General features: G+C 41.1%; 1 protein-coding gene across 2 annotated transcripts; it reads left to right on the forward strand.

The window, feature by feature from the left end:
* The first annotated feature begins 17,417 nt into the window (after positions 1-17,417).
* Positions 17,418-96,785, forward strand: cdh11 (cadherin 11, type 2, OB-cadherin (osteoblast)). 2 transcript variants are annotated; one of them, XM_041049162.1, is made up of 16 exons: positions 17,418-17,940; positions 53,057-53,122; positions 70,523-70,938; positions 71,563-71,702; positions 72,434-72,728; positions 75,673-75,792; positions 76,897-77,064; positions 81,376-81,563; positions 87,221-87,334; positions 87,548-87,687; positions 88,112-88,248; positions 90,442-90,563; positions 90,679-90,796; positions 92,510-92,761; positions 93,639-93,790; positions 94,160-96,785. In XM_041049162.1, exons 3-16 carry the CDS (start codon positions 70,788-70,790, stop codon positions 94,523-94,525), a joined length of 2,463 nt encoding a protein of 820 aa, XP_040905096.1. In that variant the 5' UTR covers positions 17,418-17,940; positions 53,057-53,122; positions 70,523-70,787; the 3' UTR covers positions 94,526-96,785. The 2 variants fall into 2 exon arrangements, with proteins under 2 accessions (XP_040905096.1, XP_040905097.1); XM_041049163.1 differs by having other exon boundaries at positions 53,061-53,122.
* Positions 96,786-144,179: the final 47,394 nt, after the last annotated feature.

Genomic DNA, 144,179 nt, shown 5'->3' on the forward strand with positions numbered 1-144,179 from the left:
TCTCTAGCCCTCTGTTCTCTCCACATTCCCTTCTCCTCAGTCTGCCAGACTTTTCATGCATAACAATGAGAGACCATGTTTCTGTTCCCACCACTAACCCCTTTCTAAAATTTATTCAGACTTTTCCTTTCTTTCTTTTTTTTTTTTTTGTGCTTCTCATTCACCAAATCCCCACACTGTATGGGTATTAAAATATGCGTAGCAAGAGGGAGAGGAAAAGAGCAAGGGAGAGAGGGTGAGTGAAAGAAAGGAGGGGAATGACACAAGAATGTGTGCATTCGTAAGAGTGTGTGTGCGTGAGGGACGGGGTGGATGCTGGAGAGAGAAAAGAAGGAGGACAGAGAGTATGTGCTTAAGACAGCGTGTTGGAGACAGAGGATGTTCGAGTCGAGGAGGCAAAGGGAGGAGAGGTAGAGAGCAGAGTCGAACCGAGCTCAGTCCTTCCTCGCTAGCTTGTTAATCTCCCTGGACTTGACATTTGAAAACCTCCACCCCTCTTTCCTCCTCCTCACCCTTTATCCCCCCCTCCCTCCACCCCCCCCTTTACTCCCAGCACACTGATGTGGGTAAATCCAGCGCTACCACTGAATAGACTAAACTTCTCCTTGGCTCTAAATCCCTTCTGAAACCTGGTAGGACAACTATTTCTCAGTGGTAAAACTCACCTTGAACAAATGACTCTGGCTTTACATAAAGGCTATAACTCTGTAATATCACTGGCAATGACATACACGTAATTTCTGGACATGAGCAGTGCTGCCTTCCAGCCCAGTGTCCCTGGGAATTCTGTCCATATTGTGGATTCTGCAGGTACTAGTGTGTCCTTTTATGTAGCCAGGCAGAAAGTAAGGATGAGGAGGTCCTGGTGGTGGATGGTAATGTAGTGCATGTAACTTCCATGTTCCTGTTCGCCACAGACCAATAATCAACTTTATTTATTCACTCGGAAATTTTCCCACGAGTATGTGGTTGCTCTTAATGCAACCCTGTCTCCTAGAAACTGAGTTTATACACAACTAATTTGCAACAACAAATGTGCTTTGAAGGAAGCGTAATGCAAACTGGATTATAATTTCCTATTTAACAAAATGAGAAAATGTTTGACGTATCTGGAGAGTTGCAAAGATGCTGTTACTGAGTGTGCCAGCGAAATGTTCAGTGATGTTTCATTTCTTCATAGTTTAACTCTAAATATTCATTATTTAATACAACATCATCGTACAGCGGGGACAGCATTATTAAACTGTTTCATGGTTATGTTTAGACAAGCACAGACCTTGGTTAAGGTTAGGAACAGATCATGATCTGATTTAATACAGAATAAGCTGTGACACAGTGACTTGAATCAAAAAGCATAATGTGACTGAAACCACACTCTTTCCCAAACTTCACCAAAATGCTTTTGTTGCCTGACTCACGATGCAAACGCCTGTCAACAACAACAAAAAAGATTAATATACAGGTAAAGCACTGAACCTCACCACCTGAATTATCATCCCAGATGGCACTTATTCACATATTAATCTTCATTCCCTTTGAACTATTTGTCTGTGTTTGGAAAAAAAAGTTAAATTCTTGAAAAATGATGACCTTGAAAAATCCCTTGATTTGTTTCTAGACTGAGCTGGAGTGAGAATAACAACAAAAACAGGGGGATTTACATTAAATATAATGCTATGCTGGTAAAATGACTTCGTTTGTCTAACTCAGACTGATGACGGCTCACTTTGAACTTCAGATCAACTTCAGTATGCATTTGCACAGACTGAGGACTGTTGTGTATCCCATCCCTTACACTGAAAGCCCATTTAGAAGGAATCTTTTACTTGTCATTAAGAACAGGATAAATTACCACAGCAAGCAAAACCTGTTTCAGTGTTTATACAAGCAGCTAAATAGCGTTTTAAAACAGATTTCGAACAATTGTGAAACTATCCTGTAAGATTTTATAATTCAGCTTTTGTTGGTTTGGCTTGGTCTCAAGATAATAAAACATTTTTATATGTCTATGTGGAAGACAATATTGGTTTTCTGTGCCAATATAAATACAATACGGGTACACAAAATTGAGAATGTGAACTTTGTGCAGAACTCTGCCCAGGCGTAAAGCATTTTCAAGACATACCATAAGTCATCTATGCGGGAAGAAGCACGAAGGGTTGGTATGTGAACAGAATTCAAAGAATCGCTGATCAGAATTCTGCTGTAGATTCAATCAGCTCAGAGCTGTAATGTGTTATAAGAAGTGGCAGTCAGACTAAATTGATCCCAAAGGGTGTATCTGCAGCAGGTGTGTGCGAGTGTGTGCGAGTGTGTGTGAACTATTTGATCTTCAACTCGCAATGCCCTGGTTACATAAGCGCCATGCTGACCACGAACATAGGAGGGCCAGATTGAATATACAGTACACATTGATTGCAATCACATGGCAGCACACACACACACACACACACACACACACACACACACACACACACACACACACACATATACACACACACACACAGTCACAGCATACACAGCTGTCAGTAACAAGGCCAGATACACCAGGTGAAGGACTCTGGATGTTCCTGAGGAATCAATCATATGGTTTTGGAATTCATTACAGAAAAAATCTGGGGCTGAAATAAACAGACAGTGACAGTGGTCACAGAGTTTCACAGAATAAAGTCTTATATCTGATCTCAGCCACTATCTGTGGAAAAATCAGCACCAAAAAAAATCTAAAACAAATAATTCTGACGTGCACTGAGTGTGTGTGTGTGTGTGTGTGTCTCAGTCTGTGTATGGTTTATATCGAAGGCAGCTGGATGTCAGCTGTCAATCACTCAGATAACTAGCCAGACAACAAAAACACACACACAGACACACACACACAGGACCACCCAGGGGTAAATCTGTCAGTGTGTGTGTGTGTGTGTGTGTGTGTGTGTGTGTGTGTGTGTGTGTGTGTGTGTGTGTGTGTGTGTGTGTGTGTGTGTGTGTGTGTGGGAGAGAGAGAGAGGCCAGTTGTTTCCCATCCAGCTCAAGTCACTGGCCCTCACCCTGAGTGATCCATCACTACTCTGGGAAAGACAGTGATAAAGCCAAACATAAAAAAGAGACAGAGAGAGAGAGAGAGAGAGAGAGAGAGAGAGAGAGAGAGAGAGAGAGAGGAGAGAGAGAGAGAGAGAGAGAGAGAGAGAGAGTCGAGGAGGACACAACAGTGAGAGTAAACTGAGAAACAGGGGATTGAGACAGACAGACACCAAACAGTTTGTTTACACCATCCTTCCTCTTTAGGACATGTCTTTCTTTCTGAGGATCACTGTTTGCAGCTGTTTGTTTCATAATGAAGAAGTGAAATACCAAAATTCCGGCTGTGAAACACGTCTTATTTGTGTACTGTGTTGTAGTCAGCGTCTGCAGGAACCCAATACGATGCTGCAAATCAGCACAAACTAACTGTTCACCACATATGTGACAGCGTGTTATATTTTCTTTTCTTCAAAGTTGTTGAAATTATTATAACAAAAGCTTCGCTGCAGTTTTCTGTTGTGCCAGCTCAGCTCTCCTGCAGCACAGCACCGACCGTGGCACCAAAGTACAAAACCAAGAATTTGAATTCAGAGCGAGGACAGAGACAGACAGCTGGACGACCCCAGTCTGACTGTGTCGCCGGTCTCAGACTGGCTGTCTAATAATCTTATCCCAGCTGAGCTCAACACAGAGCAGCACAGTACAAAGCAGTACAGCCCAAGGTGGCCCATGTTCTCAAAGTGGACTCAGCACAGCTTTTAGGTTAAGGAAGACTTTGTGTTTGAGAGGAAATGCTTTTCTGCGCTTTGTGTTTAGACTTTCTAAATACAAGGCAACTGCCCAACTATTTCTGGGGTTAACACGACCACTGGATCTTTTTCTGCTTTCATCTTCTTTCTTTCACAGGGAAAACAGCACCAGACAGTCAGCGTAACTAAATTAAAAATAAATCTGGTACAAAACCTGTTCCATATTTAAACTTTCCTATTATTTTTATTCTGGCAAACACACAGTTTTACTGCAATCAGAAGCCAGTGAAGCACACCTTTTTTCTATGGGCAGCCAAAGCACATGTAAACAACATGTGACAGAATTTGCGTTTCATTACATATTTGTAATTAACATAATATTCCTAAAAGGTCAACTCGATCCTGCCGGCGTTTTGATTTTGAACGACTGGGCCTTTGGCGAAGTAAACTGTGCAACTTTACCGTGGCATTTTCTCCATCCATCTGTTAGTGGTGATACTGTTTGTGAACCAGACAAGCGTGGTTTGAGTAACACGTGCAAAACTGCTGACTGAAGAGAAGCACGAAGCTCATCAGGCAAACGCTGACGTCAGGTACACGGGACACATGGGTGTGATGCCTTCACTGCCTCCCTCTCTCACCTCGAGAGGCTTGAAAACAATATCAACTTCTGATTCAATTTTCCAATTGACGCCCATGCAGTTCTGGCATTTTACCTTTAGCAGCGGCTGTGTGACATTTTCTCGGTCACTGGCTGCAGCGAGAGGGATGAATGCTAATCATTTCGAGCGGTGGAATATTCTGTGTCTCACGGAAATTATCAACACAAAGATGAATTTTAATGGGAAAATGAATAAAGGCGGCTGATTCATTCCTACAACCCACGTTTTTCTCTTTTCATATTTAACAACGTTTTCTTGAGGGTCTGAGCTTTTGCACAGAGGAGGACTCTAATGATTTTACATTGGCCTGTCATCTGATCAGTGGCCTGTAGCAGGCTCATGCACCCGACTTCACCATTTTTATTTAGATACTTATTTGTGTGTATGTGTGTGTCAGAGAGAGACGGTGTCGGCTTATGAGGATCTACATGGCAGCTTCATAACTCAACCAATTCCACAGTGGGTGGCTGTGTTATGCTATTGTGTTGCAAACATGACAAATCGCTAACTTACTGCTCGCTAATTGTCCCTTGAGCCCGGAATACAAGTGCTTGTTGTGAGCTAATTGTCACCCAAAGGGAATGCACAAACCCACTGAAGTGAGCTAAAACAATACGCACATGGCTGCGATGCCGTTATTAAAAGCAAATCCATAATAGATTACTGATCACCTGAAGTCCGCGAATCCGCGAGGGAGCGAACGGAGCCTTCAAAGCTGTTAACATAACGCCGTCCGTTTGGATTTGCTGACCCTCAAAAATTCATTGAAGTTGAGGTCAGCTGAACAGTTTCATCTCATTTGTTCTCTCATTCGAGTCGTCTAAAGTGGCAATTAACTGTTGTCCACTGGGAGCTGCCTTATTGGAACTGGGAACAGTTGACTTAAATACTTTGTGCAAACAGAAGCACCTCGTCCTTAACGTAGCCCTCAGAATGATTGGTACATGCATACATCTGCATATCCTCCATTTCTTTGCTCCCATCACAAACACAAATTGAATGTAAATTGTATGCAAACTGACAGAACTGCAAAGCTTTCTTACATGTAAATCTCTCACGCTACATCCGTTCGCTTTAAGATTCTCTGAGCAGATTCACCTGTTTCCTAATTTTCAACGTCTGGAAAACAGTTCAGGTGAAACGCTGCAGCTGTTCACACTTCAGATACGACTACCATAATCATGGTTAGCATTGTTTTTATTATTATGAGGAAGAAACAGCCGTGACTTCAACTTTGTGTGGATTAAAGAGACACAGCGAGCCTCTGTTTAACCCATGAACGGGTTTTTTAAACTACAAAAAAACAGAGAATGCCTGGAGACACTCTCTGAAAATCTCAAACAATGCATGCTGGGAAATCCGTTAATATGCTAATTTTATTTCTTTTAAAACTTCGTTTAATCACTTGAGTGAACTATTTATTCATTCAACTCATTTCAAGTCAAGACAACTCAGAAAATGTGAGTCACTCAGACTCACATTTTTAGTTTAATTAAGGTGAAAATAACTAAATCTTCATATTCACATTAACTTTATGAGAAAATATTGCTTCCTTTTCTCTCCCCATTTCACAATGTGGGTTCAGATCCATGAACAAATCAAATGCAGCTGATCTTTTAAGATGACACCTTTGCTACTTCTCCTTTGTCTCCTTGCGAACTATCCCTCCTTTCCTCAGAGACAGACATCCTGTCACATTCACATTAAATCTGAATCTTCTAATTTTTCCTGGCATGCAGCTGATTGGATATGAGTCACACGGATAAAGTTCCTCCACTGAATCATACATCTATTGACAACGCACATAACATACAAGTCCGTAAACGATTGTGAACACAGACATACATGCAAACACAAACCCAGTGTAACATTCATGGTATTCTGACCCTTTAAAGAAAAGAATATAGTTTTTATTTTGATTTCTGCCTCAGTCGTTTCCTCTTCCTCACACACTCTCTCTCTCTCCTGCCCATCCTCTCTCTCTCTCCTTAGTGTAAATGATGATTTTGACCCTGAGATGTCTTACTGTTTGTTGTTCTTAATAAGGGTGTGTTTCATGTGTCAGTGTGTGTGTGTGAGTACAATGTGGCGGTGTCGTGCTGCCATTTGCTCTAAATGTGAACCTCAGTGCGTCCGTCCGATTCATCACCTCATTAATTATTCGTTGCCATGGAATCCCACACAGTAACCGTTCTTCAGAAGACGCATTCCTCTAAATAAAGAATAAACAAAACCACGGGGTTGGATCGAGAGCATTTCTTTGTAAGTGCATATGCAGAGTTTGCAACAGGTTTTCAGAGGCCAGCATGTCGCCTCTTCACAGATGAAACATGTGTCTTCTCGATACAAATCCACACTACTCGCTAAAGCTACATTTAAACACAGAAGCTGATCTGGAAGCAGTTTTTTTTTTTAATCCCCCACCACCACTGTGTAATTATTCCCTGCTGGTGATTAACTGCTACGTTGAGAACATACTGTAATTTCGTTGGACACTGTTCAATGACAATAAAGGCTGTTCTGTTCTATACATTTCCACTTCCTTTCACTTCTAGTTCACACTTCCTATAAGTGGTTTTGATATCTACACTGAGCCAACGGATGAACAGACTTTTATTAACAGCTCTTTTCTCTCTCACTCCCTGCATGACCGTCCATGTTTAGCATGATTTTTTTGAGGGAGGAATCTGTAACATGCTGCAGCTATTCTCTGATGCAAGACTGCAACCCAAATGCATGTGCTCATGGCTCAGTATGACACTGACAGGCTTAAAGGGCCTGAAATGTTATTTTCTCAATCAGCTTATTACTGTAATGATGGGAACAAGAAGACATTGTCCTCTGCCAAAGTTTGGCACATGAGAGATTTCTGTATTTGTGTTTCTGTCTGTGCTGCTCTCACTGCTCTGAACAGAGCGGGGCTTAGTTGGGAAAAAATAGCTGCACCTGCATTGAGTCCATGAGCAAGTCAACATGGAACGCTGTAAAAGTTGCTATACAGCAGAGATTAAAGCTGTAAAGTTGAAAAAAATATATATAATAATAATAATTGGAGTGTTGGTGAGTTTTATGGATATGGATGAAACCAAATTACAATGATGCAAGTACACACTCTGCTGCGCTCATAGCTTTTATTTCATGGGAGCTGTAATTTTCTCCTGTGCTTGCAAACTAATCGTTGCTTTAGCTTCGTTACAGTCACAAAGGTTTCAGTTCCTTAGTACCTGCTACCATGGTACTTTGTCTTAGCACAGGGAAAGTACACCCCAGGAACCCGCTTTATTTTTTTTTCCAGAGAGGCCAATTACAGAAATGCTGAATGAGAGACTGCATTGAGTTACATAAGCTACTGGAACATGTGATGCCACGACTTTGGCTCTCTATAAAGCAGCAGGGCACTGATGGCCCCCACACAGACCTCTCTCACCATGTAGTCAGATAAGGAGGAAGAGGGTAAGGGTGAGCTTAATTTAATTAGACCTTAACTGGATTATTTAGAAATGTAAACAAAGTTGTTGACAGCTGAAATCCAAACACACGCCTTCTATTAAGATACTGATCAGCTACGACCAAGTCAAGAGCAATTGAATATGACAGTTGACAAGTTTTTGTAAAGTGGCTATTAAATATATTTTCACCATAACAACGTATGAACTGACAATGTGTAATGTGAACACGATCGCTCGTAGTGATGAACCTACAGAGAATTTTCACCAGCTCCCCTCAGCTTTAAAGTGTATTACAGTGAGTTTCAGCTTGTTGTACAGCTGTACGGCCCCCAGCTTTACTGTTGTGGTTCACTCCCACTGCTCCCACAGCATCATTTTGGGCCACAGCAGGCAGCAGCTTCCAGCAAAACATTTCTAAAAACCTTGTGCAGCCCGAGACACAGGGTTCAACACAATAAACCTCTTTGCTGCATGACTGTCCTTATGGTTCACTTCTAGCAAAAGTTTAGAGAAGTATGCTTGGCCATTAATATCGGACTCCCAAGGCACTCTGGGAAAATGTGGGTGGGGATAGTGAACACTTACCAATTAAGTACCTTTGAGCAAGGCAATGCTCCAATGCAGCTGCTTAGTGGAGTAGGCTGTGGTTGTACTGGACAGCCCAGAGGGCAGAAAATTGCAATTTTCCCCTGTGTCGGGAAAATAAACAGTCTGGCAGAGAAGAAAGGACATAAATGTGGTATAAATTAAGTGTTGATGAAGCGACCGCGTAAAGAGAGCAGACAAAGACAGAAGCAGAAGGTTTAAAAGGGAAAAGTACTGCAGCTCTGATGGGAACTGTTGGGGAGAGGGATGAGTGTCTGTGTTTACTCACTCATTTTCTTTATCACTCTCCAACACACACACATATGCAGGCATGCTCCACTCAGTCATCATTGAGGGATAAGATAATGACAGGAGATGGACGAAGAGAGGAGTCCTGCTGAGGGAGGAGACGCAGGAAAAACACCGGGGTGTGTGTCTGTGTGTGTTTGTGTATCCTATTTGGCCAGCACTCAGCGGGGGGGGGGGGGGGGGGGGGGGGCTATGGATAATGAAAAAGTGGTGGTTTTCACACATTAGTCGGCAACATACAACATACACACACACTCGGAAAAACACAGGAGGCTTTCACACGTTAAGCAGCCTCATGGAAAACCTGCCCAAACCCTGATTTGAAGGGACAATCTGCCATTTAAAAAAAAAAAAAAAAGCAGGAGGGCGAAGTGCAGAATAAAAACTGTCAGAATAAAAATGCAGTATAAAGTATTTGCTATCTTTTAAACAGATCCCTATCATTCGTGTAAAAAAGACTGTTTTTCTAACTTATCTTTGCAACAATAACAGCATCAGTTTGAAAATAATAATTATGATTAGATCTAAAAAAAAAAAAAAAAAAATTTGAATGGCTGAACATTGGTGTATTTACAGGTGGAAAAGGGATTAAATCGTTAATTACCTCTGCTGTTTTTAAAAGGGATCTGAAATCTCTACACAAACAAAATGGTTTATCCCCCACTGAAAACCAAAACACACCTTTCAACCTTGAATTGATTGACTGAAAGCTTGACACACGACCTGTGGGTGTGTGGCAGCTGGAAGGCAGGTCTGCTGGATTTCAAAACAGGCTCACCACTGCTGGCAACTTCTGTAAAGTTTGAATTTAGCTGCTTGTTATTTATTGATGAAGACAAAACATCCTTCCTTGAGGGGAAGAGTGTGTAGGTCTTAGCTTGAACCTCTTTGTCTCTAGGCTATTTGTGGTGGCCGGGTTCATAAATACTGACTTGCATTTACCTGGAGTGATCTACATTGTCAGCCGAATGCTTAAAAAGCGCTTTTTCTCCCCATCAGTTGGGCTGAAGCACAAACTGAGTAAGCACATCATTGGTTTGATTTGGACAGTATGCTGCAGTGGACTGACACTGACACAGCACTGTGCAAAAACCAGAAGTTATGATGTCATTAAAATATTGCACATATTTTGCATAAATTTTAGAAATTTAAAAATTCACGTCGGTGTTTCCATCAACTATTGAACATAAGTAATGGAGCACCAGTAACCGATGCATCATGGCATTTCATTGCTGCTTCCAACCAAAGATGACATTTGCCACATGTACCCTGTGGAGTTTTTATCACCAGCTATAGAGATAGAGACGGGGTGTGACTGAGGGGGGGGCAGTCATGCAGCAGGGGTCCCTGTTTGGAGTCGAATCAGACTTTCTGGTAGTGCAGTGGAGGCCTGTAATAATTAGAAACAACCTGTTTATAAGGTTTTATCTTCTCTTTCTTGATATGTCAACTTTTTTGCTTCAGCCAAGCATAAAAGCTTTTATCCAACGTATTGTTCGTTTTGTTTTGTTTTTGTGGGCGTTTCTATGCACAAAACTGAAGAAGGGAACCGAGAGGTACCTGCAGCAATGGATCCTCATTCACTTGCTCTAGAAAAACACCAGTCCCCTGCAGAAAGCCGGTTTCCTTAAAATGAGTTAACCCTTTGGTAAAATAATGGAACAATTGAAGAAAAACTAAAGAGCGTGAACTAATCAGCTTGCATGTGGTTTAAAGAGTGAAATGCTCTGGTTACCCGCTGACTGTGACTACCAAATGCAAATAGGCCACGGCTGCCAATTTCTCAAGCATGACAGCATGAAAACAATTTGGATGTCTTGAAGAAAAGTGTGGTTTTAGTGAGAGAAAAAAAAAACAATCATGGTTAAGGATCTTTTGCAGGGACTTCTGAAAATGCCCCCGACTCAATCCTTCGCTGCAGAGTGTAGCAGCAAGACCCTGTCAATATTTTTTAATTTGAACGGATTGAGGTAGAAAGTGGTAAAGGGCATGCTGTGTCTGTGTCTGGTCTGCGTTTGTGAGATGGTGAGGGGGCAGAAAACCCCGAAGACCGTTCGACAGAGAGAAGGATAGAATACGACAAGGAGAGAAAGACAGGTTAAGAAAAAGACAGAGAGAGTCGCTTCGCACAGAATCACACTTAAAACTGTGAAATCCAATAGTTGATATTTTGTCAGAAGCCTAATCTCCCGTGTATGGTGAGTGTGTCATTTTGTATGATGTGGTGCTTTAGCTTGCTGTGTGTGTTTCTTTGTGTGTGTGGGGAGGGTGCGCCTCTTCTCTCCCTCTTAGATGTCAGCTTTACGTTGTAAGAAAGCCAACGCTGGTCAGGAAATCTTACGAAACCGTTTTACATTCCTGCATGAAATCTTCGTGGTATACGGGCGACACTGCCATTTTGAATAATCAGGCCTGCAAAGTGCCATGTGTGGTAAATGCTGGACGTGCTGCCATTGTAAAATACTTTGATCTGTGCATATGTATGTGTGTTAGGATGCATATGTAAATTATAGGGATGCTTCCCACTGTTTAAACCAGAAACCGCTGGCCTAGTTCTAACCAGCCATAACATGCTGTCATAGATAAGAAGAAGAAAGGCACGAGAAAAATACGGGACAGAGAGTGAACTGACATTACAGCACAGGATATGTCCATTTCTGGTTCATTAGACTTTTATTTTTATTTAAGAATAGAAAAGCTGATGAAGCTCCACTAACTTGGTAACTTCTTCACAACAAAATCATACAAATTCACTTACTTCATGGGCTAACCGGGCATTTTACATCATCCCTGTGTATTGGGTCTAACTCTACTCAACAAGCCGCCTGTCCTTAGTCTTAGCTTCCACCTCCCTCTTCTTGTATCGGTGGACACGTTTTAATAAAGCAGGGTAAAAGTCACAAGCCTTGTTTCTCTCTTTCTCTCCCTGGCTCCGTTCCCTCACATTCTTTCTCATATGTAGAAACTGAAAGCCTACTTTTCCCGTGCCCCTCCACTGCTCTAGACACTAATATATAAAAAGGACACTAATGCACAGAGTTAGGACTCTGATTAAATGAGTCTAGAGTGTAGGAGGCGAGCTAATGTTTAGCGTTGTATGGCTGATTAAAGCATAGCAAACAAGTGATTGCTATGCAGCTCTGCTCCTCACTGCTAACTCATACACAAGGCTGCTCTCTGTTCTCTCTCCACGTCTCTTCATCTCGAGATCTCTCTTTAATTCTCTATCTTTGCCCCTTTGCCTCGCTAATTCTCTCGATCTCTCCTTCTCTCTGTGTCAGTCTGATTTGCTTTCTCTCTCATTTCCATCGCTCCATGCTAGCTGCCTGAAAAGGAATAAAAAGGTAAGGAATATGGATGGATATCTTCTTTCACCTTTCTCTTTGTTACTAAATCTGGACTTAATGTCTCCATTGTTTTAGTGTATTCCCTGTTTCTTTGTCTATCTCCAAATGAAACCCACTCCCTCTGCCGTTCTCTGTCCGTCTCAGATGGTCCTAGCTCCCTCAATTTCCCCCCACTCAGTTACCGTGCCGACAGCCCAGATTCAATTACTGAAGGATGTGTGATAATCCCAGACCCCTGATTGGTCACTGCAGCCCTCAATGAAGTGAGCGCAGTGGGGAGGACAGGAGAGAAGAGAAGAGAAGAGAAGAGAAGAGAAGAGAAGAGAAGAGAGGGTTAATACATAAAAAATACTGAGGTAAAACACAGAAGGAAGCAAGGAAAGAAAGAAAGAAGGAGAGAAGGGGTAACTTAAGACATAGGTTAAAGGACTAAAAGGAAACATGTGCCCCACTCTTCTTATCCCCTTAAAGCTCCTGGTATCCTTCAGGCTCAAGCTAAAACAAACAACCTTGCCCTTAAAAGCCTGGTCCATAATCCCTGTGTAATCACTCAGGCAGCCTCACCACACATAACCAAAACATGAGAATGAAGGCAAAGATAAATGTGTGTGTTTTTTGTTTAAAATAAATTGGCTGGATTTGACATCAAACGCCGAAACGCTTGAACCGGTATATTATCCTGAACGTTGGCTGAAAATGTAATTTGAAAGGTGCAAGAAGTTTGTTTCTATCTGCGGTGTTTACAGAAATCAAAAGAGAACAGATCTGAAACAGAGCTATGATGAGGTTTGAGACATCTATATCTAAAGCTTATTATCGATCTCATAGAAAGACCCAAGAATGAGGAAAGAGATTCAGTGAGGTCAGTCTATAAACTCCCCCAGGAGTGGGTCACCCTTTCCACAAGAAAACCCTGACCTACCAGGTTCTTATCAACAACACAAACTGTGAAAATGACACCTGTGATGGCACCTGGAGAATAGACAGTTTTCTCACCCTATGTCCTATGGGCTGTACATAGAGCATGTGTAGGCGACTGAACTGTGAGCATGATGGTGATATAGTGCAAAGATGTTGCTCATGCACCACTGAAGAGCAACACACCGATTCAAAATTCTGATCTGCTGCTTTATAAGGTCCTTTTAGACAACTTCAACTGAAAGGTTGAATTCAAATTTCCTTTTCAACACTGAATCAGAGTTTATCAAAATGAAAAAAAAAAAAAAATCATTCTTCATTTCCCAGTATTTTCCAAAGCAAAGCCTCTGTGCTTTTGGAGCTCTTCAAATACCTTTTGTAACCAATAACAATCTTTTGTATTACTGTTATACCACAGAGAATTTTGTGTTTGAGACTTTTATCAGCTGCATGATGAAATTATAATTTTCCAGTGAAACTAAAGTTGCATAAAAATGAAGGTTTGTGAGCCACTCAGCAGCGTATTGCCATGCTCACTGAGCTTTTTCTTAGTGACTCTGGGCTTTTATGAAAATAAAGTAAAATTACACTAAATTCTTAAAATGTAATTTAATTGAAAACGAAAACAAAAAAAAAGAAAAAAGTGAATTTGTGGCACATCTTTTCATGTCCACTTTAAAGAAAGACATTGTTCAGGACATGAAGCAAACAGGGCTCATGCACAACCCGACAGTTAACTGACAAATACAAATATCAACCTACAGCTCGGTGTGTGTGTGTGTGTGTGTGCATATGTATATATGTGTGTGTGCATCTGTGGGTGGCCCAGCTCATGGCTGTATCCTCACTGTTTGGGGTTTGTGGGTCAGTGTGTACAACAACAGAACTGTCCTTCGACTCCAGACCCCTCAGAACCGCTGCCTCAGCTGAATGTTTACAACATGAGACTGCAGGCTCTCTCTGTGGCCACCACCACACACACAGTACTGCTGAACCTCTCCACAGTGTGCAATGTTTCAGCTTCAAGTGCTCTTCATATGACAGATATTAATGTAAATGTCATGCCTGCTGAGAGCCACTGATAGCTTAAAGGTTTAAGGGAGAGAGAGTCCATGGTCCAAAGGCTGTGGTTTGAATTTCCGGGTGAAACACTATACACTAAGAGAAACACTATATTCTCCTTTAAATCATTACTGTTTTCTCTTCTTTCTCTCTGTTACTAAAGGATTTGAAAATACGTTGACTAACATCTTATCTTTGCTAACCATAGTTATTCTACGCAAGTGGACGGTCAAGAAAATCAACCCAACCCCCACAGGTCATTTTCATTTTCAGATTACCCATGACCTGACCAAGACACTGCGAAGGTAGCGTTAAAACTGCACGAGAAAGGCATGACTTCACATGTTTTTACATGCATGTGTCAGGACAGGGTGCAGAGGTGTTTAAATATTAATGCCCATGAGATGATTTCGATCAGAATCAATGAGCTTGATGGATCGGGGTCAGAAAATAAGGTGAAGTTACATGGAATGACACTTCATCGCCTTTTAGCTCATTCTGTCATCCCATACACTTAATGAAAAACTTGAGCCAAAAAATTATGTCTCATTAATCATTTGTTATCTAGACAGCGAATGTCTCACATTAGCTGACTGTAAATTTCTGTCTTGACCAGAGCAACTAGTCATCTCACTGGACTGCTCACGCTCCAAGACCTCTGACTAAATATCCGCCTAGCATGGTCCAGTCAAACGGATATCGCCTCAGTTATGGTTTACCTTTCAGTTATGGAACTGCTTGGCACTGCTGTGAGCTGTGAGGTTACTGTAAGCACCCAAAGTACAGCAGTCCTCTTTCCTATTACTTTCATTCAAATTTTAAAAGAACATTTTGAATTTTAAAGAAATTAAGAAGCTTTGCTGTTGTTTTGATACGTATTTTCTTTACTAAACAAAAAATGTTTTTAAAAAAAATGACAACCTTAGGTACTTCTGGGATGAAAATTGGTGGAACAGTTTTATCCTCACTCAGCACTGAGTAAGATGAGTGTGCACATTAGCTTTAAAAAAAACATGAAATTCTTGTCTTTGAAGAGGAAAAAAAAATTCCATTCCTCTTGTACTTCTTAGAACTGCCATATACATATATATATATATATATATATATATATACTGTGTTCATTATGCATTTTGAATTGAAGTACATGCAACATCTTACTAATATTTTGAAAACTACTTTAATATATAAAATGAAAATGTGTATTATCATCTACGGTTCCCCACTGAATGAAAGCCCCTGCTGTCAGACCTCTGCCACTGATGCTCAAAATACGTACAAAAACTTACAAATGACTGAACTTGGAGCCATTTCGAAAATTTGCTGCTTTTTAAAATAGGTTTCCTGAAATTTCTCAATGTGGCAAACAAGTGAGCTGCAGTCTGCGTCACAGCGAGGTTTGTACAAAAGGCAACAACAGCATGATTCACCAGTTTTATATGGTTATTTAGCAAACTAGTCACCAGCACATACAAAAGTCAGCTGGGTTTTGGTCACTTGCAACAGGCTGCTGGCAGCCACTGAGCCCAGCTGTTGTCGGTAAACAACAGCTCCGACGTGTAAGTTACCTGCTAATTAAATCACAATGCCGCTTTTTCTAACTGGACACCTGTAAAATACAATCATTCAACGTGCACGTCTAACTTTGGAATCGTTACAATGCTCTTTTCTGCTTGTTCCCACATCTAGTTTTGTGCTCAATCAGCCTAAACACATACAGTGATAGGCCTCACTCTCTATGAAAGGCACTGAGGTAAACTGGTAAAAAAAAAAAGATTCCATCATCATCCATTTGAGAAAGCTAAAATCGGTGGTAATTCTCTTTAGACAAACGTCCGGATGAAAGAAATCAAAATGACCAAAGCACCATCACGTTTTTAAACTACCAACAATATGGTCGAACATCTTATTGTCACTTGATTGATACTCAAACAATCAGCCACTCATCTGCTTTTTACCCCCATTAGCCTCCTCCTTTCTATTACGAGAAGCATTTTCTGAGCTCCACTGGTCACAAGACAACCCCATTACTGTAAACTGTAGTGGATACAGCAAAGACTACAACTGTGGGACATGTGAGAAGACAAAATCTGGATGAAAGTCGCATTAATCTGATCTGCTCATCAGGGGAAATCTCTGTACTTTTCTGAGAAAATCTGGAAAAACAGACAACAGCACTAAGTATTTGTTTGAAATGAGAGTTTGTATGATATGTCAGGATGATATATCAGCTTTGCTTCATCCAAACAGATTCTGAATGTGTTTCGTCAAGAACAAGATCCCATGTAATGTTCTTGTTTCCCCGGACAGGCTGAACAGTCTACAGGGTTCTAACCTGGCAGCAGGCGTAAGGCTTTCAGGCCTTAATGTCCAACCATGTCCCCTAGAAATCATGTTTACATACAACTAATTTACAACTGCAAATTCATTTTGAAGGAAACATAATTGTGATTTGGCAAGAAGCGAATATGTTGATTTCATTTCCACCAAACTGTCCAAACTTCCAGCACAACATGTCCTTGTAGTGACTACAACATTATTAAATGTTATAAAGGTTATGTTTTAGGAGAGAGTCAGATGAGCCACCTTTCTCACCTGACTGACATGATGCGATTTTTATTTTTCCCTTCTCTTCCTTCACTGGCCAGGAGATGTTTTAAATGGGACTTTAATTCAGCCAATCGCTTTTCAGAAAGAAGGGTCTCCCCCCCCCTCCCTCGCTCTCTCCTCCCGCCCTCTCATTGGCTGCCTGTGAGATTCTAAATCTTCCCTGGGAGCAGTTGGACGCTGCTCTCAGCCAATGAGGAAAGAGCAACTGTTGCATTCATTTAGCGTTTCCGCAGGGCTTCTGCTGCTGCAGCCTCTCAGTCTGGATTCTGATCTGAGACAGCGGTGTCACAATGAAGAGGAAATAATGTCTTACTCTAAACTTGTTTTCTACTCTAATCTTTTTTTTTTACACACACTATCAGAAACATCTACATATATTTAAATAAATATACTGTTCACTGTAGCCTGTACTGATCTATCAGATCTGTGCAAGTCAAACGTGGCTTATTGCACTCGACTGTTTTCTGCGGTGCCAAAACTTATTCCCACCCACTGTCCAATGACAGTCTGATTAAACAGTATCCTAATAACGAAAACACTGTATGAGTAAGCCCATTTGAAGTGAGAAGAGAAAGTGAGAGAGAGGGTTACTCTAGTTTCCAACGCCCTCCATCGGCAGCGACATCCCCCTCTCTCCATCTCTCTCTCTCTCCCTCCCTCCCTCTCTCTCTCTCGTTGCTGCTGCTGTCGTTCACTTTCCCTCACACCGTTTCCGAGGCTCTTGGAGGGAGGACGGATAAACAGCGCTGACTGTACCGGATTTGATACCCCTAAGAAGGGAGGGATGCTACGGTGATTTCCCTTTTTTCTCTCCCGACACCCGCCTCCTCCTCCTCCTCACTACCACCACCACTCCTCTTCATCACTTCAATCTCGGAACCTTATCAAGACGCACTACTGATCTGTCTGTATTTTACCCTCTCTTTTCTTTTCTTTTTTTATTCATCTTTGAAGCCCGTTTGCTTGGTTCGGGAATTTTCCCCCCTGCGCTCCAGCGGATAAAAAAGAACATTTTGGGTCTGAGGAGAACCGACTTGGCTCTGCTTTTTTTATTTTTTTCCCCCTCTTCTCCAAGCGCACACAGACAGAAAAACTGGGTTTTCAATGGATGTGTTGGACATCTGATATAAGAAGCAATACGAGTTGAAAGAAGTGAGCGTTTTCTACTGGCTTGTATGTATCGGAGAAATTTCCTTGGAGAGACGGGCTGCGAACTGAGTCTCTCACTTCCAAGGTAAGGACCGCTCGAATTTAAGGACCGGGATATTTTTGCCGTTGTCACCTCAACACAGCTCCATTCATCTCTTTCTCCCCCCTCAGTCTGTTTCTCCCTCATCACTGACCGCGCGTCTCTTTCTGCAGAGGCTTTACTAAGCGTAAAACGGGCGAGAGAGAACCAAGTGAAATGTTTGCCGGGATGCTGGGGATATTCTGGTTCGACTCGGGATGAATCCAAACACACTGGCTGTCACACAATCACTGCATACGTGTAATAAAAAGTTGACTGTGAGAGGATGTCAGACTTCGTTATGTTTGGGCAAATAAGGAGTATGCCACGAAATCCCCTCAGAGCCGTTGCGCATTGGCAATGGTGACAAAATACCAGGACTTTGGGTGCATTTGTTGTGTTGCTGGCTGTAACAGTGCGGACTTTCTTCAGTCCTGGAGGGGGGGTTTGGTTGGGGGGGTGGGGTTGTGTGGTTTTCACATAACACAGCCAGTATTTTTTTTTTTTCATGTTTCCAGCGCAGTGTGTATCGGTTTGTGTCTGCATACTGGCGATCGTTTGGTGTGCGCAAATGACTGTGTGTATGTGCGTGTCTGGCCACGTATGGTGGCTTATCTCTGGGAAGGCTGTGTTCCGCTGTCTCGGTGCCTAACGGCGGCTCCGCGTAACGGCGACGCACAACTTTTCTTTGGATCACCGTCAACGTAGCTTTGATGTGTGTGTGTGTGTGTGTGTGTCTGTCACATCACATTATTTAATGAAAGGAAATCATATACATATACCGTTTCAGTAAATACAAAGAGCTAAACAGTCGCTATATGTTTGGAGTGACAGCTATATTTGCATTTATTCTGGAATTTAGGCCTGTTTCTCCCAGAAAGCGATTCGATCCCACTTTCTATTTCCCCGTCAGCCAATAAAGTGTATTTTACAGTTGAAATGATCAGCTGCGACCTCTTTCCTTCTCTTTCTGCCTCTTTTCGTTCTTAGTCTCACGCTGTTTTCTCATCTTTCACCCTGACTGTGCTCGGCAGCGTCGCTACAGCTTTCTGGATAATGAACATAAAGCGATAGATCTTGAAACGTGAATCTCTAAAGACTCCATACGGTTTAGTATTCAGTCCATTTGAATACTTCAGCCAGAGCTGCGTCCTTGCCCTTTCCGAGTACGCCAGTGCCGGTGAAACCGCATGAAAATTGCATACAGCTCACTTGCCCGTAGGCTCATTCAGGCTCATTCTGCACTCAATTAGGTCCGTGCGTTTGGCTTATCGTCCCTGTAGGGCCACATTAGATCGGTCTTTTAATTGTTGCACAGACATCTACTGAAATCAACGGGAAACGTGTCTTCGCTGGACGAGTCTCTGTGTGTGCCGGTCTGATATCAGTAATTATGCATGGATGGAGAACTTGGTCGCTTCTGAGTCGTTTTCAGCGGAGAGTAAGTGAGATATCGGTGTATAATTTGGGCAGCTGCAATTCCGCTGCGTTTTCAGGGGGGAGAAAGGGGGGAGGGGAGGGGGGGGGGCGTTGACTGTAGGGCTGTACAGTCTTTGGTATTCATGGCACAGCTCAAGATTGCTGCTCTCAAGCAGGCAATAATCTCTCTCCCTCTCACTCTCCTCCTCTCTCTCCTCTCTCTCCTTCTGTCTCCCACACTGTTGCGCGGTGTCTCCCCTCTCTCCCCAAACTCCTCTACCCCCCCCCCCCTCCCCCTTCGCATTTCATCCTCCCCCGTCTTTCTCCACACTCCCTGACTCCCTCTGTACTCCTCAGTCTTGTGGGAGCCATTGAGAAAATCATTTGCTGTTGTTGTACTTTATTCGATAGGGGGATTCTTACCAGCCAGGCTCGGCTGGTTTGCTGTGCTGTTCCTTGAAGTGTCTTTGTAAAAAATAAAAAACTCTCTGCAGCCATCACACAGATGCACAGAGAGGTATTATCTCCAGTCTGTGAAAAGGGAAAAAAGTTACCTTCTCACAGGTGAAAAGCTGTTTTAACACCTTGCAAGTTTCCAGAGCAGCAGAAATGTTGTTGTGGTTTTCCTCGGTATGCAGTTACTCCTCAGACAGAGCCTCACTGTTTATTTTTGCCCCTTGCATTTTGCTAATTAGCCTACAGACTAGTCAACACGGCAGAGAAGAAAAGCAGAATTCCCCCTTTTTTATGGCTCTGAGAGTTTATATTGTGGTTCAGTGGCCACTTAAAAGACACATCACAAGAAAAGAACGTCCCTGATTTTTCTAGGGTTGAATTGCTTCTTCCTGTATTCACTCTGTGTCTGGGTTTAACATCAGAGCCTTCTCCCACTGCAGCTCCACAAAAGGGTTTTTGTAAATAGCACCAAAGTATTGAGCAATTTGTGCTTTTAGATGTTTGCCCAATTCCCTAATTAATTCTTCTGGCTGTATAGTATATCAGTCACATAGTTATTCATTCGGGGTAGAGAGGAGAGGCAAGAGAAAGTGAGGGGAGAGAGGACGTGTTCTGCAGAGGAGATGAGGTGCAGAGAGGAGACGAAAGGAGAAACAACAGAGCTGGCGATCGGAGGAGCAGAGCTGAGAAGAAAAGAGCATGACTCCTATCAGGATATGAGGAGGAGGCGGGGGAGGAGAGGAGGGCAGCATGACTTCTATCAGCAGTGTATTTCGTCTCACTCTTTTATGAGAGCCACTGCCGTCTGAGTTGAAACGCGACCTGCAGCTAGAAGATGCTTGTCTTCACTCTGCTATCTCAGGAACGAACGTAGCTCCCTTTTCAGCTTCTGCTAATGTGTGGTTTTGTATCTGGGAAAGTGACTGTATACTTTAAAAGCAGGACGGAAACACAGAAATGCCTTGTACCAGTACATCTTTGTGCTATTTAGGGTGAACCGTACACAGGAACCTGGCTTGGATGACAGATGAAAGCAGGGTGGGTGAGGTATCAGATTTTTCACTGATGTTCAGCCAAGAAATCACACAGAAACTGACAGAAATGTCATCAGATTTGTTGGATTCAGGACCTGGCAGTGGAAACATCCCTCCTCGTGGCTGTGTTCCTTATAGTTTGTATAAATATATAATTAAATGTGCGAACATATAGCAGCCAGCAGAAAGCAATCTGTGTCCTTCAGCAATGTTTGAAAAGACACAACTAGGCCAGGGAATGCTGTTGTATTCACGTTAAGGCGCACTGTCTAATTAAGGTTACGGATTATGTTATGTTTGTGGGGACGTATATAATGAGCGCACAATAGCATCGAGTCACTCGATCTGTTTATAAAAGATCAGGTGAATCTAAATCCAGTATAAATCCAGGTTAATAGTTTTAATCCCGGATTGACTTTATTCATCTTCATCTCTGTTCTCTTCTCTCTGCTTTTTCTCTTTAGAAATCTCAAAACTGATTAACAATGCAGACAAAACAAACAACATACACAGGTGAGGGTTACGGTTTACATGCATGACAAGCTCACAAAGGTGACTGTGACCGGCCAAAGTCGTGTTGATCTGTCCACATTTTAAAATGTGAAGGATTGAATTTAAATTATAAATAAATAAAAATCAAAAACTGCTGGAATGGGTTTAAAGGCAGCGGACTGCAAACACTGCTGACACAGCTCACCAGGGAAGCAGCAAGATAGAGGGATTAATTCATTACACTGTAATCGTTATATTCATATTTAATTATGTGCCAGCTGCTCCTTCTCATAAAGTTGTGTCATTGTAAACTAGTTTCTTTGAAACTGTGAAAGAGGGGAAAAAAAGGAGAGGTCGGAAAGAGAGAAGAGAGACGTTGTAGGCTGAGGAGACAGACTTCAAAAAGAAGTCGAAAGAGAAGTGAAGAGGAAAACAGATGAGAGAGGTACCAGACCTTTTCTAGGTGACGACAGAGGGAGCTGTTGGGCTTTGCTGCTGCAGCGACTCCTCTGCTCTGCTCTTTTTATTCTTCTTTCTAATTCTTTCCCAATCTCTGTTTTTCCTTCTCTCTCTTCCTCCTCCTCCCCTGTCCATCTCTCTCTCTCAGGGAGCCAGTTAGAGAGATGGAGAGGTAGTTAGGCTCTCCAGGGATGCAGGATTCAATCTGCAAACCCCAAACACACACACACACACACACAAAGGTCTAGTCTGGATAAGCATGTCCACCGTGACTGGCTTCTGTTACCTTCAGATTTACCTCCCAGAGAGAGAGAGGGAGGGAGGGAGGGAGGGAGAGAGAGGGAGGGAGGGAGCAAGAGGAAGAAAAGGGGGAACAGCAGTAACGAAGGGGGGACATTGAGGGAGAAACTGACTTGGCTCCTCTAATATGCCTCAGCTGTATTTTGTTTAGCTTTGCTCCCGTCCCTGGGTCCACAGGTGTGATCGATAGCAGTCAGTACGACAGACGGCTGGTTAAACTTCAGCCTCTACAGCTCTCCGTCAGCTCTTCACCTTTGTTTTCTCGTCCTTTTTCCATCCTGTCTACTCCAGACAAAGCAATGTGAGGCCAGGTAGATGTTGCACTGACTTATAATTTCCTGTGGCAGTGTGATGGGATTATAACTCTAATCTCCGGTCTCAACCAGATTAAATGACAGAGTCAGAAATTAGTGTTTCTGACCCCTAATCCCTTTACTTGCCCTCTAGAGAAAAAAAGACAGTGGCTGATTTGTTTTGGTTTAACGAGGGGTAAGGTGGGTGGGGGAATGATTTCCTGGACATGGGTGCATGTGAGGAGGACCGAGACAGCACAGGTGGTTCACTGTTGTTGACACAGTGTCCACCATATAATGCCCCAGGTTTAGTTTCCTTTGCCTTTAAGCATTGGGGTTTTGTTTTCTTTTCTTGTGCTCATGTGGTTTCAATTAGTCCTCAAGTATTCAACATTCCAGGGAAGTGGAAGTTATAGTGAACTAACTGGTGAAGCTAAAGTCCAACACATGACAAACATGGCTTTAAAAGATATATGTAGCCATCGACTGCCATTTTAAAGTCACTCTTCAGTTCACCTTTCATACTATTAAACCATTCAACAGCGTTGTCTTTCAATCCAAACTACAGTTAATGTCTGTAAGACTAGTGACAAAAACAAGCCATCTTATCAAAGTCTCTGCTCCTCAATATAGTGGACGAGTAACCACACATTTATATCAAAATATGTTTTAAAAAAAAAAAAAAGCTGTTAGCAAAGTTAAAGCCAGCTCTTCGCACATCACAAGCCAATGCCTTCGTTGTTCCCTGTCTACACATCAACACTGAAAACACCTTCTGAACACCTTCACTGTGGAGGCAGGGAGTTTTTCAGTGACCTACATCACAGTTTGCGTGTGGACAAAAGACAAAGAAGAAATGTGTACACGTGGATGAGGCATCAAGCTGGATGGACGCACATAATGACGTGGAGACAGGAAACACTGCCACAAATAATACCAGAAAACAACAAAGAGCAATTAAATGAAAACAACTGGTGGCACGGAAACACTCCAGCATCAATTACATGGCGACTTCTAAAACTGATTTGCTTTTTTATCGGCTCTCACTCTGGGAACATAATGCCAGACGCTGCATCTGAAATGTGTTGGTTTTTAATATGAAAGCTCGGTCAGTTGTTCTCCAGGAGTTGCTGGATATTGCTCTTCAGTTAGCGTGACCTTTTCTCACATACATGAGGGTGCGGAGCGCGTGCAGAACGGGCTGCGTGGATTTACTGCCAGATGACGAGGCCGTGGTTTAAACGTGATCACGGCGGAGTCTGGATCAATGTTAATTCAGGATTAATGTGTGATTTCATCGATTCCAATATTGATGATCAGAATACAGCGTTGACAGGGGTATTGATCGGATTAGAATGAGAATTGATTACTCCAGATAGAGACCGATATTGATCAGAGCGCCTTGTGTGTGTGTGTGTGTAAGCTTCCTTTTCCACAAATGTGTGCTTGTATGTGAAAGGAAATGTACTGCCAATGTGATTCTGCAGGTGTTAAGTGCATATATTATGTGTATTTTTATATGTGTGTGTGTGTGTGTGTGTGTGTGTGTGTGTGTGAGAGAGAGAGAGAGAGAGAGAGAGAGAGAGCGTATCTGTGTAATCCAGTGTAATTTGTTTTCTGTGACAGTCGTTAGGTGCAGTCAGGTGGTTTGTGGTCTCATGACACCAGTCACACGAGAGGAAGAAAAGCAAGGTTGTTTTCTGTATTTTTTTTTTTTTTTACAGCCAATTTCATCTGCATTCCTGCTTTGGTCGACAGTATTCAGCAGGGAGAGACACTGGAAAACAGTGAAGGAGAGGAGGAGAGAGAGCGACAAGGGAAATGGGATGAAGGTCAAGAATAAAGTTCATCATTCATGAATTTCAGGAGGTTTTCTTTGCATTCTTCCCGGAGTTTGGTACTGAAAATGCTCCAGATTGGGGTCAGGGAGGATTTTGGGGGTTTGCTTTAATGCTAATTAATAATTCACAGCTGAAAAAGCTTCTGGTTTGACAGAATTTGTATTAAGTACAGAAGAGTCAGTGAGAAAGAAAGGAAGAAGGAAAGAGAGGGTAGTCGCTGCGTGCGGGTCAAGGGGAGATTTAATGAGTCGTTTGCTTCTCATTATTCAGGAAAATAATTAACAGTATGTGTGTGTGTGTGTGTCTTTTTGAAGCCACCAGTGAAGCAGTCAATCACAGCTGTCTCTCTCCTGCCGTCCTCGTCTCCATTCTTTTCTGATTCACATTGGAACTGAAACCAAAGATTATTTTCATTATTTATAAACAACTTCATTGTCATTTGTCATCATACAAATGATAATAAAGTTTATGAAATCACAGCTTCCGAGAACCTACAGTGATGTCTCCTAACTGCTCTTTTGTATTTTTGTTTGACAAATGACTGATTAATCAAATATCAATATTTAGATTTATTCTTAATTAATCTGCTAATCTCTTTCATCTATTTCTCCTTCTGTCACCTTCCTTCTTCCATCGCTCCCTCCATCATTCCTCTCCAGTAAACACACACACACACACAGGTTTGAGTGTGTATTTGCAGACGGTGTTGTTGATTACCATAATTAACATGGTTATGTTAATTGTAGCAAGTTAATTTTGCTGATCGAACACATTTGTAGAGGTGAACTCTATGGACAGACGACTATGGCCTCAAAGTGTGTGTGAGAGTTTGAATAGTGTGTGTACGTACACGCACAGATTCATACTGTGTGAGAATATATGTGTGTGTGTGTGTGTGTGTTCTCTGCATGTTAGCAGGCTGACAGATCTGTTCCAAACAGGTGTGTATCGCCTGTTAACAGAATTCATTTTGCAGCACACGCTGTCTGACACACACACAGACAGACACACACACTGATGTTGAAACCAGAAGCTGAACACTCCATCTCAAGCTGAGCACGCACACACACACACACACACAGCCTCAGTGGTCAGCCAAAAGAGCAAATGCTGCATAGAGCTTATCTGATTATGAGCAGGGTTAGATAGAGGACACTGCATCGTAGGGGTGGATGAAGAGATATGCAGATAAACAGACTGATAAATAGTTTAACTAAAAAAAAGTGGCTCACCAGTCTAAAAAACCATGTAACCGCGACCTCTGTCTTTCCAAGACATTTGTCATTTGTCCCTCTGTGTGCATTTTTGCTTTGTTTTGCCACAGTTTAGACTAACAAGAAAGTGAGAAAATAAATTGGATGACACGGTGCGCAGAGGACAGAAATAGCTGCGTGAGGAACATCCCTAACATATAGCTCCAAGGCAGAATGAACGAGAAATTGTTATGATGTGTGGTGTCCAACATCATGGTGAGAAGACGGGGCTCTGGCGCCTATGTGTATAAACTTTCTCTCTGGAAATAAGCGGCCAACTCTCCCATGTTCAGTGTCTCCACTTTTTTTTCCCTCACTCTGGGAAAAAGCAGCATTCTCTTCCATTTGCTAGAGTTTCCTAGTCCCTAAAAGAGATTGTTTTGTCCCCCTCAGTGTTTTCTGTAGTGCTCTCCATGGAGACAGAAGAGTTATGGCTGTAACATTTGGACTGATTTACCAGTAAACTCATTTTGTGCGTTGAATTATTTTGAGAAATGTGACAGAAATCGAGTGACGGAAACCGATTTTTCAAGCAAGAGAATGGTTGTTTGTGGCGTATGGAGCAGGTTATCACCGCCTGGCTGAGAGAAGCTGAAGCTTGCACTGTGGTGTGGTGTGGTGTGGTAGGGGGTGGGTGTTAGGTAATGGGATTTTCACCCATGATTTACCTGTGTTTAAAGCAATTGAAAGCCATTAGACACAGGCAATCAGACGTCGCAATGAGATAATCAGATCCAAACCATGAGGGGTTAAAATGTTTTTAGCTTTATATTCAATATTAGGGAGTACATCAGTATCACTTCTTCTTCTTAGCCGCACATATTCTAATGTTTGAGAGTGTGTATGTGCGTGTCTAGCATTAACCAGTCAGTGCGCTGGCAAGGGCTGCTCTTGATGTCAAAATAAAGCTTTGATCACACTTGGACTTATCTAGTAGCTCTCATCCTCTCCTGTCTCCTCCTCTTTCTCCCTCTCCTTCCTTCCTCATCTTTCTTTCTGCCCTCCCTCCGCTATCGTTTCTTCTCATCTCATCTTTTCTCCTCCTGTCCTCTTCTCTATGCCCCCCCCCCCCCCCCCCCCACATCTTTCCTCCCTCTCCTCTGTATGAACTAAACGCAGTTACTCAGCTGAAAAAGTTCCAAAAATAAACCTGATGATGACACAGATTAAACTGAGTTTTATTGATACATAAACAACATGAAATAAATACTAAACATTATGTTAGACAGACAGGAAAGCATGGTTGATGTTGGCATCTATTTACTCGTTGCATAATAACTTTACTAATAAGCTGCTCTGCAAAAATCCCTGAACTTGTTGTGTGAACAGTCGTTGTTGATTCGTCTCTGCAGATGTGAAGGTGTTCTCGACAGATAACAGTGTTTGTCTTCTGTGTACCTTCACACAGAAGAAGCCCTGAGATTATATAGCCACTGTGTTAGTCCTGGCAGATGATGGCTCACTGACACACACACACACATATACACAGACGGAGAAAGAGAGCTAACAGTGCACACGGGTCTGAAACACACACACACACACACACACACACACACACACAACTCACACACAAAACGCTGTTTTCTTTTCTACAAGACAGAGCATTACTGCAAGCTTGACCTCTTTACCATAATAACCTCTCTCCATTTGCCTCTCTCTGTCTCTTTCTGTTTGTTTCTCAGTGTGTTTCTTTATTTTTCTGTCCTTTCTCTCTCCGTTATCACTCTCACCACCTCCCACACTCCCCCTTTTTGCATCTCTGCTCCTTTTTCTGTCCCTCTGATTCTTTTGCCATCTTCCTCCCCATTCTCGTGCTTTCTTTCCCTCTTCCTCTCCCTCTGCCTCTCTCTATCCATGCTTCACTGGCCGTGACACTTATAATGGTGTAATATGATTGAATATGACTGCTGCTTCTTCATTGGACAGTTGTAATTTCACTTTTTTGCCCATGCAAACGGCTCGACTCCAGTGTATTTCTTTGCCTGCTTCATGCCTCAATCCCCGACCATGACTCAGACTTATAGAGCAGCACTTATATAAAACAAACTCTTCTTCTTCTTCTCTTTATTTCATCATCTGTCCTCTAAGGTTCTGTTGGTGTATCTGCTTGTTTCTCTCTCTTCTCTATCTTTTATCTGTGTCTCTTCTTCTCAGTCGTTTCCATTTCTCATTGTCTCTGTTTTTATCCTCGTCTTCCACTGTCTCTTTAGGTTTCAGTTGCAGCTGTGACTGCATTGACCTTTTCAGTGAAAGGAGAGGCAATGAACGACAGATATAGCCTCCTCCAGGACTGGCTAATTGTTATTTCACTATAGAAAGCCATAGCTATATATAGGGAGAGGTGGAAAGGCTGATACGAGGCTGACCCAGTCACTGACATGTTCCTTCACACGGCTATGAATCCATTTGTTAAATAATTAACACGTGAAATTCATTCATTGCATCATTAGATGCTGGATGTTTACCATATCGTACACAGAAATATATTTTAATGCACTATAGACTTTAACTTACTGCAGTTCATCTGATACATGTACAAATAATCCAGCCGGAGTTATTTTTAAAGTAGCAGTTGCTCTGAGCCATTTTCATACAGTGTATGTGTTTTCAGTGTTTATGTGGAGTGACATCAAATTTGTCACAGCCATGTTTATTTTTATTGTGATGTTATGAAAGCAAGTGCCATCAACATTGCTTATATTCTAGTGGCAAGGTTGAACAAACAAGGTCACAGTGTGCACGTGTGTGTGTGTGTGTGTGCGCATGTCGCTCCAATGTGCCCATGCATGTGGGTGTTTTCACGTACTAGTGCTAAAGCTGACCATGCAAGGTCAGTGTGTATTGTGTGTTTGTGTGCACATTCCCGTGCACCTGAGCATGAGCATCGCCAGAACAACAAATAAAAGTCGTTTCAGGCAGCCTGTCCGCATGTGTCCATGTCATCTAAGGGTGAGATATGCAAGGTCACCCTGCCTGTGAGTGTGTGAGGTCCTGCTCATGGCTGGCATAGGCATGACTGATCACAAGTGGACAGCTCTAAGTAAAGGTATGAATGTACCTAAGATGCATTGAAGTGAAGGACCGCCTACTCAACAAACATCCTCTGCATAGTACAAAGAGCACGTACTCTGTCTCAATCATCACAGAAAGACCTGAAAAATTCCTTGAAGAGCAGACAAGGTTTCCTCACAGGTTGTTTTTTTTGTATTAATATTGATAAATCTGATGCAAGTGGGCGCAGAGGAACAGGTTCAGTTGTTTAAGGACACTTTGCTGCACAGTGCTGCTGGTGTTGAGTACTCGCCTCAGGAATTTAACTCTCAAAAGCAAGCTGTGATTTTGATCTAAGTTTTTTTCTGCCCTTAAAAATTAAAACACACACACACACACACACACACACACACACACACACACACACACACACACACACACACACACACCACACCAGGGCCACTAGTTTTTCCAGACGGTTGCCCTCAGACAAACATGCATCAGATCTGGGGAAATTTGGCAAAAGCAGCTACTTTTGCAGCTTTGTTGGGATTTGTGATTCGTATGGGGGGTCTTCCCTCAGAGGGAAGTTTGAGAACCAACAGTGCAGGCTTATTGAAGTATGTGATTGCAGCTCTGCGTAACAAAGGGCTCTCTGTGTCAACCTGGAGAAAGAAGGGAGGGAACTGGGTTTCAACAACCATGTGGGGGTGGAAGAGGGGTTTGTTGGGGGGGGGGGTTATTATCAAGTATCCAGCTCGTCCATGCATTGGTTTGGAAAACAGAAAATAGGGAGGGAGATGAGAATGGAGGGAGAAAGCAGAGGGGATCATTTTGCAGGGGAGGATGTTTCAGCACAATGACCCTTGTGTCCTCCATGTTTGTCACTGAGTCGAGTGTTTGTCAAGTAGTTTGTGGGTGAGGGGTGGGAGACGGCAATTTAGAGGGGTAATTAGGGTCATTACACATGCATGGTAGGTGTAATGGTCTGCAACGCCGCTGATCATTTCCTCCCCCTTCCTCCCATCCCCACTCCATTCCCGTCAATTCACCATAACTCATTCATCTTCACTGAGTTCATTCCAAAATAAATTATTAGACATTTGAAAAAAAAAAAAAAATCAGTCCCTGTCAAGACATTTGCTAAAAATGGTGTCTGTTTTCAAACCAAACCCCACAAGCACAAAGATCTCATACAGATCAATACCATGCTGCAATGAAGCCATTCAAGCATTTATTTCATGAAGCGTTGTATTTGGTTTATTAGTGAAAGGATCAAAGGTCAAATCAATTCAGAATCCAAACATATAGGAAAACAAATTCTAGCCTTCTGTTTTAAAATACGACCACAGAAAAAAAATAATAGTCTATTTCTTTTCTCTGCTTTATTCTCTCCTAATTTTATATTCTATTCCACGTTAAGATGTCCGACACTAAACAGCTGCCATGAGAGACGACCTCGGTATTAAATATTAATGAAGTTATTAGCTATCCTGAGGCATTTACTTACGAAGGAGTAAAACGTTTGATGACACACAGACTGCTTTGGGATAAAAACCCATCATTGCACTGTATCATTAGGAATAAAAACTGCTTCAAAGCTACAAAATGACTAATGACTTCGAGGTGAACAGATCACGACCTGATCACGAGCCTGAATGTTCGGCCAGCAAGGTCTCCCCGGGCTAATGTGTATGTAAACGGTGTGTGTCAGTTACTGGATAAATGGGGAGGGGGGTGGGGGGTGGTACATCCCAGACTGAAGGGTGGTCTTTAAAGGCTTAGTGGCATCCACTAAGACCTTGTGTTCTGCCCCTTGCCTCCTCAATAGAGCAAAGCTAATCTGGGTCTGCTTAGGGGTGCTTCTTTCGTATCATGGGGGACGGTCTCCCTCCCTCTTTCCCTCTCTTTTCCATCACAGCCTAAGCGACTCACTGTCTCGCTCAAGGACACTGTGACTGGGCACACGGTTGTTGATGCACTTATATTTCTGTGAAAAAAGTGTTGACCACTGAGCCAGATATTTGTCTGTCCACTTGGAAGACAGGCTGCTGCCGGTATTTACCCGTGGTCTCCATCCAGCTCTGTCTGTCTGACTGTAATATGTCTGCCCCTCTGTGCACTCGCTATCAGCAAGAATGTAAATTTTACCTGCTGACATTTTACTTTTCTGTCTAAACGTGTCCCTCATAAAATGCCAAGTATATGTTGTTTCAATGAAAAATAACATTTGTTTTTTATAAATGCATGCATCTTTCTCTCTCCACCTCACTATCTCCCCTCTCTTCTTCCCCTCACTGGCTCCCAAGGGTCATGGTGTCATCTGTTGGACAATAGGACAGCTGTATCCAGATCAGCCGTGGAGCTACAAGCCCCCCAGGGGTGGAATTAAGCCAATTAGTAGCTGTCAATCACCATGACATATCATGGGCAGCTAGATCAATACTTGGAGAGATGTGTGGTAGAGAAGGTGGGACAAATGGATGGAGACTGGCAGTGAGAGAGGACTGTGAGCACAGACAGACTGAAGAGCAAGGAAGGAGGGATAAAAGGACAGAGGAAGGGTCAGGAAGGAAAAGTCTGAAGGAGGCAAAATGGACAGTGGAGACTGGAAGTATGGTTGGACTGAAAAAGAAAGGAAACACGAGGGGTAAGATGAGGTACAGATAAATATACAGAGAGATGAAAGGAAAGTTAAATAGACCAATGCTGATTTATTCTTCCAGTTAAAAAGTACACAAGAAATGTTAAGAGACCATGTAATACACTGCTTCTCATGAAGTAACAGCAATGAAAGACTGATTAAAATATTACATAGAAATGTAGATATGAAAGAAAAATGTAGGCAGGGAAGTGAGTGAGATAAAGAGACATTAGAAAGAAAGAAAGAGAACAAAAGAAAGACCAGTGTCATAATAAAACAGCCCCAGCTTGCAACCCCAAGAGATGTTGAAGATGAATAGGTGTGCAAAACAGTCACCCCCCTCCTCCCCCATCTCGCTCTCCTGATCATCTCTCTCTGACGCCCATCTGTTTTACATTTATGCATTTGTGGCTGTGTGCTGTGTATTTCAAGGAGTTTTGTGGGAGAAAAAAGAATTTGTTTATCATGGTTGGGGACATCAGAAGATCCCATCTCCTCCTGACAGCTGAGAGAGGGGAAAAAAGGCCCCAGCAGAGAATCAATAGGCCTCAGAGAGAGAATGACATAGAGGGAGGAGGAGGAGGAGGAGGATGTGGGGGGACTTCGGAAGGAAGGAAAGAAAGAAATGGTGCAAAAAACAGGGAGGAAATTAGGAAAAATGGGCTAAAATAGGGGTGCAGATGGTAAATAAAGAAAAAAGCCATCAAATTCAAGCAACGAAAGAAAGATGTGGAGGCGGCATCAATAGTCTAAAACCAGTTAAGTCATTTAAAACAAGAAAAGCTCAAAGAATGAAAATGAATGAATAATAAGGAGAGGGAAACATGGAGTAGAGTGGAAAAGGAAAGATAAAGATCTTTAAAAAAAACTTTGGAACATCTGTCATATCCACACTATTAGAAAATAACTGAGGATGAATATCCCTTCAATAGCAGAAAGCTACTGTTCCCTTTAATGTTTTGAGCTGCTTGAGCTGAAAGTGAATATATATAAAACCCCACTGACAGTTAAGGGACGGGGGTAAGGGAAAAAGAGGAGAGGAACTGAGGAGAAGAAGGAGAGGGAAGTGAAAAGAAAGGAAAGGAAGAGATGATGGTGCACGAACATCCAAACAAATTACGGATGGATGAGAAAAGGGGAGGATGCAACTGACACAAAGAGTATAAAAACAGAAACGGAACAAAATGGAGGGGGAATAAATAAGGAGGAAAAAAGGAGATGTTTTAAAAGCAATAAAGACGAATAAAAGGATCGGAGAGAGAAATGAGAGATGAGGAGAGGAGGGAGAGGAGGTTCTATAAAAGTTGATAAAAATGAATAAAAGGCCAGATGAGTGGAAAAAAGGAGGAAACGGGACAAAATAGCAGAAAAGGGAGACAAGGAAGGAAAATGAGAAGCAGAGGATGTTGTATGAATATGAAGCTTGGAACATCTGGCATGACTCTTCAAAAGTTCTTCGGCCTTTTGAATTTGTATGTTTAAGTGTGTGTGTGTGTGTGTGTGTGTGTGTGTGTGTGTGTGTGTGTGTGTGTGTGTGTGTGTGTGTGTGAGAGAGAGAAATCAGGGTATTGGGTGGGGGTTTGTTAGATTAAAGCAGTGAAGCACAAAGACACACCAACCAGGCCTGCCACACTCACTTATATACGCCTGGATGGATACAGAAAGAGAGATCGAAGGTTTGAGGAAGAGAGGGATGGAGACAAAAAAGATGGGGAGAGACACGGATGGAGAGAGGGGACAGAAAGAGGTAGGAGGTGGACAGATGGAGGGGAGGAGTCAGAGGAGAGATTTGCTTTTGATTGATTTACCTTGTTCTCCAAGGCCACTGAGTCATGTAATCATTGGGAGGATTTTTGATCTGCACTCTTTATGGAAGGGATGTGTCATTTCTTCAGCTCATTCATGTGTCTGCTTGGAGGCGGCAGACATGAAGTTGAACTACATTTTCCTTCTCTGACTTTACATAGTAAATATACTCATTATTACTCTCAGATATTAACAAAAATACTCGTCAATATTTGTCTTTTTTCAATTTTTGATAAGCGTTTTGTTTTTAAATCTAAAAGAAATTCCTTTTGTCCCTTCATTTATCGTATTTTCCACTTTTTTTCTCTCTTTAGGAGTCTCTGAATAATTCATGCTGTTTCATCAGTTGTTCTAACTTTTATTTTCTGCCTCTGTTGCTTTCTCTGTTGAAACTGTAAATGCGTTTGCACCGTATATTTTACAATTAATAATTCTACCTTGATTGATAGAAGAAACCTTTTATATTTAATACTTCTAAAACCTCTAACAAACTCTCCATCTTTCTCCCCTTTGCTCTGCTGTATTTTTTCTCTTCTTTCCTCTTTAAAAGTATATTCTGTCTGTTCTTTCAGATCTTAACAAGCATTTTTTCCGCCTGTTTTAACCCTTAAGGAGTCACTGAATAATTCATTGGGTTGTGCTCCCACTAGTTTGTCTAATGGGTCAGTCACAAAGCCATACATTTGTAAATGAGGGTAATCCACCTTTATGAGGCCCTGCGTGTGTGTGCTGGGAAGTGTGTGTGTGTTGTGTGTGTTTTGTGTGTTTAGACGGGTCAGGCTCTCAGGTTTTAAGACAAGGAGCGTTTTGTCCAACAAGAATTTTGTGTTGTGTGTGTGTGCGCGCGCGCATGTGTGTGTATGTGTGTTTTAGCTGTCGAGTGCTGAGTGCTGCAAGGATTTGTAGCTGCGCTACGACAATGACCCTTTCATGCAAAGAACCATCTGATTGTGTGCATGGTCGTGCACGCATCCTTGTGTGTGTGTGTGTGTGTGTGTGTGAATGTGCCTGCATGTGTGTGTGTATGTGATTTTGTAGGCCTCTTTTCTGTGCGACCAAATCTCTTTATCTGTCCAGAACAATAAGAGATGGAAGCCCGAAGGCAAAGACACAAATGGACAGATGACAGACGCAGAGACAGACAGAGGGAAGATAAGCAGACAGAAACTGACGCAGACAGAGGAACAGCTGTATAATTCAGGTCAGATTCTCTACCCACCACATCGGCCGTGGGTCTTGCTGAATGCTCTGAAAATGACCTCTCATCCAAAGTGTGTGTGCTTACCCTTTACACATGCAACTGACACGCTCATGGCAACAGCAGCGTATGGTCAAATTCCTAGATTACAAACATCAGCATCATGCAGACGCGAGAACTGCGAGTTAGAACCACGGGAGAGAAATGAAAGCAAGGCAGTCAAGTAATAAAAAGCTTATTAGGTGCAAGATAAGAGTATATTAGGCCGAGTACAGGTGAGAAAAGACAGGAGGACACCTGAAACACTTTATTTGTTTTTGATGAGGCAGGTTCTAAGCCTCTAAGAATAAGTGAAGACTGGAGTGAATGACTGCAGTCTGGATTGGAAAAGTTGTTTCCATCTCTGGGAAGCTCTAAAATCGATGGATTTGGATTATGTCCACTTAAAATAATGTACAGAAGTATCACAGCTTAAGTCAGTGATTGATCTACAGCAGTAGTCAGCATTTTGCAGATTTCTGTGTTCACTGAATATGGAACAAAAAAAGATTTAAGGGGAAGAGGAGAGGAGGAAAGAATGTAGACAAGATGAGGAAGGAAACAGAGGAGCACAAAAATGGAGATAGAGAAGACAAAGAATAGAAAGAAGAAATGAGGCAAAAGGAGAATAAGGAACGGAAACTTCAGAGGTGAAGGTCTTCCCTGTTCACTGCAGTAGGAACATCTGTGTGTGTGTGTGTGAGAGAGAGAGAGAGAGAGAGACAGAGAGACAGAGAGACAGAGAGAGATGCCAGTTTCCCAGCTGTTAAAAGTTCTGCTGAGACAAACCTGGTCTGACAGCAATCACACAGACACTCAAACTACCTGCTTTGAGGGGATTCCATTTTGACTTCTTTCTTTCTTTCTTTCTCTCTCTCTCTCTCTCTCTCTCTCTCTCTCTCTCTCTCTCTCTCTCTGCAGACGTGTTTGTTGGCCTTCTCAGACTCCTAATTTGATGAGTTTTCCATGGCTGGGGCCCCCGGTCCTTCACTGTGCATGAGCTTGTGTGTGGTTTTGGCAAAAGGTTTGAGTTATTTCTGGCATTCTTGATTGGTTGGACATTCTAAGGAAAATCTGGGTTTATTTCCCACCACGGCTTCTCGTATTTCACATATTCTCTCACTTTTTTCTTTCCTTTCCTCTTCTTTCCTTTCCTCTCCCCCCCACCCCAAGATCTTACCTCTCTACTAAACTACTTTCAGACTCTGGATACTGGACAGTGTGTGACACGTGCCAGTTCAGGGACTCACCTGTTCATCCAACGAGAAGCCAAGAAACACTCCTTTTTAACACAGTCTTCGTTTTCATTTTATTACCAGTGGAAAGGTCACAGTGTCTACTAACAATCAGAGCACAAACACGAGTTTAAAATACTCAAGGTCTTAGCTAAAGATAGGCGAACTACAAACTGCTGAAGAAAAAACTGCATTGCTTTACCATGACAGACTATGGAGGAACTGCCTGGTAGCTAATGATGCCAACTTGGATTTCATCTAATGGATTCCTATTAGATTTCTGCTCTCAGCAGATCGTTTTTCCTTTCCAACAGATCCTGAAACATCAGAGTTTTATGCCTCTTTGGCCAAATGGTCAGCAACGGGTTACCGTCAGTGTTAAACAGTGAGCCAAAAAAACTTTGTTAAATAACTGTAGATGATGCTAGATTTATATTTAGCACAATTTGCTGCTGCACTTTTTTTTTTTATTAAGTACTTTCACTGCTCGCTAGGTTTTACTTGCTCTATAAAGTAGTCCACATAGTTAAGAATAATTTCTTCTTCTGATCTGATGAAACTGTGATTTGGGATTACTTAATCTTTAGATGCTCTACCACATACTGAAGTGTTTGCAGTGGTGGGAACAGGTGGTTGGTTTTAGTGTCTGTGTTCTCATCATGAAACTGTTATGAGTCTATTTCACCAAAACAAAAGGGGGACTGAGCTTTTCTGGAAAGCGAAGGTTCATTGAGTCAGTCGTGACAGTAGAGTTTGGGTGGTCCAGGAGGGGGCAGGGCTGTCGTTAAAGAAACAGTGGCTGGTTAAAAACTTCTTACTGGTACATATTAGTGGATGCCAGAGACGGTGCAGTAAAGCAGTGAGGTGTGAGAGAGAGGGAGGCTCTGTAACGTCACTCATTTACATAACACTACAGTCAACTGCAGTAAAAGGGACACTTATTTTAATGGTGTGTGTGCCGGACCCGCGGGGAGACACAGCAGGAGGTTAGAAAATACACCACACACACACACACACACACACACACACACACACACAGTAAACAGCTAACAAATGAGCTGAGTGTGATGTAAATGGTTTAGTCTTTTGGTGTCTGTTGTTTGTTCCTGTTGAACAGTCAGAGGCAGCTCACACTGCTCCCTCTGCCATTCAACCTTTTCACCCTAAACTTTAAACTCCCGGACAGACAGGAAGCCAGACTGCCAGGCTGCTTTCTAAGATGGTGGCATGCACGGCGGGGGTGTGTGTCTAAATATGAATGGTCTTCCCTGCCTGTTTTAATTCTGTGCTTGTTTTTACCTGGTGTGTTGTGGCACCTCAGGAAAGGGCACTTCCTGGTGTATCACAATACACAGAGGTGCTGATCTGAATAGAGGTGGACTGTTTGTTCCACTTAGTCTCTGTTTCACCAAACACAGACAGAAAAGGACAACCCCTGCTTTCCTGCAGGGTATAACTAGTTGCTGAATTCAACTTTTCTTACATATATTTCACCTGACACGGATCTAAAGTGCGAGAAGCCAGACGTCTCACTATATTAACTCTGAGAGCTGAATCTGAATCTGAGGCAGTTTATGTTCTTGTGTTGGCGCAAGATTTCCTGTCAAACAACTAATCAATTCATGAAATGATTGACAAGTAATTTCAGCAGCAAACTAATGCAATCACCATCGTTTCCTGGCTTCTAAAGGACTGTTTCATGTAAATATATAAATTAGTAGCGTTTGTAGAGACAGAGATCAGGAGAGAGACAGATAAAGATAGGATTCTGGATGGCCAGGTATTGCATACGGATGTCATCACACACACTGGTGCTCACAGGTAATGATGCCTCTCCCTTTATCTCTGCCTTTGTGTAGAAGTGTCTGTGTGTGTCAGGAAAATGCAACAGAGGCAGATAATGTAGTCTTTTAATTTAAAACATTTCAGAAAGCGTCTGTACACAAAGGAGAAAGCAGGGAAGTGTGTGTCTGTGTGTTTGTGGGCGTATGAGTGGCACAGATAGAAAGTAGGAGTTTGAGTCCCATCGAAAAGCTAATGTCTGTCATTACTGTGTCCTTGGGAAGCCCGTCTATGTCTCGTGCGTCACACCTGGTTTTTGTAGTAAACAAATCAACGGCTTAACAATGAAGTCCAGAAATTTATCTCCAAAACATGTTGAGTAAAAAAAAAAAAAAAAAATCAAATAATAATAATGATAAAATTACTTTTTTTAAAAAGTTTGCCTTAACTCTTTGTCCTGTGGTTACATCAGCCTGGCATAATCTTGTCTCACTTCTCTGTCACATTACACACAACCATGACCTCCAGTTGTTAGCCGTTACAGAGCCAATAAGCTGTCCGCTTGCTGGATTGATTAAGCTGGAAGAGAACTGCCCTCAGCTCAGACCACGATGGAAAAGCAACAACAGCTTGAGGGATTTAAATTACTGCAAGTTGCTGCAAACACTAAAACAGTTCAGAGAGCAATCGTGAGGTTTCCCAGGAATTTGCGTGGGATTAGTAAGACAGAGGGCGCAATTTCTGACTTCTACAACTGCAAACTTAAAATTTGTCTTCTCAGGAATCAAATCTTCCTCTTTGTGCTCTATGGCTGAAATACTTTTCTTCCCATAGACATACACGGTTCCTTTTTCACTCTTTTTATGGCATTTGTCTTTCAGGATGATGTTGTTTCTTTTGTTGTCAGACATATCTTGTTAAAAGGTTAATGTCTGGCTTATTCAGCCATAAACAAACGATAAACAAACGATATCCTAAAAGAAGCCATAGATTTACCATGACCAACGTGTAGTTGCCTTATCTGTACTATGTCAACTTTTGATTAATCTTTAATGAAGAACCATTCAGCCAGACAAAGGTTCTACATCAGACCATCAGCTGAACATATAATGAATTAATTCCCAACATTTACATGTATGAGACTCTTGACCAATAACGTATTTTGAAGGACACAAAAACTGTAAAGCAGCCTCCTGATCTGTCCCCACTGTCCCATTCTAACAGATCTAAATTAGCCAGACCGACACAAATAAATCAAAGCCTTAATTTCACAGTGGACCTGGAAAATGCCTGAACAAGTAGTACCATGAGCCTGCTTTGAACTTCAGTTAGATTGGTTTGACCTCTGGCCACGTCTCTGATCAACCTCCAACACTTTACCTCAATTGATTGCTGGACAGGCTTCATTTTAAAAGGCTGTATATCCACACGAGCCATCAGGGATCCCAGAGGCCACCGCTAATTCTCTAATAGCATCACCAGTGTCTCCTAAAGCCTGTTGGCTTTACAAATTATTCAGACTGTAGCCAGCTAACGTCACAACAGGCTAACAAAAGCACAAAAGAGCCTTTGAGATTTGGTTTAATGGCACTCTAAAAATAGATGGTTTGATGGTGAAAATCTGGGCAAACAGGTGTTTACCCTCCTCGTGTGTTTTGTCCTGGTTTTTGTTTCCTTAGCGCAGCCTCTCTACGCTTATCTACAGCCCAGGACACGCCCAGCATTTCTGCTCTCTCGCTCTCTCCTCTCTTTATCTTCCTCTCTTGCTCCCTCCCTGGATCCCCTGAGGCCGTTTAGAGGGGATCTGTGACAGATTCTGCTGTGTATGTGTGTGTAGAATTAGTAGCTCTAGTAGTAATGACAGGCAGATGGGGTTATTCATCAGCAGCCAAGTCTCTGCAAGCAAAGCAACCCCCCCCCCTCCCCCCTCTATCTCCATCTATTTATCTGTCTATCTAAATGATGCATCTCAATAATAATAGATAAAAGAAAATCCTCTTTACTTCACTCCTCAGCTCTTTATATTCTTTTTTGTCTTCCACTGTCTTACATGACCTTCTGCAGTCAAAGCCGCGCTGTCAGTTCGGTTTAGCTCCACCCATTACATTTTACTATTTGTTGCTCATAATGTTAAATATCAATGAATTTAAGATTTTTCGGCTTCTGATTTAGCCTCGGAACGTAAAACCGTAAATTAATTCCTCCATATGTCAAATCCATATGGGAAGACATTAAAACCAATTATAGCATCATTCGGGAGTTCACATTTTGCATGTGTGCACATGTAAATTACAGCTCCCTCTCTCTCTCTAACACACACACACACACACACACACACACACACACACACACACACACACACACACACACACACACACAAACTCACAAACTCACAAACACAGCCGTCTTTGCAAATAGGTCAAATCTCTTTGGCCACAACCATTCAGAGATCCACTTAAGCATCCCGCGTCGAAGACTACAGCAATGCGCGCTTTCTCTCTCACTCACACACTCACTCACACACACACATACACACACACCCTTATGAAAACACACGCAGAAACACAGCCCCACACATGCGAACACACACATACATGCTGCAGGGCTGCCACAGCTCCATTATTTTTCTGAAGTGGCTTTTCACTTCCATGGCTGATGCTTCAGGGTGCGTGTGCGCACCCGTGTGTGTGTGTTTGTGTGTGTGAGATTGTGTGATACTGTGATGGGTGGGGGGGGTGCTTGACAAAGATTGTGACATAAACCATTTATAGTGCTGCCCTGGTGTTTGAGTGCAAGCTGTGTGCGTGTGCGTGTGCGTGTGTGTGTGTGTGTGTGTGTGTGTGTGTGTGTGTAATTGCTGCTGACATCAAATAATCTGTCCGGGATACTTCGGCACAGGGTACATATAATGATGAGGAGGAAAAACAGTGGAGGGAACATTGTGATTGTTCTCAGGTAGAAGGATTTGGGATGTGAAGCCATTTCTAAAAAGCGTATGTCCCGTGTGTATTCTTTGTTTTAGTGCTTAATCAGTGTCTAAAGACAATCACTCTGACTTTCAAATCACTTATTTCCGGCTCACCTGACTCAGGCTGCTAGATGAACAAAATCACCCACCACCGATAATACTTAATGAGAAAAACACCCACTGTGCATTATTCATACACAAACAGCTCACGAGCTGAATCAGCTACAGTGTGTGAGAGACAGAGAGAGACGAGACGTGAAGTTTTTCATTTAAAACACGCGACCTCACACCTGCTGCGTCGCCACATGGGGACGGCCTCAGGTTTCCGTCAACGTTACAGATGGTTAGCAGGTAGTTAAACATCCGGGCAGTAGAGGAACAAGACAGAGAAGAGGCTGTGGTAGAGACATCGTAACAGGCAGCCAATTAAGACGGAAACCCAGCTTTTACCTTTGTGATGGCAAATAAGGCAAATCAGAGAAAACAATCAGAAGCAGGGCAGAATCAAAATGAAGGCACATTAAAGGCAAACAGATTTAACTTTGTATGCAAATCTTCAATTTGTGCTGCCTGGGGCAGTGAAAGTGTTCAACTATGAATCCCCACCCCCCACCCCCCACCCCCCGACTGCAGTTTAGGTTTTACAGTACATAAGATGTCAGCAGGGTAATTGGGAGCAATGAAAGTGCAAACTGGAATTCACACAATTAAATAGCAAATGAAAAGCTGAAAAACAAAACTTACGAAGGCGTAATAGAAAGTGGGGGGGAAGTCTAAAAAGAAAGAGAGCAGTCCGGAGCACAATGTGTGACTGAACAACAAAAAAAGGGTTTAAAAACCAGACAGAAGAGGAGGCAGAGGCAGTGACTGAGATTCTCCACCAGCTGTTGTTTGACCATTTCAGCAGCAGTTAAGAGTCTAATTGATTACGGCGACCCCTATTTTCCAACTGCAGTCTCTTCATTGATCCAGTTACCGCTGCCGCCGTGCAGCTCTCTCCAAGTGATTCTCCAAGTCATTACTGTCAAGAGGAGGACCACTTTTCCCTCTGGCCTCAGAAATGACCTCAATGCAAAAACTCAGTCAACTCCTCAGCGAATCTTAGACGGAGTAAAACCGCTTCCACCTAAACACCGAGACCCGTGGCTGGTTTTAGGTTCAGCTTAAAAGCCAAGTGGCAATTTAACCAAAGCTGATTTTGGAACTTACCACACAGCTGATGTTGCCCCTGCTATGCTAAAAATATTTTTATTTGTTTTATATTCCAGTGGGATTCATAGTCAGCAACACAATACGATAAATCGACTGAGGAAGGAAAGAGAAGTTTCCTCTTTGACAGGAAAGTATAGAAACTGAGTTGTTGTGTGCTACATCACAAATGAGAATAACCTTTCACTGTTCTTCTTTCCAAACGTACAACACAACATTCACACGCTCCAACAGCCACAGCCTCATATGTTCTTTACCACTTTAAATCAATTTCATGTTAGGTTACAGTGTGTGTGTGTGTCCTCCAGCAGAGGTCATAACCTTTACCTGCTGACTGTGTCTCCTTTCCCAAATTAAAAGACTGCATCACATTACATATAGTACACACACACACACACAAGATACCAACACACTAAGCACAGATACACACACCCACACACACATCGTATTACCTATATAAGGACAAAGCTATTGCAGCTAGCACAAAGAAACTCAATAGGCTTTTAACATTCATTTGCCTGGACAGCAGGGCTGACTATAGCTATACCCACTAGATCTAATAGCACATACAGAGAGAGAGAGAGAGAGAGAGAGAGAGAGAGAGAGAGAGAGAGAGAGAGAGGTGATGGAGATAGATCGAGGCTGACTTTACATTACAACCCTGTGATAGCACCCTGAGAGAGAGAGAAAGTGCTGAGAGGGGTTGAGAGAAATTTAGAGGTGGGCAGAGAGACAGAGTAGAGGAAAAGGATAGCTGAGGAAGGAGAAATAGCTAAATATATAACAAGTAGGTTAAAAAAAAAGAGAGAGAGAGAGAGACCTGAAAAGGATAGTTGTGTTGGGGGTGTAGATCAATTCAACACACGCTCACACAGCCAATAAAAGCAACCGTAAAAAGGTCTGACGAGGTAGATTTGTTTCCAGGTTTACTGTATTGTAACACAGTAAATTGTGTTGTTTTAAGCTTGGATGGCTGCAGTGTGGGCAGGCAGGCAGGCAGGCAGGCAGGCAGGCAGGCAGGCTGAGTTTCTCTCACAGCCTCTTTTAGCATCTCTTAGTACATCCTCGCCTACAAGGGGTCTACATGATACACACCAATCAGCCACAACATTAAAACCATTTACCAGTTTTAATGTTGTGTCTGAACGATGTATGCTGTAATCGCTTATTTATTTATTTTCAGCACTGTGTTGACATGTGACTCACTTTCATTTCATTATTCTCATTATAATATGATTATATGTATCTTTGAAGAACTACAAAGTCAAGTTAGCTCCCACTGCAACTTCCAAGCGGCTTCACGTGGAACAGACATCACTATATGAAAAGATCTGGAGTGGAAATGAAAATACTGGCGTTTGGCTTGCAGCGATATATTTGACAGCAGTTTGAGAAGATGCCAAATTCAATTTAGTTTGGAGTTTACTGTCTGCTGCAGGTAAGGAGAAAGAGAGGGAGGCAGAAAAGAAAAGACGCGATGATGGGGATGGAGAGAGGGAGACACATAAAGGTAGAGGAGAGATGGGGAGTAATCGAGAGAGATAAATGAACATCTATAAACACCCCCCCCCCCACTCTGCTGTGCTGCAGGGAGGGGCTGAAAGATAAAACAAACACCCTCGTATTAAGTGGACCTTTTTCATTTCTACTCCTGCTCCAGATTAGGAAGGAGCATAACTCAAAAATAGTAGTGTGCGGATGTGTGTGTATTTTTGTGTATTTGTGTCTCTATGTACAGAAACTGTGCTATGTGTACAGCACGACTGACAAACAGTCAGTAGAGGGCAAGTGAGGAGTTGTACATGTTCAATATGAACTGACAGAAAACAGAATGTAAAAGCTTTAAGTCCATTACACTTGGTAAACGTTCAGAAGCAACATCAGTGGTTAGAGGGCAACTCATTACTTTCTAGTTCTGTTTCACATTTCTCACAGTCTTATGATTATGGTCACAGCCTCATTTTGTTTAAACTCACATTTCCAACAGTAATGGGATCAAAACTGGCATGAATCCAGTCACACACCTACATCTATAACCTCGAGGTCTTGTATGCTGCTCAGTATTACTGTTTATGGTCCCTGACAGAATGAAAATATAGCACTATCGTCCCTTTGAGCTCGTCTGATTCCGCTTGACATCGGGTTGATGGTCAGCTGACGTTTTGAGGGATGGCATACAGGGAGTATTTTCCTGCACAAGGATCAAGAATATATTAAAAAGACTATAGACTGTGATCTTTCAAAAATGTACTGTATACTTGCAGAAATCTTGGTGAAACTGGTCAAATAAACGTCTTAATAGTCTGAAATGTTATTTTATCCCTGGCCTTGACATGAAAATACATCACCAAAACAACACTGCAAGCATATTAAAAACAACTACACTGAAAAAGACTATTTTTGGAGCATCAAAATGACAAAGAATACAAAAGGTACAAATTCCCTCTTCTATCGATAAGAGTTAATACTGCTCACTGTTGCTCAGCTTAGCTTTCCATTACTCAGGCACATGGTGGATATTTTCTGCTGATTTATCGTTGCCACAGGCTTTCAGAGCATCTTAAAATAAATGGCTAAGTCGCTGTGAGCCTAGAAAATCACCAGATGTACAGTAACTTTCATATCAAGCTACTTATTAAGCCTGCATGTTTTTCACAGTGCCGGCTTCCAACAGAAATCCATACAGTGGTTTGCAGCAACTCTCCTCTCTTCCCCTGCTTTTCTCTCCACTCCCCAGATGCCTTTTAGAGTTGTCATTGGAGAGTGACCTGTATTATCTATCTCTGACTCTCTCTCCCCAGCTCTGTCTCTTTCTCTGTCTGAATGGAGATTTAGATAAGAGAGTCTGAGCTGCAGGAGAGCAGCCGCCGAATACCAAGAGACACACCAAAAGAAAGAGAGAGAGGCCAGAGAGGAGCGGGGGAGTCGGGGCCAGATTTACTGAGCTATTTGTACCTTGTTTCAGACTCTGGAGGTTCCTGCAGCTCGAGAGGCTCCTGTTATTTATCAAACAGGTGCACTGGGCTCAAAGTGCAGTTTGACTGTCACCTGCAGCTCATCCTGCTCGACATGAGTGAGCTTCACCTCTCTCCTTTTAACATTTGAATCTGAGGGAGGATCATGCAAATAAGAAGAGGACATATGACAAGTGTGATTGTGCTTTCAGTTGAGTTCAAAAAATGTTGATGCTGTAGGCGATGGTCTCTCCCACATGTGAAATTTCCCTACATCCTAACAGTAGGTGTGTAGATAGCTGTTAAAAGGCAGCTGTTGTTTGAATCTGTATCATATATAAATCTCAGTGAGGGGAGTGCACAACAACAGCACGGAATAAAAAGGAGCCGCAACAAATTAGTTCAAAGACAAAAAAACTGCTTATTTAAAAGAAAACTGAGAAGTGATAATACATGAACACAATATCTCCAGATTTCCTAATAAAAGAAGGGACGAGGAGTTTATAGCTTCATGGTTTAATAAACTTGTTAAAAATAAAAACTTAGAACTTCACAGCCGGTAGTTTGTGTGTGTGTGTGTGTGTGTGTATGTCAAAGTCTGAAATATCCTTATCTTCTGTTTTTGTTTTTTCTTTATGCATGTATTTGTTATTCTGTGTGTGTGTGTGTTTAGGAGCTGTTTTCAACTGCCAGATCCTGAATATGACACACACACACACACACACACACAGACACACACACGGTCCACCATTTAAAATGTCCCCAAGGTGATCGACGAGGTGGAGATGGAAATGTCATCTGGTGCTAACGCATTTATCATGGCTCATCCAGCCTCATGAATTTCTCCTTTTGGTTTTCAATCATTTTTGCTCTTTTAGCACTCGGCCATTTGAATGCGGTGATTCATAGGATTGCCAGTGGTTTTCTCTGAGGAGGCAGACTGAGCGTGCAGGCATCCAGCCCTCTGACTGGACTCATTAATTAGTGGGCAGGACAATGATAGCCTGTGTTTACATGAGCTCGTGTGATGGGGCGGTAAATAAAGAGATGGGCGAGCCCAAGATCGCAAATCAGCAATCATCGTAAAGAAAACAAATACCTACATATCCACAAATCTGTTATACATTCCTACATGTCATGATTTTTATAGGGAACATCTTAGGTCAAGTAACTGAACATCTGTGACAAATCAAAATCTACATCAAATTTAGATTCACTGAGTCATTTTGTTTTTTACTGGCTGCACTTTCAACTCAAAATAGCTTATTCACTGTGGTGTTACTGTATATTATAAAAGACATAGAGGAGCAGTTATGTGTTAGATTATTGATCCTTGGAGGGAACCTCTTTTTTTCTCGATATTTGGGTTGCGACCCCACAGAGGGTCACTTGCTGGAAGACACTGTAGACATTTTCCACTGCCCTCGCTTTGAATGTTCAGCATATTCTCCAGTTGAAGAACTTTCTAACTCCTTAACCGACTGGAAGCACATAAAAATGGAAATAAAAACTGAAAAGAACATTTCTAGCTTAATATTCCAAAGATCACGATGACATTTTCTCTTAAATGTGTAATTGATGTTTAGGATATTATCTCTCGGCCTATATGCGATGTGGTGTCGGTAGCAGCTACGTTCTGATCCGTTTCTAAGATTTTATTTCCAAGTCAGATGTGAAGGCTGGCGTGATTGTTTTTATGCTCTGAGCAGACTTTAAAAAGTGGAATCACACTGCCAAGCCTGTGTCAAGATGCAGTTTTGAGAGGTCATTACATATTCATGTGAGTTTATGTGTGAACCGCTGGCTGAACTGCTATGAGTAAGAGAGCGTGTCATACAATAACAGACTATCTAAATGAAAATCATCGACAAGTGAGGCAAGTCATAATTGAGTGTGCACGTACATGCATAAGCGGCGCAGCCATGCAGAACTGAATATGTAAAAAGCATATTTATTTTCTGTCCTGCCTTCTCCTCCTCTCTCTGTCTCTGCCTCCTTCTCTCTATCCATCATCTATCTCTTTGCTCACTCTTTATCCTTCCTCCTCACCCTGTCAGTTAAATGACTGTCACTCGTTTCTCTCCGTCTCTCTCAGTCAGCATGTGAAGTTCTCTTTGCCTGTTCACCTACTGCTGGTTCCCTCTGACTCTTCCTGTTCTTCAACACTAGGTCATACGTTACTGTAGAGGCAAATAGTGGCAACAGGATGCCATGTGGTTGTTCTGAAGTTTGCATACAGGCTACTTGTCAGTACAGCAGTATGAAAGAAAGAAGCCTGTGATCTTTCAGAAACAATCCCTCGACTGCCCCTGACTCCAAAATTAGATTACCCCAGCTGCTCTCTGCTCTCTACATCCTCAGAATTTGTTTTCTTTGAATCCTAAAATGAGGAAGTTGAGTTTTTTTAGTTTCCTTATTATCCGTGTGCAGTGATAAACAGGGAAAGGAGAAATTACTGATACAATCAAATGAAGAAGTGAAGAAACACTGAATATATAAGATGCAGATGTCTAAGTTTGTGCAGATGAGAACCTCATGGGGCTAATAAAAGCCTCTCACCTTAGAGCAGTAAAGTCTGAGGCCGTGGGAGACTCGGAGGGCGAAGGCTTAACAATGTTAAATTACCTCACTAATTTTAAAACTGCTTTTTGTAAATGAGCAGCAGTGTCTTCCCCAGGGACAGAGCTGATCCAAGAAGAAATCAATGTGGGAAATATAATAAGCAACTATTTATTACAGCATCACCAAAAGACAATGCTGATGGCTCACATGTCTCAGCCAAATTTGCTCATCTACAGTATGTTACCTTTAAATTCCCAGTGCCACAAGACATAATTACAAAGTCTACACAATAAAATAAGATTACGCCCGCACACTGATGGACTTGTAGTAGTACTTTTCATGAAAATTAGCTGAGCTTGTGCTGCCACACTGGGGGAGCAGCACGTTTTCACAGTGTGCCAGCTTCAAACAATGCTAACAATATACTTCATGTTCTTTTGTTAATGTATGTCACAGTTCATCCACATCACTGAATATCTGAGCCCAAAGGTCTGTTCAAATTATTCCTGAAGTGAGTACTGAGTTTCTCTAATACTTTAAGAATGTGAAACAAATCAGCTGTGTCTCTGAAGAAAGGGAGTAATAAAAACATTAAACTCTTTCAAATACAGGAACCTTCTCCATCCTGCCACGAGCGCTCAGATCAAACTCTGCTTTAAACAGCATACGGCATCAACATGTCTGCCAGTGACCTTACACCCACGCCTGCTGTTCACACACTGCAAATTTAGCAATAATACCATGTTGTGCTTTTCAGTGGCTGCAGCTTAGTTCAACAGTAAGAGCAAGTGCATTTAAATATCCATTTAAATGTATGTGGTCATTCACTCAAACCAAAGTCAGGTAGAGTCATCAGCACTGTCAGCACTGCTATGGTTTTAATTGTTTTCAGGTGGAAAGGGTAAAACTGAGAACTACGAGAACTGTCAGGCCTAAAGCAGCATATCTGAGGTGTATTTCAGAGAGTTATTTGTGTTCTCATACTTTAAAGTAAGTCAGCGTGTAATTAAAATAAAGAAACCAAAAACTACAGCTTTCAAGGGTAGAGAGGAAGTTATTGCAAACCGCTGGAGATGGAAAGAAAAAAAATCACACAGACTTCTATCTTTCAGGCTTATCTAACCACATAGTGCTATTTGTGAGCATCTGACAGAGAAGCAGACTTTTATGTTTAGATGAGGAAGTGGAAAAATACTTGGCTGTCTACAGCAAGTGCTGTAGGAGTAGCACTATTATGGGAGCAGGACGTCTGAGCTCAAGGATAAAAAAAATAGGCCTGTAGTTACCAGCCAATCCCCGGTAAAATAACTGCCCGCCACCTGCACCTGCATCTCCTGTGTAGAATTTTATTTTAGACTCAGCAATGAGTCAGAGAGGAGGTGAGAGGAGGAAGAGGAGGAGGAGGAGGAGGAGGAAGAGGAGAGTTAGGGGAGGATGCTTGCCTCAAGGTAAAATATATTAAAGGAGTTGTGCACCAAAAATAAGTTTAAAGAGGAATCACATAGTTAAATAAAGCAAGCGTCTATTTTACTGACTGGTGCCAGATTTAGACAGATTCCTGACACGCTGCATGGACCATTGTGAAGCTGCCACTTTCCTCCACAGCGGTCAGCGATCAGTGTGACTGTGATTGTGGGTGTGAAAGTCGTGCAGGGGGAATTTAAGCAACTGAACAATGTGTGCACACTTCAGCAGTTTGTATACATCAATGAAATGTGCTTGTGTGTGTGTTTGTCTACGTGTGCACGCACCTGTGTGAAAGCATAAAGGCTCATGGATAATACTGACACAGCTGGGGTCCACCAGTCCGTGCCAGCCAACGTGTATGTGTGTGTACGTATTTTTTTGTTATCTCATTGGAATCGTGTCTGGTATAAACGCCAAACTGGTCGAGACCAGCAGCCGTCATGGCGACCAAACCTGGTCCCAATGAGGCAAAGCGTCATATCTGAGGTTAGAGTAAGGCTAGGGTTAGGAATGAACTGGTTATGGATAAGGTTAGGGTTAGGGGTTGGGGTTAGTCTGTCTACAATGCATGGAAGTCAATGCAATGTCCCAACAAGGATAGCTGTGTGAGTGTGTGTCTGTGTGTGTGTAGCTACCAGCTGCACCCACTGTGCTGATCCTCAAAGCCGCTATCACATTCTGCTTGCATCATTTCACCACAGTCGTACTGAGCGCATCTAACTCATGAACACATGCTTATAGTCATAAGCCCATATTCACTCTCACATTCACACATGTAATCATTTTCTCACATGAACATCCAATCAGTGACATGAGATACTGTGATTACATATCACAGGTGTTTTCAGTTGGTGTTGGTGAGGAGAGGGTTTGGTTTGGTTGGTCCTAAATGACAACCACCTCTCAATAACCATCCATTAATGTCAAGGAGGTCTGCAGAGGCCAAACTGCTTCTTAAACTCTGGGTCAAGGATGACTTGAGGGCCCTCGAATGTAGCCAAGTGTCTCCATGTAAAGGTCATCTGTTGTAGTGCCCTACCAAGTCAGAGAGCAGGAGCTGTCTGCAGAGTCAAACCACAAAAAATAGCTTCAAACTTTATGTCCAGTCTCGGCAAAATATTAGCAACTGATTTTTTGCCTTTACAAGACAGCATAAAATTTGTCTTCTCCAGCTTTAGTGGTAGCGTTGATTCCAATTGACTGCGATCATGGAATAAATCCAAGCATCTTGATTTAGAAACCAGATTTTAATCCGAGAGAGAGTAATGTGTTTGGATAGAGCTCAGATAGAGAACTATAATCAGAATAATTATTCTGGGCTCATTCCAGCTTCAGGCCTTTTAGCTAATGACAGGCATAAAACTAATGGCTAGGTTTCAAGCATGTATACATGAAATGTGTGTGCAAATATCTTGCATGCGTCCATATATATAATTTCCTACCTGCTTTGGTTCCCTTATCAAACAGAAGAGAAGAGCGCTCACACAACGATGCATCACAATACAATAGAAATGTTCAATTTCATGAATCATGAAATGGAAGCTGAACACTAAGTGCAGGTGTTTTGCCTCTGGATGCTTGTTGTGGAGTACAAAAGAGTAGAATATAGAAGGTAGGACTGAACAGTCCTATTGGGGAAGCGCACCACAAGCCGTGTAGTTTGTGTTTATTAAAGCCGAAGCAACAGTCTGTACACCCAGAGCTATACTGGAGTGAAGCCATAAATCATAAAATATTTCAAATGCCTCCTCTTGATTGTTATTTATTGCTGAAACAAAACACTAGATTTGCAGATCCTCTTTGTGTTTACCGTGAGGAAAATCACTCTTCAGATACCAATGCAAATCATCAAAATAAATCAATACAAAATATTATCGTCTCCTGGAAGCCTGCGCGCGTGCAGCGAAACATGTACGCAACAGAGCTGTTGGCAGTGGCCTTCCAATCAATAGGCCTTTATTCATGCACAGCGCATTTCACATGAGAACCAATTCAGACAGTGCTTTATAGTATTGACAGCATTGTCTCAGGGTCCCTTGCAATACCACAACACGGTGAAATCCATTTTCTCTCACATAACAAGCTGTCATTTTCTGGTTGGAATGAGCTCAATCGTCTCCGCATACAAAGCAGGCAGATTTAGCTGCAGAATGAGAATAACAATAGCACAACAGTGACTGGTATAATTCCACAGCATCACTGCTAATATCACAGAATAATGATCAGTGTGGGGCTTCTTAAAAAAACAAAAAAGGCCTAATTTTTAAAACGTCTGCGATGTAGCTGCCGACAACGTAACGCATTGTTGCTATTCACGACATGTGCTCCGTCAGCACGTGTTGCTAAAGATACCCTGATAAAAATCCATTTTTTTCCCCCTTTAACAAGGTGGAAGGAGCCGGTGTTCTCTGCATACAGATCACACAAATCTGCTACATGATAATAATGATAGCATGATGATGATTGGTGATATACTGGAGGGATATTACCAAGACTGAATAATAATGACTTCTCATAACGCTCGGCTGATGATAAAGCTGTTTGCGATACTAAACCATGACGACGTTGATGGTGATGTAAGTGTGATTACTGTGCTGCCGTCACTCTCTCACAACGTAAACAAGTTAATAAAGGCTTCTTTATTTGATATTTCATGGGGGAAAAAAATGAGGGAAACATGAGAAGATGAACTTTGGTTATTACATTTTTAAAAAGTCTTCTTGATTTTTAAAGGGTCTGCGCAACTTCTCGGGCGTTGTTCCAATCGCTTGACAAATTGTTTGCAAAGAGCAGAGTACAATCTGTCTACAAACACAACTTTCCAGGAAGAACTGAATAGGGTTGGAACTGACTAAACACAACAGGTATTAATTCAGCACTGTTAAATTTTGAGCAACATAAAAGAGAAAGCTGCTTTCATCTGTGTTGGAGGTCACTGAGTATGTTCGAAACAACAGCCCTTTTCAAAGCACAGAGGTTTTGTCTAAAAGTCCAAGGTACACGTTAAATGTCTTACAATATTACTTTCCACTAAATCTACTTGTGCTCTTCAGATGATGTAAAAAATATAGGGGGGGTAAATTATTGCAGAGTCTTGCTCCTCTGAGCTGTGTGATCTCTCACTGCACAATTAGAAAGATGTGGATACAAGAAATGTGACACAGAGGATAAAGGCAGTTTTTGGCCTTTTGATTTTTAGCCATTACAACGCTGTAAAATATCTCCCTCGCAGTATTTTTTCTTCATCTCTTCACTCATGTACCATCACTTCCACATAATTGCAGGATTGAAGGGAACACATTCTTTTAGGAAATCTTGTGTTGTTCGGCTGCTTTCTCCTGTGTACTTTGCCCTCATTCACCCTGCGAAGATTTGCACAAATCACAAATTCTCATTTTCAAGAACGCCCTGCTTCACACTCACACCGGGGAGCTACTCTGTACAGCCACACAGCACCACCACCGGCCCCCGAGCTGCTCCACTGGGACAGGCCTGGGTTAAGTAGCTTCTCACTGGTAGTTACTGATGGAGGCGAGGGCACGTCCTGTTCGTTTTGCTGCCCTAATAACACCTCTTCTGACCCGGGAATGCACTGGAAACACAAAGACAGCGGCTCCTATTTTAAGTTTCCTCAAAACCCTTTGTGACCGGTTCTAATCTTCCGTCGTCCTACCTTTGGGCTCTGACCCAGACGTGGAGAGAAATATCTGTGTTAGCTCATGTGCTTTCATTCGGTGCTTAAATCAGTCTCAAAAAGTTATACTGCTTTATTCATGTCATTATTCTGGTCTCTTTAAGACAGCTATTCATAAACAGATGAAATGACAACAACACTGTTCTTCAGCACTGAAAGTATCAAAGTAACATCTAATTTTCCTAGCAACATTTATATTTTAAGCTTAAATCCACCCTGAACCCACAGTATGACCAAGAAAATGAAATGCAGAACTGAATTTGTCAAACCATTGGTCTCGTCCTGGTCTGCAGTTTCCAGCCAATCAAAAAGACTTTAGAAGTGTTAAACATAAACCAGCAGTCAGCTGGTGCACTGTACAACCAGGAAGCATCTTGGTGAATTTAAAATAGTGCTGTCTAAGTAAACACATGAATTAAATATCTTTTATTTATATTTTACTCGTTCCAGTCATGCATAACTACAGTGCAGTTGTTTTGATGTGAGCAAGTGAAATGCGATAAATTTGGGAAGACAGTAAGGGCAATATGAACGCTGTCTGAAAATCTCAAATCCCCACAGTATCTCTGCTGGAATTCTGTCAGCCTGCTGCCGTCTCCGTTGATGTGGTTATTTAGTGGACTGAAAACGTGTTTTAAACTCAGAAATTCATTATCAGAGCTTAAGAAAGGAGGATTAGAAGGAGTATCTGACAGCGTTACGTGTGTTTGAAGGTTACAAGAGGTTTGTTTGTGAAGTTGCTAATGTTTCAATTTACATAAGAAACTAAATATTTCCAGTTATGCTCTTTCTCAACAAGCCTATTCAGTTTCTACAAGTCAAACCCATCACTTCATGTTTGTTTCCTGTTCTTATAAATATTCTAACATAAACAAGCCGCATATCTATTCTCTTACTGTCTTACTTTTACTATTACTTACTTTTTATATGCACATTATGAGATGCACTGTACATTTAGTTAACATATATCTAATTACATGACTTATATGAGACTAAGGTAAATTTCCTCTCTCCTCTTTCTCTCAGGCAGATCTGTGTCACTGTGCAGAGGAGAAAGCCCTCATCATATCCGACACCAGTAATGAGCTAAAGGTGCGTTCTGCCATTTATTTTATTTATTTTTTTAATTCCTGTGGCCTCTGTGTGTGTGTGTGTGTGTGTGTGTGTGTGTGTGTGTGTGTGTGTGTGTGTGTGTGTGTGTGTGTGTGTGTGTGTGTGTGTGTGTGTGTGTGTGTATGGAATCAAAAGGTCTGTGAATTGGCATTGACACATCAGGCCCCACTAGGCTGTTTAGCATTCTGCTAAACTGGCTCACCCTCTTTCAGAGAGAAAGAGTGAGAGTGATGGGTGAAAGCAAGGTTTTCTGAAAGCTTTATCTCCATGTCTTTCATTCTTTCTTCCTTTTATGCTTTCATTATGTTTGTTTGTGTTGTTTTTTTCTGTCTATCTTTCTTAAATAATTGTTTCCTGTTTTTGCCTCTGTCTCTGTCAGCAGTGATCGCTGTCCTTCATGGTTAATAGAAAATTATTCAGAATTGTTTAGCGTGTATTTGCCTACAGCAGCTCGTTAAAGAGGACTTGTAAAAATGCATATTAAATATGATCTCATGCCTGAAAATGGGGCCTACAATGAATGCATTTGCCCTCTGGGCACGTGTTCCCAAAGTCACCGTATCGTCAACCTCACATCTCCCATACTAAGCATTTTTTCCTTTTGCCTGGAAAAAGTTGAATAGATTAAAGGCAGATCTAATCGATCCTGAGTGAGCTTATCAGTGGCTGGCAGGCTGACGAGCCGATTTCAGAACAGCACAGTCTAATCCTTCAACTGCAGCCTGGAAACTGGAAAGAAACAAATAGGTAGAAAGACTTACAGAGAGTAGGTCAGAGAGGAACCACAGTAAAAAAAAACTATTCATAGAATATTTTGAGTAAACTGCAGAAAGTGAAACGCAGGAAGATTAAAACAAGCACCACAATTCAAAAATTAATATCATGGTTAAGGACATTTAATTATCTAAAGAGATCTACTCCTCCCATAGCCAGGACCAACACACAAACCATGATGCTGTGCATACAAAAACACTGTTCTTGGTTTAGCACTAAAGGGATGAGTGTACTGTTTTATGGTTTGCACTGACAATATAGACTAATGAGCCAAAACATAATGACCTTCCTCTCATAACCATCATTAAAATTTTCTGCAACCTGTGCCACAGTAGCCTGCGTTGCCCTCACACACTGGCAATGCGACAGTTCACAGTCTGTCCCTCCTCAGAACACTGGTGGTAGGTGTTCACCACCACTGACTGGGAGCAACCCGTAACCCGTGCCGTTTCGGAGACGCTCCGACCCAGTCGTCAGGCCACAGCGATCTGGTCATTGTCAGAGTCACTCAGGTTTTTACACCTGCTCATTTCTCCATCGTCCAACACGGTGACAACGAGAACCGACCGTTCATTTACAGTCTAACACCGGTGTCACAAGACAATCACTGTTATTTGCTTCATCTGTAAGTGGTCATCATGTTTTTAATATATATCAATACATTGGTTTTCCAATGATGACACCGTTCGCCTGTTATTAAAACCCAGGCATGGGCCAGTGAGTTTCCATCACATCTGATTTGAGAGCACTGCTTAAATCAAACACTGCTCACGGTGAAATTGGTCAGTATGTACACAGGAAACCTGTACATTGATGAGTTGATAAGGACAATTAAAGTAGATTTAACGCGTGGATAATGTTATTACTCTGCTCCCATCTATCTATCTAGATATCCATCCACAGGTTTATGTGTATCTAATTAATCCTGGGTTTCAGGAGGTTTAAGGTGTAAATGTTTATTCTAGCTCTTCCACCCTGCCATCAAAATCAGCTCTTTTGGAAACACCCTTGGGACGAAGAACGTCAATATTTATAGATACTGAATACGGACAAAGATTCAGTAATTGGAGGCTTAAATGTTGTCCTTTAAAACTCATATCAGTCAGACATAAACGAAGACTTAAGCTCTTCCTCCATCTGGTTTTGCCTGGATTATTCTTTGAGGCTGCCTATGAGATGTGTCTTCATTGACATCTATTGATTCTGCTGGTAACTTATTATGATTCATGGTTTCAAAGGGTTTAGCCACACTGCGTGCTGATTGGATGTTTAACCTTTTGACCTCCAAACAGGGATCTGAGCACACATCCCATAATAGGAGGCATTCATCCAGATATGACCTCCTCTGTCACCATGACAACTCGGCGGCAGGCTCTGTATATGCGTGTGTAGTTTAGTTTTGTAGAAAAAAAAAAGAGACATAAAAGAAACGAAAGTGCTTATCTGAACCAGTCTCAGGTCACATCACCACCCCCACCCCCTCTCTGTTTCAGATTAGTCCCTTCTCCTTTAGGCCAATTGCTTCTGAAGGAAAGCAGCAGATTTATTGTGTGTTTATGTGGCTGTACGTGCATCCACGAGGCAGCTCCGGGCTACGTTTCTCACTTATTTCGGTCTATACCGGTTTCACACACAAAGACAGCAGGAGGACATTAGGACGAGCACCCATTCTCTTCCCCTGCTTGTTTTGTTTTTTATGATATGAGGAGATAGTTTCTTACGCTCTATTTCAGTTTACAGGCAGTTCAGCCACAGAGCTTTTCCTCAGCCAAAGGCTTGAGGCTTGGTAGAATTAATCTAGTCTGCCTGCATAACTGCAAACTTAAGATGCACAGTCCTCAGCGCACCAGTTTCAGGTGCAGTGACACACACTTGTAATCACCGCATTACAGCAAAATTTCAAAAAATCTGTTCACGCTTCTCTTCGGTGTGAGTTAACCTCGGTTGAGAAGCTCTGCTGCTGAAAATTAACTGTTTTGGCTTTGTTTACATGCAGATCATGCACACTGTACATTTATTTAACTTGTGTGCTGATTTTGCATGCACGACCTACAGTGAATGTAATGCTTACAGCAGCATCACTGCAGATTAAGTGTAGCGGTAGTGTAACGATTGCAAAATGAGATATTGAAGTGAGATTTCCCCTGAAACCACAGTGTGTTTCTGACTAAGTTTTACACCAAAACTCATCAACAAGCAAACTCAAAAACCCTGGTTTCCAACCTATTAATGATCTGATCTATTGTGTAGGACAGCTGTGTCTCAGAAAGTGGGTCAATCAGGTCGCAGCTGCTTCTCTCTGCACTTGTGCTTTATTGCTTGTGCATTTGTGGGTATTCAAACTCTGAAGCACAGTGGAATCAAACGGTGAATGTGACTGATCAGTTGTGGAGGACAATAATTATGGGTTGACTGTGTAGCCACCGAAAATGAGGAAAACAAGGGCAGACAGATGGATCCACCATCGAAGAAGGGCAAACGGGCTGGATATGAGGCATCTTTGAAACACTGATCATTTCACAGACGCCCGTGTTTGAATTCAAGTCTTTATACATTTTCTTTACAGGAAACCAGTTAAAGTTCAAGATCTGTTTCATGTCACACGGGAAGCTAGAAATTATGTGTTTAACCTACAGAAAAAATGTAATGTTTAGCATTTGCAAAACATTACAAAACATTATATATATATATACACACAGTATGAACACATAAAGTCAGTGGAGTGTGCAACACAGTGCTGATAAGCCTCTCTCAAAAGTGAAAAGTAGACGAGGAAAATGCTGTTAAAACTCGTTAACTATCAGGCTCATATATCTTTAAATGTGACACTGATGGGTGTCTGGGAGGATAGATAAGGAGCAGGAATTAGAGAGGAGAAGATTCTTTTTCCAGGGATTTACACAAATACACACTGTGGGAGTTTTAATGCCCTCTACCAGTATTGATTACCCGGCAGTCTGACTGATTGAGAGCTAGATATAGAAAAGCACACATCAATAAAATACTCTGGAAAACCTGGGGAGAGTTTTAAAGACACTGGCCTTTCCCACCCACCCACACAAACACAAACAGGTACCGTGCAATTATTCCAGAGATGCAATGAGCTGCATCAGTGACAGTTTGGGATGCTGGAAGGCAGAAAGTAGAAAAAAAAAAAAAAAAAAAAAAAAACCCTTGCTGAGCTCTTTGACATTCAAGGTTTCTCTTGGAAGCAACTAAATGTACACATCAGCAATTCAAATGTGTGAAGATAAAAACAAAATTAAACAAAACGAAACTACCACCTCACCACGTCTGCTCCCTCTCACAAATCCAAAAGATTATTCTGACTACCTGCTTCGTTACGAGTGATCTGTTAGTAACTCAGTAAGGATTTTACTCTGCATCCATCTCCATCCATCATCAGACGCTGTGTTACTGGGGTATAGGAGGTTGGAGTTTGTGTTTGTTACTGATCGTGTATCCGTGGTTGGCGTTGGATGGATGGATGGATGAAAATGACAGGAAGAATCAAGCATCTTTGAAAGATCAATCCTTTAATGGAAACCTCACGATTTCTTTCCGGATCACGCTGCCATCACTTCTCTGGGATCACTGGAGGGTAACGGAAGCACGTCACTGTAAATGCTGCCTGGACACTGACAGTGGCTTTGATGGTTTGACCCCTTTCTTTAGATTTGTCTTTTGTGATGTCTGCAATGTAGTGGATTAAGCTTACCATTACTACTCTTGCACTCAGCCTTTCACCACTCTGAATAAGAGCATCAGCTTAAGGTCTAAAAATTAGTGTGAGGTACTACATGTCTGAAGTTTTGGAGACAGACTTTTTCAGCTTTAGATCCTTTTCGACTGCACAGAAAAATGGGTGTAGAGTAAGTGAGCAGTGATGGAACTACCGTGTGAACTGATGCACTTACAAAATGGCATAATTGCTGGCTCATTTCATAAAAAAAAACCTCCCTCTGACGGAGCTGACACTGACGTGTCTCTGCCTTTTTATGCACTAGGAGACTCCACAGAACAATTCAAACAGCTATAAGGTGACTGAAAAAATTTGAACTTCAACAGCCAGGTATCCTGAAATGCCACGGCACAACGCGCTCATGTTTTATGTTAGAAGAGAAAGGCAGCTGTTTAGGATACAGTTTTCTCTCCTGTCAGCAGAGAGGTGATGAGACCTGATGCCTGTTTCAAACAGTGTGAACCCCATAAAGTAAAGAGAAGCTATTCTTTACTGCAGCACGGCTTTGTGTGCAAATCTGTCCTTATAAAGCAGCCACACAGGTGATGATGTAATCGTCAGAGCTTCGGGAACACTGAATGAAGAAATCAGGTAACATGTTTAATTTAAAAGCTTAAGGGATCTACTGTCAGGAGAAAATGGCATTTCAGAATGGAGGGAAATTGCTTTTTGGGGGCTAAAAGGATGCAAGATATGGAGCTTTCCTCCAATATGAGATTACAGGCTTGGCTTGATCAACCAAGCCTACCACCACAAAACAACCTGCACTAGATTTCCACCAGAAGTAGGAAAACAACGGTGGGTGACCTAAATGGGACCCTTCTTATTGGTGACAGGCAGACGGAGAGATAGATAGATAGGCCCTGCCTGGATGGATCTCATTTTAATTCTGCTCTGAACTGGCCTTTATCTGTAGTGCTGTGCTCTGAATTTGTATTCGCTGCTCTGTTTGGTCTTGTTCGGCTTCCTTCCTCGCTCCTCAGCTTCTCAACTGCCCTCTTCTGTTCTTCTGTCAATACGTTTCACTCTGTTCCGCATCCACCAATCAGATGTAAATATCCTGCAAGTATCATCACAGCTCAGAGCCCTGCTGAGCTAAAAGAAAAAGGAGAAGAGGGAAAGAAAGAGAAAGAATGAGGAGATAAATGTGTTTGCGGTGAGATTACCATGCATCATAAACCCATAAACCCTGCAAGGATTCAGAGGGATGGAGGGGAGAGAGAAAAGGATGGGGATTTGGGGACAGAGGGAATTCAACAAGAGAGGGACATGGAGGGGAGAGTGAAGAGAGGCAAATATGGATGATGGTTAACAGCAGAATGAGAGTATAAAAACACAAAGAGAGAATGAAAGGGAGGAAAGTGAAGATCAGGAGGGAGCAGAGAGAATGTCAGAAGGCAGAGATACTGAAATAAAGAGCGATAGAGAGAAAAAACAAATGTAAGCCCCTGAGGATTAACTCTCTCATTTCTCTATGGGGAAGAATGGAAAAAAGAGGATTTCCACCTCCTATCCTCTCAGCCTCCCTTTGATATCTCTCCCTCTCTTTCTGTCTCATATTCTAATATATTTAGTCTCTATTCATCATGTTGGAACAGACTGGCTGAGCTTGCTAAAGCATGAACACACATGGCTAACCTAGCTGGACACAAATCCTTCTCTGTTGCTCTCTTTCTTCCTCCTTTTCCCCCATACTGCTTTGCAATTTTAACTGATCTCTTCAATCCTCCGTCAAAATCATCCATTATTTGTCTTCTCATAATTTCACTTGTTTGCCGTGGACTTGAAGGAGCCATAAATTCTTTTTACCTGCCTCCTTCTCCTCCATCTGCGGCGGTTTGGCAGCTGTGTAACTGTTGCATGGGGCCAATAACACAAAACAGCGCTCATCATTGTTGTGGTCGGTTTAACGAGCTTTGCTAATAAGATGAACGAGCTTCACGCTGATCGGTTAATGGTACATTCACTGGCCCTCTGCAGAGTAGTGATTTACAGTTTCTGCAGCTTACCATGGAGAAACATCGAGCTAAAGACTGACTGAACTACTGAAGTAATGTCATTTTAAAAAGTCACAACTGTTTTAAAGGAATTACTGTAAAATGTCAGCTACTCAAAAAAAAAAAAAAAAATCATAAACTATTCATAAACACAAAGATTTTAAATATATAGCTGCAGTCACAGTAAGTGTTAATGCTGAGTAATTACTGAAGATATTTGCCATGTCTCACAGGACGCCCTCTGCTACTCCAGCTTCTAACACGGACTTCAAGAGTCCTTTTTACGACTAAAATGTGTTCACTTTTTTTTTTTTACGTAGCCTTTTAGTGTTACCATATGGCCGGGTGTAATTTATGTGCGTTTCACTGATTTATGTATCAGCCTTTACCATTTTGCAGAGTGAGTGATTCAGCTTGGATTGGATCCTCTTGTCAAGAAACATTTCTCCATGTGTGAGGATCAAGGTAGCTGTCACCGTGAGAAGCTGGGTGCTTACACACTGCTGTTGAAATGGGATAGAAAATAAACAGTTTCACAGCTGCAGTGTGAAACGGGTTTTAAAGTGAATCTCAAGCCACTGCAGCAGCATCTCAAGTTACTCTCCATACCTCCTGTTACTCGTTTCTCTACCCCCCTTTTTTCCTTCATGCCAGTTCTCCATTGTAGCAGCAATATTTTCCATTCTTTCTTCTCTTTCCTTCTTAATATCTATTTTCTTGGTGTTCCTTTTGACTTTTGTGATCATTCTTTTCTGAATTATACTGCTGCAAAGTTGACGCAGCTATCCTGCAGGTAACCATGAAATAACTAATTAATATTCTTGCACATGGCTTCCTTCATTGACTGCCACTGCTGCAAAACTGGTGTGCCAGCTGTTATTTTGGACAATCTCGTGCTTCAAATATAAAGTCATCTGTCCGTCCTTATAATCAGTCTTCAGCCGCTGTCTTTGTCAACAGTCTATGCCAGCACAAAGAAATACAAACTGGCCGAGGCAGAAGGAGAATCACAGTTCTCATCGTGTCCGCGCAGCCTGTGTTGTTGCATTTTTGAAGCTGTACACATATGATTAGGCCACAATGTGCTTGACATGTGCTGACCTCCCAGACTTCAGTACAAGTATAAATCCTTCTTTATGTTTGCTTTATAGCCTCATTTTTCTTTTCTTTTCTTTTTTTTTTGTGGTTATGTGGCCTCTCTCTCTCTTTCATACCTTCCTTCATTTCTTTGTGGTCGTCTGTCCCTGCTCCCCGAGCCTTTAAGAATCTGAAGTATTTTATTTTTCCTTTAGCCTCAAATCAATTCCAGACGCCACCGTTTCCTGCCCCCCCACCTCTCTCTTTCTCTACCTCCCTTAGGGGCTATAGACCAAAACCACACACACACACACACACAGAGAGAGAGAAAGGGACTGAGAAAGACAGAGTGTGCATGAGGCATTGAGAGTCTCAGGTTTTGCTTGCCTTTCCGTAGCATAAATTCCTCAAAACTTCTTCCCTCCCCCATTTCTATTCCAGGAATTGTGTGTTTTTGTGTGTCTATTTTTATGATTGGACAGCATCTTTTCCAAGTGACTATTCCCCCTTTTTTTTCCCCTGTCCATGTTTGTCTTGGCACATCTGCTGTCACACTCATCTATCTTTTAAAGTCTCAGATTAAAAGGTGCAGCAACAGTGTCATGAATCTCTTGTGTGTGTCTGTGAACTTTGACCCTCTGCAGATGTTCTCGTTCATCTGCATTGTTTTTTAAGTACTTCATTCATTAATCAATTGTGGATGTATACACACACACACAAATGAGAAGACCGGATGATTGATTCTGGACATTTTAGTCTGGCTGTTTCTGACGATCACGAGCCATTTTCTAAAAAGAGAGTAATAAAAAGTAAAATGTGATAAACAAGAATAAAGGAAGCAAAAATAAAATAAGAACAAACATCACCACTACAGCACCATGTGATTATCCATATTCATTTTCCTTTCCTGAGTGTATTCTAAAAGTCTTCTGCAGTAATTACAGCATCAGTCTGACGCTGTAATGCAAAGCTATAATTGCTATGGTGGATCCTACTGGACTGTGACAGAAAAAAAGGAAAGAGGAAAAAGAGAGAAAGAGCAGGAGAAATAAAAAAAAAACACATTATGAACAACAGGAAAGGAGAAAGAGAAGGAAAGAGCGAGATAAAAAAGAAGAAGAATTCAAGTGCCGGTTAATTAAGGATGCCCTTCACCACCACATTCATAAGGTTCCTAATTCAAACATAGCTGTCTGTACAAGACCTTTGCACAGCATTGCCTCTTTCTTCTTCTTTTTTATTTTCACACTTTTAATTCTGGTGTTGGCCATTTTGGAGATTACTCATTATAATTAACATCGCTAATGTGGAGTTCGTCTTTCCAATTGTCAGTGAAAGGCCTAATAGTGACAAAGTTGAAGCCCATGAAGAAGGCATTCCCATGCAAACCAAGAGCCAATGAGCAGCAGACAGCAGGCTAATTGGGGCTGCATTGTTTTGCCTCAAGCTTAACTGCATCTCCCGTTGTTTTACTGTCTATTTCGGCTGTTCGTTTGGAAGAGAGCGGATTGGTTCGGTCATCAACTTGTTTTCAGGCCAGAGGATTTGCTTAAGAATTCAAAGGCCAAATCAGGAGCAGAACTGTGACGCACCCTGCTGAAACATTCACCCCGTTACTGACGTTGTTTATGTTTTCATTGTGTTTCACTGCAGTGAAATCCTAGTTTCTTCACCAAATTCATTGTCTGAGCTTTTTTATATAAGGAGGACGTTTTGAAAACAGTCTACATTTTCGTGAATACTACAATGAATTACTTTCTGTTAAAGGGGCTTCCTAAAGTTACCAAAACTACTAATAAGCTCTGTGAAAGTGTGTTTGAATAGAAACATTCTGACTGATGAAGGTGCACGAGTAACCACACAAAGACGAAGTATGCTCTCCATGTGGGAAATAATGGCTGTGTCTCACATTCGAGCCGAGTTTTGATGAATGCATGATATGAAATAATGAGTCGACTATCACAGTGATATAAAATAGTAAAGAAAACTGGCCTTACAATCTATTAAAAGGTACAAAACATGTTTGCCAAATGATTTTAAAAAGTTATCTCTGTCTCATTAGGAGAAAGAATTTGCTCTGATTGCACATAATTTACTGCATATCATTTCCATACAAATCAGTGTGATTCTCTCAAAGCACTTTATTTGGTAAAAATAAACAGAATAATTTAGCTCTGCGTGTGAACAATGGCAGAGTTAATTAGGTGCTAGCTGGCTGAATGCAACAAATGGAAGTTTGTGCGTGCTGTCAGCACACTGTTTGTCTTCTCCATTAACAGCTTTCTTTATTTAGCGTTTTTCAAATTAACATAACACGCCACAACTTTTTTGTTGTGCCACTAGCAATATCAGAGAAATTACTGGCTGCTAATTTCTTTCTCCAGATTGTTACTGTAATAATTACTTTTTTCATTTCACATATGGATCAGTATCAAAATAAGAAATAAACTGAAAAATGATAAAACGAGGAGAGAAGAGGACGCATTGGAAGCCACACCTTCTACGGAGGACAGAGACTGACTAAAGCGTTATCTGTTCCTGTAGCTGAACTGTCCGTACATGCAATACGTATTCAGCTGTTTTCCTGAAATCAATTACCTGTTTCCTGCTCTCCGAGGCCCAAAAGCACATCATTTACCAACTGTGCTTACTCCTCCCAAGCTAAGTGAGTCCATATTCACTCACGATGACTCTGCCCCTTCCACACAAGGGGCATCAGTTTCCTTGTGGGAGATGCTTTTGCTCTGCTTCATACATGAAACTGATCCTCTTCAGACAGTTCTCTCCATCAAAAACCTATCAAAGCTCTGTGTCACAAAGCGCATTACCTTTAGAAAGATGGGTAACCGCTGACTGATGCTCGTCCCTATCAAACCTACTGGTGATGTATGGCTACACGTTTTTCTCTGTGCCACGTGCCTCTAACTGTGCCACTGTCAGAGTCAGTGTTATGGTCGGTGATTATGAAGCCATGTGCCTTTGACTGGGCTTTGTTCTGTGCACCACTGATTCCAGGGGGAAAAAAAAACAGAGAGAGAGAGAGAGAGAAAGTACACCAGATCAAATCTAAATTGGTTTACTTTGATTTCTTTATCTTTCACGCTCTTCACCCCATCATCTTCCCCATCATTTCTGTCTGAAATCATGAGAAAGCATAATAAACGACATAATCCTAAACTGCATAATCATTAGATTGCACGATAAATACATTTCCATGTTCTGGATATAAAACAGCAGAACATTTAGAACTTCATTCCTTTTCATGTAAAACAATACTAATGAGGTTGATTAGACATAATAGTACATGCTACAAGAAAGTGTGTGTGTGTGTGTTTGCGTGAGTGTGTGTCTGAAAACAGCAGACGTGGGGTCTTGTGGGTGGTAATTAGCACTTGAATTTCACTAATGGCTTAACAGGAATCAGCAACCTCTACACACACGCGCTCACTCACAAATTCATACCGCACCTAACAGACACAGATATGCACGCACACATACGCACACCCGACTAACTGTGCAGTAACTGCGGGTCTGTGTCTGTGCGTGAGTCTGTTGGTGTTGCTAGCCTCTCATTAATACCTATTTTCGTGAATGCTGAGAAAGCGTTGCAGCTCTTTCTTTATAATCGCTTCACCACACACACACACACGAGCGCATACACACACACACACAGGCCTATTAGTTCCTCTAATTGAAAGGCAATTAAGCCTCAGGTTTCGTGGTGTGAGCTAAACGCTGGGTGTCTGTTTTCAGCACCACTCTGTTTTTAAGCTTTTAACAGACCACAAAGAGCCGGCCTCCGAAACGAGACACTGAAAGTGAACTTTAATACACTGACTCTGTGCCTGTCTGTACATCTTTCGGTCATTGAGCTTTCCGTGTCCCTCACTGACTCCTCAGTCTGTCACTCTTCAGTCTTTGGTTTTCTTTTAACCATATTTCCGTAATGGTAACTACACTTCATTACGACGATTACTCCCCAAGCCTGTATTTTCTGGTGGAAATCTTGGTTGTTTCCTAATTTTTTTCAGAATCGAATGCGTTTGCTTCAAACCATCAGATGGAAACAAACAGTTTAAGGTCAGATCTTTGCAACATCTCAAGTTTGTGTTCACTTTTACACGGTCGGACTGAAACAAGGCCACTCCATTTTTATTTCTGTTGGTTGTCTTTCTTTCTTTCATCCCTCCTTCCTCTCGCTCCCTGCCTGGTTCACTTCATCCATCTCTCTCCTTGCAGAACATGTCACTTGAAGAAACTCGACATTTTAAAAGAAGGGGGGGGGGTAAGTACAGTCCACAGCTTTGCATCTACAGCAGAGTAGCTTGGGGATTTGTTTTCAAGAGTAGGAGTGGATTTCTACAGTAACAGAAAATCTCATTTTAAACCTCGCATGACCCCCTTTCTCATCCCAGCATAAACAGAGAAGGAAAAATATCACATCTGGTTCAAATACTGTTTGGGGTTATAGAGGGTCCAGCGGTTGGAGGCGCTCTCGTGTGAGTGAACAGTTACAGGTTTGATCCTGGCAAAAGCCAATCACTGTGTGTTTGTGGCGTCCTTGAGTGCATCTCCTCAGGCGAGAACTTAAACACACACTTGTAGCTTAGTACGCTTTTAGATCAGAATATAATACCATATCATACAAAAACGCAAATCTAATACTAGTAAAAGCTAAAGTTTATTACCGTTGCTATGATTTGAAAACAGCTTTGTTGGGTTTTTTTTTTCTTGCTCTTATTATTTCATTGCCTCAAATAAATTCAGGTTCAAAATGAGGGTACAACCCACAGTTCTCAGCTGTGCCGCCATCTTGGTTCATGTCAGAACAGACTCACCACCATGCCAAATGACACCAATGTGGCAGGAACAAACGATGATACAGTGGCTGTGAGAACACAGAAGGGACAAATGTCGCCTTCAGGCTGCGCTGTGGGAACAAACAACACATTCTACATCCATTCCTGTTCATGTTGGCCAGTTAGCTAATTCAGACATAATCCTTTAGCTTCATGGCTGGAGGACAGTTGATGTTCACTGTGGTCAGCTCAGAGGAGGACCAGCAAACTTGCCAATTGTGTGTCAGCATCTGAACTGTGTCATGGCACTCATGAGGTGTTAAAACTCTGATCATAAATCGTCATTATCAAAAATCCATTATCATTATAAGTGAAAACTCTCCTTTGAGCCACACCAGCCCCAAACAACTCCAGACAAAGTCAGATGATAAATTCTTAAACACCGGGGGTTTTGCTCTGTAGATGCATGTGTGGGAGATTTGGGATCAGGTCTGGTTTTTACGAACAGACCACGTTTGAAAGGCCTTGTCCAGTGTGAAAAGAAAAACCACAGCACAAGGAAGAATTTACAACAAATATTGCCCCTACCTCCCCTCCTTTTCCTTTAATTCTCACATTTATGGATTATTCCGTTCGTAAACATTGTTCATACAAGGTACGGTGAGATCACTGTTTGCCTACACATCACTGACACAGGCAGTAGGAGACGGACGGGGGGGCGTATGAAAAGACACACACAGCCAGCTACAGACTCACACACAGTGTGCCGAGGCAGGCAAGGATATATATATATATATATATATATATATCACATTTGTACGTGAATGAATCACCTTTATTACTGCTGACCCCTAGAGAGAGAAGGAGAGCAAGAAAGTCTGAAGAGAGGGAAAAAAACATAGGGTCAAGTCTTTTTTATTTTCTTCTGAATAGTTTCCAGGCATTTTCCAGTGTTATCTTAATGGCTGCTGTTGGAGGTTTGGCTCATGATGGAGAAAGAGAGAAATTGAGGCACAGTCAATACAGAGACACCGACAGAGGGAGCGCTTGGAAAGAGAAGGAGGGAGAGATAGAGAGAGGCAGAGACCGAGTGGGAGTGACAGAAAGAGAAAGAGAGGAAAACAGTCTCCCACATGTCTCCGATAGAGACAAAAACTTTTGTGAGAACCATATCCCCAGAATAATCAAGTCGGTTCAGCTTACTTTGACTCTTACAAACACTAAATAAATCTGTTCTAAATCAAATTATATCATTGGCAACATAAATATAAAATAATCTCCTACTCTAAAATATGTTATTTTATTTTTATTTTTTTCTACCTTTGGGCTACTTTGTCTCTTCCATACCACCTCCATTCGTTTCTGGAGGACTCTCAGGACGTGGAGCATTCTTACACAGCCTGTATGACACTCTGGTCGCAGGGCTGAAGTTGTCCTTGCCTTCCTCACCACTTTCTCAGCCTCACCCTATCTTTGAGGGCTGTCATCCAGCTGGTGGACTGATTCTCTGCTCCTGTCTCTGGTGTGTGTGGTTTTCAGGTGGTCTTCAAGGTCCCTCTTTGACATTTTAAGTGATCTGGTTTTTTTCTTGTGTGTCCTGGTAGAAAGATGTATGTGCCTCTCTTTTTCATGTGTTGAATTCTGAGGTTTTCTGCCAGTGTTGAAATCTGTTATATGTTTTTGTAGGAGGTTGAGATACACACTGTCCTCCAGTGATGCCTTCCTCCACTGTTTCTTCAAGGCCCCTCTCTCCCTAACAAGGCGTTCAATTTCATGTTGCCTTCTAAACTGTAGAGGGGGTGTAAAGGCACTATAAAAAAAATAGAAACTGAAAAATTTCTCCATGCATTCACAGTTGGAGAAATACTCGTATGTGCTTTGTTTCAGTTCTGGAGATAATCACTGTGATTATCATGAGACACAGCCAGAGAGAGAGGAAGAAAGAGAGCATGACAAAAAAAAAAAGAAAAAAAGAAATGAATTTTCTATTAAACCTCGCTTTAACTACTCAAACTATCTTTCGCTGCCATCAACATCAAAAAAACGACCCCTTGAATTCTCTCAAGAACAAAATCTGAACAGACTTCTTAACTATGAGTTTGTCCTGCTCGTCACTTTACTCAAAACAGGAAAGGAAATGGAAAAAATCACATATAAATACATACATATAAATACACATGGTGTGATTGGTCAGTTAGTGAACATGTATCAGCCAGCGGGGCATGTCATGCTGCATTTTTTTTATTTTTTAACCCTACTGCTTTGACCTCTGTGTGACGCAGGCACAGTGTGTGTCTAGCTGCCCTCTCATGTTAGCCAATGAATCACAGTAGTCTAGTCCAACACTTGAGTCATGTATTCACAGCAATGCTACGAGCCCAGGGGAACGGCATGCACATGCACATGCACACACACACACACACACACACACACACACACACACACACACACACACACACACACACACACACACACACACACACACACACACACACACACACACACACACACACACACACGTTTGCTGTTCACTAGTCTAATGTGACTCTTGAGTCATGTATTCAGACAGAGGAAGTGGTCTGGCCAAAAGGCATGCTGGCCTTAGGGAGTCATTATCACTGTTTCTGTGTCGCGTTTTTCTCTCTCTCTAACTGTGCAGCTCCCTGAAACAAAATATATATATATATATATATATATATATATATATATCAGCCACACATCATCCACACATGCTTATGCTGATTTTAAAAACTACAAAACTCACCAAATGTGTCTCCTCCGAGTGTAAACAGAAACTGAGTGGATTTTCTAGCTTTTGCTTTATTTGAATTTGACAGCAGGGTTATTTCATTGTCATCAAGCGAGTCACACGTTATCATATTCACAGTCACACTGTTTTTCAGAGCAGTCACTCTGTACACGGCTATCAATCAGTTTTATTATTGTTGTTTTCTATGTGTTGGACTTGACACATATCTGACAGCTTTCTGAGACAAACGGCACGTGACCAGTGGCAGAGTATGAGGACGTTGGTGAAAGCAATTTATTTTGGACTTGTTTTATTTTTACTTGTTAAATAAACCTGACACTTAATTTGACACATAAATGACAGTTTGAGAGCCTGATAATAAGTTCGGCATAGCACATGTCAGCTCCATGCACAACAAGTGCACACCAGAGTTTATAATTGTTTTGGTGGTGTTGTTTGTTAATTATCAAAAGTTTTAGCAGATTGTCTGTTCAAATTCACAAATGATTTCACAAGTGCAAGTGCCGACCTCCACGAACAGATATTCCTGAGTTTATGCACAGACAAAAACAGCTCTTTGCACAAGTTAGTAGTGTCTCATATTTAGTTTTAAGTCCATGAAGTTTTTGATAAAAACTGACAAATTAATTAAAATTTTCCTCACATTATTATGTCTTTCTCTCCCTTTCTCCCTCCTTTTCACTCCTCTGTTTCAGTTTTCACTGTTCCAGCTTTTTTCCACTGATTTCTCCTCAGTCCTTCATTTTTTCTCTCATGGTAATTTTTCAGTTTAGTCCCAGATATGTTGCATCAAGCCGCCATCTTGCTGTAGCGGTGGCAAGGATGAAAACGCTTTGAGGCTTACACAAATAAATGATAGACAGGCACACACGCACACACCCACACACAGATACACAAAGAGCTATGCACACCCATCAGAGAACTCAAGGATAATTAGCCAGATGATGAGCCGTTATGGGATTAACTGTCAACACTTCCTGGTTGGCTGATCATGTGGTCAACAGGAGCCAATGAGTCCTGAAGGAATCTTCTCATCCACCGAGCCACTGATTATTAAACATGCATGTATACACACACAGAGAGAAGTACACAACATGTATTCATATGGTCCATGCAAAGAAACTTACTGTCCTGAGACTGAATTCATCCAAAGACTGCATTGCTCGTCACGTCCCTGTTTTCTCTTCACATTTTTAAGTTACTGTTTAAAACCGTACCAGATCAGAAACAAACAACCAACCTGGCACTTGCTGGTACTAAAAGCTGACAGCAGGAGCTGAGCCTGCCTGCTCTGTTCTGTTGAAACAGTAAAATTAGATGTTTAGAAACGCAACAGAGCAGAGCTTATGACCTCCCATACGGCTGCTGGAGGCCTAATCATCTTCAGTCCTCAATTCACTGGATCTTGACATCATTTGATTCATTCCTTCCCTGCGCTCATCAAATTTATTTTACTACAAGCTCATATGCCAAGACTTTTCATTAAAATTGCACTTAAGGCATTTCATTGACATTCATCTAGAGTTTCGTGCTGTGAGCAGACAGTTTCTTGCTTCACAGTTCAAGACTGTTGACGGACGCATTGGATTTTGTACGGATCAAATTTAGTCTTTTTCCTGCTGATTCATTCACTGCAGAGGCAAAGATGCCTGAATCATCGCCTGTACACTGATCAGTGCGCTGTTTAACAGATCAAACTGATACTGACACTGAAACTGTAAAGAGGATAAATCATGTACTTAATTCTGCCTTTAATGACTTTAATATGTTTTCAGATTTGCTTTACATTGCTTCCTTTGCATTTGAAAAGGCTGTAAACAGAGTAATACAATGACCCAGTGTTGTACATGAGCTGTACCTCTCCACACTGAATCAGTCTGCGTCTAATTGAATTAAAGCTAATGAGTTTACAGACAGCATTGTCTGGGTAATTAGTACAATGTCCTAATCAAGACAACAAGCATTTAAGAAGTCAGATCTCCAAATGCAGTCAATTAACATTACCCTCTACAGGAATTGAAGATTACTAAACTGTACTAAACGGTTTTTTTTGCCATCAGTGTTAAATTAATCACTTTTATAAGAATTAATTTGTTTGAAAGCAAAGGTTTTATTAATCTGAATGTAAAATTGCTCAACTGCACCGTTTTTTTAAGCTGGATTTGTATTGTTTTAAAGGTTATTGATCAAGCTGCTTTCTTCTCTGCTTTCTTTTTTTAGGCTCTGTGATTGGAGGAGAGAGGGAGTGAACAAACTGTGTGAGAGAGAAAAAGAACAAACACAAGAAGGAGAAGAAAGGAAGTAACGTGAAAGTTGGTGATGAGTATCCACAGCAACAGGCCCCATCTGAGCTAATGAACTAGAGATTCATCAACAACATTTCATTAGAAAAGCAGGATATCACCTCAGTGGGAGCAGAGCTCCACTGAGAGGAACCAGAAAGTAGGGGGCAGAGTGAAGTGCACGGCTGCTCAGGTTGGACAAGATGGCAGTGCTGATGATGAAGCGGCAGGGCCTCGGACTGCTGAGGGCGCTCCTGGTGTTGGTGGGAGTTTCTGCGCTTTGTAGCGTCGCATTAGGAACCGGGAGAGAAAATGCTTCCTTGGATCAAAGAAGCCACAGACACAGACATCCAGGTGGGACTGAAGAAACAATGCTCCTCATAATCTGGCTTTAACACGTGTCATGTTGTAAGATGTTATTCTGCATCTAACTGGATCATACTTCATGACAACTGCAACCCTTTTTCTTCTCGTTGTTTTATTTTTACTTATCAGTTAATTCATTTGAATAATAACTGAAAGACATCCTTCACTTACAGATGTTCAAACATGTCTGCTGCTCAGTACTACCACAGCCTGCTCTTGTTAGCCACTGAGCAGCTGTACTGCAACACACAGAGGTTAAGTGCCTCCCCACCTAAAGAACTACTTGTTGAAGCGTGTGTCGTTCCCACCTCCCACCCACAGTTTCTCAGCTGGGATATGAACCAGTGATCCATGATTCAAAAGTGGGCCTCTCTGTTCAGGAGGTTACTGCCTCCCACCCACTTTTGAGTTCAGTCTATTGAAAATATTCTCAGAAAATCAGCTGCAGTTATGGTGATAGTTCACTCACTCAACACAGAGTGACCTAAATAAGCCTTTTTTATTTTGCCTCTAACAATTTAAAAAATTTGAATGAAAGCCCACAATAAATGTGTTGGAGACTTAAACTGGTTCAACGGAAAAATGTACTGATGTTTGCTTCTGCACTCGTAGGTCATTTGTCGATGCGCAAACACAGGCAGAGGGCGGGGAAGGAAGGCCAGGTACTCCACAGGTCCAAACGAGGATGGGTCTGGAATCAGTTCTTTGTCATTGAGGAGTACACTGGTCCTGACCCAGTCCTGGTGGGCAGGGTGAGTATAATAGTTTGAGTTAATAAAGCATTCCTCCATCAGCTCCTCCTCCTCCTCCTCGCTTCTCTTGAGTCAAACCGAATCAATACCTGAAGAACAGTCTAAAATCTGAGTGGCTCTTTTAATTACCAGCCGCACTGCGCTCCAGCGACAGTCATGGCTGGGGCACGGAGGGTGACGGCAAATGACTAACTCCAATAGGATCTGAATGTGCTTTTCTCATTTATCAAGTAGAGGGAGAAAGAGAGAGGTCATGTTCACATTCAGGGGTGAAGATGATTGGTGGTGCTCCTCGACAACAACAACATCACTCACACCGAGGAGCAGCTTTCATAACAAACAACAAATGATGTTTACAATACATCATATTTTATTGTCTAGGGGGTTGTAAGGGAAGACCACGAGTTTAATTGAATGTTGAGCATTCTTCTTTTTTTTTTTATGACAACGTTTTAAATCTCTTACTTATTAGTGTTTGCCCGTCTCATACAGCATATCAACTAGCCTTTCCATCTTAGTATTTCAGCTCCTTTCATTTGAATTGAGGAATAAAAGCTTCATGTTAGATCTGCCAACCAGGCAACCTGTCTCACAGTGCAATCACCAATCTGTCTCATTTATTCTTCCAACTCCACAACATCTGAAATCCAGATGTCCTCCCCTTGCATGCATCTCTGTCTTATTTTCCCCTCTGGTTTGCCTCCCTCTCCTCTTGTTTTTTGTCTCTTTAGCTCCACTCAGACGTAGACTCAGGCGATGGCAACATCAAGTATATCCTTTCTGGCGAAGGTGCGGGAACGATCTTTGTTATTGATGACAAGACAGGCAACATCCACGCCACGAAAACCCTGGACCGCGAGGAGCAGGCCCAGTACACTTTAACAGCCCAGGCAGTGGCCAGAGACACTAATAAGCCCCTGGAGCCTCCATCAGAGTTCATAGTGAAAGTTCAGGACATCAACGATAATCCTCCGGAGTTTCTACATGGGCCGTACTATGCCAGGGTGCCTGAGATGTCTAATGTCGGTGAGTATTTAAAAAAAAAAAAAAGTAATGGGAAGAGGAGGGGTGGTCAAGTATTGGTGCTGGGGAAAAGGGAGAGACTTGGGTTGAAGACTGCTGATGAGTAGATTTAATTTTTGATTAATACAACGGGATAGTGACAGTGTAGTAGAAGATGAGGACACTTAATTTAAAAACATCTAAACTGAGAATTCAGCAGTAATTAGGACCAAACATCTGAAAACGTCTCCTTCAGCTGAAAGTGACCGGCACATTTGTTTTGTTTCCGCATATAAACTGATAATAACAGTGATTCAGAAGAGATAGTGAAATGCCGTCTTTGTTTGGTACAGAGGAGATGCGTCCACTCCACTCTATCTTGAGTGACATTTGTTAATGAAGTCACTGATGGAGTTGGTGTTGTTTGTCTGCTAAACAGCCTTTTTCATACATTATTAATTATCACTGAAATCTGAACACAGGAAGTGTGACGGATAAGTGGATATCAGGCAGTGCCATTATCTGATTCAGCTCCTAAAAAAAAAAAAAAAAAAAAAAAAAAAAGGTTTCTTTTTTTTTTTTTTTCCTCCTTTCATTTCTTACATCTACATAAAAGGGAAAATTGTGCTCAACCAAAAGCAGGAGCAGGGAAATATTTAGCAGTAGGCTGGCACAGGCAAGAGCTCATACCATGTCCTTAGAGTCTCCTTACTTAGAGCTTCTAATCTTGATAGATTTTCTTCCCAAGTGTTATGCAGTGTTGGACAGCACCTCGACCCCTCATGGTTGACCTGAAATGAACCACACTGGCAGTTGTTCTGCCTGAAAGCCAGAAAAATCCCTTCACTGAATAGACTGGGCTTCCAAAGAAAAAAATTCAAAAAGGACCTGTGAATGATTTTTTTTTCCCCCACACACACACACACACACATCCGCCTCTTAAGATAAAACCTGAATACAGAGGTCTGGTGGGGAGGGGCCACCGGCTGCCATCAGCCTCAACGACAGAAGTGGAACAGAAAGAAAAGCTGTAATTTGACTAACTGGGTCCATGTTCCCTCATGGATGCCAGAACTGGAACAGATAGAGAAGGCCTTCTTTTTCAAATTAACATTCTTAGTCATTTATCCTGTACACTTAAGGTAGCTGCCACACTGAGACCAGGGCTGAATCAAACTTGATTACAGTTATATACACAGTGGAACCGACAACAATACTCTGTTATTGATGTGATACGCCTAAAAAGCACAGCCAATCCTATCCAGCTGCGAAGACAGCACCAGTAGTTTTAGCATTCACATTTTTTATATTTAATCAAAACCTTTTTTTTTTTGCCAAATACTAGCAGGAGTACAAAGTTCATATCTGAGTCTCGCTGTGCCTTTCTTCAGAGACTGTCCTACTGGTTGCTTTGCATGAAAGTGGAGGTTCTAACCACATTTCATCTGTGCAAAGAAAAAGAGGGAGTAAGATGCAAAAGCCTCTGACTCTGATCGTCTGATGGTCGAGCACCTGAAATCATGTGTGTTTAGAGAGAACTGAAGGACACACTGACTAAATCTTTAGAGTTTACATGGTTGAGATATTTTACGCATTTTGATTCTAGCAACAAATAGAATAGAAATACTTAGAATAGAAATACTTTATTCATCCCAAGTTGGGAAATTTCACAAATACCATGCTATGCTGTTCTGTTTTATTCATTGCTTGTTGGTATTGAACAAAATGTAAAACCTCATAAAACATTCAAAACCCTGCTATAAATAGAATGAAACTGCAGCTGTAGCATCCACTGCCTGCAGGTGGTGCAAATGTTGGGTGGTGTAAGATGCCATTACTTGCAGTGTCTATAAGAGGCAACGATATGACAGGGTGCAGAGTGAAGATGAACAGAAAGAGAGAGGTTAGAGTGGAGGAGGAGGAGAGAGAAACTGATTTAGAGGGACTGAGAGTCCATGGAAAGAGAGAGGTCAGGACATGGAGAGGGAGAGAGATTTGGGCAGAGTAAATCTGGCTAATCAAACCAGTGTTGGGTATTTGACTGGCTCAAATCCATAGCTCACATTTCTAATTGGTTTGGAGATTACCAGCTTTTCATGCTGTCACACGCGCACACACACACATATGCACACACACTTGGCATAATATGACAGCAGAAAGCCTCAACTCCCCGACACTGCAGCTCAACATCTGGAGAAAGACAGAGGGAGATGATGGAGAGAGAGTGGCAGTGATGTGTGTATATCTGCAGGTCTAAACTGCTGCTGATGTTACTTTTCTCTCACAGAGGTGTTGCAGGTTTCGCAGCTGTAGAACTGGTCTGAACAGAACCACACGGCAGGGTGTGAGTTAGTTTTACGAGTTGTGTCACATCCGAAAAGGGAAAATTTAACAATTATGCAAAGTTAATAAAATGCATTTCACACTTGTGCAGATTTAATTTATTTGACCTATTTGCTCAGCTTAACTGTGTCAAGTTCAGTTAAACGAGATTTACTGGAAGGAAATTGCTGTTGTCGGGTGAAAACACCACATCTTCAAAACGTCAATTTTTGGGGACGAAGATAAACTGCCTTGTTTTTTGAGTTTGACAACCATGCATTTCTCACATCCAACGGGTTCTGAAAGGGTTTCATGATTCCAAGGGCTGTAGAACTCTGTCAATGCATGGAGGGAATATAATGTATTTAAAAAATGAAAATCACTAAAATTGTGGAGTGGATGTTTCCACCCAACCATGATGAAATGTAGAGAAATAATAGTGGAGACCAATCCCACAGGAGCAATTCAGCTGCATACTGAGAGAAGGGAGAGTGTTGTTCATTCCTTTTTTCCATCCACCGGATGCAAGCAGGTGCATCGGCACACAATCTACGACAAGCTCGTTTGTCAAACCATTCTTGAACCGGATCACTGAGGTTGCGTCGTCCCCTGACTCGTCTGTCACGTCTGTGTCTCTGTCCTGCAGGTACGTCGGTGATGCAGGTGACAGCTACAGATGCTGACGACCCCACCTACGGAAACAGCGCCAGGCTGGTGTACAGCATACTGCAAGGACAACCGTATTTCTCTGTGGAGCCTCAGACAGGTGAGGCTGAAAACAGAACGCTGCCCTGGGTCTACATCCATCTACGCCACATCCATCTAAGTAGAGGCTTAAAGCCCCTGATGTGAGGGACAGGCTTACAAGATTATTCTAATGCATGTTCACTGACCAACATCCTGCAAACAGGAACGATAAAATCACATGTGCAGCAAGTACGTCCACACTTTGGTAAGCAGCGGCATCCGGTGGAAACTACACCACCAGGCAAACTGCTTCTAGCTGAGACCAGACTCAAAATCTTTACGCAACATTTTTACCCTCTGCTATTCTTAATATAAAAAAGCTAAGTACTCACTGCTGCGGGGATCAAGTAACAGCAAGTCCTTTTCCTCTGAAATTGGTGAGGAAAAGAAGGCACTGACGTAAAAAAGAGGTCCCCAGAGGACATTCAGCCTGGTCTCTGCAGAGCCCAGGCCTAATATTTGGGTTTGCATTAAAAGAAGAAATTAGATGTCAAGAGAGAGGTTAGGGCAGACACAGAGCTGTGCTGGGTCAGACAGAGTGGAGAGTGAAGAAGAACAGAAAGAGAGAGATTAGAGTAGAGAAGGAGAGAGAAACTGGTTTAGAGAGAGCGAGTCCATGGAACGAGAGAGGTTAGGGCATGGAGAGGGAGAGAGATTTGGGCAGAGTAAATCTGGCTAATCAAACCAGTGTTGGGTATTTGACTGGCTCAAATCCATAGCTCACATTTCTAATTGGTATGGAGATTACCAGCTTTTCATGCTGTCACACACACACACACACATGCATGCACACACACACTTGGCATAATATGACAGTAGAAAGCCTCAACTCCCCGACACTACAGCGAGACATCTGGAGAGAGAAAGAGAGAGATAGAAAGAGAGTGTCGGGTGATGAATTAAACAGAAAGAAAAGATTACTGGGGCTTGAAATGGAGGAAAATAATACTTAACACATGTTTAACTAAAGTTCTTATTTATGCGAGCGATGATGTGTTTTCTTCCAAAATGAAATATCTTGAAGTAAGTGACACCTGGTCACAGGAAAACAAATCGCATCGTGAGTTTTTGGGAACAAAATGTCACCTGAGCATTAATTTGGTGTTCAAATCTGTCCATTCAGGTATAATTCGCACTGCTTTGCCAAACATGGACCGTGAGGCACGCCAGGAGTATGACGTCGTCATCCAGGCCAAAGACATGGGTGGTCACATGGGCGGGCTGTCGGGGACCACTGAGGTTAAAATCACACTCACAGATGTGAACGACAACCCTCCAAAGTTCCCACAGAGTGAGTACAAACACCTGCTGTATCAAAGTCAAGTCTTCATTCTGAAGAATCTTTACTTTCTTCTATGAACGAATATAAAAACCACACATGACAATCGTCATCACTGATGAACAAATGTTGGTTTCCTGTTTGAACCGTGAGACTTCAAGACACAATCAACAGGATGGAACTGAACATTATTATCTATGACAAACATGTCATCACATCATCAATGATTTGCGCCCCTGTATTTGCTTTCGTCGACTTCCACTCTCGCTCTATGACGCACTCAATCTGTGTCTACTCTCTTTTTCCCTGTCTTCCCCACTTAAGTTTCTTTCTGCCCCGTTTTTTTTGTTTTGTTTTGTTCTTCGTCATTCTCCCCTTCCTCCCCTCCTGTAGCTCTGAGCAGAGGGTCTCCTGGCAGAGATTCAGCAGAGTAGCTGCAGGAATGGATGGAGAGAAGAAGGGAGGAGAAAAGAAGAGATGAGGCCTTAGGATTTAGCCTGTGGAGAAGCTGAATAGGCAAGAAAAGAGAGGGACATGAACAGAAGCAGCGAGGGAGAAAATATAAAAGACAGGGAGACGCAGAGAGAAAGAGACTGTCAAAACCATCTCTCCAGGTCCTGTGTCTTCTGACTGTGTATCAGCATCTTGCAATGTAAAGCAAAAATCTGATTCTGTAGGTCACGACACACTGACATTTTGAGGGAATTCACAAGGAGAGCTTCGTGAACAATGACCAATGCCAGTGCTCAAATGGAAAGGAAAGTATTTTCTCTAACAGAAAGAAGTACCTAATGAAGTGACCACTGAGCGTATGTTAAAGCCAAGTTAGCTGAGCCTAAAACTGTTAAGATACTGATGGATAAAAACAAGGGGTCAGAGGAATTTCTTCAAGTCTTATTTGCTTTGTTGCTCTGGTTTACATAAGTTAACGCTGATACGATGATGTGAGAAATGTGGTTGTTGTGAGGAGTCAGTGATGACGGGTTCTCTATCCACAGGCCATCCTTCTGTTCCCATTTCCAAAGTGCATGTTAAATATTTTCAAAATAAGATCACAGTGACAGAAATCAGGTTTTACAACCAAACACTATCAGACTTTAGTGTTAACAAAGTACCTCCTTGCATTATGTCTAAATATCATCTGTGCATCACTGGCAGTTCACATCTGTGATACGAGGCAACACACCAAATAGCAATATGTTGTGGTAGCAGGTACCCTTGTTTAAAAAAAAAAAAAGTAGTAGCAGTAGAAGCGGTACAAACGCCTGCAAGTAAAGTCTCCCAGATGGTGTGAATGAGGACAGTGATTACTTATTTAGTAGTTGGGCAGAGTGAGAAAGAGGAGAGAGAAAAAAATGGGAAATGAGATAAGCAAGTCAAAAAAGAAAAACAGAGCCAAAGCAAGAGGCAGAAAAAAAAAAGACAAAAACAAAACAGATTCAAAGAGAGAAAAACCGTGAAAAAGATAAAAACAGACAGATAAAGATATACGGCACAGCGTGACTCCTTCTCATGTGTTCCAGCAGCTTTTTAGTTTCCATTCAAGCTGTTGTGTTTCTTTCTTTCACTCGTAGGCTCGATCTCTCTGTATCTGTTCCTCACAGACGTTCTGTCCCCGTAATTTTCTCCCTTTCACCTCATTATCAAGCATCTTTCGTTTACCACCACAAAAATCTTCAAGAACTTCGAAAAACAAAGGCAAACAACAAGCGATTGTTCTTCAACGCCCCCCCCCCCCCCCCCCCCCCCCAACTTTAGTCTTTATTAGACTTAAGACTAAAATGACAGAAATGTTTTTATTAAATACTGTTAATATATGTCAGCCACAGTCATTCACGGCAAGCTCTCTCTCTTGTTGCTCTCTTCTTGTTTAAACATTAACAATGTAGAACAAAACAGATCATAAAAGACATTTAAAGCTGTTAAACATATTTTGTTGATATGTGCCAGCTTTTGTTTAAATAGAACATTTACGTCCAGTGTCTTTTATGACCACCGTTACAGAGCTCTCTATTTTCATCCCCAAAAAGCAAACAAGGATCTATCGATAAAAACTCCTTAGCATTGCCAGAAAAGATGATCACCGTTCAAAAATGTTTCAGCGTCACTGGGGGAAAAATAAATTTATCTTCCAACTTTTATTTGAAGTTTGTTTTGACAAGTTTACACAAAAATATTAATAATACTGTGAGGAAAATGTGTTAAAACCCAGCCAACTCGTGTGTTAGTAATGTATACAGTAACGACAGAATATCTCAATATTCAAAAGTAATGGCACATCCTCAGACTTCTCTTTACAGTAAGTGGACATGATTCGCTGTAATTAGAAAATTAGCCCTTCATGCCTGCTGCTTTTAGGTTCAGGGACTTTCACATCCTGAATCATGAGAACATCAACACCAAAACGAGCAAGTGTAGAAGAGTTTTTTTGGACACGCAAATTATATTTTTGGCATCTGCGTAGTCACGACGACGCCTGCATGTGTCTAACCAAATTTTTTTTTTTCCTCCAACAAAAACATGCTCTTCAAACATGTTTTGTGTGATCAAAGTGGAGTACTGGCAGACGTTTCCTTTAGGAACCACTTTAGTGCTGTTTACCACAAAACCAGACTCAGAGCTGACGTCCACACCCACCACAGTATATGTAACACACATCACAGAGAAACATTAGCTCCATGAATAAACAACTCTCCAGTTAACTTTAAATTATCAATACATTCACCACATTCAATATTAAAAGCTTATTCTATACTGTCTATAGGATAACACATAAATGTCGCAGTAGCAGTAATAAATTACACAGTAATTTAAGGCATTACTGTTCTAATTTCTGTAATTACATAAGCTACATTTATGTGCACTTACTTTACTTACTTACTTACTTACTTACTTACTTACATCAGACATATGACTGAAAACAAACACTGATCACTGACAAACTAAAACATGTCTTTTTCTTTTTTCTTTAAAAAAAAAAATAAGTATGAACATTAACAAGTGCATATTTTCAGCAAAGACCTCACTGAAACTCACATTTCCTTTCACACTGCTCCCTGAATGTAAATGTACATTTCCTGTATGTGCTGTGCTTCATTTAAGGCTGTAGCCAGGTGTGCCAGCCTGCCTGTGTGTTCTGTCATACAATGTTTAACTCAGCTGCCAGGAGCCATTGAAGTTAAGCTACTTAGGAAAAGCAAGAATAGAATGACAGGAGAAGAGAGGGAGGAAAGGGGCACAGGGAGGGCAGGGATGAAATGAGCTTTTAGCCAGAATAGGCAGGCAGGAGACGGGGAGAAAGAGGAGCAGGAGACGAAAGATAGGCATGAGAGAAATGGGGCGGAGATGGGGAGGAGAGGTGAGGATGAATGGTGAGATTTGGAAGGATGGAGTGGAAAGGGGAGACGCAAATGAAAGATGACGGGGGAGGGAGCCAACAATATGGAGAGGAGTTTAAAAAGCACGGACAGAGATGAAGAGGAAAGATGGAGGGGAGGCATTTTGTGAGGATCGATACACATATGTTAGAAAAATAGTAGAGGGCTTGAGGGTGGCAGGTGGGATTTGGGCTGGATGGATCGAGTCCTGTGAATCACTCTCCTCTTCCACTAGTATTTGCTCAGAAAACACGTGACCAAAGGAATTTCATGATTCACAGGATTGCTACACCTGGACAAGTAGGATAAACATGCTAATGGTGTACAACCCATAAAATGATGAGTCCACCCTGAAATGCCTGAATCATCACATAGTAGGAGGAGGGGAGGATGGTGGAGGGAGGGACTGGGGATAGACAGACAAGAATGTGGAGCTGTGGAGAAGACGCAGGAGGAGGAAGTACGAAAGAAAGGACAGATTTGGAAAAAGAGTAGAAATCGTATGACGGACAGAGGAAAGACGAGGACAGATAAAAAGGGAGATGAAAGAAAGTGAGGAGAAAAGGTTTAGTGAGGAGAGAGATGATGGGTGGAAAGAGTATATGAAACAGGGAGAAGGATAAAAGAGGAGAGAGAGCAGACATATGGTCCTACCGTTCTCATTCTACAAGCCAGGTGTCTACTCCCTCAGACACACACCTGACACTATAGGGGATATTAATATCCTTTGGGCCATACGAGACAGATGGTATAGTTCACGTTAATCCCTCTCTGCCCTCCAAAAATGACCCTGCCTCACATAGTAAACACAGTGGCAGCCAGCCAGGAATTCTCTAAACACTCTCTGAAGAGTGCTGAATACCAAAGCAAGCTGTGACCAGAATTTGACGCTAAAAATCACCAAGCAGCTAACAAAGTAAATTTTCTGCCTTTATTTTTCTCCCAGGTGTGTACCCCATGTCTGTAATAGAGGATAAGGTGCCAGGAGAGGAGGTGGGCCGTCTTAAGGCTAAAGACCCTGACCTTGGAGACAACGGCCTGGTGAACTACCGCTTAATAGACGGAGATGGAATGAGCATGTTTGAACTGACCACTGACTCAGAGACCAGAGAGGCTGTTATTAAACTGAAGAAGGTAAGAAAAGAAAGAAAGAAAGAAAGAGAGCTATGAACTTAATCCTCCAATATTTGACACAACGTTGACTTAAAGTATGCTATCATGTGGTTTGGTGAACAGGTAGTGTGCAGTGGGATTTTAGAGCTTTTTTATTAAAAATAGTAACCTGCTGCAGGCAAAAACAACGCAACCAGACTAGCAAGAATGGACCAAAACAGCAAAGTTATGTGCCGGACAGCTAAACAGAGAGCTGTCACTCACTATAAAGCGAAAGTATAGAGAACATTCAATTAGTTGCCGGTTTCTGGTAAAGAACACTGGTCCAAAGTACTGTTAGCTGATAGAGACTGCTTCTACAGCTAGCTCTTATGGAAAATATGCGTGCGTCATCTGCCACTTTTTTCAGTTTGCCAGCACAGAAATGTAGTTGAGAAGGCACTTTTTCTATGGACAAAGCAGTTTGGTGTGAGCCTCAGCCAGCCCACACTTAAGTCTGTGTCCATGTTTGTGAGTTAATGTAAGAAAGAAAGAAAAAAAAAAGGAAATGGAGCAGTAAGGAAAGTGGGTAAAAGCGCCAGAAAGGCTTTGCTGTGTTCCCTTCCCTGACGACTCTCACAGTTTCTTATTGTGTTTGATAGGAACACTGACTTTCATGTGTGTATGTGTGAATGATAGCGCATTAACTTTCATGCTTCCCTAGGCCAGAGAGCTCATCTTCTGCACTGTGACTGTAACCCACACGGGCACACGTACATGCACGCACGCACACACTACAGCTTTCAGTGATCCAGCTCAGCACACACAATTACTTTCCCTCACTCACTCTCACTCTCTGTGTCTCTCTAATGCAAGCAAACACACACTCAGTCTCTTATTCTCTCCAATACACTGTCAGCCCCTCCATCTCAAACATACACGGCGCTGTGTCACACTCGCACACAGACACACACACACACACACACTGTTGTATGTGTGACTGCAGGTCAGGATTATGAGCTGAATCTTCCAGTGAGCTGTGGGAGCCTGCTTTTGCCTCCCGGGGCGTCCGACCTCTGAGTCTCTCAGTTAAAAAATAATAGCATTTATAGTCGAGCTATCATTGTGTGTGTGTGTGTGGGGGGGGGGGGGATAAGAATGAAATGTACACCAAAATCAGTCTTTGAGAAGGCTCTTTTTTTTTTTGGCTATCCTAGATATTAAAAGAGGACATTTTGGAAAAGTGTTTTAGGCTTGTCAGACATTCAACCCACATAATTGCACAGAGGTGATCACTTTTTTTTCCCCCCAAATTTCCAAACCATATCCTCATTTCAGTGAAAGACTTGGCATTCAAATATGTAATTATGTGCTTAAAAGTATGATGGCATTTGTGGCAAGTTGCAGTTGCAAGTTCCTGTCCAGACGGCAATGACGTTGCTCAGGAGTGCAGCCGGCCTTAACCTACAGCTCGTTTTTAGTGATGTGGTGGGAAAATCTCCGTCTGAATCAATCGATACAACTCATGCTTTTTCTCACAAGAGTCTGCATGAGCAATTCCTTTGGAGCTCGGTACTGGAGAATGGCATTAAGTGCCAGAGTTAGGGGCTCTCTTCCTACTGGTGTCACTGGGACTCAGCAGGGAAATGAGTGAATGATAATGAGTAACACTCCCTCTCCTCTCTGGACGACTACAGTTTGTGAGCCCTGGAGCAAGGCACTTAGATTAGGCATCATCCAACAACTGAAAACTACGTGGTTTTGCTGGCCAGCTCTCAGGTGGAAATCTGGGGGAATTTAATCAGATCTAAAGAAGAATTGAAATACAAATTGGCCCCACTTTCCGTATTTCCCACGTCCCTGTGTAAAAACAAACCCAAAAAAAGCACACAACTGTTAAAATGTGTAGGTTTTTAAGGAGGATCCTTCAAAGACCTTAGAATCCACTGACTAAATGCACTTTTGAGTAAAACACAACAACTCAATCAAAGTAATGAGAGAAACTGGTTATACTCAAGTGTGTGTGCACGCTGTACCCCAGTTACAGGCAGAAAACTGTGCTTGAGAAATGTTAAATGTCTGTGTAAACATCTTATGCTCAACTCAATATAGCTAAAACTAGCCAGGACTGTGACCTCATTGTGAAAACAGTCTGGCACACACACACACACACACACACACACACACACACACACACACACACACACACACACACACACACACACACATACACACACCTGAATACATGCAAGCACTGCTAGATGAAGTCATATATACATCCTGACTTTCAGTTCCACTTTAGTCTCTCTGAAAACCAGTGACAGTAAGAGATGAACTGTAAAATCTCAAGAATCTCAAGTTTCTCAATTCAGTGAAATCAATTGATCTTTCATTATTAATTCACTTTAATGAACTTGAAATAACTTTTTCACAGTGTGAAGTCATAAGGAAGTATAATTTGATGCTGATTTGAAGACGTGTGTGTGTGTGTGTGTGTGTGTGTTCATGTGTGTAAGGCCACTGATTGATACCAGGAGCTATCACATAATAATCCTTCATCACAGATCCCTGCGTCTCTTGGAATAATAACTTAATAGTCTGATGCTGATTTGAAGTGTGTGTGCGCAGACAATAAGACATGCTGACAGCATGCAACCCCACTTTGGCTCCACTCAATCTGATTACAGCATCTCTTCTCAGATGTGTGTCTGTGCATGTGTCTGCGTGTGTATGTGATTATTGTGTCTTAATGCCTCTCTGGGGAAATCAACACCTTTTGCCCCCTGAAGGCAGTGCCACACAAAAGCCAAACATGCACTACATATACATACACACATACACACACACACACACACACACATACGGACTCACCTAAACACACTTTCAAATCATCATCGAGAGTAGCCTCCTCTAATCTCTATTCTCTCGCTCTCCTTCTCACAAACACACACTCAAGCACGCACACGGACACGCACGCACACACACATACAGGGATGAGCTTTAATCAGCTATTCTCTTTCAACTGTGTCCTGACGAAAGCAGTCCACAGAATATTAAGGAGCTGTGTGTGTGTGTGTGTGTGTGTGTGTGTGTGTGTGTGTGTGAGAGAGAGAGGGAGGGAGGGAGGAAGGGGTAAGGCATTATTGTGAATATTATTATCTCACACTGATTACACAAAGAGGGAGAGAATGAACAGAGTAGATCTATAGACTGAGAGATGGAGGGGGAGAGAGAGAGAGAGAGACCCAGAGACAGAGGGAGCGTAACGAAAAAGGGAAACTGAAAGAACTGGGTCACATCTATCCTATTAGCATTGTACCTGTCATCAACACGTGAAACGCCTGCACTGACACCACCCGCTCTGATGCTGCTGTGGCTGAATGAGAGTGGAACAATCCATTGAGAGAGGAAACGTCACTGTAGCATTGAGTCATTTGATTGAAAACTGAATCTGATAAATTAAAAAGCTCCTGCAAGATGTTTTCAGAACCTGCAGACGATGGAAACTGGCATCCAGCAGAAGCAAACTGTGATATAATATTCTGGCCCCCATCTTGGTCTTTACCCTTTCACTGCTGTAATTATTGGGTTCAGAATCTTTTATGGAAAATAAGCAGGGTTGCCCACCTCCAATTAGGGCTGTCACAATTACTGCAATATTGCAGTCCCATACTATTGACAAGCCAACAGCAGGGCAACCTACCGGCTACCGCCGCAACTGCTATGTTCATGTTTTCTTCTGTTCTTCATGAGGCCAGGCACTTCTTGTTTAACACTTTATTGCATGTGTATTGAATATTAATCCCCTTAGGTTGCCCCCAGTTGTCAATGACTGCAAAAGCACTTGTCTGATAGTTTAAGATTTCTTTATCAGATTTATTGAGGGACTTCCTTTAAAACACTGTCAGACAAATGCATTCTTCAGAAACAAAACCACCCGCAAAGATAGCGATCTAAACGCTGTGCGTGATGTGGTGCTTTGCCTTATGGCACCTGTGAAAACATCGACGCTTGCTCTAAAACTGTGTCATCTAAAAAGCAACACTATACCTTATAAAAGACTTAAAATAAAGCTTATTTATAGAGCACTAAAATCAGGATAAATTAAGTAATTTAAATGGTTCTGACACCACACATGCGCTGTTGAACCACTCTAAATCACCACAGGGGAAATTTCTTCACTGTGACAGCCCTACCTTCAATGAAACATTTTTATCATGCAAAATCACATCCACCATCAGCCCCCGTCCGTAATATTTGGTATTGGTAGTCTCAGTGACCATCTTAATCACTGGTAACACCTGGTAAATCTTGTGTCAACCTCATAAATCTGTAGTAGTTTCACGCTGCTTTTAGAACACTTCACACAAGGCTTATGAGCCGTCTCTCCTCCCACTGGGATTTCATTAAGTGATGGTAGCCTGGAGATGAAAAGATTAAGCTTGCTCCTGGGATTTTGCCAGTTCAACATCTCTATACCAGCTAGAAAAATAGTGGTGGGGGAAAGTGGTTATTATCTGGGTTAATAATACAGCAATGATACCCAAAAGAGTGTTGTTTACTGTGATTATGGCGGCCGATGAGCACAAGTGGCAGCCAGGTGCTGTTGGCAATGCACAAGTCCTCATAAGTCCATCTCGTGGGGATTACAGCTGTTCTACAATGGCTGCCAAACACCTTTGTTGACTTAAAAGTTATCCCTGCAGCACGATACACTCAGCCCATAAGAAAAGAAGTCCAGAAAAGAGAAGATTCATAATACACCACCAAGCTGAGACTATTTGGTTGAGGGTCATCTCTTTGTAATTGCTGTGCCACTTTGTTTTGACTGAATGTAAATGTAATACGAAGGAAACGTGGTATTTCCGGTTTTTGCACTTAGCAGCGTATTTCAAAGCAAACACTCAAGTCAATTCAATATCAAGGCTATTACAAGTCAAAGGGTTTTCTCCAAATATAAAATAAGTGAATAGCTCAGTTCAAGATTAGTGAATTGAATCTCATGGTTTTACTCTATGATACTGAAAATCCATGCCAGGGATTTGTAAGGAATTAGAATCCATATACAAAAAAGAAAAGAAAAGGCCAGTGTGACTGTTGTTCTTAGGATCAGGGACTTAAAAGTCACCACCTTGTGACGCAAAGCGCTCTCTACTCCCCTTTATCACGCGGTGTCCCAAACTCCCACACCTAATTCTGGCTCATTAAAAACAGACAAGTTCTGTTTTCATCTGATGATGACAATAGCCAAACAGAAACACCCAAATTATGCATTCTGGTCCCATTTCATATCATGTAATATCATGCAATACACACTATCTAGAAATTAAAGTCGTTTTTTTGGGGGTGTACTCCTGGTTTTGTTGGTCGGTAGCAAAGGTAATAGAAGTTGGACTGATGCTGTCAATGCAACTGATAACATCCCTGTTTTCATTCATGTAGCCACAGCTCCCCCTATCAGAAGACAAGGATACAGCACTGGTCACTCACTGCATTTCACAAAGTCAACAAAACCTCTGCAGTGGATTAATAGTGCATTTTCTTCAGCAGTCACATTCCATTACACAGCAGAAAGACATTATATTGTGTGTGTTTTTATAATTAATATTTGACCAAACAGGGATGGATTTCGATTTGAGATGAACTGATTAAGTGAATTGTATACTCTCTCTCTCTTTCTCTCTCTCTCTCTTTCTCAGCCGGTGGACTATGAAACTAAAAGGTCGTACACTTTGAAGGTGGAGGGATCCAATCCTCATGTTGATCCTCAGTTCCTCGCTTGGGGGCCTTATAAGGACGAAGCCACAATAAAGGTACATATGTAAAATATGTTTGCAACGTTCTGCCAGTTTACACAAGCCAGTGCTCGTGTCATTGTGAAAAGAAAAGCATGTGTTTGATTATATGCATTTATGGCAGCGAAATAAACACAGCTTGTCTCTGTTTATGTGTGTGACAAGTCAAATGTTACAGGGATGTCTTAATAATCCTGCGTGTATTATTTGTGCATATGTTTACGTGTGCAGATATCAGTGGAGGATGCAGATGAGCCTCCTGTGTTTGTAGCTCCAAGTTACACTTTTGAGGTAGAAGAGAATGCGCCTGAAGGCACCCTGGTGGGACGAGTCCACGCCAAGGACACTGATGTTGCAAACAATCCTGTCAGGTAACACACACACACACACAGACTCAGACTTGTAATAGTAAGAGAATTTGAATTTCCACACTAGTGCTAACCCTCATGGAACACAGCCAAAAAATAACTATTGAATAGTGTTCCTTCAGCTACACTGAACAAACAATGTGACTCAGGCAGACTTGGCTTTACACTCATATTCTAACACAGATTACACATAAAGACATTTTAAAATGGGAATGCAGAACAGGACTCCAAAAGTACAGCCAGCCACATCTTATAAAAGCCAACTAAAACACAGTCACTGGGTCTTGGAACAAAGTTTAACTTAAAATACAACCAATTAATGTGTCATGATTCCAATTCAATTTTCAGCAATTTAATTTTTTTTAACAAATTTCTTAATCTAATGTGTAATAGCACTGTTACGTAAACGTGTTAATTCTCCGTGTAGGTACATGATACCTCGGTACACAGATGTCGAGCAGTTCTTCAGCATAAATGCAGAAGACGGTATGATTACCACAACAAGGCCGCTGGACAGAGAAGCACAGCCCTGGCATAACATATCTGTGTCAGCTACAGAGATAGGTATGTATGCATCCTCATACACAAATGTATGGGCATGTGGGTCTCTCCCTACTTCTTTCTTAATCTCAAATTTAAGTTACAAAAAAAGAAAACACACACACAAACACAACCCTACTTTTGTTTTTTATCCTGTTATGGGCTAAAATAGTGTTTGGAATCATTACTGCTCTCTTTCCACACTCATACCCATTGTGCTTGAATGTGAAGTGACACAATGGCTATGAGGCTGTCAGTGCTAATTTACTGATATTTCAGCCATTCCAGGAGAGCTGTGAGTTGAAGAGCTACAGTCTGTCTGTATTTGATCTTGGCTGTTGTGTGATCTGTGCTACTGAAACAATCTGATAAAGGATGGTGAGACAAAGTCAAAGATGGAACAAACAGATGGAAAATTCCCAGAAAGCCACCAGGCTGTACATTTGTTGGCATCCGGAGCCCAACTTGTCAATTCTGCAGAGCTGGATACACTCCATGACATCTTATGTACAGACTTTAAGTGGATTCAAGCTGCTGTCTTTATCCCCCCCCCCCCCCCCCCCCCACCACACCCCCCCTCTGGGTAAAACTAAAGTTAGCATTTTTGCTATGAATGTCAGTGAAGAACAGCCTAAATCTCTGTAAACTAATTATATATTCAGCTCCAGCCAGAAGGGATTGGCTTTATGCAGATTGCTATACAGTAAATGCTTGGTGGTATTATTTTTGTTGAGTGGATCCAGCTGTTACCCCGGTTAGTGTTCGGTGTGTGGTGTTTAAAGACAGTGCATTTGACTGTGTTGCATTCATGTGCAGGTTGTCCATGTGGCATCTTGAGTTATTTCCATGTGAAACAGATCTGCTGTGTTTACTTGGCTACTGATAGATGTGCAAGTTATCTGAGACTGTGCTGATATATTCTGGACAAATCTGTGACGACTGCGATTTAATTGGCATTTTTTTATGCTAGTTTTGGTAACTCAACGCACCAAAAAAAAAAAAAAAGAAAGAAAGAAAGAAAGAGGTGAAGAGGTGGCCAGGCAGGAAGACGCAGACAAAAATATCTAACAAAATGAAAGAAAATCTGAAGTCTAAGTACAAGCAGCTGTTGAGGCACCATTATGATTCTGACTTAAACAGAGTTCAACTGTGCTTTAATTTAACTGTTTATTACTGAGTGAGGTTGTTACAGCACAGAAGTTTGGTTGCTCAGAAACACAAAAAAAGCAGTTATCTAAACCTTGATGCAGTGAAAGAGAAGCGAAAAACTACAGCTGAGGCACCACTGTAGCTTTTAACTGCCCATCACCACCACAAACACTCTTGCTAACTACACAGAGAGACTGAGGGGATAAAAGAGGGGAATGCCAGTTGACCCACAGGCCCTCCAGAGCTTTCTCTCCCCAGCTTCAGCCCCACAAACCCTGCAGCCAGAGAGCCACAGCGGCCCCACCCTGGTATTCTGTGGTTGGGGCTCAAACTAGCAGAGCGCCGCGTGGTTTCCCTATGGCGTGCTAGACGCCAGACTGCCAGATGGAAACAGGCTCGCCGCCCACAAAGCTAGGACCATTGAAGGCTACACTAACCGCTGACAGGCCCTGGGAAGCTAAATAAATGACTAGTAATGACAGGGTAGTGGAAAAATCATACCGACTAGAATTGCAAATATGCAAGGCAGAGTAGCAGTGTTTTTTTTTTTCTTTGAGATCACTGGATAGTAACAAAAATGCACTGTTCTCAGTCTTAGTTAATACTCTGAATGAATCAGGATTTCAAGTTTGCTGTAAGTGCCTATTTTGGCTGTTAAGGCGTCAATCTGTCTGATTCACACCATTTGTTTTTCTTTTCTTTTTTTCCCCATTTTAACCTCCAGCGGTCAAAACTTTTGCATATCAAAATGGTTTTTGGTAAAAGCAGGCTAGCTGAGTGGCAGAACGCCTGACTGGATTTTCAGATGTCTAACAAACACATGTCTGTAATTTTGCAAATCAAAATCAAAACAGCTGGTTCAGTGGCTGACTATATGCAGTGAGCTCTGTGTCCAGCCAATGACAAACAAGGATTCGAATAAGGACACAGAAGGAATCACAGACACGCATTCAACAACCAGTGACATTTAGTCTTTAATGACTTTGATACTTCTTTGAATTGTTGTGTGCTTTAGTGTCTTATACTCTGTATGTGTGTCTGTGTTTGTGCGTGTGTTTTAATGTGAAGGAGGCCACCACCAAGACACCAAAGTGCGTGTTAACATCAAAGTGAAGGATGTGAACGACAACTCCCCAGAGTTCGCTACCAACAACGAAGTCCTCATGTGTGAAATGGTCACGCCAGGGAAGGTACGTGTGTGTGTGTGTGTGTGTGTGCGTGTGTGTGTGTGCGTGCGTGTGTGTGTGTGTGTGTGTTTTGGAGGATTAAAACTGATGTCTTCCTCTCTGATTGGTGATGGTTTAGGTCATTGAAACAGTGAGTGCAGTGGACAAAGATGAGATGGCTCACAGACAACACTTCACATTCAGCCTCGCTCCAGAAGTCGCCCACAACCACAACTTCTCCCTCAAAGACAACCGAGGTAAGCGACCTTTCTTTTTTTTTTTCATCTCTACCACTTCTGTTGTTCCTTTTCGCTTCTTTCTTACTTTCTGTTTCTAGCCTTTCCTAGCAGCCAATCTTCACGTTTCTTCATCTGTGGTCTCTCTCCCTCCCCCTCTTCACTCAGATTAGATCAAAGCATAACCAGATGGAGGCTTACAGTACCTTGTAGAAAGCAGCAGGTGCTCTGAATCTGTCTCTCTCTCTCTCACACACACACACACACCAATGCACACATGTCCTGCGGGCTGTATTAATTGCGGTGGAGTCTCTGTCCGTCTGTACATATATCTTAGGGGGGTAACTGATTGAATTAAGTTTTGTGAGAACTGGGAGAGAGAGTAAAAGAAAGGAAATTAGAGAAAGTGAGAGAGATAGAATATTTTATCATCAACATTAAAAAAAAAAACTTGTCTATGTTTTTTAAAAGGGAAAAGAACGTAAAAACCAAATACAGTCACAGTCTCACTATGTCCGTCTGTGCTTCCTGTCAGATCCTCCACTGCAGGTCACCTGAGCTTTTGTTCAGGAGGGGGTTTATAAAGCACCTTAGACACTGGCCAACAATCATCTGCCAACTTTTACTCTGTCCTCCACACAGTGTCCTTTCTCTCATTTAGTAATCTTGTGCAAGACGTTCCTATTTAATATGTAAAGGTCCTCTTTAGCAGCAGATTGAGAGAAAAGCAAGGTCCTGTTAGTCCAGTTCAGTTTATTTTGAGACACAACTCTAGGAAAGGATCTCCATTATCAGGAGTCTCAGTCCCAAAGGCTTAGTCCTGCAGCATATCCAGCAGTGAGTCTTTTAATCCACGAATTCAGAATGTCCCTAGTTTGTCGGCTTGACCTCGAGCCCAGCAGCGAAGTCATTGCTTCAGTGAAGGGGAGTCACTCTTTCCATCTGTCCAAATACTCTCAGATGCCTCACATCCACACACATATGCAAACATGCACACACACACACCACTGTTGGCAGGAGGCTGATGGCAACAGATGACAGTGACATCAGTAACAGAGAGGGCTGGGGTCTACCTTCACTCTCTTTTTAAAAAGTTTTAGTGAGCTCCTCTGAGGTTTCTTTTTTGTTTATTTCCAAGAGTAAATGTGTGTACATTTAATATAATTTGCTGTATAAATTTTCCCTACATTGCTCCAAGTACCTTGTTCAGTACAGTAACATATATAGCGTTTATGTTTCGCTTGTTTTGCTCTGAAATGTATTTTTAATTTAATTGTTAAATACAGTTTGCTTGGCGATGAAGCTTGTGAAATGCCTCATAACAGCAGTAACAATGGCTTCTGATTACACTTCCTCCTCAACTGATGCACTGACCCACTATTAAAGTTATTTTATTAAATTTAATTCCACCAAAGTCACACCTCATTTGCTCTAGTGTGTGAACAATATATGTGTCTGTGTGTGTGCCTGGTTGACACTGTGTGTGTGTATGTGTGTGTGTGTGTGTGTGTGTGTGTGTGTACAATGATAAAAAAACGAAAATCTGCCTAGAAGTGTGCAAGTTCCTGAGAGAGCAAACAAGGAAAAAGTGTAATATGTGTGTGTTTTTGCACATGTATGTGAGAGTATGTGATGAAGTCCAAGCTGCTGCAGCATGCACTGACTTACTTTTATATTTCACTATTCTTTTGTAGTTTTAAGAGAGTACTTTTCTGCTTCTATCTGTCTCCACAGACAGCACAGCCAGTATTTATGTGCTCCGCAAAGGATTCAGCCGTCTGACCCAGGGTGTTTACTACCTTCCCATTGAAATAAACGACAACGGCTTCCCCTCTATGAGCAGCACCAACACCTTGACCATCAGAGTGTGTTCCTGTGACAGCACAGACACCATCATCTCCTGCAACGTGGAGCCCTACATCCTATCTGCTGGTCTCAGCACCGGGGCACTGGTAGCTATACTGGCCTGTATTGTTATTCTGCTGGGTAAGAAGCTAAAAATTTTGCTTAAAATCTCAGATTTCTTAGGTCAGGAACGCCATAAACGATTACTGACTTGCGTTAGACTTCCTTGTTGAGACACGAAATTTCAATTTACTGCCTGATCAAGACTATCATGAAGTATGTTTACAGAATGAGTCTTTTAGTCAAGTCTGTCAACTCAGTGTTGCAACACCACTAAACACGTCTCATATTTACACTGAGGTGAGACGTGGGGGGCCGAGTCAGGCTACCCACCTCCAAGTCCTCATCTGAACTGTACAGCATCGTTTGAGCTGTTCTTAAGATTAATGGTCCTGGAGTCACGTGTCTCAGCAGTTATGGCATATGGCAGTTATCTCATACCCCAGCCTTGCATTACTTTTCAGTGTGGGCACATTGTCTGAGAAACAACAATGCTTTTGCAGTTTGCTTGTTTTTTGTTTTTCGTAACTGTGTGTGTTAGTGTGAAAATGTGAACAACTTGTTTCGAAAGTCTTCAATTGTGTCTCCAACTTTAGTTTTCTTCCTCAGCCCACTGCGTAACCCACATTGCAGTTATCAGTCTTCCATTCTTTCATGTACTCTAATGTACTTGCTTACTGTCCTCACAGTACGAGTTTACACCACATTTTATCCAGTATTCCAGTATTTCACAACTTTTTAGAAGCTGACATGTTGATAACCAACTGCAATTAAAATAGCATGTGTGTATCGCACAATATGATAATTCATTGTCTAAGATTTGATTAGACTATCTCCCACAGTGCATACTAATAATCTAAAGCTCGCTTTTCCACTTTTTCACAAAGATTGTGAGGGGATTGTTATGTAATCACTAAATAAAGAACAATTCTTAAATAGTCTGTTTCTCTTTTGGCAGCAATAGTGGTGTTGTTTGTTGCACTGAGGCGTCAGAAGAAGGAGCCACTGATAGTGTTTGAGGAGGAGGACATCAGGGAGAATATTATCACCTATGATGACGAGGGAGGTGGTGAGGAGGACACCGAGGCTTTCGACATCGCTACACTGCAGGTATGAAGAGGGGGAGGGTGGCAACAAACATCCTAGTACTTTTAAATGTTTTTATGCTTTTGTTGAAGGAGATAATAGGTACAATACAAGTAGGTAAAGAATGACTCTACTTCATTACAGGCAGGTCCAATGCCATTTGTATCTGTCAGTCTCTGCTGACAGTAAAATGCTTATAAAATCAAACTACAAATCTATTTAAATTTTGTTCAAATTATTTTTTGTATTTGTTAATGATGGATGAACTCCACCTACAAATAAATACAAATTGTCTTCAGCTCTTTCTCAGTCTTTACAACTTTTAAAACGCTCTTTATACCTTTATCTGTCTGTTGGATTTTAAAGCATTGTGCTCTCTTTCTAACTGTTCAGAACCCAGATGGTGCCAATGGTTTCCTGCCAAGGAAGGACATCAAACCAGAGCTTCAGTATCCCATGAGGCCCGGTATTGGCCGTCCTGCAGCCAACAGTGTCGATGTTGATGACTTCATCAAGACTCGAATTGCAGAGGCCGACAGCGACCCGACCGCACCTCCCTACGACTCCATTCAGATCTACGGCTATGAAGGCAGAGGATCGTTGGCTGGCTCATTGAGCTCCCTCGAGTCTGTCACAACAGAGTCTGACTTGGATTATGACTATCTGCAGAGTTGGGGGCCGAGGTTTAAGAAGCTGGCCGATTTGTACGGGACCAAAGACTGCTCCATTAATGATGCTGATGATGGTGAAGACTCTTAACAGTGGTCTCACTGAGTGGACGCCCCAGATTTCTGATTTATTGATTCCACGAGGATTTGTTAACTGGGGGTTAACGCTCCCCAGTTACCAATTGTTACCAACTACCAACTGATCAGTTCATGCCAATTTGTCAACGAAAGTTAACAGCTCTTCATTCCCTGGCGCCTCCCTGGTCCTCCAAGACGATTTGTTAATGAACACATAATGAATGCTTGGACTCAAACCGCTCCCAGTTTCTCCCAGATCTCTCCTTTCCCTCCTATATCTCCTTCCCTCTACATTTCTACAGACTTGAGCATCGTAGAGCTGGGGAGATTTGTTATGTCACCATTTGTCTGTTTGGAAGTAAATTGCTGGGGAAAAAATGTTGCTGTATGATCAAAATGACTTGCTTATAGCAAACTGTTTAGTTTATTAGAGGTTCTATATACTTTTGTGGACTGGATTCACCTACTTCCTCAGTGGATCCTGAGAGAGATTTTATTCCTTTATCAGGTTCCTGAGAGGTTTTAATAGGTTCCATAGCAGCTCTCTTTCTGGTGTATGTAAAAACACACTAGAAAGAGAGGAAGAAAGAGAGAGAGAGGCAAATTAAAAGAAAGAAGTTAGTAAGGGGTCCAGCAACTGTCTGGTTTTATGTACGTAAAGTGTCATTAGGGTCCAACAGTTGAAACAAAATGCTTTCTTTTTTTTTGTTTTTACCAAATTTGTGTGTGCAGGATTTGGCAGGTACTGTGGTGTAGATGGCGTGACAGACTCTGGGTTGTTGATACTGTGACGATGCTCACAGCATCTTCACAGTATGGTGGCCTTATAATAAATAAACAACAACTCCAGGGGTGAACACAACAAAAGTAACGATAGAGACCGCTAGCTTCAGTAGCTACACACAGACAAACGAACACACGAGGATTGAGCATCTGTGAAAACGCTGCTCAAATACCTTTGGTTTTTTTTGTACTCCCAAGAGGAGACAAACTAAACATGGATTCAATTTTAAAACTGTGGATGATTCTTTGTTTTCATTCTTCACTGCAGAGAAGACGTGACGACCCCCGTCCCAGTCCACACCCCTGTGTCCCCATTCCTCCCATCAACAATCACTTCCCATACCAAGTCCACCAATGAATGATCACTTCCTCATTCGGAGTCCACCAATGATGATCAATCACAATGAGTAAAAACCTGTGAGCTCTAAAAATCGCCTTAAACTTAATGGACACTCTTGCAACGCAGTGCATTCTCTTTTTTTCTCTTTTCGTTTCTTTTTGTAACTTGATACGTATATTCAGAAAGCAAACTATTCTCCATGTTAGGTATGTACAGAGCAATGTGCAGACGTGATAAATCACTTTGAGGATCCAACTTGCGCCTCGTGCACTCTTAAAACAGAATGTACTGTTTCTGCCAGCACGGTAAATGTAGTATGAGAAAATGTGCATTGTGTGTTTTTCCCAACACCAGCTATGTTGGCAGCAACATCTGTTGTATCAACACATGTTGCTATTTAAACATAAAATGTGCACATTGGAAAATAACACAAGGTGCATTTTCTGAGCCACATATACAAAGAAGCTGAAACCAGGACATCCTTTTTAAGCGTGTAGGTTCTTGTTCAATCTCTTTTTTAATGTTATTATATTATTATGATTATTATTGTTGTTTTTTATTATTATTATTATCATTATTATGACAATAATTGTTCTTTCTTTGGCTGCAGCGACACAGGAACAAATTCATGTTTAACTTTTTGCTGTTCAGATTTGAAGTTCCTACGGTTGTCTCAACATGAGGAGACTACGTGGTATTCCACTTTCAGTTGTGGACAGCTGTAAGAATGTTACTGCCAAAAGTTAAATATCAGCTTTGATTTATGCCTGTGTGAATACAACCTCTCATTTTGTTTTTTTCTTTTCTTTTTTTTAATTTTAACTATTTGGCGTTTTGTCGTTCTTTCTCCCTGTTCAAGAGGAAAACTAGCAATCTGTGTTTGTTGCAGTGAGAGAACGCCTCGTTTTTATTCTCTGTCAAGTTTTATGGTACCGATTTGTACAATTTTAAAAGTTCTTATTTTAGTATACATGCAGAATATTCCAGTATTACAACAAAAAACATGTTAAGAAGATAAGACTAAAAAAATGTTACAGCATCACACTTATATTTTCTGAACATTGTACTGTTGCTTTACTATGTGCTTCAATCTCCGAAGCGAAAAAAAAAAAAAAAAAACTTTGAAATAAATGCTCTTTTTATAAAATGATATTGAACTGTGTGTGGAGTAAACTTTGTGTTAACTTTGGTCATTACATTGTGAACATTTCTGCTGAAAGGATAACCTATCCTACATTAGTGCTAGTTTTCTTTCTACACAACTATTTAAATCTGACTTTGCTCCAGTCATCTTACATATGGGACTGTTTGGTAAGTAAAGGAAATCATAGAAAAAATAAACATGACGAAATCCTTGTTCAGCCCGACTTTCACCCTGCATGCAACAACGCATTGACCTGACTCACGCCAGTCTGGAAACAAACTCAAACCTGACTCGACTTTGTGCACAACACAATGCAAGGTCAGTCAGCAAAGAGGCTACAGTGACCTATCAAACACATGCAGGCAGCTCATTCATAGTTCATTACTTTGTAATGCTTGCAACTGTATTTTCACAATTCATTCCATTTTTCGTTCCAACTAAAGATTAAATATTTGCCATCGGGATAACCCTTGTGTTGTTTTACAACTCAAGGCTATTTTTGGTCTGAACACCTGTTAAACGTTTGTGTGTTAACATTTGACATTTCATTCAATGTGCAAATGAGGCTCATGGAAATGTAAACTCAGTAAAATAAACCAAAACTTTTAACCTGAAGACCTGACGAGCACAACATCGTCAGGTCCAATAGACTGACGCTGACGTCCATGGAGCCGTCTTTCCAATGGTCTGTGGCTCACACACCACTGGAAAGACAGTGCAGTATTTATTCACCTCCATCATAAAGAAATGCCATGCACGTGCAAACACATGCGCACACAGTATACAAATACACACACACACACAGATTTCATTCATTCCCTCCTGGGGGAACAACACTGAGAAAGGTCAGGCAGCACTTTGGATGAACAACAAAAGAGGTGACAAAGAAAGAGAGCGACAGTGTGAAGACACAAAGGAGGAAGTGAAAAGAAAAGGGAAACGGATCAGAGCGACCAGGGAGTGAGATGAGGGGCAAAGGATGAGAGGACTGATTCACCAAAACTATAGCCTCGACCATGCTGAAGATATATTACTGAGATTTTATTCTACTGTGCGTAAGACGTGAGACTGTGACATTAATATTTCTATTGATCTCTGATCAGGCTTGAACACAGTATTTTGTGGAATTAAAAGAGGACTCAATAAATTAGGGCTGCAACTAGCAATTATTTTCATTATCCATTATCCGTTTTCCATGATTATTTTCTAAATTAATCATATAATTGTTTAATTGATTAATAGTTTCTGCTCTACAACGAATACTGGGAATTGTAGGAATGGTTTAAAATACTATGTGCTGAAACCAAATAGGAAAAAAAAAAGATTAGCGTAACATTACAGCAACAATAAAATTACTCTTCATATACAGTAACTAAGGCAGAAGAGAAAAAACAAAGAAGCACAGGGAGGAAGGAGACTTTAAAGCTACACTAAGATTGTGATGTTAAAAGAAAGCCTGTTAGTCCAGATCACAAATCAAACTCCTACATCTTCTAATTGATTTCCCGCAATTGCCACATTTACCCTAATTAATTTTTTATGACAGGTGAGTACACATTTCCACCCAAAAGACTCAACAGAATCTGTAGTGTCTCAGACCAACTACTTTTCTCTGATGCAGTCACAGCTTGTGATTTACCCTGAGATGTATTCCTGCATACTTGCAGCATACCAGAGCAGCTTCAGCAGATAACAGAATCCATAGTTCAATAAGGAACAAACAGGGGGGAAAGGAAAGGACAGATAAATAATATTTGCACATGAATTAGCAAAATATATGAGATGGAAGGAAGGTGAGTGTAAATAACAGAGGGAGAAAGAACAAGAGGAAAGGAGAAAAAAAAGAAATAAGTGAACTTTTGTGCCTCCTGCTAACAATGTTCCCACTGGGGAAGAGGGAGGAGAGGTGAACTTCTGCACCTGACTGAACCTTTTCTGTTGTGTCCCACTGGGAGAAAGAGAGAAGAGATGGAGAGAAATCGAAGAAGAATCAATCAGAAAAGGGAAGAGGACAAGTAAACTATCGTGTCTGCCAGCTGGAGGTGAGAGAGGGGAAGGAGGGAGGAATGAAAAGACACTGAAAATAGGACATGCAAAGGAATGAGTTTAAGAAAAGGGGAGGATTAAAAAGCAGAGGATGCAGCAAGGATGAAGAGAGGGGAGGTGAACTTTTGCACCTGTTTATGCAAACTTAGCATCTCCAGCTGGGAGAGAGACAGATGCATTTACAAGGACAATCAGGTTTGGCTGGTTAAAAAAAAAAAGAAAAAAAGTTTTAACAGCTAATGTGCCAAATGTGATCTTATTAGGGCATGTAATCAGATATTTTATCAGCTTAAACAGCCATCACAAGATTAGCAGGCGATCAGCGACTACTGTATTAGAAAATTTCAAGGGTAGGTGAGTGTGAATGGCCAAGATGTCAGGAGCTTCCTCTACGATTCTGTTTATGTTGTTTTCAGTTATGATCATCCTGCTTGGTACAGCCATAAATATATTTGGGGAAAAGTGTGTGCTGTTTGTGGACAAGAATGAGTGTGTCCTATCCTCATTATTTAAATCCTTAAATACCTGAACTCCATGAGTCCCCTTGGAACCAGACACCATTCTGCCCCACAGAATCTCATCAGTGGACATTGAGGGAGAGTGTTTGTCTGTGTGTGTGTGAGGGGACAGGATGATTGTGCGTGTGTGTGCTGGATATGTTAGCATCCAAAGAGAACAGTGATCCCACCAAAATATTTCGGTGTGTGTGTGATGCACTAAAGTGACATCATTAGTATTCATGTCAAAAATGTGTGATGCAACAGGATTAATCTGCAGCTCACACTCTGTTTTCCGCACCTCATGTGGAGAACATGCTGCTACTTTGTCTTTGCACAGTAATTCCAGTGTGGGTGTCTGTTTGGACCAGGGCTTGTGTATTTGTGTCCTCTTTTGCTTATATTTTTGACCAGATTTAGAGAGTGAGAACAAGGACATTTTTTTGGAAAATTAAAAGTTTTTATCGGATAGTCACTTCACGAAGGTGTGCTTGGTTTGAAGGTTAGAATTAGGTGTAGCAACCCCATACCTGTGACATGTTAATGAACATGTTAATGAACTGCCGGAAAAACCTACCCAAATCAAAATCAGTCAGACTGGCTGTTATTAGATGTGCCAGCATTATACTTTACTTTAGTAACATCATGTTTAAGATTTCTAGTAGTGACTTGTAACTACCCTCAATAACAGAGGACACAATGAGGACAGAGCAGTCCTACATTCATTAGCAGTTTTATTTTTCCTGGTAACAGAGGGAAGCAACACCAACAGGGGAGAGCAAACCAGGTTCCAGCTGCAGCTGCTGTGGCCAAAGCTTACTAAGGTAACATTAGCTATCAAGCCTTCTTCTGTCCTACAGTGCTTCCTGGACAATCCCCACAATCAGCAACATTTAACAGTAGTTTAGTTTTTGAATTTAGGATAAAATCCTATCTACTGTCACAAAATCCTGTGGCTGGTCCAATTTGCAGTCTCATCATAAATGCACCATACCAAGTTTGATTGACAGAGTAAATGTACCAAACCAAACAGGCAAAGGTCTTTTAAACTTAATAGCTCTTACAATAAAATCAGACTTTTGCCACCATTCTAGATATGCATCACTTACCAAGCTAACAAATCAAGGAATAAATCCATGATAACATTGCAATAGCAAGTCTATATTTGATATTATTATTTTACCTGGTGAACTCACCTGTAATTGCTTTCTCTCTTTCTCTGTCTGATCCCTGTATACCACTGTGCCAACTCAGAAATCAACACATTAGATTACTCTCACCTTTCACAGGAAAGTACAAAAAAAAAAAACTATTTTTGATACTAATGAATGAACAGCAACAACTTAATTATCAATGTTCCAAGCATAGTAGAAAAGTAACACGGTGACTATGTGACAAATCACTTCTCCCTGGGAGGAATAATTGGTACTTGGAGTTTAAGCGCAACGCTGTCTATGTTGTTCAGTTTGTTTCTATACAGTATTCCCCTTGTGCTATAATACCTTGTGCACTTGAGCATTGTGAGAAGAAACTTTAAAAGCATGATTCAGCAGCTTTAGAGAAAGAAGACTGGGGAAAAAAATACAAGTCATTTGAAGTGGTACTTTTTAGCCTCACAAATCTGTTTCCTTTTTTCTTCCTTCTACTTTCTACACTTGAACTTTCTAGCTGAGCTTGCGGCCTACATGACTAGATTTAAATTCAGCCAGGGGTCTTTAAAATACGGAACTATCTGAAGAAAACGTGTGCGATTCATGTGGAGTAACAGTTCATAGCTTAACTAAAGCGAACGTTCCCATCTCACCTGTGCTAAAGTTTTATAAATTAATTTAATTAATCCGCAATAACCAAGTTTAAATGCTGCAGTGGTTTAGAAGATAAGATTTGTTACTGCTTTGTTTACTTCCCTTCATCTCACTTTTATGATCTTTCTGTATCTGACACCAGCCCTGATTTATCTCCATTTCTTTTCTATTTTCCTTCTGAATACTCATTTTCTCGTCACACTTGTCTTTTTGCTCTTTCATCCTCCTTCTCTCTCTCTGCCTCTCGCTCCTCACTCCCCTGTTAAGATAATTACAGTTCATTCTGTGTCAGTGTGTAGGGGGATCCCAGGCTGGCTGAAGCCTGATTAGTTTTTAATCATGAAGTGGCACTTGAGTAAACAGGGAAATATTCTTCCCGTCACTCCAGAGAGGAGAGATGCGTGTGTGAAATAGTTTGTGTACAAGCTGGTTGGATGTCCTTGGGTGCACTACAAACAGACAGACAGTAAGTTAATTAACCAGTCAGGAAGCCAGTCAGTAATGTAGTTATTCATTCAGTTTGGCAGTGAGTCTGTAAGTTGGTTAGATGCATGGGGAATGTGTTTTTGTATCAACTGGATGTCCTTGACTGCACTGCAAACAGAAACACAGCAAGCAACGGCTCACATGGTAAATTAACCCATCAGCCAGTCAGTAAGTTAATTACTGAGATGGAAAGTTAGTCAGTTATTTAAGGAGTCAGCCAATCCAACATTTTGTAAATACCGTATTTCCTCAAATAGTCACCAGGGCCTTTATTTAACGCAACTGCAAAAGACAGGAGGCCTTTATTTGGAGCAGGCTTGTACAAGAGGCAGGCCTGCATTTCTAATTACCTCTGTTTGGTAAGTGTAACTGGTCTTATTTTAGTATGAAGCCTTGTTTTGATCTGCTCCCATTTACCCAATACAAACTCACACTTACGGTAACCATCGCAAAGTCAAAGCCCTCCAGCGTTTAAGTGAAGAGAAACCCTTCAATTCTTTTACTGTAAAACACTGAATGATGTGTGTTACAACAAACTGCAGTTGGCTGAGATATTAAAACACACACACACTCACAGTGACGGACGTAAGACAGAAATACTGTACACGAGTAATTCAGAGCAACACCGTGTTGGAAATAGCATGATTATATCGTTAAAGTTATTAAATTAAAGCAATAGAAATGTCCATTATGCTGAACCGTCAAGTACAGTATGGGACAGATGTCCCAGCCTGTATTGGAGGGGGGGGGCACGCCCCCGGCCGGTCCATATCAGACTGCCAGTTTTTATTAAAGAAAATAAGGTATGCATCACTCAGTTTGGCAGTTACACTGATCTTTCAGCATGAACCTTAATCCAACAGGCATTTGACAGATGGTAGAATGAGAGACATGGCCAAGTCTGACACAATCCAAAACAACACAAACTCTCAAAATTATATTATACAGTAAAAGTAACTTTAAAACTTTTGAAAACTGAACTCATCACAAAGATGATGAAAGTCCATGAAGGCAAAGCTTGATATTCAGCCTTCTTACTTTTGTACTCTGTAGCTGTGTCATTACTTTTAAATATTGAAGGTTTGGTTGTTTAAATACAACATTTATTACTAAATTCAAATTAAAAAAAAAAATACTAAACCTTATTAGCAGATCTGTGTAAAGAGGCATTAGAATTACTTTGCTAAGTGAGGGAAATGGGACCTCAAATATGCAGAACTGCACTGAGGTGTGTTTTGTTTGTGCTGAGAATACAAAAACTGAACCAAACACAGGATCATGACACAGCCGATGTGTGACCAACAACCAAATGATGTTAAACCAAACAAATTTCATTGTCGGTTGCTCATCTTTCTGTCATGGTATACAAGATCTTCTATTAGCAATCCAAATAATTTTCTGCGTTATCTTGACCAAAGATGCTCATAACCAACACCTTCTTCAAATAACAAAAATATACAAATTCCATCCTTAAAAAAATTTATATAAATTCTCTGTGGCTAAAAGTCAGAACGGTTTGCTGATAATGATGTTGACTGTTAGGTATGCCCTCAGGTGGGAAACGTTTTTCCCCCCCATTCATAAGGATCAACACAGCAGCCAACTTTGGCCCAACCACTGCAGCAGCTACATCTCAGCTGTGTGGTGCACCTGCTGCATGTCCTGAGGAAATACGACGGGAAAAAAAAGAGGTTTTCATGCAATTTCAGAGAAATTGACGGCTGTGATGGCAATTAGTTGAGTTAAAAGCTTAGTACTGTTTGAAGCCACCAGCTGGACTATTATGTGTCAAAATCTGGGTTGGTACTCAAAGCTGTGTCATGGAAAGATTAAATGGATCCCTAAATGACTAAGAACAAAATGTCATTCAGGCCCATAAGCAGAATTGTTTTAAAAATGCCTCTCTAAATGATGCAGCATGTAGGAAAATCCCAGCGTGTCAATAATATAAAAAATGCAAATCCTCCATGAAAATGGTTCTGAATGCACTGAAAAATGTCATAATGCATGTGATGAGTGATGAATTAACTGCATGACATGGCGCTGATGTGCACGGTTTAGTTCTACAGGCAAGACCGTTTATTCCCTAGTACATTTAATATGTCATTTAAATATGAGGCTAAGTACTCCACAGCGTTCTGCCTCTACCATCTATCTATCCATCTCATTGCCCATCTGCCTCTCTTCTTATGCTCCGCCATCTCTCCATGTCCATCTATCCAATACATAGTGTTGTGACTGATTGCTGCTTTATGTGAAATAAAAGCCATTGTCAGGTGCCTGTTGCTTACTATAGTCTCATATAGATCCATGCCTGGAGGTCACTGTCTTCATAGAAGCACACACAGATACACACACACACCAACATCTCTTGTCTGTATTGTCAATACGTTTGTCAACAAAGCTGGCCACATGGTCACATGCACACATTTACAGAAAAATAGATAAAAGAAAGAAAAATCACAGACACAAAGTCATGCATACACACACACAGACACACACACACACACACAGAAGGGACAGCAGGCTCTGTTCCACTGAATCAAACTGCAGCTCTCTGGTTTTGGTTTTGTGTGTACAGTGGTTTTTGTAGTGTATGTCTGATGCTGAATATAATAAAGGGGAGGTTAAGGAGAGGGCACTTTTACACAGCAGAGACAACAGACAAAGCGATGAGAGCAGAAAAAATACAATATGTGTGTGCGTGTAAGAGAGAGACGGACAGAGCAAGCCTGTGTGTCAGTGAGTGAAGGTTATGTAAAAGCAATCAGTGGCCTGTTTAATCTTTCAGAGAGAGAACTTGCTCATTTCCATAATCATCGTCTCTCTTTCCCTGATCCCCCACACTGCTTTGCAGCAGAGCCACCAGTCCGAGACAGTGGAACAAGTCTGTGTGGGGACCACCTCCTGCTCTCCGGATCTGTCCCCATAGTCCTCCTCTAGTCACATCACCCAGCCACACTCGAAGGTAGGGTGAAAGGCCTGCCATCCCAGAGAGGGGTGAGACGCCATAATTTCGGACGGTCTCTCCTAGAAGGCATTCATCAACATTTGACAGAAAGAGTGTGAAGCTCAGGAGAAGTTCCCTGCTTACTTTCTCATCTCTGCACATTTGGCCAACTGCTATGTGAAGTGGGCACGATTGTCAGATTGTTTTGGAGTGTTACAGAAATTCTTCTCCTTCTGACCATTGTTGGCCCATGTAATGTATTTCTACAAGCTGTGTTTACTAGAGAAAAGCCCATGGATGTTCCTGTTTAATTTCTTACCAAGCCAGAGATTAGACAGTCTCACCCTTGGAGCAATCAAAACCACGCAGCAGTGATAAAATCTTAACTTCAGTTCACTCATTTCTTGTCCCAGATTAAAGGACTGCCTAAAATAAAAATAAAAAAAATGCATAGATATGAAGCTGCCATCCTAAATTACATCATCACATGCATATTTGTCTGTCCCAAAATTACCTGGATTTGTTTATGTTTGGACCACATGCTTGTGGCTGTATCAGTGCAGTATAATAACTCTGCATTCAGGACTTTACTTAAAATTTGGTGCATGACTGTGACCTCATTGTCTCCCACTGGCACCTGCACAAAGAAAAGAATAGGTGTGCAAAGAACTTGTCTCACATAATCCAGCACACAAATTGCCTTCCTGTCTCCTCAGTAAACTACTGCCAGTTCTTTAGCCTGTGACTTCTATCACCCCATCATACCGGCATGCCTTAGGTGACAGGTTTGGAGCCACAAAAATAGATTTTAGCTCATTTTGTTGTTGGATTTCCAATACCATTCAAGGAAGAAGTTCGGTTTGAATTGTGATAAGAATGTCTTGGTACTGCAATCTGGAAGCAAGCCTGCCATAATTAAAGGAAGAGCAGAGAAAAGCTGTGTACATCCAGACCTGAACGCATTCAGCCAAAATATTTTTGGCTAGGTGAGGACACACAACAATGATCTCTGCAATTTAGAACAATACACTGAAAAGTCTGTCGCCAGTGTGACCTAGTAAATCATGGAAACGTTCAATACCGGAGCCAGGCTGTCCTCAGCTCGGTAATATTTGACTGGACAAACAAAATCGTCTGACTCTCTGATTGGACCAAGCAAAAATAAGTTATCTGATTGAACCCAGAAGCCATAAGATCAGCAAGTGAGCCCAAATAAACGTCTCCAATGGATGGACAGACTGAAAGGATACCTCTGCACTGCCATGGTTACACGCGACACTGATTCTGACACAAAAGAAGATATTACAGCCATTTGAGCTGCAATATTGCCAGCACCAGAAAGGCAGAAAAAGCAGAAGGAAAGGGGGGAACGGAATATAAAAGGGGGACAGGGAAGAGAGACAGTCTAGATGAATCCCCCCCTCCCCTCTTCCATTTAGCATCAACTGAACCCGCTCATATTTAATGCATTTTTAATGAACTGATCTTTCATTGCAAATCTAAAGCTAATTTGGTGTGTTATGAATCCTCTTTGCTGGTTAGCCAATGTGCTAAAGCTGCCGGTTGCTGTGATGCTTGTGTTTGCGGGCGTGTGTCAGTGCGTGTTTAAAGGGAGATTGCTGCAGTGATATGTGTACATGTGTGGCTCTGTGTGCATGACAGTTGTTTCGGTGTGTGTATTGGTAAGGGCGCTGCTGAGGCTGTGTGTGGCTCACAGATGGGTTGGATATGCAGAGTGGGCACAGAGGGGCTGGCTGAGCTACAAGCCATATCAGCCAACAGCGTCATTACTCACAATTAGACCCTAAACAGATTAAAGAATAGGGTGACAACCAGCCAGCCAGGCAGTCACATAGAGAGAAAGAAATGGTATCATTACTTGCCCTGTTTTCAGCATTTTCATTTATTTCTTGTGCACTGCTCCTTCATTCTGAATAGAGAATCATTAAGTGTTTGTTTGTACTTTCTTCATTGTGATGCTTTGAAGTCATATTCTTTGGAGCTGCCTTCGTAACTTTGACTTGACCTCTAGACGATGGAGTTGCTTTGGTTCTAATGGTTACACACAAATGCAGGCTGAAGCCCTCTCTGGATATTAGTATTACCAGGGGAGGCTGGTAATTTGGTTTTGCCCATGCACACCGATAATTTCAATCAGTCATCCAGATGGTAAAATTATTTACTGGAGTTTTTATGGCAAACCAGGGACACTGCGCACCACAACACCAACCAGTACAGGAAAACAGGAAAAACTCTAATGACTGTTGCTGCTGTATCCTGCCTCTGGTTTTACTGTAAGGCCCTATAATGGAGATGCCTGCAGCAGAGGTCTCATGTGAAACACAAAGCAATTATCTAGCTGGGAAGTATCCTGGAGTGTCAAAATACTGACATATAGAGACACAGACATTTTCACTATTTCGAAATACAGCAGCTTGCCGGAAACTTGTGAAATTATTGTTCAGAGGTGATATTTTTTTCTTTAATCACAACTCCAGCAGCTAACATGATACATATTCCAATAACAGTGATAATATTAAACCAGTCTAAAGACAACGTTCGCTCCACAGGTAGAGAGAAATCACCTGTGTGTGTCTAAAAACTTAAAATGACAACATTAGTGTTGTCATGCTGTCTACGTGATGCAAAATACAATGGACCTAGTGTGTGCCAGATGTGCTACACTAATGCAAAAACTCAAATTAGAGATGACTGAAGTGTAAACAGACAGAGCTGCAATTCTGACAAACTGTCAATACAGGATTTAATCAGTATTATTGATCGGCTACACGGGATCATGAACAGAGACATTTTCCATTCAAAGCCTACCAGCCTGCTCCTCTGTCAACTGTCACCGAACTGACACTCTAAATGTCAACGAAGGAGCCTGAACAATTTACATTAAACAGCCTTATTCCTGAGGTTTCAGTGTAGAACCATCCACAGCCTTCATAAAACACAGAACCAGATTGTAATAGCTAACAGCTAATTCTGCACAAAAAAACTTTTCTTGTTAATCTCCTCATTAAACCTCAGGGTCCTGTTTTAATCATGCAAGCGCAACAACAAGTGCACCTTCTGCTTTGGTTCAACTAGGTGCAGCAGTGCAAAGGCAAAATATAAATCAGAGGGTGTGGTGATTAATACATCCAGTCTTAGTCACATCACTGGTCTCATCTCTCTGAAACAGCTTTGCCAATCAGCGACACATGACGACAACAACAGATAAATAAACAGAAAGAAGTCTCTCCAGGAAATCATTTTGTTGTCTTGATGGCGCAGAGCGGCATAACGTCAGCGTGCAGCAGCTCAAATCAGTAGCCACAGGCAGATGGCATGCTTTTTATTTTACCTGTACAATGATGATAGAAACAAATAATGTTGATGAGGCCGCTGATGTGACTATCAGCCATTTTAATGCAGTGGTCTCTGTCGCAGCACTTCTCAAGTCAGAAGGTTTAGATTTATCAATATATGTCCTGCTTCTTTCAGATGGCAGAAGGGATTTAATGAACTGAGAGAGAAGCTTAACACAAACAGTATAAAGCACCTGTGGACAGCAAATACTCTAAGAATCACTCATACTGATTTATAGATAAATGCAGACAGATTAGCCGACTTTCCTGCTTTAAACACAAATAGCCATTAATTTTTTTTATGCCAACTTAAAAGCCTCTACTGGCTGGGAAGCGATTAGCTAAAAAGGTTTATTCACATTTTAGTCATCATGGCGTCATTGCTGTGCATTTGCTCTGTGTATTTAGTTTGTTGTTGTTGCCGATAAAATCCCAGTGGATCAAAGTAGCTACATTTTTTTTTTGCTCCTTAAAATTCATTAACCAAGTGCAAAAATGAAATGTTATGGTCTCAAATTATTTAGGTTACAGTGCACAGCCCATAGGTCTTTTTAAATGAGAACCACCATTTTATAAGAGCAAACAGCTGTTTAATGGGCCTGAGTGCAACCTCATGTCGTGCTCTCCACACATGGAACTGTGCCTCTTAGGACAAAGACATATTTTGATGAATAAAACCAATTTATTAATTTCTTACATTGAAATTTCACCCAGTGGGATCCAAGGGTGACATGTGAAAATTTCCTTAATTTCCATCTACAGTTTTTCTCTTCACTGCACACTTTGTGTCCGAGACATGAAAAGAAAAATGTTCCTTCAGTGAGAGAGATTAATTTAGCACATGGTGATGTCTTTAGAGGTTTGGAAGTGACAGGTTATACTGTGGTGTATAATTGAAGCTTCAGGCACACAGTAAGTGCAGTTAAGACTCTGTTAATTGATTTGTCAAAGAAAACTCCAGAATAAATAAAATCTATGTTCAGAATGGGGTAAAATGACACGGGTCTGTTTTATGTATGACACCACATTAACAAGTAATAAGTTAGTAACTTCTCATACAGCGCCAGTTAACATTGTCATTTTCAGAAGTATTACGACAACAAATGCTGGTTAAATTATTGTTGTTGTTAAACACTGCTGTGTTGGGATTACTCTGCCACGCCTGACGCATCAAATCAAACTGCACTGTCACTGTGCCATTTTCTTCACTTGTAAGAAAGCAGGTAAAAGTGTTTTGCAGTGAGTTCATCAAATGAAATGAATGGCAGCACAACAGCTGTTGCCATATTGAGACTCTGTGAATTGATATAGAAAGCCTAAGCTGACCACCTACAGTAAAAGTCCACCTGACGTAGAGTTTTGGATATTTCCACATCACGTTTGTGCTTCATAAGAGCTGGTAATAAATTCAAGAAGTAGGAAATTTTACCCAGCAAACTCAGCAGCCAGTACAACCAATCTGTCCTAATTGTCTGCCTGTATTGTATGGAAGTCCTATGGCTTAGAGTGCAATACTTATTATATACAAGAAAAAAGAAGAGAAGAGAGTATAAGAGAAGAGACAGAGTATAAATGCACCTAATTCTCTTGTCTCCTTTCTTGTCTTTATCCCTTTTTGCCATTTCTTTTTTCTGTATTCCCCTTCTCCTCTCTACTGTCCTTTTTTAACCTCCTCACCATCTGAGATCGTCCATTTATATTTCTTCTCGTCTCATTTTCTCCTCTATTTCATCTCTTCTGTCCGCCCATCCACCCTCCTTTCCTCTCTTCTCTCCCATCTCCTTCCCTCTCCTCCATCGTCCGTCCTCGACATTTTCCCCTCTCCTCTTCTCATTCTCTCCTCTCCCTCTCCTCCTCCTCCTCCTCCTCTCCTGACAGAGCTATGAATAACAATTAGAGGATATACAAGTCAGAGAGAAACCGTTTAAAAGTTTGAAATCGCTTCTCAGTAAAGTAACAGCCTGTTTCAGCCTGAGGGAGGGTGGAGGGGGCTATGGCTAAAACCAGGTCCGTCACAGAGGATACTGAGAGAAAAGGGGGTAAATTATTATTTCTCCTCCGCTCTGCTGTCTGCCAGTCCTCAGTAAAGAGGAGATTATCAGTCGTTCCTGTCTGGTGCCCAGAGAGTTCTAGTTATCATGTGAGAGGGGCTTCAACAGCAACACAAAGAAACTCCTCTGATTGTCGCCGTCATGCCGCTGCAGCTTTAATAACAAGCTGGTAACAAAGAATCGTCTTTGGCTTGCTGCTTATTAAACAAGCTGCTTTGACAACATGCGTGAAGCTGAGGTGAAGGCAGTTTTATTTTATTTTAGGATAGGATCTGTGGTGCAGTGGCACACCTTTCAACGTGTGAGCAGAATACATTTTCAGGTTTGGAAGCTGTGAGTTGCTGGCAGGGCTGGGCTGGTTTTTACAGAAATAATCTCAGGGATTAATCTAAAGATTCATTAACAATTTGTTTTCTACAAAACAGCACCACAAATGACAAACTAGAAACAAGGTAAAAATAAAGATAAAAGTTTCAGTAGCAGTATTTCCAATAGAGGTAATTCACTATGTGCAAAATCTTAACTATGACAGCAAACAAGATTTAATGTAGACCAATCCAAAAACTATGCTACAAAAAAAAAGAGAAGAAGAGTTAATTCATCCCTCAGGTGAATTTCTCTTATTTGCTAATATTGTGCCCACACTGCATAAATGATTTTTTTTTCCTGTCTCTCCAGTTAATAACTGTTAATAAGCTGCTGATATGCTTGCATTTTCCGAGCACTGTCTCATTTGGCATGCACTTCACTCTTCAAATCTGTCATGCTTTCCTTCCAATTGCTGCCTCAGTGGATTCCTGTGTGACGTGAATCTGTTTAACTTTTAGCATCCATTTTTGCAATGCAAAACTCTTTGGGTCTATTTCGCTGTGTGAAACTTGACGACGGGACACATGCTTGGGCTCCATACGCCAGCTCTTAAAAACATCACAGCAACATTTTCCAAGCATTTTGAGAAGAATTCATGAGAGTGCACAGATGTGGGACGGCCATTTAACACTGGCTTGGCATCATTTAGCGAAGCTTGAGAGGTTCAGTTAACTGTGAGAACCTCATGGAAAGGGCTTGGTCATCCACCACAATAAATCCCACAACTTTCTTCCTGCATCAGCTTTATTGTGATGGTGTTTCACACACTTCTTCACTCCTTTCAACAAGTTATTACTATGTTCTTCACTGTGTCTTGTAGATCTTCATCACAGTCTTTTTCATGATGGTTCTATAGTACGTTTGTGATGTTGCAGAACATGGAACATAGAATCCCCCTCCTTAATATGCAGTCATATTGTCTCTGTCACTGTTTCGATGCTTTCATGCCGATGCAATAATTCCTAAACAGCTGTGTATTTTCCAAACCACTGGAATAAAACCCTAAGAACAAACAGTGCTGAGCAGCACCCCACCACACTGCCAACACTCTCCCACCACCACCACCCAGTTTTTTGAATCCCCCTCCACTAACCAATTTCCACCACAGTCACCTCTGTCCCTTGCACTGCGTCACGCTGGCTAATTGAAATTGGCACATTTAATTTAGCCCCACAGCCAGCTTCATTCCAGTGATGGATGGCAGTGGATGAGTGTAATTGAACTTTGGAGAAAAGAGGAAGGAAGCAAAGGAGGAGACATCAATTAGCATAACCTGACTGGCCACTTCATTTATCAACACAGACTGAGGGCCTGGAAGAGGATAGAACAGAATAGAATAGAATAGAATAGAATAGAATAGAACAGAATAAATAGAATAGAACAGAAATCAGTGAGGCTGTTCTGTCTGCTTCGTTTTGCAGGATTTTTGCAGTAAACACAAAAATGCAGAAAAAGACAATTCAAAGGGGGAACACTTGTGCAGACTGAGTGTAACTGACAATTAAGATCTCTGATTCCATTTCATCTCTCGGTAATGCAGAGGGAGGCTGTGCCGTGCCTGTCGTTACAGTTCCTTCACTTTCTTTTACATAAAGTTTTATTTTTGGAGCGTATATTACTGTCAAGCCTCTGCTTCGCCAATACCTGGTGTGTGCATTTTAATAATGTCCCGTTTTCCTTTTTTCCCATCCCTGTCTTTATTTTTCAAGCAGTCACTGCCATCAGCCCACACCGACACCACTGTATGTACTGTGTATAATTATGTGCTTTCATAACAGCTTGTTTTCCCTTATTTTATTATTTATACCGTATTTCAAGTCTTGACTCGTGTTTATGTCTCTCCGATGTTTTCCACAATGAGGCTGATATTGTTTCATAACTGGCGGCAGGCTGTATTCTACCTGTCATCTCTGGTTAAGCTGCACTTACAACAGATATACGGCAGGTCTGTGTGTCAACTCTGTTTCCCCTGCACTTCAGAGAAAGCTGCATCTGTGCTTATTACAGAAAAACAGTTCAGTCGCATGTAAACAGACCCAGGGTCTGTGTTGGGGTTTCGATGCAGTAAGGCCCAAAACGATGTGCATTTCCTTTGTCCCCAACCTGAGCCTGCACTTCAGCAGCATTGAATTTAATGAGCATGAACCTCATTATTTAATAATAATGATAATTTTATACCAAGATGTGCATGTTGCTACACTGTCACTTCTCACTGTTGATAATAATATCAAAGTGTTTCTGTATCTCAAACTTTCATATCAGTGACAGACATTTTTCCTGATGCTGACTGATCTTTAGTTATGTCGTTTTGCTTTATTGATTTTTATGTGTAAATATGCATATTTGAGGCCAAGATAACTACATGTCAATGAAAGTGATGAAAACGCCTGGATTCCAAAATAATAATGATAACATAACGGCAAATTTCAAATCTGTGCATGCCAAACAGATGCCTTTCATATCAAAAATCTCCTGTATGAGATTATTTGATACACAGAAAATATCAGGTCTGAACATGAATTAGAAATTTAATATTTTTCAGCTGGCATGTTATTTAGGTGCTGTTTTTAATTACTGGATTGACTGAGTTAGGAAGGTAGGAAGAGACAGGCAAATAAAAAAAACATCTGCTGTTAACACGATGATGAAGTTACTTTGATACTCGCCAGAGACGTAGCCTATATATGAATACTTCAAGTATATGTACACACAAGCACACACAATCCACATACCGTAATATGGAAGTCTTGCAGAAAGAGTTCCGCAGACTCAGGAAGTACTCTACAACAAACACTGTTTGAAGAGTGTTTACAAAGCTTCCAGGCAAAACACAACTTCCACACTTGTGTTCCTTCCCTTTCTTGATTTCCTTCTCCTTCCCTTCCCTCTTTCACCCCTCTTTTCTGTCTCTCTCTCTCTCCTTTCCACCCCTCCATCCCTCTTTTCTCTTCCTCCTGCTCCATCTCTCCTCTAGCTAATTAGATCAAGATATATAGTGACTGTGTGACAGTATTCTCCATAGAGCACAGGGGCAATATGAATAATTGAGAAGCTATTATCCTCTGCTATTACACCCTGAACAGAGCAACAGGGTTGGCTGATACGAATAATACCACAACCACCATCATTTGTCATCGTTTGCGTCCTCTGCTAATGAATAAGAGGACATCTGTTTTCCTTCTTTTATCCAAATTATTATTATTAGCAGCACATGTATTCCTATCACTATTAGTATTATTTTGCAGTGCCATGAATTGCAATACAATGGTGTCTGCCTCCAGACATGGCACTAAAAATTCTGTTTGTGTTACTGCCATGTCATCACAAAGAGAAGCTGCTCACCTGCTATTATTTTTATGTTCAATTGTAGCTCCTATTCCAATTTAGAGTCTTAATTTCAGCTCACAAAGAAAGAAAATTGTAAGGTGGAAAATCCATTGAGGATGACACAACAAATCACCAATCACAACCTTGTTCGATCGGCAAAATTAACCCACAGACATGGTAATGGAGTTAGTGTCTGGCTGATGCTAGTTACAGTAGTTGGCATTTCTTCAGGGAACACTGATGTTAATTAACTCTGACCCATGTGAACACAGTGTTACGCCCTTTACTATCAACAGGCTATAATACTGTGGTAACATTTCAATCTAACAGTCATAAAAAAGACAGGGGCAAGTGTTTCTTAAAAAATAGACTGACTAGACTGATTAGTTCGGTCTCTAACTTTTGCAAAAAGGACACAATGTCCAACTGTCACAATGTCACTGCAAACACACTTCATGGGGGAAAATAGGGAAAAAATGGAGGAGACAAAACTAAGAATCTGAATTGCTTTTTTCTTTTTTTTTTTAGAGTTTGACTTGGTGATACAGCGCAGTGAAAACTAGGAACAGGCAGCAACAAGTTATATGGTTTCATGGTGAAGCAGCTTTAACTACACACACACAGTGGAGCTGAAAGAAATCCAATCAAAAAAGGTATATGCTTTCTGTAATGGGGGCAGTGCAGAGTCTAACTGTATTCTTTCTTTTCTTTCTATCTTGCATTTTCCTTAAATCTGTTTTTTATTCTCTCTGCATAATTTGTCTCTCTTTTCCACAGTGCTTCTTTTTGTGTCCTTATCTCGTTGCCACCTTTCTCCTTCTGTCTTCTTCTGTCTTTCTGTCTGCACCTGTTCTTTAGCTCAGACGTTGTTCTTTTTCCACACCACCTACTATACCATCTGGTTGAGTGGAGGTGATATCAATTTAACTGGCTGGGCAGGAGAGAAGGTGAGGCAGGAAAAGAGAATGGGCATGTGTGTGTATGTGTGTGCAGGTCTCTGGAAACCATCAAGCCAACTACACTCCCTGTTAAAGAGCAGCCATGTATAACCAAACACGCACAAACTGATCTAATGAAACAGAGAGACCGAGAGTTGACGAGACACAGTATATCCACGGATTAAGTATTTACTTGTATATGGGCTTATATATGTGTGAGCCTGTGTGTGCATGTGATTGGGTACAGCTTGTTCACGAGCAATCAAAACTAAAGGAGGCTACTCACTTCATATGTTTCATGTCTTAATTGGGGTTAAAGGATCAAACTGGTGTTTATGCATGTTTTAGCCAATTTTCCAAAAATCACAAACATCACTGCTTACGCTTTTTCACACCACAGTGTTTTAGAAATACTCTTTGACTGTTTCTTTCCACCTTACCGGCAGCCTTTAGTTTCAACTCTTACTTTCAAATCTCCACACATTATGGAAATTGGCTTCTACAGACTTGAGATTTGAAACTTAATTGAAACAGGTCATCCATCACAGTGAACGCTGTTTCCTCTTGCAGTCGTCAAGATTTGAATGATTTAAGGATGTGCTGCAGCTGTGCGCAAAATTAACACAATAAAAAAAACAGACTTCTGATATCAGTTTTACATGTGCACTACCACCCAACTGTGTCATAACTTCAGCAATAAAATTAGACGTGATGCTCCTTATAATGGACCATCGAGAACAAGTGTCAACCACCTGCTGCACAACCTGGACGCAAGTTTGACTTCATATTTATATGTCTCACTACTAAACTCACTACTTAGTTAGGCTGCACCATCTCAATTTACACAACTTAACTAAGTTCATTAATTAAAATGTTTCAGAGAGATCAGTTTCATTCCGGAGACTATTTTTGAAAGAGAAAATCACAACTGATGACGGATTTTTTTTTTTTTTTTTAAATTAAAAGGATAAAGTAATGTATGCTATCATGTATGAACTAGGTAACAATCAGTGTGACGAAATGCGTGTCTATTGCCTCATTAATAATTTGATCATGATTCAATGTTCAGGTGAGGCCTTTTTTTCCTGCTTCTTCTGTTAGTGACCCACCAGATAATTAGAGTATTTGAATGATAGTTATAGAATCCATCAGGATATTTTTGGGACGCTGTAAAATTTCATACCTGCAAAGTTACAAGAGCTAATTCTTCTGTTCCTCTGAACATCAAAACAGGATGCAACAGTTTTACAGTTATATGGGATGGAGTTTTATGCATACCTGCAGAAGCCCACAGGTCACTTGGGAGCAGATGAAAGTAGGCCAACCAGCGCTAGTTTTACCTAACTCTGACTACCGAAACTTAAAAAAAAAAAAAGAAAAAAAGAAAAAAGGAAAAAAAAGGAAAAAGACGTGAGATGTGAAAGGATTATTTCTGTCATGCCACAGGAGAACTGCTGTATGAAAACAATTAGTCTCATTTCTGCAGGTTTGATTAACACTCTACCTAATGTTTAAGCCCTGAGACCTTAAGGCCACAGGAGACGGTGCTAATTAAAACATATATCCTCAGCCTTTCATTGCTGGCTAATTAAAATATATAGCACCTTCAATCGTCAGAAATAGCTAATTTAATCATATAATGCTTTTTGTGTTGATTGCTGCCTAATTAGAACATATTACCTTCAGTCGTCATTGCTGGCTAATTAAAACATACATCTCTGTTCTTCATATTCGGTGTTCTTAAGGAATACTGATGCTTTTCTTGGCTCCTATAACCCAGTGGGTCTGAACCTTTTTCTTCCCTCACCAGAAAATATGCATCTATGTAAAGGTAGAGGCCACGCGTCTCACAGAAATAAGAAGAGCTTCCAGTCTCCATGTGCAAAAGATCAGACTGTTATTTGAAGTGCAGGAGAAAAACTTCAATGCAGCATCGGCTGTCAATGAACTGGTGTCACTGGAAATGTTTTAAGATATGCGCAAAGATATGCTGGAGCTTTCTTACTTTTACAGCTTTATTTTAAAAACTGAAATTGAAATTAACCAGTATATTCAAAGACTTATTCTCCATTGTAATAGCAGCCGAGGCTCACAGGTACTGTAGTAGTTAAAGTCATCCTTCATTCCAAACTAATGGACAAAACTTGAAATTTCAGAAAATAAAAAATAAATAACTAGTAACCCAAAATCCAAAAGTGTATAGATTTAAGCTCTCAACTGTCAACTTCCACCAACAATTCACAGCATGCACAACTGAATTATAGAATCAGTGACTGTATGTTTCCAGTAAGTTTTTATAAATTTCCTTGTTTATTTGTGCAGGATTATGAAACTAGTCAGGCATGACACTGTATCCAGATTTCCCTCCCTTGCCATCTAAAGATGGATGGTTTTAATGTAAATTAATAAGCAGGTTTAGTGTTTAACAGGCTATTGATTTTTTCTACAAACACATTTATTCGTGTAATTTAAAAGTTAATAGCATTTACAGTAAGATTCAGATTGTAAAAGACAATGCTGACATAATTGAATGAAACACTGTCAGATGACATAAACAAATAAATAAAAATAAAAAATAGTATTTAGTGTTTCACTAAAAACCTTGCTCTCGAACCAGAAACAGGCTTATATCCCAAACTCCTACCTGTTTACTGTAAATACATAACCTGTATGCAGACTGCATAAAATGTTAAAATTTTGATGAGTGTGTCTGTGTTGAGACATGAGAGAACACCACATACTTTTTAGGTAAGAATGCTTTTAAAAAGCATTTGCTAATCATGTAAAATTCTACACTAAGACATTAGCAGGTGTCATGAAAGATTCTTCTAATTATATAAACGTCAAAGTGTAAAATCTGTGTATACACAATAAAACCTCAGAAAAGTGTCTAATAATGCATGACTGCTTCAATCACCGGGAGATACCGTGGCTTTCTCTGAGAACAAACACCCTGAATTATTCAGTGAATTCTTACATTTAATGCGTGTAATGGTAATTCTGTCCTCGATTCATCATTTCTGTTTGTTTTTCCGGATGAGGAAATTCATATCCACTGTATTGATATTAAATGGCTAAGCGTATGTGATTATCTTGACTCTTCCAGTTGGCTGGAGGGCTTTTAGTTCTGCGACTTTGCTCCCCATTCATCAACTAATCACAGGCTGTAAATCACAGCCGTTCATTGTAATATCAAGACTACCCTCGGAAGCAAAGTTTATGCGAGTCTGTGATTCCCTTGGCAGTCTGTGCCTTCGATTAGAAAATTCATCAGATTATTCCAAGGTTTAAACTAGACCAAAATGGCTGATTTATTAAAGCCTGAGAAATGTAACATCTTATTAATATCTGTGTTAAGCAGTAATATAAAAGACATTATCATGTTTGTCTTTTTGTGTAATTGTTATGTATTCCACTGTCTCATGTTTGTATATTTATGTATGTTCTTGACCTGGGACCAAAGGAAGGCACCGATAATGCGATGGGAAATTAAGAAACCTGTTTTTCTTTTTTTGTTTGGTGGAGGTTTTTGGCTGTATGCTATGTTTTCTAAGGAGTTTGGAACAAACTGGAGCTGAGTATTGAACTATACTGGAAGCTCATTAGTTGCATGTATCTACTCAGTAACATATAGAACTGATGGCTGTTCGCACAAATCCTTTGACTATGACAGATCTATATTTAGAAAACCCCTGCATGGAATATCCTAAACCCTGTGTAATCCAGTTATGCCTTTTTAAAAGGCTGGTTTATTGTAATGGTTTTTGATTTGCAGGGTTAAAATCAGCTGTTATATTTTCCTGTGGGGAATCTAGCTATCATTCTCTAAGAATAGTGTTCATTAACCTTCTATCTTCTCCGTTTCCTCTTTTCAAACGGCTTGATTTTTCTTCTTTCTCCATCTCCCGGACTTCTTTACCATCACCACCGTTTTTTGATCTTTGGAGAAGCTGCTTTCAAAACACATTTCCAGCAAAAACCCAAAAAGGCACTCATAAGATATTTTGATCAAAAACGGATTACTACACACTTTTACAATAATCTTCACTGATTATTGTTTGTTCAGATGTTAATGATCAAGGTGATTTGGTGATCACAGGAGATAACTCTAAATTACAAAACCTCATTCTGAATTGACTAAAACGTGAAAACAGCGAACTCATGTTCACCATACCTGCTGGACTAAAAAGATATCAGATGCCATAAAAGAGGTAGAGAGCTCACTGCATTTTGGATAACGTTTTTCTGATTCCAATTTTTCCTTAACACTAACTGTATTAATCCTGTGATGTTCTAAATGCAATAGCAGAGATGTGGAGACCTCCCTCGCACCTCGTAAAACCTAACAGTCTGGATATAATGTGATGCCCAAGTCCTTGTGTTTGAATTAACACGTCAAATATCCTAATCACCTTAATTACACTCTGTTTCATGGAATGAAATGTTCTTTCTTTGTTCTTGCCACAGGGAAAGTCCTCCTGGACTTTGACTTTCCTCACTTCACTTCTCAGAGACGCAGAGAGCAGGAGGCAGCGGTGCAGCAGCAATTCTGTAAATTTATGCTCCAGCGCAGACATTTAGAGGCTGGAATGAACACGCTGCACATCCTGAACAATGTCAGAACGAGTACAGGGCTTCATGTACGTAAAGAGTCAATAATTTAATGTGCCACTGTGATTGAATCATTAAATCAAATACTCATTTTGTATTCCAGATTATATGTTGCATACCTCAAGATCATTCCACAGATACCTGGGGGAACCAGGTTCATTAAACCAGAACTATCGCTGTTCAGACAGAGAGAGGTCTGCGTCTTAATGTATTATAGGTCCCAAGCCAGAGAAATTCACCTCCAAGAAGTCAATCTCTCTCTGCAGTGGAAGATTCCCAGCAGCAACTTATCACTTGGGTTTCATTTTAATGGAAGATTTGTCTCTTAAAAGAAAGGACTAAATTAAACAGGCCGGTGTCCTGCTGTGTACACAGGAACATATGCCTTTATAAAGTAACCTCATATAAACATTGTAGATGCCACAAAAAAAATCTTTAAAATGTCACTTTTTAACAATTTTTAAAAAAGGATTAAGGATTAATTTTCATATTGATGTCTTGGACAATTTATTGATATTAATGAATTTTATAGGCCCTAGGCCATAAAGCTGACTCAGCACATCACTAGTCAGGTAAACTTTTGATTCATTTAAAAAGGTGATCAGAAAAAGGTCAAAATCGCAGTAATGTGGTTTTTATTCAAGGCAACAACATACCCTTTTAAAAAGGTCACCACTGCTAATGAGGCTAATTAGCATAAGCTGGTGTCTTCAAAAAGATATCTTATGTCCCCTTTAACAGCTAGTGCTGGTAATAAGGATAATTAAAAGCCAGGGCCTTATTGTTATAGACAGCAGCAGGTCAAGGACAACCAGTCGTCATCACAGAGCTGTGTGAGATTATGAGGGTAGATCTGGAATTCTCATGTTTTCATTGTTAATACTGAGAGTTTTTCAGTCAAAGTATCAGCTATGTACACACATTAGACAGAGAAGACAGCTGGTTTGAAAGAGGAGTGAAGGTGACCATCTCTGTGAAACAATCACCTATCACTCAACAGGAGGAGGCAATTTAAAACACCACTTAACTGCCATTACAATGCTGCCCTGACATCCTTTCACAGTTTAAGGCCCATTCATACTTTACAATGTAAGGTCTGAATGGGCCTCTATCCCTCTGCCTCCCACAAGAGTCCCAAGACAAACAAGAGAATAAAATTTCTCTAAAAATTCTCTATCTTCCACATGTTCTGTATGCTCCTATGTCAAATGATACTTCTCTTTTTGGTTTCCTGTCTTCATAAACATGCACACAGGTGTTGTTCACATGTCTAACAAACTGCTGACTGATGATTACCCAGCTTTCTATTTCCTCCCTCCTCTCATAGTGTTTCTCTCTTTCACAGCTATTTTCTCAATCTCTCATCTTGTCTCATCTCTTGATCATTTGCTTAATCATTTCCAGCTCTGTCCCATCTGGACATACCACAACACATCAAACAGACACACACATCTGGCCTTGTCATGTTGACATCTGTAGTGAGTCTGTGTGTGTTATCTGTCAGTAGTCACGCAGTGATGATTTATTGCTGGATGTTCTGAATCTATCACACTGTCAGCACACACAGACGCAGACACACATTCACAGAACACATGATGTGAACATGTTTCTATGGCTGACTCTGATTTTCCTACATATGACAATAAGGCAGCAAGACTTATAGAGAAAAAACATTACAATAGACAAACAACGGCCCGACTGCAATTCACACTGTCCTGTTTAAGATAACAAGCAGAGAAGCCTCAGCAAATGAAAACCTTGTATGTTTGTTGCCTTAATTTCTCTGCGTTCTCACTCCTGGCTGCCTGCTGCTTCCAGTCCAGTAGATATGGTGTGTAACTGCACCATCTATGGCTTTAATTAGGAACAAACCAATTTTATCCTCGCCTCACACACAAGATGGGTGAGCCGGAATGAAGAAGTGCACATTTTGTTCTCATTTCTCCTCCTCCTCTTCAACCTTTGTTCTCTGTCTGGCCCCTCACCTTTCTTTTCTTGGCTAACATAAACACATGCAAATTGAACATTTCTGTCATTTGAGCCTGTGAGCTGAGGCTCTCTCCCACAGCCAGCGTGTCAGGCTCTCTGTTGTGGCTTGAAAAGTTACAGCCAGCAGTAAAAGCCAAACAGCCCTGTTATGGCTGCGTTCCTCATAAGAAACAACATTTATGATGGTGGATTCATGAACTGGCCAAGCTAAGATGACTCAAGTATTGTTTTCCCTTTGACTTACTTTAATGCTCATAGTTAGTATTTCACTTCTTTTAGAATACAGAGAGCAATAGGGAAAAAAAGTAAAATAAACCACTATAAAAGCAGCAACAATTCTGGTAATCTATGTCTCAAAACAATACATTGAATGTTCTGAACTTCTGACTGATGGTATACAACAGTAACACAGGATGAACTTATCCAATCATATCTTTTTTCCTGCCATAATAATCAGCATGAAAATCCTCTGCTTGCTGACTGGGTTGATTTTGAACTTGGCCACCTCCTGCTAGCTGCCGTCTGTCAGATGCTTGCTGGGAGAGAACGAGTGTGTCAAGCGTTGAACATGTTGAGGCAGATCCAAACCATGTTATTAAGAGCGTAGCGTGAACTCTCTGCTGAGTCACAGCTGGTGTTTCCTCAGGAAGCGAGGTTGATCAGTCAGCCAGACCACTGACAACAGGAATCTATGCACCCATGTCTCAGCAATCCTTCATATTTAGGTCATTTGTACTGGTTCTAATTACAATAATGATATCTCACATCTTACACATTATAAAATACGGAATATTTTCTGTGGAACATTTGATATATTTTCACCTGCCCCACCATGGAACTATAACACTTTACTCAGACCAGTTGGAGGTGTCACAGTATAAAACGGCGTCTAAAACTACAACTCCAACTGGGCCACTGTTATAGGTTTTTAGCCATTTAGCTTAGTTAATTAGAAAAATAGCCCAAATCTGAGCAGTTCATAATCATGGTGGTTCAGATCTGAGACATCCTACGCTTACTGTCAGCAGAGCGTGAGGGCAGCAGGAAAAGAGTCACTGAATCATACCAGCACCAGCGAGCACATGGAGGGAGTAGAGGATGGGGAGTAGAAATGAGCCCTGAGTGAACCCCCACAAGGGATGCCTGTTGAGGAATACGAGGAACTGCCTATTTTCACTGAAAATGTTCTGTTTGACAGATAGGACCTGAGCCAGCTCAATGCTGCACCGGAGATACCCACCTGCCACTTAGGGCAATCAATTAACACTGCATGATCAATGACGTCAAATGCTGCAGTTAGGTCCAACTTGGTATAAACTAAATTCACACTAAAGATCTCCTGTGAGGATATACTGTGGTGAACCAAATGTGATTGGTTGTTGATCAAACACGATAAAATGGTGAATGCAGCTTTTTCTACAACTGGTTAATTACATTTTGGAGATGGGCCCGTGGTTCGTAAAAATTAGGGATCTCAGACCAGTGACCTATTGTGTTTAAAAGCACATGAAACTGTACAACGGAGTGGATATTGTTGGCTATGTATTTTTTTCTTGTGTTTTGGCCACTTGGGGGCAGCGCAGAAATCCGTAAACACAACATAAAGCATACATTTATTAGTAAATAAGTTTGGTTTATCTGAATTTCTTCACTGAAACATCTGCCTTCTGTGGCTGCAAATGACACTCATGAGAGCATGAGTTTAGCAAAACTCCACAGAACTGTACAATAGGAGCATGACCCCTCACAAAATTCCCTCTATGTGGTGATGTGTTTTTATTATATCAAGAAAAGAGGAATATGAACCATCCAACCCTTTCACAACAAAGGCACTGAATATGAAAAAATGCAAAAACAATACATAAAGTGTGACACCTCCTCATTGTCACTACTTCTTTATTACTAACAGTGATATTAACTGACCTGGCCTGCCACGGTAGAGTGGAAAAACGAACGACTACGTCAAAAAAAAAAGACATTAAATAGAAATGTGGTCATTATTCACCCAGATGAAATATTCTAACAAACCATGAAATTAAATGTAAATCTTTAAACAAAAAATGCAATACCGCCTGCATGCTAAACAAGGTCTACATCATCAGTCACTGCTGGGCAGCTGCATGTACACGTTACCGTAAACCATAAATCAGATTAACTTTCTAAGATTAAGGTCTTATGTAAAAGAAATAATGACTGTTTTTTCAACCAATATGTGCAGTACAGAGGAAAGCTACGTGTTAAATCAACTTGGTGGGAATTACAGTCGTGTCTCAATAGACAGGATCGTTATTTATTATGAAGACACATGTATGGTGGGAGATAGGTCTGAAGCTGTTGAGCTGCTAGGGGAAAAAAAAACAAGCAATTTGTTGAAATGAAACAGGCAGAGCAAGAGCAGCAATGAAAAATTAATTGACAAAATTATTTTGTTTAAATTTACCAAGTTCATTGGGTTTAAGCAGGAAAAAACGGTGCCAAATGATTAAATAAAAAGTCAGAGAAAACACTAATTTTTGATTTGATAAGCTTTATAACTTGGTCGATGTCACAGCAATTCACACCCTAATCAGTAAAGACGATGGAGTGACAGTTGTGGGGACAGGTCTAAAGTCAGTCCAGGAGAAAATCCGAGATGCTGAGTCAGAATTTGAGACATTTGATTTGACAGATGCATTAAGATCTATAGCTAAAACAGCAGTCATTCATCACTTTAAGAAGAGCTGTCTCGGTGCAATGAAGAGCTCTGCAGCCACATCGGAACTTCTCGAATGACTCAATTTAGCTACGCTCAAAGTTAAAGTTTTCATTAAATTTGATATAACTGAAGCATTCAGAGACGCAACCATATGGTATCTGTGTGTTGTGAGTGGGCAATCTATCTTCCTTTGTCCAGTTTGTTTTCTTGCGCATGCACAGGCAAACATACTCTAAGAAACCTTTTTATCTCCCTCTTGTATAAGTGCCATTACTCTTGATGATTAAGGGTTTATTTTAACCGCTCAACAGTACTTTTACATCAGTTTTTAATTAAAGACAGTGTTATGGGTAGTATGTTTTTTTTTTTTAAACAACTTTTCCAAATCATTTACGCTTCTTCTTTTCCATATTAGCTGATGATTCATCTGTGGCAGCTTATACATTTTAAAAAATTAATAGTTAAATTAAACAAAATGAGGTCAAAGAAGACTGGACAAAGGTTCAGCCAGATTCAACCTTACGGTGCAGTTTCACCTTGCTGCTCAACAGACGCTCTGTTTCTTTGTTTATGATTCCAGGATTTGTAATTAACTTTGCTGAATATCATCCTGAGAACCTGATTCCATGTTTGAGCAATTTTAAACTTGATTAATGTTTAATGCTTCATAATAAACGTGATTAATACCTTAGGCACAAGATTCAGTCTCTCTACCAGTACATATTAGACCTGCATTCTTACACATACACAACACACACACCCCATGCATGCTTTGCACAGACACACAAACATACACACTAACATACACACAAGACACATCATACTCATTTATATGCACACTGTAAGCAATCGATCTTTGCCCAAAAATTTTCAGATACGGTTCAGACACTGCAACAACTTCATATCACTAGTTGTGTAACTGGCAGCTGAAAATCACATTATGTTCATAAAATGGTGCCTGACTCCAGGACCAATTCATGCCATTTATGAGGTGCTGCACAATGTGAGAGGCGTTAGGACGCTAAGCTCGAGAGCACTGACAAATTCCTTCTGTTTCCAATTTTTTGCTCCTGCACCTCATTTTGCTTTTCATGTTATGTGCGCGTTTAAAAAAAAAAAAAGTGAAAAACATTTTGTGCTTTAAACTTCAAACAGGATTATAAAGGGTTAAAATAACAGCAATTCTCATTTCCCCTCATCCCTTCTTCTCTTTCTTTTGTCCTTCACCTCTATCCTTCGTTTTATTTTTCAGTGGCAAAACTACTAACCAAACCACTCTGTCAGTTCAATATCATAATACACACAAGGTTGATTAAGCTTATTATTATGCTTATGATTAAGCAACTGGCTAAAACTGTTAGTTCAGATTAAGCTTCATTAGCAAACTTACTTATTTAGTTTTAAATAAACACGGAGCATTTCTTTACATTATCCTCTTCTAGGCATAATCACTTCTTTCCTAAACTGTCTTAATTGCCCATCAATATAATCACTCATGTAATATAATCACAATGTTATTGCCAATACTGTTTTGCTCAGTTTACACAACTGTAAGGTATCACCATCGCAGTGTTCAAACTACCATGGACACAGTGGCTCTTTAAAAAATGCTGTTCTAATGATGAAGTGGGAATAATATCATGACATTTTCAGTGTACGTTTGGAGGTGACATATTTGCCTTCTAAACCATAAGTTGTATAATGTGACCTTTTCCTTTTGGCACAGAACTAAGTTTGTTGTTCAATCAATAACAAGAGCTGTCGGAGCTGTGTGCCTGTAAGCCTATGAGGTACAGTAATACTCTTCTGATAATGCCAGTCTCTGTCCTGTGGCCTGTCTGTTTATTTGTTTGTGCCTGCTTTGTTTCTCTCCCTCTTTATCTCTCCCTGCTCCCCTCTGCTCCGTTATAATTCAAGCCTCATCTTAGCCTCAGAAATTAATCTGAAGTTTCCACAATGAGCTTAGATGGCATTACATATGCAAACAAAAGTCTGATATTAAAAATCCAGTTTTGCCGCAGAAGGGGCTGTGGAAGGAAACACTATTTATTTTCAGCAATGCCATGTTAATTCACATTTTAACATACCGGATTTATATGTGGGAAAATATATAGTTATGTTTTATAGCTTACAATCTGTGAACAGATGCCCTAGTGCTGGTACTCATCCCTCCAGTCTTCCACAGTTTCTATGCAGTTGTTCCTGATTTCAGTACTGCACAAAAATACACTGAAATCTGCACATAAGCGCTACTATTTTTTTATATGTCGATGATTTATTGGAGAGTGACTTTTAATAACATGATGTAGACAAAAATAATGTAGAGCTTACATTTCTCCATCACACAATGTACTGTTTAAACGCCCATCATGAGACAAGGTTAGCAATCATTTTCGGTCAGAAAAGATGATGACATTATGGCACAAGGTCATTATTATCACTTTTGTCATTTTCCCCAAGAACACGTAGTGCTCTGAAGGCCAGCGCAGCACTTAGCTTTCAATAGAAATCATCCGTGTCAGTTACAGCAGGTAAGTACTAACACATCAGACACGTGTGTCTATCTGAGCTCTCCTCCTCATATCAGACTCAAAAATAAACCATGTAGAACTGAGAGTGAAAACATTAAACCGTGAGTTGCTCGTACATCAGCTTAAGGACAAGGTTAGCAGTGAGACCACTTTCTTCTCTACGCACCATTACTTACTGCAGGGACCTTGTAAACACTGTAACAGGCTGAGGAAACGTGGCTGTAGATTAATTTTACATTTACGTGTATTCATTGTTTTTGGGCTGAATTTCCATTTGTGTTGACAAATTACAATTTAAACCAAATTTTAATGAGTGCAGTATCTGCTATTGTTTCTTTGACAAATTATTCCACTCTTATTTCATACGTGATGAAATACTGGCACGTGGGTCTGTAAACATGGCGGTTCATGACTTAGTAATGAAATGAAACTCAACAGGAAATTGAATCGGAAGAAGGCAGCGCTCGCCCTACTCTGAACCAGATTACGAGGGGGTGAGAAGCTATGTGTGTGTGTGCGTGCGTGTCTGCTCGACTGTGAGCACAAATGTATGTGCTTGTGTGTCTGGCTGATTAGGTCTTGGTGCTAATGCATTTATATCCATTAGCCAGAACATCCATCGATCACAGTCAGCGTATGCAAAATTAACAGCAGAAATCTGTGTGCGTGTGTGTGTGTGTGCTTGCATGACTATCTTTGTGAGGACTAGTTTTAGTTTTATAACTTGGCAATGAGAGCATTTTTGTGCGTTTGTTTACATCCGTGTGTCTGTGTGTGTGTTGTCTTTAAAGATTCTGCTTAGCCTTGTGCTTTGGAAAGTGAGCGAGAAAGAAATAACATTATTCCATTAACAGCATCTTCGCACTTTTGCTAACCCATCAGTTTGCTTGCCCATTAGTTGGTGTGTAGTGCCTCAACGCTGCTGGTTGTGCTTTGTGTTAGATACTGGTAATAACAGTGTTTTTCAGGGGCCTATCACAGACAGCCTACTGTTAAATTTTTGGTTGGTTCACTCGGTATGAATTGCGATGGTAAACAGGCATCTGTTATAGACAAACACCACACCAACTAGCCTGTACAAAAGCAGATTGACAGTCCTGTCCTTCACATCAGACATCATGATGAACCAAGCCGATACAGGACTGGGTGAAAACACTGAATGCTGGGCTCCCTTTGGTCTTTGCTTCTAACTCCTAGAGTGGAAAATCACAGCTGCTGTTAAAATGTCAAATTTCCTCATCAACTACCCACCAAAATTAGGACCTGAATAAATCTGAGATGAGAGGGAGCCCATGTGGTAACAGAAACAACCTTCAGTTTACATCTCGTCAAAGATGTGGTCCTTTCATTTATGTGGGCAATTTTGCAATGCTATACAATTGAACAGATTTCTACAACAGCAGACTTGTTTAATGTCGAGAGCCTGGAGCCTGAAAGACCTGCAGTATGTGTCTGTCTGCTTTGACTTGTGGGTGTATATGAACAAACAGCCAGTTTAGACTATTTCTCAATACACAAACAAGCTGAATGCAAGCAGAACAAAAAAAATCCTTTCTGTCACTTGTTTCCTATCAAACCCACTTTGAGTTCCAGAGAACTGAATGATTCTTCCTTTCCATGATGTTGTTGGCTTTGAGATTCCGACTGCTTGTCATGTTGGTTTGTATCTTATGCTAAGAAAGGCTTTTTAATCAATTCAGCCCTCAGTTTTAGTGTTGATTTAAAAAAAAAAAAAAAAAAAAACAGACATGTCACTGTGATGGTTCCTTGAATTTTTTTCCCATTTCTACACCTGTGTTCAATTCAGCCATGAAGGCAATGACAAATACAGTGTACCTATTTGCACATTTGCAACTATTACTCTTCCTATTTTTATACTTAATGTGAAAATCAAAGAGTTGTACTTGCAAAATCTTTATGTAGTTTTGCCCTGGCTTGATAAGAGTTCCTTGCATTTGCTGGGACTTTGTGCAAATCACATTCTCAAATCTACATTGAACTGTCTGAAGTGCCACTAACATAATTTTAAAGGGACATTCCTTTGAAAACTTGGAATTGAAGCCAATAAGTAACAGCTTGAATCAGCATCTTTGTATTGGGTGTACTAACAATGTGTTGGTCCAACCTTGCATTCAAAAAACTGACATCCTTATGGACCTTGAGTGACTTTTCCCTCTTTTAGCCTTCTGTCCGATCACTTTAGCCTCAGACAAACTCTCCACATCACAGCGCAGATTACCTCACTAAGAGTCAACAAAAAGCTCTCAGCCTTCTCTATCAGCCCAACAATCCTACCCAGGACCGAGGGATTACTCACTGAGAGATAGACAGCAGGGTAGATAGAGAGATGGAGAGAAAGAAAATGAGATGTTGGTAGAAGGAGTGACAGAGAGAATAAAAAAGAGAGAGAGAGAGTGAAAATGATACAGAGAAAAGTAAAGCGCTATGGAGAGTAAAGAAGGCATGAAGGGAAGGAAATAGAGTGAGGGAGGGGAGAGGAAATCTGTAGCGGTAATCCCTAAGATTCAAGGCTTTGTACACTCCATCATTGATGCATGGACCGGGGTATGAACAGAGGTCGGAGGATGGATGAATGAAGGATAGAGTAATGGATGAGTAGAGGGGAGGAGGGAGTCATAAAGATAGACAGGGGTGTAAAGGCAGGGTAAAAGAAAGGGGAATAAAGTGAAAGATAGATGGATATAGGTAGAGTGAGGGGGTATTAAACAGTGCTTTAGAGAAGTGGATAGAGGCCAAAGGACCACTAACAGCTTTTGGCTCTCTGAGAGGGTCGCTCTGATAGCTCACAGTGTGCTAATTCTGCTTTAATTCAACTTTTCAATGAGGTGTTTCATCACCTAAGAAAGCATGAGTGACCACACTGCAATGCTGGTATCCTGCCAGAACTCAGTATTCTCCTTTGCCATTTATGTTTTGTAACTGTAATTCAAAGCCAACAAAACCCGTGCAGAGTGGCCGCCAAGGCACTGTATCATGTTTTACAATCTGAACACAATATCAACAGATTACACTAGTATTTCTAAAAGATGGCAAAATGAGAAACTTAATATGTTTTGACATAAGCTACTTTGAGTGACAAAATGGTTGTGCAAAAATGGTATGGGCTATAGGATTCCCCAAAATCAGAGCTCACACTTGCCAATTATAAAAGTATAAAAACACAATAATTTCTTTAGTTCCTAGCTGCCACACTACACAGTCAATCACCTTTCCAGGGTTCTCTTTTTGATACTAGTTATCTTTAGGAAATTCCTATATAAGAAGATCATTAAGTACATGAAATAATTTTCAAAAATAGTATAATAATAGGCAGCCGCAAGCCAGGAACACATGCACTTCAAATACAGCCTCACAGCAGTGGATAAATCACTACGGCACTACTTGTTTCCAGGCCGATCACAGCAAACCTGAGCCTGTCTCCTCCCCTCAAACCAAAGCCATGCCTTGCAATAAACTGACGGCTTCAACACATTTGTGGCTGCGCTGGCGACAACACAGAAAGCAGTGTTTTCAAAAATCCCGCTGTGTTCAGCTTATAAACACAATCAGATTTTTTCATGCATTGTTTACCAAGAGAGACGACTTTCAATATGGCTGTGACCAGCTGCTGTGTTCTACTGCCCCAAAAGTCATGTCTTTCTTTTCTTTTTTTTTTTTAATTCTAAAGTTGGTCCTGATGTGCTGTGGCGGTAACTGGGGAGGAGGGGGGAAAAAAAAAAAAAAAAAAAAACACAATCTGCACAAATCTTCCCTGGCCCTGGTAACCTGTTTGGACAGCCATGAAAAGACCAGATTTGAGCCACAAAGAGAGAGAAAAACATGTTTTTTCCTTTCCCAAATGCAAATGCAGCCTCAGAGCAGATGTGTTTTCTCTCTTTTACCGAGTGCTGCCCTTTGATTGTGATTAGTGCTAGTAGATGTCCCCTTTCTTGTCAGGGATAAAATGATTTGTCCACTGGCAGATCTTTGCTCATTTACTTGTATTGGAAGTCGTCCATCTATGGCTAATTAGATGGCCTCTCACTGCGGCTGCTGCTGGAATTCCCATCAGAAGGAAAATCCCCATATAATAGGACAGAGGAGACGCTAAAAGGAGAGATTACCGAGAGGAGGAGAGGTTGTGTACATTCTGTGTGTATGTGTGTGTTTATGTACAGGCACGGCTGAGTGTGTAGGTATGTGTGTGTCTGTTTCAGATGAGGGAAGGGAGGCAGGATTCAGCTAAGCTTAGAAAGCTACGAGGCCTTTGTGTGCGTGTGAATGTGGGTGTGTGCGCGCTTGTTTTGTGAAGACATCTGTAGCATGACAGAGGAGTGAGGGACCAATTGATGAGGACGGTGGCGAAAACAAATCCTGGGGAGAAGAGGAAGTGAGAGACGGGGGATTCGTACTGTGTTCATAAAGAGTTCGCATGAATGACTGAATGTCTTTACTCGTCTGGAGTGTTCTCAGTGACTAAGACAGAATAATAAATGTATTATCTAAATCCCTAAAATATAAAATTTAAACACTTCAGATTTAACTATAATTTTCCAATCTAGTTATCGGCCACATTTTAACTAAGAAAAACTTTTCAATTCATAATAGAACTGCAGTTCAACACTGACCTGCGATAATGCAATAAATGGTTGTAACAAACGACAGGTGACCTTGGTCTCATTTCCCTTCCAAACAAGTGGTTTAGATGATGGGGTTTAACTGAGAAAGTCTGATCACTTCAGTCTGCAAAGCTTCACAGACTCTAATCTAAATCTGTGTTGTCGTCATAGTTTTACATCTCAGCAAAAACAATAAGTAAAATTAAAAAGTTATCATAACTTGTGGAATGATAGCCAACAATAAAGAAATATAACAATGATAATCTAAGTGCTGACATTGTGAGAAATGAGAAATGCACTTAAAATGTGAACTCTGAGAATTTTGTGTAGGTGTTGTAGTCAGAGACACGTGTGTGTGTGTTTGTGTGTGTGTGTGTGTGTGTGTCTAGACAAGGGTGATATGTCGCTTGACAGAGTTAAAAAGTGCATAATTGGACAAGATTTCTACAGAAAACTCGCAAACATACCCATAAAGACATTTATTTAGCCGTTGACCTTGGGCATATGGCGAAGGCTTAGAGAGGCGGAAACAACATGATAAGAGCTTTTTATTCAGATAAGCCTCTCTGTCGCTCCCTGTCCTTTTCCTAGTCTGCATAACGTTGTAAAGTGCTACTGGGTGATTTTTCAGCACTCCAATTGGAATAATAACACTCCCTGCTTTTTGGTGAAAAACACCCCTAATTACTGCAACCTTGCAGCGTGAGAAAAAGGGCAAACTACTTACTTTGACTACTTTCATACTGAGTAGCTCTTGACTTAAAACAGTCTTGTGCATGAATCTGCATCCTTATTTAATTGTCAAGAAGTGATTTGTCTGTCTATAAAATGAAGGTTATGCTGTTGCTCCTTTCAGTTTTTAAATCTATAATATTCCCCAATTCGATGTTTTGCATGAGGACCTCAACAAGTACGAAAACCTCTGCCTTTGAGAGAATCACAATCATGTTGTCAGATTGTGAAAAGCTGTATTTTACTCAGTAATATTTGTTCACCGAATCATTCATTTCTCTACAGAGGCGAAATGTAACATAGCAATCCTTATGTCAACAGCGTCCCATAGGTTTTTGCTTTCTTTATTTGTGACATGGATATTTCTAAATTGATGTACTGTTAGATTGTTTCCACTTCCTTGATAGATCCTTGAATGAACCAGACAAAAGAAACGGTGAGACAAGATGTCCTACTGCTCAAATGTTTTGTGTTTGTTAGTTATCATAGAAATAACAGAATTTTTGCAAAGGCCTGTTGGACTTTTGTGAAGCCACAATTTGTGTGAAAAACACTGCACACTTCTTTGACCTGGCTTTTTTCTTCTTGTCAGTTTAAATTAGAAGTTATTTAGCATTAATGGTAGCAGTAGTAGTCCTCCACTGGTTGCCCTCCACCCCTGCATGAACACAGAAGGAAACATACCCAGTTCTTTTAAAGTGCAGAGCCATTTACTAAATCACTGTTCTGTCTTTCTTGCTCTCAAGCTCTCCCGAGTGCCAGCTCCCTTTTCTGTCGTCCATTTCTCTTCTTAATGCCGACTGAGATCATCATCACGCTTCAAAGGTGCTGAAAGATTCTCACCCCTTGCAGTGTGTTTTCATTTGTCTGAACCACAGTAAAGACCACATTGTTGTTCACACTGGCCAATACAAAGCAAACAAGGTTTGCAGAAGGAAAAAAAATGAACATGGACACCTAAGTAAGGACAACTTGTTTATAATCCAATTCTATCTAGTTCCGGCATTCTGGTTTTAACCCCTAACCCTATAGGAGATCAGATCACACTGATCAATCACTTTATACTTTATGTTAAAATTGCATTTTGCCAATCTGTTCAAATGAGTCAAACTAACTGCTCTTGAGTTCAGATAAACTGTGCATGCCACCCACTAACTTGCTTTCACTTCCTCCCCCTCTCTCCCTTTATGTCTCTCCATCTATCTTTTCTCTGCTCACTGTCTCTCTGGATAATCATAACCTACCACACTGGGATCATTACAGCATCAAAGAGGGTCTCCATGAAAACACTGATCAGTCTGTCGGGAGCGGAGCACTCAGCTTTGATTCCTTCTAACACCCGCATGAAAAACAGCTGGGAAAAACAAGAAAGAAAACCAGAGAGAGAGAGAGTATTCTTTAACAGGAAATTTGTGCTGACTTTGAACGCAATAAACATTCGACAAAGAACACAAACACAAGTTTGGCCAATCTGTTTTTGATGGTTGTTTATGATCTTTCGCCTCTGCTGCTTTATTCTTTCTGTGCTGTGATTACTGTCTCTGCTATTGTTAGAGGTTGGTTTTATTCTAATAGTACGGAAACTTTCCAAGTGTCTAATAATTCTGTGTGGAAATTACATTATTTACTAGCAAGGATTCATAATGACGGCTGACAAAGTGAAGTATATTGACAGAATACTAATAATTTTTTGAATCTATGGAAAACATGTTGAAGGAGTTAAGGAGGACTTGGTAACCTGCAAACACTGAAGCATGTCCCCAGTTATGCATCACCATTATTAGCATTATTATGCCCTATTCTAATAAATGTCATGGCTTCCACCCACAGTGAGCATCAAGCTGTGGAGCTAAAGTGTGAAGCAAAAACTTGACTTGCAGTGTGTTTGTTATACCTGAACATGGGTTCATATCATGGTCATCAGATGTGTCTGGTGAGAACTATGCTTTAGAAGTGACTTAATTAACCTTATCCTTCGAAATAAAAAGCTCTGATAAGTTATTTCACCAGTTCCAATAACCAACTTTAACTTGCTGTCTTTGCTGACAACACAGACAGTGACAGAGAGGACAGACACAATCAAGATAACAGTCTCTCAAGTTTTAACGCACCTCTCTTTTTTTGCCCTTGTCTTCTCTTTCACTTAGTCATATAGAGGACCTTGACGTTAAAGAGCAGCTATTTCGAAATTCAGGGCAGACAAGTGGAAATCAGTCTGAGTCTGAGGGTTGCAATTACCAGTTGGCATTTGAACATCACACACACACACACACACACACACACACACACACACACAGAGGAAATAAAAGACAAACACACGCATATTAGCTGACCAACACACAGTATGTCTGAACCTGGTCTTTCTGTACTCACCTAAAACACACAGAAAGACTAGATCACATCACTGAAGGACAAACACTCACTTTCATGTACAAACACACACACACAAACTGCAAACATCTAAAAGATTTTAAGAAGTTCAAAAAAGTGCTTGTTCTGCATGTCTGGCCTCCAGTTAAATGAAACATTGCTGTTAAAGACATTTTAATCATCAGAGACAAACACAAAGGCTATCTGTCAGCTGAGCTAATTTTACCATACCATAGCTTGTTTCTTCTTACTTCTGTTTATTAAGTCCTTATGGACTTAGCCATCAGTCAGATGCAGGGGGGAGCCGCTGTACTCAGAAACTACTCTCAAAGACTTTCAGTAACGGGGGAGTAAAGGGGGAAAAAAACTATTTTCTCTTTTTTTGCTTTCTTTTTTTGTTTTGCTTAGGACAACAAACATTATCTCTCTGAAGCTGCCACTTATGCTGAGCTGTCGCCCCTTAAAAACAGTCAAATACTCACAGCTGACTGACAGGTTCATTGGCCTCTATTGTTTCGCTGGACAACTGCATCAGCTGCAGAAAATGCAAAAATAGAAGTATACAGAAGTTGCTGATCAGGTTAAGAGGCGCAGAGTTGGCATTCTCTTTTTCCATTTGTTTTTGTCCTGTGTCCTTACTGTAAGTAGCTCCAGATAAAAGCATCATTTAAACGCCCAAAACATCAAATGGAAATGTCTGCAGCAAGTAACTGATTGCTCAAGAAACTAGCTATCTCCATGTCTGCGTTAATATTACACCGCAGGACCGTTCTATTATGCATGAGAGTGATTATGCTTTAGCAGATTACAAGCTGACCCCATTGCCTTTGCTTTACCTGAAGTGTAATTTGGATTCGGGAGAGACGGGATGTGATGTTTGTACCATCAATCTCTCTGATGTCGGGGGATTGAATGCAATAGAACAGAATAGAATGGGTCGGCTCTTAATGACATCCTGATATCATTTTAAACCGGAATGGGACAACAACATGATGAAAATGCTTATTTCCCTTGCTGACAACAAAACCAGTACAAATGGTATCCCCCCCACACACACACACACATTCACACGTACACAGCCCAACAATGTTTCCAGTGGAAATGGAGTCAGTATGTGTGTACACGCTGCAGTATGATGTATTTCAAAGCTGATGTTAAGGGAATGGATTCTGACTGACTCAGAGTACCAACTGGATATGGCTGGGTGAAAATGGCCACCGCTCTAGCTCTCTCTGGCCGGTCTTATATTTTTCGCCCTTGGTTGTCTTTATTCAGGGCCTGCAAAACACATATAGAGACTTATCTTCCCCTTTCTGGTTCACACTTCTCATTGAAGAAAGCTTGTGACGATTTTGCCAGGTCTGCATGGGTGCTTTTGCCAAATGCTTATCAAGACTTCAATAAACTATAGATTCTGTTGTTCATAGGCTCGTTGTCCTGAAACACAATTACATAATTTCCCACAAAACACAGTATTTTAAAGTACAGTTCATTCCTTTCTTGGATTACCCTTCTTTTCCCAGGTTTCCTCATCACCGAACTTCTTTTCTTGGGATTCTATTACAGTGTTAGCTGTCTGGTCTCTTCTCTCTAAAGGTCTAACATGTTTTTTTCCCTCATTTGCACTTCTGCCACTTAAAAAGACTTGAGGCTCCGGTTTCAATGATCTCTTTACATGGTAGCCTACACACACAGGCAACGCACACTCTGTCTCTTCATTCAAGGTTAGGATCAAAAGGCCAGTTTCTACCTGTCCTTTTTCTCTCTCAAGTGTGTCTCTTTAATGTGGACTAGCCAGAGCAGAAAACACACACACACAGCCTTTTACACACACATACTCATGCACACACAGGGCAGTCAGATCAAAGGTTTGATGTCCATCCTCTTCTCTTTGTCTGATCAAGCTTCAAACAGTCACATGTTGACTGAGTAAGGCTGGGTTAGAATGTTAAACAGATATTAAAGGACGGCAACACAGCAAAACAACTTCTCCAGTTCGGCTGGATAAAAACAAAAAAGAAAGAAGCCTTTCTATCTTTAAAGGGTTCAATGTTTGCACTGTATGATGTGTAAAGTGTCTACTTTGTGTAAATCAAGTTGAGATCACATCCCTGGGAAGGACAGCTCTCAGTTTCAGCTTGTTAAAGAGAGATTATGTCTGACAATGAAATATGAAGTCGTGGAAGTCAAATGAACAGAGTGTGGATTCTACTTAAATTGGTGTGTACTTGCTGAGGAGCTAACACAAGTGAGCCAGCTGTATGCAGATGTCAGGCTGATGTTTGTCAACACAAACTGTGCAGATGAATAAGTGAGCAGACTTTCAGTCCATCTGAAAGTATAACTGAATATGGATGGCTGTCTGTCCATGTCCCCTTGTTCTCTAAGGATGGGACTGTTCTGTTCTTGGGACAGCACAGTAACAAAGAGCATATTGCACACCCGCACAGACAAATGCTGCCGTGGAAAATTAAATCTAAAAAAATAAACAACAACATTTTCGGCCACACCTCATTCACTCCTGTTTGAGTAAACTGAGGGAGCCCAGAGGGAGCTGCTGTCACTAGCTGAGCAGAGTCCCCACAGAGAGAACTGATGAAGAGGCTGGAGAGGCTTGGGCCAGCAGTGACTGCTGGAGGATGCATTTAATGCACAGCCATGCCTTCAGAGACAAAATAGATATAGCACATGGCCACAGACAGGACACACACACATTTTGGTTTGAGTCAGAGACTGGGAATGAAGGTCAGGAATCATTGTGTATTAATGACCTTTGAGGTTTATGTGCACACATGGGATGATCTTTCTCCACAGAACCACTAGGTTCAACTGATGTAAAGGACTGAAGCTGGGCCAAGAGAGAAAAGGATTTACAAGGTCAATGCAGACATGGTACCAGGTACTGGATTTAGGATTCTAGTTGGAAGACACACATTAGAAAAAATAAGTAAAACAACTCGAGTTACTGACATGCTGGAAATGATTTGTCCTTTAAAAAGGTCTTTTCGAGGACAGTCTATCAAACCCTGTCTCATAACAGTTAATTCATGAACCACAAGCACTGAAAAGGAATATTAAAATGGTCCCACACAGCATAATTCTAAGATTGCTCCGCTGTTGATTTGAACAAGTGCGATGTATAGAGGCAAAGTAATTAGAACAACAAAAAAAACACATATGGCCAAACACAATGTGGGGGAAAAAAGCAAAACAAGAGAAACTAATTTGTGTAGGTGACACACAAAAAAACCTCGAGGGCTTATAAAAATATCTCACTTCACACCAGAGAAAACAAGCATCAACACATAGCTCTGAGAGAATTGATATCAAAGGTTACAGGCAATGTTGGCTGAACAAGACTGGGATGGAATGGAAATCAAAAGTTGGGGAACAGCACATTTAATAGGATTGCAACAACCTGATCCCAAATAAAATGACAGTGCTTTGGGAAGATTGCTTTTAGCCATGTTGCCACGCCTGGAAAACAAAGGTAGAGCTTCTTGGGTAATTTCTGCAACATTGCCAATTAAAGACCATCAAAAAAACAAACTTCATAAGGGTTTACCATTTGTGCATTTTAATATTATAAAGCATGAATAGTCAGTGTAAGTCTTTAAAAATACTGAGAAATGTTGCCATTTGTTTTTGGTCTTGTGGATGAAATCCTAAACCTCTGATGGGCACTAATATCTCTGGGGTTCATCTGTGAAGGATTGTGAATATCCATTCTAAATTTCACCGCAATGTAATCAGCAGTGGTTGGATGGACAGACTGATTGACAACCAACGGACTGACACTGCTTTCCACAGGCCCCGCTGCCAGCAAGGATGGAAGGGGAACTGCCCAGTCAAAGGTAGCAATAAATTCTTCTCTTTTTGGAAATACTAATATGTTTGACACCATGACTGACCTGTGACTTTTGTTCAACTTCCATAATAATTCTTGAGGAAAAGCAGACATAAAGCACGATTGTGGAAAAGCCCTGTATTTCTAGGCTGAGTGACTGGCTGGGTGCCAGTTGTCAAGATGGCCGTGTCCACCACAGCACGGTGTCCCCTGTCTCCAAACTAATTGTCAGGGACAGCCTGGTAATTCGGCAGGTAATAGCAGCGCGGCCCTCTGCTAATGGATTCCTGCTCAGGAAATGAGACCCTGGAACCACATGACAAGATGACTGACAGCTAGATTAGAGAACAGACAGCGGGAGGACGGGAGAGAGAGACAGGAGTATGCAAACAAAGAAAGTGAGATGAAGTGAGAAGGGGGGAACATAACAAAAAGACAGAAGACATCAAGAGGTGAGATAAGATGAGATGAAAAAAACGATAGGCAAAAGAGAACATTTTAATATATGTATACAGTACATCTAACCTGTATATACACACACATATACATGTGTATGTATAAATAAAAGACTGTGAGAGTCATGATACCAATCTCACTGTCATTATTTCATTTACAGTCCAATGTGCTTTAGTACGCAGCTAAAACAGCTGAAAACATGATGTACCTGCTCATCACTTTATGACAGTGTAGCACCAAATATAACTAACACCATCTGTTGCAAAAAAAAAAAGGGCTTTCATGAGAATGGAAAAGGTTTTCACTATTAAGTCTATTCATAGCTGAAGCAGCAGCCCATTGGACAGGTTGCAGCAGTAAGCCTGCACCACAGTGGGAGGGGAGGAGGACGTTTAAAGAGAAGTACTCTGCAAAGGTAAAATGCTGCCTGACAACAGAGTTTGGCACTGACACACTAGCCTTCTGTTTGGTACCACCTTAGCCTATCTGATGTATCACTGTTTCTGAGTGAAAGAAGAGAAGGGAAAAGGATTTTGGTTTTTTTTTTTTTTACAAAGAGAAAACAAGACAATGAATCACAATCTGCTTGTTCTTCTTTTTGGCAGCATCTCAGCTGCTGTGATGTATCTGCACTGAACATTTCAGAATAAGGACACCCAGACACTGGGTATTCAAAAATTAATAAATAAACACAAATAAATACATAAATAATAAAAGCTTCTTTATGTAATGAAGGTTGGGCGTACACCAAAAGATAAAAGTGTAGATGGAGGTTTAAGGAGACTGGCAAACACTCCACCAAAGTTGTAGTAACAGACTGGACTATTGCTCGAATCTGAATTACCTCCATTGATATATTATATGGTCAATTAAAGCAACTGATGGCTGGATTTGTATTCATTTGACAGAAAGGACCCGGAAACTTTCTGTCAACCCTGTGAGCAGCAGATGTGTCCAGCCTGCTACACCTTCAGTCTGAACTGTTGTCACCAGAAAGAACACGGTGTTGGGTCTCAGCGTCAAGCCTGAAAATCTGTTCTGCGTTTGTCTCTTGCCCATGCTTCATGGACTTGTGAGTACAAATGTGAATGTGTGTTTTCTTTTGGTAACTTGCAGTATCAGATTAAGCAGCCTGAGGCCATGACTCAGGCTTGTATCACTTTATTTTTGGTTACAGTATATTATTTTATTTTAGATGCAGTAAATGCATGTTTGCGTTACACTAGTGAAAGGGTCTTTTCAAAATTGAAAATGACGGGTCACTCTAGAGAAACTGTGTGAATTTTCTGAAAAAGGTACAGAGTTATAAGGGAAACACACTTCAGTTAATGTTGGCCCAACATGACCAGCCAAATATTTTCTACTGCCACTTTTTTTCTTTGCGAGTTTACTTTGCTACATACTACCTCCTGGAAACAGCCATATACTTGCACTCCAAAGTCTGGCTATGACAGCTCGCCTTCTCTTTCCTACTCGCCTTGCATATGTCACCAAAATAACTGACAGCCATACAAATGAAAGAATTTAAACCTTAAACGCTATGTATATAAAAATGTACATACTGAGTGACAAAGTCTAGCTTGCTGTAAGCAGAGCAGATGGTGACTGACTGACTTACTGATTACTGTAATTCTATGTTTTTTTTCCTCCTGTCATCTTTCTTATCTCTGTCTCTGTGTACCTTCCACAGTGAAATCTGAGTCTGAACCAAACAGGGGAATGTTAGCATTATTTATTGTGAGTATTGCTGCTGATGTGTATCCCTTTATGGCCACAATTTACCATCTTCTACTGGCTATTTCCGACAAAATAATGTACCATGTCGCAAAGCAAAACTTGGCACAAACTGGTCTCATAAACGTGACAGTAAATTCAGTATCTGCATGACCTTCCCAGTCACCAGACCTGAATCCAACTGAACACTTGTGGGATGTGGTAGAACGGGTGATGTGCAGCATCAACATGCAAGTGAAGGGAGGTCCTACCCAGTATTAGCATGGTGTTCCCAATAAAGTACGCAGCAAGTGTAAACATGTCTGCTGCAGCGGCCTCCCATGAGAGGAACTGTTCAGAAAACTTTAACAAAGACAGATCATTAGATTTGAACTGAAGGCATGCCAGTCACAGTGATGAAGATTAAGATTAATGTTACTTATTATAACAACTGTGCCCCATTAATATTAAGTTTTATTCAAAGAAACACTCCCTCCATCTTAAGACAAGCTTAATTCTTGATGCTTTAAACCAGCCTTATTGCTGGCACAGATTCTTCCTACCATTAAGTAAGTTTCAGTGTAGCTCATATTTTCTCCACCCTAATGAGACACTTGTTTGGAACATGTAGTCATTCCACATTTACAAGAGGGTTTAAGCAGATATGTTTATTCCTTCTTAATCTCTATGCTGACAGTCCCTGAGAAGCTAAATGTCAATCAGAGACTTTTACTCAGCCTTGGAAGGTGAAGGCTATTACCGATCTAACATAATTTGACAACATCAAATCCTCTACGTGGAAAGGTTATCCGAGGGGAACAACCCTGGCTCAAGAATCAACACGTTAACAGTTCAGTCTATACTATTTAAATTCTGTGTCCAATAGACAGAAATGAAAGAAGCTTAAAACACAATGACATGGAGGAGCCACAATTAGAATAATGGGTATTAAGACTACACACGCTTCATCCGTGCCAGAACAAAGGTAATGTTTTCTAGGTAGAATATTTGATCCAATCTACAAAATTTGGGCACTAGATCAGTGGAGTAGTAGAATAACAGATTCCAGGTAAAGGAAGAGGGTGGGGAGGTAGTTTTCACAAATGCATTAAATCCTCAATTAATGTTGCTGTCCTCAGGTTCAGTGGCAGAGACTTCCAATGTTTGGGTCCAGAATTGCAGAAAGCATCTTCAGTGTGTAGGCCCTTGTCTTAGTGTTTGGTATGGTGACAAAACCTCCCAGCTTGTGTCAGTGCATTAACTGCATTTTGAACAAGCTCTGAAGGAAGATTTTGAGTTGAACCTGTCTTTGGCACTGTGCTCCTGCTTTTCACTGATCCTCTCAAAGCCAACCTGACAGCACACACTCTTAAGGCATTATCAAGGACCAAGAGAAACACGATAAACACTTTTCTTTACGTCCTCCTTGCTTTTGATTATGATACTAACATCTCAATATTATGGTAATCTTCCAATTATGTAATTTGTCCTTTGAAGTTGACTGATTTTGATTTCAGTTCTCAGGATACAGCAGGGTGTCCCTCATAGCTGCTGCGAGGTATTTTTGAAACACTCCATGAGCAAAAAGGAGATTTTCTGGGGATTGCTTCAGTGAGCTTCAGAGGGCAAACACTATTACTGCTGGGACATCATTCGACAGCAAAAGATGGAACAAGCATTACATTAAGACACACTACAAGGGTTGACTTGGGTTAAGTCTGTTGTAACCGTGATTGGGGCTTGATTGCTTCCTTTCCCACAACAAAGGAAATGACAACTAAAAGCAGCTGTACATCTTACTAGGAAATCAAATATGGTTGGTTTCAGATGAAATCCTCCTCATACAAAAGGTCGGCTTTCAGGAATTTAGGAATGAACATGATGCAAACGCTCAGATTGACCATCATCTTCTGGGTAAACTGGATTTGTTTTGCTGATTTAACAGCCTTCACAAAGCCACAGAGAAAATAATCCAGAGTTTAATCATGCATTTGGAACATGTATCTGAATTCTATGCTTATAATGTTCCCTCTCTTTATCTCTTTGTCTTTCTCTTTCCTCCTCTTTTTTTTGCCTCTTTCCTGTTTGCACCTCCTTTGCAAAATACAGAGGAGTGAATCACAGACGAGATGAGAAGTTACTTGTTTTACTGTTTGTTTTGTGTTGCGTCCAGTTTTCTGTCACCACGATTCTCCATTTTTCCCTCTTTCCATTTTCTCTTCACTCGTTTTCTCTTTTGAAGCTCAGGTGAAACTGTCTGTTGCCGTCTTCACTGCCTTGGTTTCTGCCTCTGTTGGTTTGTTGTTTTTTTATCCCTCACTCAGTTTTGTCAGTACTCATCTGTCTCTCTCTTCTCCTTTTCTCGCTCTCCACTCCTTCGTGCCTTCATCTTTTTCATTTTTCAACAGAGAGAGGATATGTTGTTTGTTTCTTTGCTCATCACATGGTTGTCTGTCTCCTTGACTTTTTCCTTCCCATGCTTTTCAGTCTGATTTTTTTCTATCTGTTCCCTCCCTCACTCTTTCAGGTTTTCTGTGCCACGATGAAAAGATCACTCTTGTCTGCCGTTTGTTGTCTTCGCTCTGAGAGTTTTTCCTCTGGTTCTTTGCCACATGCTGCTAGTCTGACGGCTTGGGTCAAACAAACTGACCCGCTGTGCATTGCTAATGTGCTCCGGGGGAATCAGTTAAATTATGCTCACTGCGGGGGTGAAGACATACATAACACCGGCATCAAACTCCTCAAGGTTACGCAGTATTTAGCCCTACAGCTTCCAGCTGTTTACAGAAGATGAGGCATGTTTTGCCAAACTGACATCCACATGTCCTACGGTTCGCCTGCACCGGCCATGACACCGACTGAGAGCGAACATCACAGTTGGCCTCCAGTGGTCTCAGGAAAGATACAAGATGATGCTTTGTTGGCAGGCGTGCACATAACCCAACTACACTGCCACAGACATCAAAAGGGTTTTTTTTCCTGACGTTTAAAGTTTTGTGTGCAACACTATGACCACATACGAACCACATTCCAACAATGCGTAGACATCATTTCATTGTTTTGTCTCCAGTTTCAGTCTGAAACAGCTCAGGGTTTTTGATTCTAATCAAATAGACAAATGAGCTACAAATACAACACAAAGACAGAAATGTGCTGCATGTAGCACAGACAACAACAGAAGTGTTTCCAGGGGACACAGGGGACCAGTGGTTCAGTGCTTTGTAACTGCTTTTAAAATAGCTTTAAAAAAAAAAAAAAAAAACTTAAATTTTAGCTAATTTTCCAACAACACTGACAAGTGGCCGACTTCAGTAATTTCAAAAGTGACAAAGCAATGAACAACAAAAGTGATCATCACTTTTTGTGTCCCCTGGAAACATTTAAGTTGTCATCACTGCATTTGCAGCGCATTTCTGTATTTCGTTATAATGACAATGGTCTGATGAGGTCATTGATCAATACCCATAAACTGAGTAATAATTTGGTCAAAAGCTGAGATTTCAGACTTTGTAAAACTCCAGACACAACAGACAGACAGACAAGACGGCAGCTCAATGAACAAAAATAGATCAACAGACCGACACAGGAGAGCAGACATGTGAAGCCCCAGGGAGATGCTGTGTCTAGGTGAGGTTTTACAATGTGGAACATCACAACACATCCATATCAAACATCAAGAGCATTTCTACAACAACCCTCTTCTGTCTTCTCTCTTTCTTTCCCTTTTTTGCAAAAATCTTCCTGCAGCCGCCCCCCTGTCTGCCACCTTTTGTTCCCCTGTCTCATCTGTCCCCTTTAATCAGGGGTGGAAGGGGACAGATAAGCACTTTTCTATATATCCTGAAGTCGAAGTGCTATTGCTTTATTGAAACTTTACAAATCAAACCTAAATTACTAGTATATGGTTCCAGACATTGAACTGATTCAATTTGACTGATCAATGTTAGTCATTCAGACAAAAGAACAAAGAAAAATCAGTTGATCATGTTAAGTCAGTCTTGTTTGGTTCAGT

Source organism: Toxotes jaculatrix, chromosome 11, assembly GCF_017976425.1.
Source record: "Toxotes jaculatrix isolate fToxJac2 chromosome 11, fToxJac2.pri, whole genome shotgun sequence".
Taxonomy (NCBI): domain Eukaryota; kingdom Metazoa; phylum Chordata; class Actinopteri; family Toxotidae; genus Toxotes; species Toxotes jaculatrix.

Bases quoted from the DNA above. Each gene is read 5' to 3' on its own strand.
- cdh11 (XM_041049162.1), top strand. From the start codon at position 70,788: ATGGCAGTGCTGATGATGAAGCGGCAGGGCCTCGGACTGCTGAGGGCG. The intron at 71,703-72,433 runs GTGAGTATAATA...TTGTCTCTTTAG, and splicing joins ACCCAGTCCTGGTGGGCAGG to CTCCACTCAGACGTAGACTC. The intron at 92,762-93,638 runs GTAAGAAGCTAA...CTCTTTTGGCAG, and splicing joins CTGTATTGTTATTCTGCTGG to CAATAGTGGTGTTGTTTGTT.